General features: G+C 43.8%; 1 protein-coding gene across 1 annotated transcript; it reads left to right on the top strand.

The window, feature by feature from the left end:
* The first annotated feature begins 75,407 nt into the window (after nt 1–75,407).
* Nucleotides 75,408–142,630, top strand: GLDN (gliomedin). The gene is made up of 10 exons (XM_022566433.3): nt 75,408–75,975; nt 105,428–105,479; nt 119,697–119,714; nt 120,082–120,189; nt 130,301–130,438; nt 132,719–132,847; nt 135,536–135,619; nt 135,717–135,842; nt 137,373–137,523; nt 139,925–142,630. Exons 1-10 carry the CDS (start codon nt 75,613–75,615, stop codon nt 140,400–140,402), a joined length of 1,647 nt encoding a protein of 548 aa, XP_022422141.1. The 5' UTR covers nt 75,408–75,612; the 3' UTR covers nt 140,403–142,630.
* The last annotated feature ends 1,549 nt before the right edge of the window (nt 142,631–144,179 follow it).

The following is a 144,179-nucleotide window of genomic DNA, read 5'->3' as shown; positions in this document are numbered from 1 at the left end:
AATGAATATTATTAGGCCCTGAGCTTCTTCAAGACAAGGACCATGTCTGATTTAACTTTATATCACCAGTATCTAGTCCAGTGCCAGGCACATCATTTAAGTGCAGTAAACATATATTGAATAAATAATCACCACTTTGTGGTATTGCCCCCTTTGGCAGTTTCCTTAAATGCAGAAGTTTCAGCTTCCTCATCTGGAAAATAGTGCTCAGAATATCAGCATCATGGATTTATGAACATTAAATAAGAAAACCTTTGTAAAGGCCCTAGCACAGAACTTGGCACAGAGAGCTCAATCCATGTGAGTTCACGCCTTCCATTTAAATTTTTAGAATTGTCATCAGAACTGTAGAGTTCCCATAATTGCATATCAGGGTTATTTCTGTTAGAGCCTCTTCTGAGGTAGTACCAGATTCAAGTGTGGGTTCAACAGAAGGAAAATCCATAAGGACTACTGCTTACAGTACCCTTTGTTGTCAAGTTTTGGTATGAGGCCTGGCTGAGACAGTCCTGACATGGGATATACACCGGTTTATCTTTTTGGGGATTCCATAAATGCATAATCTGTTTGGATGCTAGGCTTCATAATGGCAGGGACTGTTTTTCCATCCCCTTCCTTACTTTCCATACAGGAGAGAAATTATATGATCAACATATTGAATAGCCTTTGGACACTTCAGTGTGTTCACTGTAACAGGGAACTGTGCATATTTGCATCCACCAGGGAGAATGAAAATTATTAAACCTGAGGAGCTGTTAAGTCACTTTCATAGATTAATTTTCATACTTTTGGAGTGGCAGTCATCCCTAACTGAATTATGCCCTCAGTTTTTCTACCTTTAAAATAGGAGTAATAGTTTGGACTCTTACCTTCTTCTTAGGATTAATAATTATGATACAGAGGAAAGAGCACTGGACTGGGAGTCAAGAGAACTGAGCTCTATCTGTCACTTTGACCAGCTGCATAGATCTTGGGCAAATCACTTCAGCTCAGTTTCCTCATCTCCAAAATAAGAAGTCTAAATTAAGCAAACTCTAAGTCAGCTCCCAAATTTCAACTGATATGCTTTTTAAGAAATGAAATAAGTGGCCCTCTTCTTGTGCCCAGGGATGCCAGGTGAGAGGAGACTTTCTGAGCACTATATAGAGAGGGGGATTTGGCCTGTGCTGTCCATGGTAGGTATGTGACATCTATGTGCTGACTGTATGTGTTCTAGCACCACACACCAGGAAGGAACTCAAAGAGGGTGGGCATGTCTGATTGGAGGCAAGAACCATATGGAAGTAGAGGCATGGGAATTACTTGGGTACCTTTGCACAGAGATAATTATTATGCTTTGCACAAAAGTAGAACCTATTACCATGCATTCTCAGATTTCCTAAGCTGCCCACCAGCCTTCTGATTTATGGTTGGAGGGATTACCCGTGGGTATACCCCAGCAGAGAAGGATTGGAAAAAGAAATGGGAGGTTGCCTCTTACACCTGTTAGAGTGTTAGTCCTTCCTCCAGGCACGGACTCAAGTGTAGTAGGTGAAGAGCTGCCCCTGGTATTCACTTGATGATCATGCCAAGTTCAAGGCAGATCACCTCCAACCCCAAACCTTTTTGGATCCATATCACACCTTAGAATCTACATGTACCTATATATACCATTGTATTTCCCAGTTGCAGGAAAAGAACCACAGGGTTTCCAGTAAAAAGACTTTTGAGTTTGACCTTGGGCAAGATTCTTCAGGTCTCTGAGCTGACTGATGTAAGGATCAAAAGAGATAGGGGTGTGTAAAGTGCTTTGTTCCAGGGTTAGTCACAGCTGCCCTGGCCCCCACACCTCTTAGATCTCCTCCCCAAATACTGATTCAGGGAAGTTTTGTTAAATTAACTCTCTAAGACTAATCCCTTTGTCAGGGATATTTGAAGAGGGGTTAACAACATGAGCCAGAGGGTTTAGAACCAGAGTAGACAGGGCCCTGCTGTCCTGCAGCTTTGAAGCGATGTCCTCAGGAGAAAGCTCTGCTTTCTGTAGCATCATCTTACCCACCCCTACTCCACCTACACCTGGGTTCTCTTCCCAGCCACCTTAACTTGCTGGCATGTCACTTGACCTGCTTCCTCTCTACCTGTGCAGTCCCTAACTGTTGTGATACGGGGATGCCTCCCAGGGAGCCCTGCCTCAGGCTCTGTTCTCACAGAAATGGTACCTCAAAGAATCCTACCCCACTTCACTTGGGATGTGCATCATGGCAAGGAATGGCGACGCACCCTATGGCCACTGCTACCACAGACCAGCCAAGTGCCCCCTCCAGTTCGTAGCCTGTGTGACAACCATTGAAAATGCGGGGTCTGAGTCACTCCAGCCAACAGAACTGGGAGTTAAGAAGTCTCTTCTGTGAAAAGATGCCTAAATCTTTACTGCCAGCCCACCTACTAAGAACTTTTGCTTTACTAAGACCAGAGGGACTATTTGAAGGTCAGTTTAAAATAGTGGCTTGTGCTCTTGTGGCACAAGGAGAGCGCATGGGCTGGGGAGTCAGACTGGCCCTGGGTGTAAACCCCGACTTTGCCATTCACTGTTTAGGCAACATCTTGACTGCCGAATCCGGTTTACACGTGTAAAATGGAGCTGCCGATGGCTTTGCACAGCTGTTGTGAGGATTAAACAGGACTGTACGTTGTAAAACACCTAACCCAAAGGGGCTGCTCCAAAGGTTTTTTTCTTGCTTCCCAGTCACCAGAGAATGACCAAATTATCTCAAGTATGGCTCATTTAAGAGGGTGAATTTTTTTCTGTTAAAAAGCCAGTCCTGTTGTAATTGATCAGGCTCCTGCCTGACCATTTCAGTTTAGGTGTTAAGGTGTTCAAAGTAAGTGGGTGCTCTGGCAGTAGGGACCTTCCACAAAGCAGGACTGTCTGTCCCTCACACCCTCTCTGCACCCTAGCAGCCCAATCCCAGCCGAAGGTTAGAAGGAAAAGGAGCATCAAGTTTTGCCTAGGATTTTTAGATTTCAAGTAAGGATTATGATGGAACCTTTTCATTCATGAAACTAAAACTGTCCTTTTTCCTGGGAAGCCCTCACTAATGGAGAGGCTCACTTTGATTTCCTGGTTTATGATTTATACTGAGACCATTTGTATGTATGTGTGTGTGTGTTGCAGAAGTAACTAATCCCAACACAGCAGAATAAATTGGCTTAGTCTATAGTGGCCAGTCCATCCTAAGTCTCACATTGTACATCTCAAATCTTGTAATTGTTTGTCCATCTTGGTCAGATGGCTCATTAAGACAGCCAAAGTCACAAGCTCTACAGTGCCTGCTGTGGGCCCCCTTTGTTTCCTTACGCATAGAAAAAATGTAGAAGATGTGACCCTCAAAGGCCACAGTGGCTAGGTTTGAAAAATCTTAAAGAACCACTGCAAAAACTTTGCTATCACTCGCAATATAAATGTTTCCATATCTTTGCTTATTTTAATCCCCCTCTTTATATTTATGAGACTGTGGTACACTTAAAAGTAGAAACACATCCAAACACAGCCAACACAAGTTATATCTTTTAGTTATTTATCCAAGTTCCTTAAAGCCACAAACAAGTTTCCACAATAATGACCAGACTGCAAATATAAGTACAATAAATCTTTAGTTCTAAAGGACAAAGCTATGTTTCTCTGTGCTTTCATAGTACATTGCTTTTAAAAAAAAGGAAGAAAGAAAGTTTTTGCAATTCAATTTAAAATACCCAGGTGGTTAACTTCCAAGCAAAGCAATCACAAGAAGGAATTCTTTCTGCCTGAAATTGGTAGCAGTAACAGAAATACAGGTCATAAGCAGCTTTTTAAATCAAGTGTAATCATATTGTGCTCATAAGGAGCATTTTCTTAACAGAGGAATTGTAGGTCCCAAATTTTCTGGAACTATCCTGATTTTGAATGCCCTGACTCATTGCCAACTCTGTATTTAGACTAAGTATCCCATTTTCTGGTTCCAAGAAGATGTCAGCACACTTCAACTTAAAGATAAGTGGCATGCACAATTCTTATAAAAAACAAAAGTACCACAACTTGTCTTTATTGAAACTGCAATTTTCTAAAGTCTGTTTGCTTAGATCTTTGATATCTCTATGTAATGTTGTTTCCTAGTTCAATTAGGGAGATTTTTATTTCGCTCTCACAGAACATCTTTTTATGCACTTTGAGTACCCCAAGTGGGTTTATAATTACACAGTCTTAATTGAAGGGGTTCAGAGGAAAAACAATTGTTCCTCATCTCTAACTCCAGCTTTCTAGAATGACATTTAAGTCTTCAAATCCTGGGTACCTGAAAAAAGGAAACAAGGTACAGATAGCTGGAATTTCTCCTATTTTTAGCATTGGAATGAATCTTTTCTTATGTCAATGAAAACAAATAGAAAAGCTATGAAAGGGAGAAAAGAAAAACCAGTCCATGAATATTTGTAATAGAAGACCATCATTTGCTACTGGAATCAACACTGGATTAAAAAGCTGAAGTTTGGAAGTAAAATGATTTTGCTACTCTTTAAATATTTTAGCAGCTTAAATAAACATTAGGAAAAAAAATACACATATTTCCCCAGAAGTGCATACCACTCGGGGTGACATTTTCACTCTCTTATTTTGCCACAGTGTGGATTTTCCCCTTCAGATGAAAACCTACAGAAATAAACTCTGAAAAGGATAGATTGCTTCCCCCTTCTAGCCTCATGTCAATAAAATATTTTAAGTGAACTGTTTTCTGATCACAAAATTCAAGTCCAAGTTGTTTTAAAAAATTAAGAAGCAGTTATTTAATAGAATACATTCTATTAAAAGTTAGCCAAGACCAACTAATAAGACCTCAAAAAATGAACATATTTCAAAAAATTTTGTTCTCTTCAATAGTTGCATGAGTTTTTTTTTTTTTTTTCAGGAAAATGTGCAAATGTCAAGGTTACCTGGGTCTGCTGGTCACTTCTAGTTTTGGACTCTTGAAGATGGTGAGTTTTGCTAATGATGCGCGGCTGTTTAAGAACCGGGTGGATTTTCTGGCAATCACTCTTTGTGTGCCATCTTTTATAAAGGTGCTTCTTGTTGCTAAGAGATCAGTTGCTTAGAGACCAAATCATTAAAAAAAATATATATGTCAGGGGCCAACATAAATTATAACCAAATTTTGTCATTTCAGCTCGCCCTCTTAATGTTTGGCTTTTGTAATAGGTCGTAACGTACCAAGAGAAGCCAATTACTAATCACAAATAGAAAACGGACCATGAGGAGGAAAAAAGATCTGTGCGTACGCTCCCGTGGACAGGGAGTAATGCCGCTGGTCCCTGGGAGGGAGTTACAACCTCACAGGGCTCTCTGAAACTTTGACTCCTCGTGGGGGTCTGAGATGTACTGGGAATGTAGATTTCCGTATACACGTATACCTGTCCCAGGCAAACTTGAGTGCAGTTTGGAGTATGAAGACCTGGGAATTGTGAAGCTACTTTTGTCTTTTCCAAAGGAAAATTAAGAGAAAAATCTACACTTAGGAAAATGTTAAGTTGGAAATCTGAAGTGATCTTAGCCTTCAGCCAGATATTTTTGTGTGTGAACAGTTACCACTGGTTCAGGTCCAAGTGTGTATGTGCTGGGAGGAGGGGGCTTGCATACAAATCTGCCTTTTATCTTCTCCCCTGTACGCAGCATAGCATTAACCAGGAGACAGCAATAAAAATAATCAGTTGGTTAAGCAGGTAAGGTTTGGCCTTGGGGTTCTTTCTCACCCCCTTTGTGGCAACTTTGCCCACTGAGACCCTCCCTTCAAATTAACTGTCATCCAAGTATTACCCCTCACAGGGACATTTGCATTTTAGGAATATATTTTTAAATGAAAAACTCTTAAATTTCCTTAAGAGTCAAAGGAATGACAGCATTCCAAGCTTCTTAACAGGTAGGATAGGTGATGTGTGGGAGCAAAAAAAAGCTATATACACCCCTTCACTGTATAACTCCATAACACAGCTCCACCCTCCATCTCTTTCCCTACCTCCTTCATCCTCCACAGGTCTCTTTGGGTCCATCTTAGGTGAGAAGCAAGCAAGCAAATAAGGGATCAAAGACTTAGAGTTAAGAATTAAGGTAAGAGGTAAAAAGAGTACCTAGGATTTAAGAGATTTTTTTTTTTTTTTTTTACCAGCCTCCAAAGTGCTTGCCACTAGAGGAGAATTCATGCCTTTGGCTCGACCCCTAAAGGGTCTTGTGATGAACACACTGTGCAGGAGAAGGTGAGGCCGGGGCTAGGAGCTGGGGTGGAAGCATCAGGTGGGGTGATGAAGAGCTTTGGCTCTCATTCACTACTTCACTCTGGTCACTGTCAGATTAGCATCATCTCATCTCTCATATACAAAGTAGATAAAAGACCCACAACCAGTTTGAATTTATTTAGAGATACATGGCAGTTAAAAAAAAATTACATCCTGTTCAAATGGGATGGGGCTCATGCTCTGCAGAAATTCATTACAAGAGGAAATGAAACACTGACTTTCCCTAACCCAAGCTATGAGTCAAATGGACACAGGCATTTGAGTGTCACAGAATAAACTCAGGTATGTCACCAAGCAAACATTTTCCCTTAAAATCTCTTCCTCCTTTCCAATCCCCCCAATTTTTCTTTATTGTCTACTTTTTGAGAAAGAAATGGAAGCAGAAAGGGAAGGGATATGAGAAAGAGGAATTACGGGTAGAAGAAGGCAAGAGGAATTAAAATTTCCAAGTACAAGGTTGGTACTTAGGAAATGCTAGTTGAAGGAATGAGAGACACGTAGAAGAGGCTAAGGGGGAAAGAGGTCATGAACTTGACTGTATGTTCCTTGAGGCAGAAACCACCTTATCCTTTTTTTCCCCCAATTCCAAGTACTTTGTACAGGCTTTTGCATTTAGAACACAATCAAATGGTTTTGTTAAATTCTAAGTCAAAGGAGAAAAAGCAGAAGGGATGGGCCTGAAGGGTTTGAACTAGTCCTTGGCCCTGTACCTCATGTGCCTGGTTCCTTCCAAAGGAGCAGGCTCTGCAGATGTTTGTATCTTGGACCTCAATCTAAAAATAAAACCTGCCTTTATTCCTATCTATCCATTCTGGTCTCTCTACCCCTTTGGCTCTAATTTGGCTCTCCCCACCCTTGTGGCCATTTGCTTTGGATTCTTTGCTTCTACTTCTGGGACATGAGGTGCCTCCGCCTGCCTTTTGGCCACCTCTTGCCTATTGGGAGGTAACTCAGGCACCACTCAGGATACCAATCCTTGGTAAGCTCCAGGCTTTCACTTGCCTGGGTAGAGGTGGGGAAATGCAATGGTCTGTGAAGGAACCACTCAGTTGTCAGCACTGTGTGGCTGAAGGAAATAGGCTTGGATCCATGAGGCCTCTGCCTGCAAGTGTCCCACATTGAAGCTTTGAAAGGAAAATTTTCACACGAATGAAACTGCTCGCACCAAGGAACGTGGCCTGGTGTCATTTGGGGTCCTGCAGAGCAGCAGGCCACTCTTCCACAGATGTCTGGACCACAGAGCCGTCACAGACTGATTCTAGGACTGCCAGGAAGCTGCCCAGCCCATGTAAGCTCCATCTCCCGATCTCAGGAATGGGGGAGCAGCTGGGAACCCAGAACAGTAAGCTTCTGCCTCCAGATCGAGAGATGGTACACTGACAGACATCAAGCCCCAAGGCATCCTTTGCAGAAGTGGTTGCCACTGCAGGTGCCTTTCATTGGCAAAAGCAGTGTCCTTTGATGCCACTCCCAACTGAGCACCCAAAGATCTGTTGCCTCCTGCCCAGCTGCCAGTAGTTCCCCCAGGACTTGCCTCTCTTGACTGAACACCCAAGACACTATTATTTCTAGAAAGGTTCACAGATCCCCCTTCTTAGCTAGGAGGATCTTACTCCTATCCTAGAAATGTTCCAGTATGGTGGCCTGCAACTCTCCTCCTATTTCTCCAGGAAACTATTCCCAGAAGAGGCCAAAAGGCCTAGAAGAGAAGCGTGACCTGCTAGATAAGAATGGAGGCTGCTTCAAGTGTTTGAGGTCCTCTCTGGAAGGACCTCTGCATGCAGCCTAAGGCACCTAGTAAAAGCTTAACCAATACCAAACAGGGTTGCTTTTTCCAAGCAATTTTACCTTGTTGGATGCCATGAGCTAGGCAGAAAGCTACTCCTAGAAGCCAAAGTACCAGAGGGCAGCAGAGGAGGGCCTGCCCTGGAAAAGTCATCTCCAGACATCAGCCTAGTGACGGCTATTAAAGAATAGTGTTTAGGCAGCAGAGGGCAGCAAAGCACAACTGCCTCAAGTTGAACTTCAGGGCAACTTTGGGAGGCCTGAGGTAAAGGGGCAGAGGGTGTGTTTTCGCAGAGGAGGCTGCTCATTCTGGCCAGAGTTACTGCAACCAAGTTTGCCCTTGTGCTGTTTACCTCTCTGGACTCAGAAGTCTTGTCACAATCCACAGGGACTTCTGGCATGCTAAGACCTGAGACACAGAGGCCTGAGTCAACAGCAAGCCGACCTTAAGACTTGTGTTATAGCTGTCTTCCCTGATTGCAGCTCCTCCTGGCCTCATCTTCTCCTTGCAGTGATGAAGGCCTTAAGGCATCACATGTCATCCTCCCCTTTTGGTGTGTTATAACAGCTTTACTCAGCAAAAATTCCTCTAAACACCTTGCTCCCTTTATTATACTCCAATAAAGATGTTAAAAAAAAAAAAAAAAAGAACAAATGTTCTCCTGCTGCCTGTGCTTCCGATACCATCACCTCCTTCCCATTCAGGATTTCCCACTTGTTTTCATCCTGCAGAGATGTGTTGACTTGTAAGCATGGAGCAGGTATCCAGTGGAAGGCTGATGAAAATCACCCAGAAGGAAATAAAAGGCAGGGATCCATGAACAAGAGATATACTGGCTTACATACAAGCCATATGTTGACACCTCATGCCCATGAAATCTTTTCCTTTTTTGCCCCCGTGTTTCTTTTCAATTTTTAATGTGGCTATTCAAAAATCGTGTTTCTTTTCAATTCTTAATGTGGCTATTCAAAAATTCCAGATTACATGTATGACTTAGACCTGTCTATACAGAGAAATTATTTCAAATGTACTTTTTTTTTTTTAAAGATCTTTATTGGAGTATAATTGCTTTACAATGGTGTGTTAGTTTCTGCTTTGTAACAAAGTGAATCAGTTATACATATGTCCCCAAATCTCTTCCCTCTTGTGTCTCCCTCCCTCCCACCCTCCCTATCCCACCCCTCTAGGTGGTCACAGGGCACCAAGCTGATCTCCCTGTGCTATGCGGCTGCTTCCCACTAGCTATCTCTTTTACGTTTGGTAATGTATATATTTCCATGCCACTCTCTCGCTTTGTCCCAGCTTACCCTTCCCCCTCCCCATATCCTCAAGTCCATTCTCTAGTAGGTCTGTGTCTTTATTCCTGTCTTGCCCCTAGGTTCTTCATGACCTTTTTTTTTTTTTTAGATTCCATATATATGTGTTAGCGTATGGTATTTGTTTTTCTCTTTCTGACTTACTTCACTCTGTATGACAGACTCTAGGTCCATCCACCTCACTACAAATAAATTTCATTTCTTTTTGTGGCTGAGTAATATTCCATTGTATATATGTGCCACATCTTTATCCATTCATCTGTTGATGGACACTTAGGTTGCTTCCATGTCCTGGCTATTGTAAATAGAGCTGCAATGAACATTTTGGTACAGCCCATGACATCTTGAGAGAGGTAAACAGTGGCAGATTCAGAATATACCTCTAGGAGGCCTCTAGAGGGGACAGAAGGTACTGCTGCAGTCTTGCCGAAGATGATTCCAGCAGAAAAAGCTTTCGATCCATCCTGCCCATCATTTCCATCCATGGGGTGGCATCAATAGAGGGCAGCGTCGACAAGAGTGGGGTTTTGCCACCACATGTTCCTCCTACACATAACTCATCCAGATGACACCCACTCCAAATGAAAAATAGACCTCTGGGAATGAGCTAGAAAATTTAATCTGTCTTCCTTCCTTACCTATCCTGTCTTTCCCAGTTCCCTAGACCAACCCCAATCAAAATAATAGAAAGTATAACTTTTAAGGAAAGGAAAAATAACCCAGCCTTGTCAGCCAAGAGAGAAAGTGGCTAACAGCTGTAACAGGGTTAGCATGATTGTTTCCAAGAGCCACTGCTAAAACAATATAAACCTTGATGCAAATCAGGGAAGGTCTGTTTTGAAGTGACCAGGAAACTGAGCCCACTTGAACTTAGGGCTTTTCACAGTGTTGCTTCCTTGAGGCTGTTGTGAGCCGCCTAAGGTTCTCGAGGAGCGGCAGCTCAGACTTTGGTACCACGACCTGCAGAAGGTGCCTGTTCCCACACAGGGCCCCAGGCACCTCCTCCTCTGCTGGGCACAGACACCTTTGCCCTAACTCACCCTGCCGGTCTCCACCTACTCTCAAATGGCACCCCACTCTAATTTTTCAGTAAAACCCCAAAGTAATTATTACACTGACTCCTGATCCTCTTCAATGATTCAGGGCTAAAACTATGAAAGGAAACAAAAGCACCACCTTCTGGACGTCCAACCCAAAGCAGGTCCAGGTCACCAGCTGATTTTATTGGTAACTAATAGGAAATTCTGACCATGTGCATCTGGGAGGTGGGGTGTGAATTGAAGGTGGAATGTTAAAACGTTCAGTGCCTCAGTGAAATAGTTCATGGATGACTAGATTTGATATATATAAGCTAAAGAGTATTATTGGAGTAAAATATAAGCAGTAGAAGGCTGTTTTCATACAGCAGTTTAAAAGCACCTTGAATTTGACAAATCATCTCAAGATACTGGAGTCTCTATTTTTTCCCCAGCCTGTCGTTCCCCAAAATTCAGGAACCTCTGAAGAGTAAGAACCATGTCTTACTCATCTTCTAATCCCTGGGCTGCTGATGCCTGTAGCCCTCAGTAGTTCGGCAGCAAATTTTGAAAGATTGGAAACTCTTTACCTTTGCCTCATGTCCCCAGCCCCCGCTTTCCCTGGTGCTCCTCAGGTCCTGACAGCTGAGCTACCTGAGCTCTCAATCCTGCCACATTCCCAGACCAATCACATCTTGAGACAGGAATTCTTATTCAAGCAGCCACAGCTCTGCCCACTGTCCAAAGTGTGATGCCAACTTGCTGCCCACCCCCAGTTGTCTAATTTGGGCCTTGTTGCCTTGGAGCTGACCCCTAGCATTCTACAATTGCTACTCAAGGCAGATCCTCCACCATCCCATACTCCTTGGGATTCTCCTGCTGAAACCTGGACTGTTGCACCTAAGGCTTCAGTACTGCGTACGGGTTCATCTGACCCCGTTTCCTTGTTCTCGGTGAGCTGTCCAGTAAGCACTCCAGCTCCACCACCTTGCCTGTGCATGCTTCTGTGGCCCACTACAGAGACAGCGTTCACTTATCCCCTAGCCTGCTCCCCTACCCTCACCCTCCATCACTTCCTTCCTGGAAACAGAAGCCCTGATCTGAACCCCTGGCCCAACAGTTCACTCCCAATTAAACTCAGACTATTCTCAGTGGTGACAGCAGCCTCTCTGCCCTCATTCTGGTCTCTGCTTTGCCCCTCTGGACACCTCCACCTCCATTTCCTAAACCCCTGGTACTGACCATTTGTTTAAATCAAGACAGGGGATTACTGAGCCCTTTGCCCTCCCCTCCCAGCTGGCCCTCCACTTAGCATATGGCCACAGTTAGTGAGAGGGCCCTGCCATCTCCCAGCCTTTCTTGGCAACCTTCAACACAACCAAGGGATCTGCAGTACAGTGGTGACCCCACCCCCTAACACACACACACTGGATTCCAGCTTCCTTCTTGCACTGTCAAGAGAAATGGAAGGTGAACTAAGCAGGGAGGGGTTGCTCTAAACCAGGCTTATTGCTCTAGAACTAGGGTTTGGGGTTTGTTACATTCTTCATGGAAGGAGGGGTACAGGTCTCTGACAATGAGATATACTAAATTGTCTGGAGACAATCCCACTTTCTGTGGTGTTTTATTCATTTCAGTGAAGGTAATTTACTTTTTGCTTTACTAAATACACAAATCCTTACATTTCAAATGCCTTGTTACACTTCATACACATTTCCAAAAACATTTTAAAAAAGAATTCCTTCTCAAATTGTGAATTTGGGGAAAGGGGGCCCCCAGGTGAGTAGGTGACTGGGCCATGGCTATCCTGGCATAGTTCTGGGCATGGAACAGCTCTCCCAGGGGGCCCTGCACCTCACTTTAACCACAGGGTTCATGTTCCAAGAGTCCTGCTCTCATCAACAGGGACATCAGCTTGGCTCTGCTTGTCATCATTTTTGGTTCCTTCCCACGTGAGGCTGCAAACCACCCTCCAACTTTAGCTGGGTGGGTGCTTTGGAGCCTTTGGCCATGCTCAGATGGCAGGTTTGCCTACTGAACTCTCAGCTGCCCACTGTGTCCCCTTTCCTCCCCACTCCCCTCAGACAGCCAGGATCCTTCACCATCCTCTCCACACCCTTGCCAGAAAGCTTTCCTGAGTCTTTCATTTCTTCTTGTAAATGGGAGGCAACCTCGGCACCTTCTCTAGAGCTATTTGCTTTTTAAGCCTTTTTCCAGTGAATCAAGGAATAAAACCTGGCCCCTTTGAAGGGATTTATCATTAACCCTCAGGGGGCTGGAGGAGTTCTTCCAGTGCCCTGATGTCCTCCACAACACTCCTGCTACCAGACCCAGCAGAGGCTGGCGAGGTCAAGCGTGAACAGCCCCCGTATTCCTCCACCATGCCCCCGCCCCAACACACAACTTCAGGCCCACCACAGAGTGAGCGGAAGGCAGACAGTGGGTATGAAACTGAGGATGAGTTGCAAACCCAACTTTTGAAAGCTGTCACCCCTGGCTGGTCCCAGCCTGCATGAGCCCACACTCCCCTAACTCCTCAGAGTTTCTTTTTATCTCACATTCCTGCTCAGTTTCCCAGGACCTAGCTGGGAATGAGGCAGTGTGTTTCTCCTTGCACAGTGCCTGGCACATAGTAAACACTCAGTAAATGTTAGCTATTAGTAATAAGAAGAACAAATGCAGAATGAAATACTGGATGCTTACATAGAAGCTACAAGGAACAGCCAGGGGACTGCCCAGTGGTGGGCAGCTAAATTCTCAGCACTTGGTGGACTATTCATTTAATGTTTCTGAACTGGAGGGAGTTTCAGTTCTTTAAAGTGGAAACAGAATGCATTTTGCCAAATGACAACGATAAGAGTTCTTTATTATTCCTAAATCTCCAGGAAAGTTGAAAAAAGGTTTTTCACACACTGGCTGAACATCCTGCTCAATACCTAAGATCGAGGTTTATGACAAACCACCACCCATCTGTCTTCTGTCTTGGCTGCGAGAATTCCAACTGGTCAGGTGATGTAAAAGGTTTCATAGGACCCAGCACCGTCTGTGGAAGGAGGTAAAGCTAGTGAGATGTGTAAAACCAAATAAGCAAGCAATACTTGCAAGATTCTCACCTAAAGCTAGGGAACAGAAAGATGAACAGCCAAGGTTCTGCCTTCAGAGTCCAGAATTAATCTTGCTGCCTTAAGCCCAGGATCACAGCACTGCTTTCTTCCCTCCGCCTCCTCTGTCATGTTGCTCTACACATGGAGGTTGGAATTTTGCCTCCATTTCCTGAGACTCTGGATTTCCAGCTGGTCCTCTTGCACTTCCTTGACTTCTAACCTGCTCAGCCAGGGCACAGGTTTGCTCTGCTGCCTGAAACTTGCCATGCCCCCTGCCGTGAAGGCAAGAACACAGCACCTAGATGCAGGTAAAGCCCCCACTTCACTTTGAGCATCGCCAGGGCCCAAAAGCATTGCCCCCACGCTCTACACTGGATCCCATTGGGTAGAACACTGGCTACCCTCCCCACCAGATGCCAGATTCTGTGTCACTTTCATCCCAGCCTGACTTGTGATTGAGCCAGTCAAAGTTTGGCAGAAAACTAGGTTGGAGGGAGATTATTTAAGACCTTGAAAGTCAAGATATGGTGGGGTCACTGCAGGTGTTTAAGCAGGGAATCCAAATGATCAGAACTGTACTTTAGGCAGTGGTGGTGGGCAGGGTGGACTGGATGGGCAGAGCCAGAAGGCTCTGGGAGGCTGTTTGCATGGACCCAAATAACTTCTCCTCAGGGTGGAAAGGAGGGGACCAATGTGAGAGATGGTTCAGAAGAACTGACATGGACTTGGGGAGGTGTAGGGGAAGGGGAACAACATTATTACATTAAACAAATAGATAATTGCAAAAACATCTTTTGAATGGCGTCTTCCCTGACTGGCTCCAGCCCCTATGAGCCCATGCTCTCCTAACTCCTCAGAGTTTCTATTTACTTGAGGTTCCCACTCAGTTTCCCAGGAACCACCTGGGGATGAGGCAAACCCACTTTAGAGGAAAATGTTCATGCTAAGAAGAAAGGGACAAGGGGACCAATATCTAGCAAGTGCTTATTGCAGAATGAGCATTGGTAGCATTCATGGAACATGAGAAAAACGGACCTTGCTTCAAAGGCTACACATAAAAGTGCAGAGCCAGAATTCCAACCTAGGGGTGTGACCCCAAAGTCTTTGCCCTTTGCAGTGCAGAGTGTTTCTCTAGAGAAGCCAGAAAGAGGAGCAAAATGGAGGGGGAAGATGATGGCTTTGAATGGGTTGAAGGGCTGGCAGAACAGGCAGCAGTCCAGTCAGCAGTTAGAACTGTGGGCATGGAGATCTGGAAATAGATCAGGAGCAGCAGATACAAACCTGAGCATCAGTCACGAAGGAAACTCTGGGATACATCAAATCTCCAACATAGAAATAGAGATCAGGAAAGAAAGCTCAAGCTAGAACCCTGAGGGACATCCTTGGTTTAGGAACTAATGAAGAAGCAGAAAAGAAGCCATGAGAGTAGAAGGAAAGCCAGGAAAGGATCATTTAACTGGAGCCCAAGGAGGGCAGTGTAAAAACAGGAAAGAAAAGCCATCAGCTTAGAACACTTTATACTGACTAGTTGAAAAAATAAGAAGAGGCCAGCAGCTTCAGCAATTAGGAACACACTTGTGCTCTCCCGTCAATCAGATTCCGTCAGATGGTGGGCAGAGGAGCTATTGAGCAGCAAGTGTGGACTCGTCTTTCAAGAAATTTGGCAGTAAAAGAGGAGAGAACTGGAAAAGGTAGGGTAGGGGAGGAAGACCCTTCTTCGGACCAGGATTGCACAGATTTAATCATTCATCTCATAATCCCTGCAATGCTCAAATAGAGAAATCGTCCCTAACCAGAGTATTTATTGGTGCTGGACAGACCATACTTTAGTAGCAACAGTTTTACAACACTTCCCTTTCAACTCAAACTCCCTGGTGGGAGTAATTTTGCAATTACCACTGGCTGTAAAGTAACAAATCTCTGATATGATGCTAGAATCTTGGAGATCACCTCATCCAGCCCTCTACTCCATGCAGCAGCAGGAACAGCCCAGACTGGCAAAGGAGCTTGTAGACCCAAAAATCTACCGAAAGCTTTGAGCATTTTCAAAACGGGCCAATGGTATCCAACTTTTGCATATTTAATCTGTTCCTTGGCATTACCCATTTTTTCAGCCTTTGAATCAGAAGGGGCTGTCTTAGGAAGAACAATGTTAAAAGCCAAGGGGAAAGGCCAGTTCACTTAGGGCCACAGGTGAAGGGGCCAAGTGGGAGCAAAATCCAGCCCCTGCCTCCTTGCCTACTAGGATGTGTCCATCCAGATGGTACACCTTTTTCTAAATGGCACAAAGGAACGTAGGCTAGTGCGGGCTTGCTCACACGTTTACGACGGGAGAAGGGCTAGGGTCCTTCTGAGTGGGTTGAGAGTGGGTGCAGAGCAGCTGTCTCCTCAAGAGAACCCATTTTTTCCTGATGGGGCCCTCTAGCACTCACAGGCCTAGTCCCCAGCGGCCAGGCTCTCTGGCTTTCAGCCCAGGGTTGAGGAGAGGCTGGGATTGCTAGGGCTGAGTGCTCCACAGGCCATGGTGGTCTTGGGTAGGCAGGTCGGCTTCCAGAGGAGCACTGGATAAAATAGGGGAAGGGGCCAAGGTGATCTGCCGAGTTGTGGGAACAAGCCTTAGGTGTTCAATGTCTGGTTCAAATAGTGTCAACTGCGAAATCTGCACAAATTATTTCAAACACAAAATTAACAAGTCTGAGCTAACCTCACCCCTGTCCTTGAATGAGCTAGGTGAGAGCAGCCTACAAGGGGTTAAATCATGTGGAAAACCTTATTTTATTAATTTTTTTTAGGAAAAGAAAAGTGATATTTATTTTATTTTTTATAGATCTTTATTGGAATATAATTGCTTCACAATATTGCGTTAGTTTCTGTTGTACACCAGAGTGAATCAGCCATATGCATACACATGTCCCCATATCCCCTCCCTCTTGAGCCTCCCTCCCATCATCCCTATCCCACCCTTCTACGAAATCCTTATTTTAAAATGGAGCTACATTTAGTCAAGAACCACTTAATGTAGCATATGTCTTCAAATCATTGCCATTTGCTGGAGAAAATGTGCTTTAATTCCTTGATGCCAAAGAATGTCAGCTACATTGTGTAATGAAAGTAGAATAATTGAGCTACTTGTTCATTACAAAGCTCTCCAGCTGAATACCCCAGATTCTTCAGTGGCTGAGTGGGCTTGCAGTGAATTAACAACGTTCCTTCAAAAAAAATTTTTTTTGAGGTAGGACACAATATTTACAATAGAATTTTTTATGAAGTGATACTAAATTCTTTTTACTCCAAGAAGGATCAATGCATTATTCTTTGTTGATAATGCCAGGGTGATTCAGAAGGACAAGCAAAACGTTAACCGCGTGTTACACAGAAGTCCAGACAAGCTTTACTCTGGCCACTTTTCTCTCAGTTTCTGCCAGTGATCTTCCTTGACGTTCGTTTTCCTAATTTACTGCCCCTTTCTCACAGAGTTCCTGCCAGTTGCCTTGCCTCCAGGTAACTGAAACACCAATTTTCCCCCATGAGCTGGAGAACCCCATAAAGGCAGAGACCATGTTGTATTTAACATCCCCGCCCTCAAAAACATGCAGTAGAGTACTTCACGCCTAGGAGGCTCTCAGGAAGGCACTGATGTTGGTTGGGTATAGAAAGCTAAGGTTAGGTGAGAGACTGGAATAAAAACAGATAAACGAAGTCCAGGCTCAGAAAGACTGATGTCACTGGGTATGACTGACACAGTCTCACATCTTCGCATTTCCTGGAAAGATTAAATGAAGCGCCAGCTGAGTCAGGGCTGTCTCGTCCCATTCTGGCTGGCTTTGGGAAAGTTGGCCGCACAGTGAGTCACAAAGCTCCGGCAGCAATGGGGTTTGGGGAGTGGAGAGAAGAGGGAGAAAAGAGAGGAGGGACACAGTGAAACGTGGCCAGACCAACGAAGGCAGGCGGCAGACAGAAGCATGCTTCCAGGAGTATGGGAGCATTTTAAAGATCACAGATAGGTTGAGTTTGAAGACAAGAGAGAAAGGCTCCGATTTCAGGAAGTTGCTCCTTGATTTGATTTTTCGGTTGATTCCAGAGAGGTGAGGCTAGAAGCTAGATAGCAGGAAGGTAAGAGGGGTTTGGTGGGAGGTGGGGGGGATGACGAGACGAAGATCTAAAAGCTGGCAGGGCGGTGCCTTTGTCAGACTGGGGCTGGGGAGGGGAGTGGACGCTGGCGTTTTATTTTAACAGCAACCCTCTAGGCAGTGGTTATGGCAGAAGTGGCCTTGAGAGAAAGAATCTGAGGAGCAGAGGAAAAGTACATTCTTCCTCTGAACTTGGAAGGAAATAGAAAAGAATGGCTATAGATTTGATTTGCTTCCATGAATCTCCCTCTCCCAGGTCAAGATAGTATATGGGGTAACGCGATGGAGACTGTCACAGTCACTTCCTTGTAGCGTTGTCGCTAAAAAGAACAAATGAGCAGTGGTGTGGATCCACTGACCATCAAAGAACACTGTCACCTCTAAACTGGTGATCTCTAGAGCCAATCCATGGACCAGTGTCCTTCCGTGCTAAACTTCTCGCTGAAATATGGACAATGAGGTCCTTTTCTTCATAGGGCTAAATTCAATGTAAAGGACTGCCCTTTATGCTGGATTATATCCTTTTTCACTTTTTTTGGTATTAAAATGTTCTTTGCTGAACATGAAACAATGATAGTAGATCAGAGTTTGGGTTTTTCCATTAATATCTTTACTTAGCGAAGGAAAAAAATGCTGTTTCTTGTGTGTCCCCCTCTACCACCACCGTTTATTTTTTTCATACTCCTGTTTGTAAAATAAATTCTTGGGAACCATTGTTCTCAAGCTAATGTTTCTATAGCTCTAAAATACAGTACAATTATTTTATATAAAGTATTTCAGAGCACCCAAGGAAACACATTTTGGGTTTGGTCTCCCGGGAGGATTAACCACCTCATGCCTGTGCTGCAGTCAAATTGTGAATTGTTTCCTGTTTCACCTTGAAGATGAGTGGGATGACAAGTGTTTTCGACTCAACTATTTCCAAAAGGACCACGTGATGACTCTTGTGTACACCTCCCTCCAGACACACCAATGAACAGATATGTGGTGGGAAAGAAGCTCATGCAGCCCTGAGATCCCAGCCCTTTAGACCTGGAAGGAACTTTAGAATTCATCTTGTCACCTAATCTGGATTATTCTATGAGGCCCTTTTTAAGGGAACAGATTTGCCCAAGGCTGTACAACCAACTAGCGGCAGAGCCAAGATGAGACGCTGAGTCTCCAAACCCCCAACCAGCCCTCACCCATCTCCACCTATTCCTAGCTCAGAATTATGGCAACCCTCTCTATTCCCAACAGGCAAGCCTCAAGGCCTACAACGGGAGCCTTGGCCCAGCATGCTAGGCCTACTGGGTGGTATATGGAGTAGAGTGCCATTTTCTCCTTTGTAATAATGGCTATTTGCCTCAAATGTTTAATGCCTTCCTGATTGTATGACTCAGAGCTGGTGCTGTAGCCTCAGTCCCCTCCCAGGGGGGCTTTTCTTCCAATGACCCAGGGGTCAGTTCGTGGTCCACCTCTGCTTCCACGATTTCAACAAGGCTTTCCTGCAAATGCCTCCACTGCCCTGCTCCCTCCCCCACTTCCCTGTTCAATGCCCACCCCCAAGAGTGGAATTGTGTCTCTCGTGAACCAGACCTCATGGGAATTCCAGTTCTGCCGATTGGCACAAAAATTCTCATAGTAGCCTGTGAGGCTGAAAGATCAGGAATTACAAACAAGAACACCTCTAGGGCTAGCAGAGACCTAGCAAAGGCACCTCATACTGTGACTGTAAGGGACATTGTGGACAGGGGCACCATGGAGCCATTAGAATAGGGGAGGATTTGGGCCACTCTGAGAAATGGGGGGAGGACCCAGGAAAGCTTCACAGAGGAGACATTTGAGCTGGACCTGGAAGAATGAGTTAGAGGCAGAGAGAGGACTTTCCAAATCCAGCTCCCTGCCCCTTGTCATAGAACCAACCTTCCCCAGAGAGCAAAGCAGCAGCTACAGAGGAGACTCTCATTAAGAGCCAGGGAGGAGCTCCAGCTGGGGTGCAGCTACTGTTTGGGGTAGTGTAGAACCAAATGATCCTTCCTTACTGATTTGGGTTATGCCCCACCTGATAAAATAAGGTCATCTGTCCACAGACTATAAACTGAGATTTAATGCCCAAATGCCATTTAAGTTACTCTGTATTTTTGGCTTCTTTAATTATCTTTTTTAGAGTTTGTAGAATAATTTGAAATTTTATTGAGCCCATGCCATGAAAAATAAAGTGTAATAAATTAATGTTTTGACTATTACACTGGCAAGTTTAACAAGTTATATTGACATCTCACTATGATTTATGCCCTTGGGTAATGATATAATCACTTCATGGCGCCTGTTATGATAAGGTGTTCAGCTGGAGATGTGTCATGAGCATGTGTTTTCATGTGTATCATGGAAATTAACATAAAGGAATCCAGAAACAGATTCTATCTTTGTGGAAAGAGCATTCACATGGGAATCAGGAAGACTTGGCTTCTTTCCTCACCTCAGCTCCTGGCACTAAGTCTCATCTCTAACTACCATCCACTTCACTTTCTCATCTGTAGAAGGGAAGCAGTTGCCTAGGGAGGGCAAAAAGGGAATAGATGGTTTCTAAGGACTCTTCCAGCTCTGTCATTTCTATGATGAAATTCAAGGAATTCCTTTATTGAACAGTGGTCCAGAACATTCCCTCCCTGCCTGTCAATCTTGTGTAACGTTTGCTTCTGAAACCCTGAATCCTTGGCTTTCTCAGGAACCCTTAGCATTAGTAGTTTGCTGACTCAAAAATGCCTCAACTGCTAATGCTTATTGTCTCACTTTAGCTGTTGCTGAGAAAGAGCCAGTAGGGCTGGGGGTAGTGAGAAAAAGGAGCTGGATCTGGAGCAAAGAATCACCCCTGGGATAATGGATCACTGCTTTTCTTCGAATTAGAAAATGAAGCCTGAGCTGACTGCAAATATGAGGTTGCTCATATGGCTAGCAGGAAGCTAGGAAGTGAGGTGCCTGAGGCCACGCCCCCATCTGCCAGCTCTGGGCAGGTTTCTGGGAACCAACAAAGGCATTTTCTGGCTCCTTCAGTCCTCTGCCTCAGAAGGCTCCATTCAGAAGCGAGAAACCTTCTGCCAAAACAGAGGACACTTCCTCCTAAGCCCCCCTGTACTCCTTGCCATTGTGGGTGGCATCTTCTGTCTCGTGTCACCTGGGCTTCTTGCCACCACCAGGGCTTCCTTTTGATCCCTGGTTTACATGGCTTTCTGTTGAGCAAATAAACACGCGTTCCTCCCCACCCCCAACAAGACAAAGGCGATTCATTCACAGGAGCTGCTGCCCAGCTGATAGGTGTTCTGGCCTCCTTGCAATGCAGCCAGGCATGCTGCTGACCCCAAAGGTGAAAGGCTCTATCAGGCATTCTCATCCCCCGTCTGGCCAGTTGCTACCCAGGATCATACAAGAACTTTGATATTTGCCTTTCCTCCCCTACTCCTGCCTCCACAGCTCTTAGTGGCTCTTAGGACAGAGCTGTTTCCAAAGTGGCCTTTGATCAGGTCAGCTGGAGCCTGGAAAGGATGGGCCATGTGGTCAGGGTTGCCTTGCTACGGCTGCTCAAATCCTACATCTGCAGACCTGGCTGTGCCTTTGGAAAGACAAGGCCATGAGGAGCCCTTTTGGGGTACTTTCCCACATGGAGAGGGAGAGAGAAGAAGAAGCCCCTTTGTAGGAATGTAATGGCTGAGAAAACAAGTGCCACCTTTCTGGCTTATCCTGACTTTGGGGCTCAGCAATCTTCCATTCACTTTTATTTTATGGCCTAGCAGGGGAGACAGGACCTTCACTGACATGCTCTCCAGCTTTTAGAGTTTAAGGGAGAGCCCAACCAAATGGTCTCTGAGTCTAGAGGAGGGAACATTGACTTCCAACAGGACACTCATGAAAGGTTCTAGAGGTGGTGATATTTGAGCTGGGCCAAGAGGAGAGGTAGGGTTTCACTGGGCAGAAATGGAGATGGGAGGACTCTCATTTATGCAGCTGCCTCTGTATGAAGACAGGAGAATGCAGAGCCAATCTGAGCAACAGGGAGAGTGGAGCGGCAGCCGATGAGGTAGGACAGACCACACCACTACAAATAAACATGCCCCTCCAGTTTGTCAGTCAGCCCACCAGGGAGTCCTGAGCCACCAGGAGTCCTGAGCCCAGTTTGAGTAACACTCTTTAGACTCTCTTCTACATAGAAATTCACAAAGAGGATTTGGAGGGAGAAGTGACCCCTAAGAAGTCCCTAAAGGGCAGCTCCATGATCTCAACTCAACTTACTCCTTCTCTAGGCTTCTTTGGAATCATTCCAACAAATGTTTGGCCTCTTCCAACATTTTTCCACATAAGTTACTGAGTGCTCTATGTTTTACCCCAAGCCACAACTGACAAGAAGGGCTACAAACAGCCTATTAACTTGTTGTTTAGGGCTAAGAGTCTTTAGAAATCATTTTGGTGCTTTTCAAAGTCATCTCCAGGGTGCAACAGAAAGAGGTTTGAGTCACTTGTGACAGCACTGAGTGAAACTGACCCCTTGCTCCCCTGCCAATAGTCAAGGCAGAGATTTTCGGGAATAAGACCCTAAAGAGACTACTCCCACCATACCTGCCAGGCCTGCAGCTCTAGAACCTCCTGTGCCAGAGGCCTGCAGAGTCTGAGCAGGAACACTGCCAGCTCCTCCTCTAGCCCTAGCCCTACATTGGGAACCAGCTCCTGCTGCTTTTCCCTCCTACAAGGAATAGCCTTTCCCCTGAATTATATCCATCTCCTGTGCCTTTTTAGTGTGTCAAATGATCAGGGCTCCCTGTTAGTGCAACTGTTTTTTTATCTGTTTAAAAACTATAATAAGAAGGACGTTCCCTTTAAGAAAATCACCACCCCTAGAAACAGAAAACAATAGTAGGGGACAAACTGTATTGGACACCAATATGATTGAAGGCCAGCAAAGTGCGATCAGAGAAACAGCAGGAAGGAGAAAGAGGCAAAGAGAAGTGAACAGAAAGCTAAGAAAGGAAACCACCTCTCTAAGGAAGATAATGCAGTCAGATCAGGGGCAGATGGGGATGGCTGTCAGAAGAGAAATCAGATCCAAAGAGACCTGCCACATTAAGGGTTGAAGAGGTACTTTGCTTGGGCTTAAAATGGGCATAGGAAAGCTGGACTTTGGAGGCAAACTACAAGGCAGACAGAGGCTGGAAAGACTCAGGACTGAGTCTGGAGGCTGAAAGAATACCAATGTGGGGAAATTCCCAAAGGCAGTTTCTCACACTGGACTTGGCCATGTTGCCCCTTGTCATTTGCGTCCTCCTCTCTGATACCCTGAGATTATTTGCACTATTCTATAGTTCCCACCCTACAAGGGCAGCCACTGAGCATGCACCTGAGGGGGCACAAAGCTTCCTTTCCAAATTAGGTCAGTTTAGCCTTTCTGGTCCTGAGTTGACCAGAGGCAGGATTCACCTAATTCTGGGTGCAGGGGCTACACCTCCAAGGCCAAGGCTCCTCCCACTGAGCTAGGTGTATAAAAGGTCAAGCAGAGAATGAATGTCCCCTTGCCACTCCTGAGGGTTCTCAGGATCAGGGCCACAGGGCTGCATGCTGACCCTACTCTGGCTAACCCACCGTGCCTTCCTTCATTTTCTTCTCTGGCCATCCAAGACATGATTCTGCTGTCTCAGGCCTGAGTCTTCTGCTCTTTATCCTTTGTCTAGAACTGATTTATCTGCCATTTTCTTTTCCATGAAGTATCCTCGGGTTGCTTTGTCTTTCCAAGGCTAGGGTTACTGCTGGCTAAATTCAGCCCACTGGGAATGACTAGAATCCTGGAGAAATACTGGTTATGGTTGGGCTTAAAAACAAAAGTCCAAAGGGTGCAATGCTGCCAAAGATTAAGCAAAAATTGTTCTTGAAAGTTGTATAAACATTTTTAAAAGAGTAAAATTTGGGTAACAATTTCCCTGCCAAAGAAAAATTTTTACAAGATCCCTTCTGTAATCTCCACAAAATGGTAGAGCTACAATTCTAAAACGGCAACAAAGGGGAAAAGGAAAACTGGATTAAATATTTAAAGTATAGACTTCTTAAATACATTTCCCCTTTTGTATTTTATTATCATCCTGTTGCCCCTTCTTGACTTTTTTTTGTTCTCATCAAGCAACTCATTGCCATCTTCTCCCCACCTTGGGTCAGTTCCAGTCCTCTTCTCACTTCTATCTGCCTACACTCTTCAAAACCTGTGCCCATACTGTTTCTGCTGGCAGACATGAGCTAAACATGGACCTGACACTCTTGCAAATTCAAATGAACAGTCCTGAGCATCGTCACTCTTTGGGGTCCCATCTCCCACTCTACTGTGAAGCATCATTGCTCACCTGAGGGTGTTCGCTGATGGAGGACCTTGTTTAGGCCCAAAGGTATGTTACTGGCTCCCCTTCTAAATCACAGACACATAGGATAACGGGGCTGAGGGTCAGCCTAACCACCCTCAGAGAGCACTTGTCATTCCAACCCTGAGTTCTCAACTTTTAACCATTACTCCCTATAAACAACAACCTATTTTTCTCTGGGCAATATTGGGTAAAATGATAAAGCAGGCAAAGTGTCATCCTTGGTGTCCTCTTTCTAGAGAATATGCCCAGAGTCTCCTGGCCTCTTTCTCACCTTTCTCCAGCTATCCCACCTACAGATCACAGTCTTGGACTGAAGGTGTCCATCACCTTAACTAGCACCACCTTCCAATCTCTGCCTGTGGAAAGTTCCACCTCAGCCTCCTAGGTCCAGCTCAAATGTGACCTCCTCTGGCAGCCCTTCCTTGATGTCCAGCCTGCATCTTTCTCTCTTCTGAAGCCCCATGACCCTTGGAATGGGCTTTGCTATGGTACTTGGCATTTTCTACCACTAGACAGTAAGCTCCTCGAGGGCAGGATCCATGTCTGATTCATCTCTGGGTCCCCTGCAGGCTGAACTCAGTGAACCCTTTCTGAGGCATGCAGAAACGGCTAAAGGAGGAGTGAGGCTATAACCATGGCACAATGTGCTATGCCAATAGGCTGGGAGGAACTCGGGCCTGGAGTCTACCTCTTCCTAAGGCTGGTCCTTACCTCTCCCCTCCCCTGCTCACTCCCAGCCATTCCTAAAGGACCTCTCTGTTTCACTGTCTTCAGCCAACTGTCACTGTGGGACAGAATCCTCTGGGAAGGCTTCAGCTGTTAACAGCTTAGAATGTTGCTGTTCCCAGAAGTCTCTGCACTGAAGGGAGGGGTGGGAGGGGGAAGTGGGAGGAGGGTTGAAGGAGGTAAGGGTGTGAACCTTCACTTCCCAATGACTCCCCCTTAGTATTCTGAGTAGCTTTCCTTCTCTTTATACCTATGCCGTTTAGAAAGATATATGTCCTGGCTCTTAACAGCCCTTAAATAAATAGTAATCATTCTTAGTATTGTCATTACCAATAAGTCAAGAATAGCAACAACACAGACATGTAAAACACAGAGCCCACCCCAAATACCTGAGCACTTGGAGGTGCCAAGTAGGAGATACAGATGGATTTTGGTAGGCAGAGTTTCTGGAAGGAAGTTTCTGAAAGGAAGGAGTTTTGAAGTATCTCCCTCCCTGGTGGTGGAAACAGTCTGAGCAAAGACGAGGAGGTGAAAACAAGCAGGTTGTGTGTGCACAGGGAATGGCCAATGACTGAAGAGAGGGCCCTTCTAAGAGACTGACAAGTGGAGCTGGTTAAAGGGCAGGAGGCAGTGGGAGGGGGGAGAGGGGCCAAGCTGAAGGGACACGTCATGACAAATTCAACTTGGAGTTGCAGTTGCATGTACTGGTGGGTCAGTAAGAAGAAATGTCCCCTAGGAACCTGAAGTTCCCAGGTTGAGAATGGAGAAGCTGAACCTAGGGTCACAGGCGTGAATGGATCTTGCAAAGCAGCAAGTGTGAGGGAAAGGGCAGGGTGCAGGATGCAGCAGGGTCTCCAAATGGAAAGTGTTGCAGGCTGACGATATAGTAATAGGAGCAGAGCTTCCAGCCCTTCCAAGTTCATCAATTACAGCAGAAAAGTCCAGAAATATAAGGCCGGGGGGGAAAGTACAGGATGGAGAAGGAGAAGGTTGTTAGAAACCTGCAGTGTGCTCTACAGGTAACTTTGTTTAAAATAAATATTGACATTTTATTTAGTTAGTGATTTCAAAGATTAACATCTTCATTGCTTTTCTGGATTGGGAGATATATTGAGGGCTCTATAAATGTTGAGTTGAACTTCCCACTTGGCCCTCTCCCTGGTGCCAAGTTTGAATAAGTGTATCCCTTGTCTTAGGGGTGTTGTGGAAACCTTTGCTTTCTCCCCATTCTTCTCCCTTTAGCTGCCAGCCAGGCAGTAAATCTTGCCAAATAAAGTCACCTTTACATGACTTATGCTTCTCCTCTGCCCACTATCACAAAGATGACGATTGCTGCAAAATCTTGAAGGGAGAAGGCAGTCCTTTGCAGGAGTAAAACTCTCTCCCTATTTTTTTCCATCCCAAGTCATGTTAAAATGGTTTTCAGTGGATACTGAGATGATGAAGAATGTTTTTCTTTTTTTTTTTTAACATCCTTATTGGAGTATAATTGCTTTACAATGGTGTGTTAGTTTCTGCTTTATAACAAAGTGAATCAGTTATACATATACATATGTTCCCATATCTCTTCCCTCTTGCATCTCCCTCCCTCCCACCCTCCCTATCCCACCCCTCCAGGCGGTCACAAAGCACCGAGCTGATCTCCCTGTGCTATGCGGCTGCTTCCCACTAGCTATCTACCTTACGTTTGGTAGTGTATAAATGTCCATGCCTCTCTCTCGCTTTGTCACAGCTTACACTTCCCCCTCCCCATATCCTCAAGTCCATTCTCTAGTAGGTCTGTGTCTTTATTCCTGTCTTACCCCTAGGTTCTTCATGACATTTTTTTTTCTTAAATTCTATATATATGTGTTAGCATACGGTATTTGTCTTTTTCTTTCTGACTTACTTCACTCTGTATGACAGACTCTAGTTCTATCCACCTCATTACAAATAGCTCAATTTCGTTTCTTTTTATGGCTGAGTAATATTCCATTGTATATATGTGCCACATCTTCTTTATCCATTCATCTGATGATAGACACGTAGGTTGCTTCCATCTCCGGGCTACTGTACATAGAGCTGCAATGAACATTTTCGTACATGACTCTTTTTGAATTTTGGTTTTCTCAGGGTATATGCCCAGTAGTGGGATTGCTGAGTCATATGGTAGTTCTATTTGTAGTTTTTTAAGGAACCTCCATACTGTTCTCCACAGTGGCTGTATCAATTTACATTCCCACACACAGTGCAAGAGGGTTCCCTTTTCTCCACACCCTCTCCAGCATTTATTGTTTGTAGACTTTTTGATGATGGCCATTCTGACCGGTGTGAGGTGATACCTCATTGTAGTTTTGATTTGCATTTCTCTAATGATTAATGATGTTGTGCATTCTTTCATGTGTTTGTTGGCAGTCTGTATATCTTCTTTGGAGAAATGTCTATTTAGGTCTTCTGCCCATTTTTGGATTGGGTTGTTTGTTTTTTTGATATTGAGCTGCATGAGCTGCTTATAAATTTTGGAGATTAATCCTTTGTCAGTTGCTTCGTTTGCAAATATTTTCTCCCATTCTGAGGGTTGTCTTTTGGTCTTGTTTATGGTTTCCTTTGCTGTGCAAAAGCTTTTAAGTTTCATGAGGTCCCATTGGTTTATTTTTGTTTTTATTCCCATTTCTCTAGGAGGTGGGTCAAAAAGGATCTTGCTGTGATTTATGTCATAGAGTGTTCTGCCTATGTTTTCCTCTAAGAGTTTGATAGTTTCTGGCCTTACATTTTAGGTCTTTAATCCATTTTGAGCTTATTTTTGTGTATGGTGTTAAGGAGTGATCTAATCTCACGCTTTTACATGTACCTGTCCAGTTTTCCCAGCACCACTTATTGAAGAGGCTGCCCTTTCTCCACTGTACATTCCTGCCTTCTTTATCAAAGATAAGGTGACCATATGTGCGTGGGTTTATCTCTGGGCTTTCTATCCTGTTCCATTGATCTATCTTTCTGTTTTTGTGCCAGTACCATACTGTCTTGATTACTGTAGCTTTGTAGTATAGTCTGAAGTCAGGGAGCCTGATTCCTCCAGCTCCATTTTTCGTTCTCAAGATTGCTTTGGCTACTCAGGGTCTTTTGTGTTTCCATACAAATTGTGAAATTTTTTGTTCTAGTTCTGTGAGAAATGCCAGTGGTAGTTTGATAGGGGTTGCATTGAATCTGCAGATTGCTTTGGGTAGTAGAGTCATTTTCACAATGTTGATTCTTCCAATCCAAGAACATGGTATATCTCTCCATCTATTTGTATCATCTTTAATTTCTTTCATCAGTGTCTTATAATTTTCTGCATACAGGTCTTTTGTCTCCTTAGGTAGGTTTATTCCTAGATATTTTATTCTTTTGTTGCAATGGTAAATGGGAGTGTTTTCTTGAATTCAATTTCAGATTTTTCATCATAGTGTATAGGAATGCAAGAGATTTCTGTGCATTAATTTTGTATCCTGCAACTTTACCAAATTCATTGATTAGCTCTAGTAGTTTTCTGGTAGCATCTTTAGGATTTCCTGTGTATAGTATCATGTCATCTGCAAACAGTGACAGCTTTACTTCTTCTTTTCTGATTTGGATTCCTTTTATTTCCTTTACTTCTCCAAATACTACTTTGATAGTTAATTTTTTTGTTTCGAAGGAAGAAAATTAGATTGGACATGATGGAGTTATCACTCTTAGAAAGTCTTCCAAGAGAATCTTCATAAGCCATGGAATTCCCAGTGAGATGACAATACCTCTGTTTCCTTCAAGAGAAAATTCTTAGCATAATATTCAGTGTTTTAAATTTATTTTTAAAAAGATGCATGAGCATAAACTCTACAAGGTAAGCTTTAGGGTTGCACTTCACAGTAAATAGTTTACTACCCCCGCCCATGGCTGCTTCTCTTCCTTTCAATGTAGGACATCACCCATGAGTATCAACTCTTCAATGCATTATAGGAAAATGTGATTTTGGAAGATTCCTAAGAATAGAATTGTGAGGGCATAACCTATGTCATATGGCTAGCAGGGAAACTCAGCTAGCAGGGAAAACAGTCATAAGGCTAGGACTGTCTCAAAAACAAATTCAGCCAATACAAACTTAACATGTGAATACAGGTGCTGCTCACTGGCCTCCACTGCTGCCTTGACACCCCCATGCTCTGGGCCAGCTGACGACTCCCTCTGTGTTCCCACACATTCTCTGCTCGCCTGCTGCTTGACCTTCCATTCATTGATCCAACCTTTACTGAGCACCTGGTATGTGTCTTTGGCCCTGAGGTGACGGAATGGACATGACAGATCCCTGCTATGAAGAGACACACAGCCAAGAGGAGAGGCAGTTGTGCCAAGGTCACAGTATGACAAATGACTGCGGTCACAGAGGTCCATCCAGGATGTTAGGGAGCACAGCTCCCAATTCTGCTTGGGTGAAGGTGATGGGGAAGAAAAAAGAGAAGGCGGTCACACAGGAGGGGACACTTGCATTGATTCACCAGGCACACTGCAGAAGTGGCTATGAGAGAGGAGCTGGGAGGTGATGAACCAGAGAGGAAAGCCAGGGCAGGCCACATCAAGAGAAATGCTCGGGAATGACAGTTATCTGGATCCTATTCTGCCCAAATGTGAAATGGAAGACTGAGCCACATTGACCTAGGACAGGAGGGAAGGAGACGTGGTAGGCGGAATTCTAAGGTGGCCCCCAAGATTCCAACCCCCTGGTGCACATGGCTGTGTAAGCCCCCACCCCTTGAGAATGGGCAGGACTTAATGAATATGATGTAATTTCACTCTCGTGATTGTTACCGTATATAGCAAAAGGGATTTGTAAATGAAATCAATGACCCTAATCAGGTAACTTCGAGTTAATTTAAAGGGAGATACTCTGGGTGGGCCTGAACTAACCAGGTGAACCTTTAAAAGAGTTCAGGCCTTCAGAGAAGTCAGAATGATTTCAAGCAGCAGAGATGCTCTTCTGTTGACCTTGAAGAAGCAATGTGCCATGTTGTGGAGAGGGCCACATGACAGGGAATGGCAGGTGGCCTCTAGGAGCTGGAACTGACTTCTACCAACAAGCAGTGACGTTGGAAGAGAGCCCTTAAGCCTCAGATGAGACTGCAGCCCCAGCCAACACCTTGATTTCAGTCTGAGCAGTGGACCCAGCTAACCCATACTTGGAGATAAATTTATATTGTTTTAAGCCACTAAGCTTGTGGTAATTTGTTACATAGCAATAGAAAACTAGTACAGTCAGCAAAGGAGGGAGTAAATGTTGAGGACAGAGGATGTAAGATCTGGAGTCCTTTGAGAAGCTCGGAAGCAAGAGAGCGTCCTGGCCAGCTGGAGTCATTCAGTGAGAGGTGCTGAAATATAAAATCAAGCGAAGAAGACTTGCCCTCCTCCTAAGGATCCCCACGGTAGGGATTAAATCCATGTCTTTCCTTCTCAAGAGGAATGCTCAGGGGAGTGGTACTGGCTACAGGTCTGTGAGTTCTCCCACCCAACAGGAGACTGGTATAGAGAAGAGAATCTGCAGATGAAATTTACACTCTGGGGAGGTGTCAACAGTGGGTTTCTGTCAAAGGCAAATCCTTCACTTTTGTCCCTTGAAACATGGCAAGTTTCTTCCCTGAAATTTAGTCGTTTCCTAGAACTTCCTTTCATGTTGTTACTTGCTACCGAAGGCACAAAAACAAGCTCCACCATTTTGTGGTGCATTTTCAATTCTTTTAGAATATTGAAAAAAAAAAAAGCACAGCCATTTAATTTTTTCCCCCAGAAGAGCCAATATTTGTTTTTTCTTTCTTCTTCTTTAAAAAAAATTTTTGCAAGGATCACACCAGTTTCTTTTGAACTGGTGAATCATTTTAATATTTGAATCATTTTAAAGGGTTCAGATGGACTATTTCTTTAATATTGGAAATAATTAGAGGTTATATAATATGCACAGGAAGGACAAATAGCTTTAAAAAGAAAACCCTCCATCTCTTTTTCTCCTACCATCTCAAGGGCCCTAAGTCTCCACTAAAAACAATAAAACATTTAAAATGATAAAGTTATCTTTAAATGAAATTTCAAAGCTCTAGTAGATTGTGCAATAGAATATTAAGTGCCTATTTTGTGAGAAAAGTATGGCACAGTGCTGCTGTCACATCCCCACATGGAAACAAATTACAGACATAACAATACAGGATAATTACATGTGGCACGAGGAGTCCAGACAAAGGTGCAATTGCAGAGGATGGGGAAATTGCCTAGAGACCAGGTGACTAGCCTTGAGCCCATATTTGAAAGAAGGGTAATCTCCCATCAGTGATGAGGACTGAGAAGGGGGGTGGGGTACTGGCATGGGGCAGGAAAAAGTTGGGAAGGTTGGAGGAGTCTAGGCATATTTGTGTAGCAATAAGTGAACCAGTGGTGTTGAAGGTGGAATTCATAGCAGGAAGTAGAGATGTTTGGAAAAGCAGGCAGCTGTGGAAGGTTTTGATTATTGAGTCTAGATCTTTCCTGTATGCAGTGGAAAGCCACTAAAGTCGTTTGGATCTATCAAAAGCAAATGTTTTATGAAAATCCATGGTTGGTTGTGTTTGTCTGGATTGGTGGCAGGGAGACTGTTGGGAGTTTATGGTGAAAGTGATAAGGACCCAGCCAAGGCAGTGGCAAGGAGAGGAGAAGATGGCATTCAAAATATAATACACAAAAAAATCAAAAGGACATGGTACCTCTCTAGGGAATCTGTTGACATCACAAGCCTTCAAAGCTTTTGGCTGGGACCCTGTATTTTGGTGCGGTCTAGTGGTCTCAGGCAATCTTCCTTTCTCTTTCCAGAGAAATATATGTGGTCTTACTCTGACGATTTTTGCTTTTTTTTTTTTTGCGGTACGCGGGCCTCTCAATGTTGTGGAGCACAGGCTCCAGATGCGCAGGCTCAGTGGCCATGGCTCACGGGCCCAGCCTCTCCGCGGTGTGGAATCTTCCCGGACCGGGGCACGAACCCGTGTCCCCTGCATCGGCAGGTGGACTCTCAACCACTGCGCCACCAGGGAAGCCCCACTCTGACGTTTTTACAGAATTAGCTCATGACTAATTGAGAACTACAGGGATTAAAAATTAGTCACATCTGGAACAGAGCATTGTAATGGTGTAAAAGGCTGCTTGCTCTGGGGCAAGTGTGAGCCAACATTTAAAGACGCTCTTTGGGTGCAAATTGATGCTAAGAGATGCTGCTTGGGCCCCAAGTTTCCATAGGCTTCCACATATCTTCTTACTTGGCTCCCTGCTAAGCTGTGCATTTCTGGGTTGCCTCAGTTTCCTCCTCGAGAAATGCGTGTGATTCAACCTAATGCTAGTCTCATTTTCACCGCTGCCATTCTGATGTTGTTCTTGTCTCTACTCTTCAGCAGTCATGAAACTGAACACAGTCACCCGGTGCCTCGGACCTGGATTCTAGTGAAATGAAGGATGGAGACACTAAGGGTAGGAGCTAATTAACTATTGAGCACCAACAGTGTACTGGGTCCTCTGCTAGAAACTAATGAATGTGAAGTGCTTAGCACAGTGCCTGCTACAGTTGCGGCTCAATCAATGTTCATTTCTTTTCTCCTTGTTATTAAATTATAAAGAGGGCATGAGATGGTGAGAGAAAAGGAGCCAGAAGGGAGGTGGGCAAGGAGAAGCCCTGTCAGGTCTGCAATGCGACATGCAGGTAGCCCGACCCTCCTGGAGCAGGAGGAGAAGCTGGTCCTCACTGACCAGTTAGGAAGGAGAGAAGCCTTCCACCTCAAAGCTCTTAGCTCCCCTCTGAGCCAGGGCCAGCATTGAGGCCTGGGGGGAACTAGGAGGGATAACGCTGCTCCTCTGCTGCTTCTGAGCAATGGGGGACAGTCTTCTATCCCCAGATCACCCTCCTGGTCAGAGGAAAGTGTCTTGGAAAATGATCCCTCCCTTAACTTAGCTTTTCTTCCTTTGTATCATGGTCAGTTTCTGATTATTTTATTTTTTTAGAGAGGGGGATTAACACTTACTTGAATTATGATCAAAGGAGATCTAGTTCTGGAGAACATGGGACCTGGCTTCCTAGTGGACTTCTTCCTCTCTTGTGAGCGTCCAGATCCCATTGTCAGGGGCAGGGTCTCTTTTTCCCCAAAGTCCTCCTCAAAATGACACACTTGTCACAGAGCAGACTGCTATGGCTCTAGTGGTATGAGAAGGGAACATAGACCCTAAAGTCCTAGATGCTGATGCAGTGGAGAAAACAGAACCCATACTCAGGAGACCTGGGTTCTAGTCTATGTTTTGCTGTTAAGACCTTGAGAAAATCATGTCACCCTTTGAGTCGCAGTCTCCTTATGTACCATAGGAACCACAAAGCTTATCACAAAGTCTTGCTGGATTGTGGTGAGAATGGCAAGACAATTGATACACAGAGCACCCTTGCTGACTTATGGCACCTACTTGTGCTAGTTAAATGGCTGACCCCTGTTCTTCCTCCCATTTTTATCTCCTTTCCCAGATTCAACACTCTGGCCGTACTTTGATGTAGAAAGAGAAGGTAAATGCTTTCAAATAGAAAAGGCCGCAGAGGTGGAGTGAGGGAGATAGTTTATCTCCCTTATGAAGGATTATCTCCTTGGCAGGTGGCCTCAGCTTCCCCCACTCTTATTTTTTTTAATATCAGATTCCATTCTTTTTCCATTTCAAGTGCCACTCTGGACACTCTCCAATGTCTTCACTTCCCTTTTGAGTTCTGGAACCCCAAATCAGGTTGTGTTCTCTAAGACTGTATATAGTAGGCAAGAAGACTGCTACACAGAGTAATCTTGGCATTTTGTAGAGTTCACAAAACTAAAAGTAGTACTTCATATACTGTTTGGTAGAAGTGCTTTGTGGTTTGTTGCCCTCAGAGGAGAGAGGCAATACAGATGTTTTCTAGAAAGGCAAAGCCCCAGAACTGAGCTGAGAAATGCTCTCTGACAATGTGTTGTGGTTTGGGGGCTCACAGGAGACCTTGAGAAAGATCTCAAGCTTGGGACCTAAATTTCTAGTCCAAATTCCTGTTATTCCACTGGACTGTGAGCTCATTGAGGGCAGGGACCATATTTTAGCCATTTTTGTATCCCCAGGATATAGCACATAGGGGCATACAATACATCTTTGCTGAGTGAACATCTATATCAAGTATCTACCCAAATAAGGCAGAAAACTTGGAGCCATAGACTCCTGGGAGCTGGCACCACCAGACCAGGGTATATAGGATCCCCAAACACAGGTTCTATCAGTGGGCTGCTTCCAGTAACACTTTGGGGAGCACCAACCAAAAGAGAAGGATTCAAAGTATGTTGCTAGACTTCTGGTTCCAACCAAATGGAGGAGGCATGCTGTACTCTGTCTCTCCCACTGATTACAACTAAACACACTGAACAACAACAACAACAAAGACAACTAACTGAGGACTTTGAACAGTAAATAAAGCAGGGGGATTGGGGAAAAAATCAAAATATGATGAATGACCAATATGGTAGCAGCAAGTTTCCTGGGATTTTTCTCCTGGATTTGACCTGTCCGTGACTACTGTACAGAGTTATGAAACTGCGTGGCAGTCATGTACAGCAACAACTCCAAGAAACAGCCCATTTTCTCTGGCCAAATGACCTGGAAGATTGGGCCCTACAAGCTAGAGAGTGTGGACAAAACCCTGTTCTTTTTTCTCATATTTTTTATCTTTTAGTTCAGTTTTAAGGCCATAGGTAGCCCCCAGACTGCACTGCCACCATGCTAGCAGCTCAGATACCTAAAATCCCTGAGAGAAAACCTATAACTCTAGATAGAGGAACTCAGAAAAATTCACATAACCCTGTTATGTAAAGAGTATGAGGGTAGTTCTTATTTTTTTTTTTGTCTTGTCACTTTGTCCTGATTTTAAGAGGACCCAGAGTCTCATTACATACCATACAAAAAGTCCAGGTTACAATCTAAAATTATCCAATGTGATAAGAAGCAGAAAAATCTGACCAGTTATCAAATAAAAGATATGATAATGTTGGAATTACTAGAAAAAAATTTTAAACAGCTATTATACCATCCTTCATGATGTCAAGGTAAACACTCTTGAAATGAATGGAAAGATAGAACATCTCAGGAAAGAAACAAAAACTATTCAAAAAAAAAAAAGAAGGACAGCCAAATGGAAATTTTAGTACTGAGAAATATCTGAAATAAAAATTCACTCGATGGGCTTAATAGCAGAATGCAAATGCCAGAAGAAAGTATCAGTAGGCTGAAAGATAGACCAATAGAAATTATTCAATCTGAAGAACAGAGAAAATGTTTGAAAAATAATGAATAGAGCCTCAGGGATCTGTGAGAGGATATCAGATGGTCTAACATCCATGTCATTGGAGTTCTTAAGAGAGAAGGGAGAGAGATTGATAGAGAAAAAAATTTGAAAAAAATAATAGCTGAAGATGTCCCAAATTTGGTGAAAGATATAAATTTACAGATTCTCTGCAAACAGTATAAACTTAAAGAAAACTGAACTGAACATTCTACCCTTTCCTACCATCTTACCCACCAATACCCTCCTTCTTACCTGCCTGGACCCTAAAGACATCTGAGTTTTTGACCCTGGCGTCAGGGAAGGAGCACATGAATACAAGACATCAGGAGCTTAGTCCTGTCTCACTGACTCAAGTGTGAGACCCAGGGAATACTAGTTCACCCTGCCTAGGCCTCAGTTCCTTGTCTGAAAAATCTCAGTGTTGAGCTACATGGTCTTCTAATTTCCCTTCTAGATCTAAGATATCAATGATCAGTTCCTATGTAGACTTTTTCTACTAAAAAAATTATAACATTATTTATCAAAACCTAATGCTATGAAACAAGAGAACATTTTCCTGCCAAGAGTTTTGCACCTTTTGTAATGGTGCAAATGACTGAAATGGAGATAATCACAGAACCAAAAATGGAGTTTCAAAGCAACCAAAATGGAGGTTGGCTTTCCCCAGCAGCTTCCTACAGAAACTTTCAAGCACCATGGGAAGCCTGGAATTCATTGCAAAGGAAAGGAAGCTCTATAGAAAACTTTCACTCCCAGTAAACTCGTTTCAAATGTCATCATATTTTTCAGATGCTAAGGAATGGAATGGAATGCCCTCATTGCCTTGGATTCCTAGTGTAATGTCGTCTGTCAGAATACATTAATTCCCTATGTCTGTAAGCACGATAATAACTACCACTTGTGTAGCATCTTACAGTTAATAGAGTAGTTCTCATTTCATGCATTTTCTCATTTCATCCTCCCAACCGCTATCTTCTCAGGTAGATGAGAGCAATCACCTCCTGTTTTCTCAGAGAAAATAGTCTAAGAGAGGTTGAGAATTTTGCCCCAGACCATCCAGCACTAAGCTGGAGAAAGCGCCAACTGTTCTGGCATCCAATTCTGTCCTCTTTTCCCACCACCAAGAACCAGAGGCCCTGGGCAATGCCAGAGCCAAGCTGTGAGCTACAGCTACTGGGCGCAGGGCCAGTTACCCCACTTTAGAAGGGCAGGATGTAGTAGATTAGATCCTCTCATTTCATTCCTCCCGAGAAGAATACAGTGTTGAGAGTCAGCTCCAAGATGCTCTGTCCCTTTCACATTCCCTCATTTGCCCTCCAGCCGGGCTGCTTGGCTGGAGAGGCTTTCTGGTATTAGACACAGAAAAGTTCTCCATCCCCACACCCTGTGTATGAAGGCTCTTTTGAAAAAGTCTTCTCTTCCGTCCCTCCAGTGCCTGTGAATGTGCTTGGCTTTAAGTCAATTAGGCTTGGGGACTGGTGGTTGTTTCTTCAGGTTTTGCCACTGAGGAGCTTTGAAGGGCTTTGCTGCATGGCCCTCACATCTGCTTCCACTCGGCTCTCCTCTCCACCAAGGAATTCTGTCCCCTCACATTCCTGCACATTCATTCAGCCTTCATGCTGCATTGATGTGCCCAGAGGTCTTCTTTTCCTCCCTGCATGAGCCACTTTCAGCGCATTTATTCACACATTGCCTTCATTTTCAAGAAGAATACAAAGTAGTCTCTTTGAGTGTGATAACTCTGAGTCATTGCATAGTGTCATCATTTCAAAACAAAAAGAAGTCAAAATGTGGGTGGGTTCATTCCCTGGCAAGGGAATAGGCCTTCTCTTCTTTGTTTTACCCTTAATGACTCATTCAACCTGAATCAAAGCTGAGTTGTCTTGGCCTTGGAACAGGAGGGTGGGGGTAGGAGGAGCAGAGGGTAGGCATCCTGTAAGCTGGGGCCTTGGGCCCAAACCCCAGGAACCATGTCCATGAGGCATGAAGAGGGCAGAAGGGACTGAGAAAACAGAGTGGTAGGATGGTGCCATGCAAAGCCCTCCCTCATCTCTGGTCCGGGTTCTTCCCTCTATAAAAACTTCAAAAGGCTCACATGAGTGGGTTGGGAAAGGACAGGGCACATGACTCCACTGTAACTATTTCCCTGAATCACTGTGCTTTCCTACTGGGGCATAGGAGTCTTGATTCAGGACAGGAGGTTTGACCCTCACCTGTTTAGGCACCTGGAGAGGTGGAGAGAGGAGGCTTTGGTGACACACTTAGGTCTGGATCCCACCTCTGCCACTTCCTGGCTATGTGACCTTGGAATAAGTACTTAACCTCTCTGAGTCTCAGTTTTCTCTTTGTAAAAAGAGAATAATAGTACTTATCTTGTTAAGTTCTTGTGAGGATAAAATGTAACATTTTCGAAGTGCCTAGCACAATGCTCCTGAAATTATCTCCTAGACCTCCCTGGCTCACATACAGGATGTGTAGGGCAGTGGACAGGTTGGCTTGTTGGCCTTGGATAGCCATTTAATCTCCCTCAGTTTCTTCTTCGGTAAGATGGGATAACATGTGCTTCGCAAAAGGATTGTGAGCATTAGAAATGAAGGCATGAAGAGTCCAGCACAGCTCCAGGGCACTGTGGCTCCTTAAGTGGTGCTGCTGGTCAATTGGAGGTTATAATTATTTACCTTATAGGTCGGTGTCAGGGGCCAATGCCCCTAGAAAGGGGTCCCTGGGAAGATTGCAGCAGTCCTTAGATCAGAGGCAATGTCAGAGACTGGAGGGTGGACCAAGACAGAAGACGCCAGCAGGTTTTGAGCCAGAGAACATGGGATCAGGGGGCCATCAGCTGGAGCCAGTACCCAGAGGTGTGGGGCAGGGTGGTCAGACAGGGCATGATGCCTGGCAGGACACTTGCCCCCTAGGGCCAGAGAGGCTGCTCCACACGCCCGGTTACGCAGCTGTGTCTTCCACAGTCTTGGGCTCAAGAAGTCTTTCTGCTGGGTCCACAGGCCTCACTCACAATGCAGGCTTCCAGGCAGGGTTCTGCAGGGGTCTAGAAATTGTAAAGCAGCACCCTGGTATAGCAGCTCTAAACATGGGGACCTGGGTCACTGCAAAAGACCCACAAGCATAAAAGCATTCCTTTGGGGGAAGGAGGACCTTTTGTCTTTTTCCTGGTGGAAGCTGAGATATGTGGGGTTTTGGTCATGCTAGGCTGTCTAGTGGTCCACAGACCCCTTGAGGTTCCAACACAAATGGCCTTGGGATACACGAAGAACTCTGTACCACTCTGAAAGAGCAATGAGATTCATCTCCCCAGTCCCACCTTTCAGCAAAAGTTTTAGTTGCACCCCCTGGAGAACCAGCTCTTTGTGGCTTTCCCAAGAAAACCACAACCAAACCATCTGCTAAAAAAATCACACACCGTTCTGCCTCAGTACTCCTACTTGCATCATTGTTCAGTCTGTAATGTCCTCTCCATTCACCAAAATCCTACCCATACACAAGGCCCAGCTCCAATCTCAACTCTTCCAGGAAGCCCTCTAATATCTTTCCAGCCCACAGCAATTATCCCTTCCTTAAAACACACGGATCATGCCACCATTTTCTTTCTGGATAGCTCTTATTCCATGGCTTTGTTTGTTAACATCTGTCTTCGTTATTTTAACATTTTTCTTTATGAATGTTAGTTTCCTCTGTCTTTCTAGTTTCTTACTTCCAACTAGTCACCAAAGACTGTCGGTTGTACCTCTCAGCAATATCTCAAATCCGTCAACTTCTGTCTACCTCTCGGGGCCTTTTTCTGGTTCAGGCCACCAGCACTGCAACAGCCTCCTAAGTGGTCTCCCCACATCTTGACCTGCCCCTCCAATCCATTCTCTACCCTGAGGCTAGAGGACTCTTTCTAAAATACAAATATGCCTCAAGCATTTTATCCCACTAGCCTCAAGATAAAATATAAACTCTCCAACAGGCCTTTCAAAGTCCTGCCCACCTTTCCAGTCACATTTCTCAACATTCCCCACACCTCTCTTCCACCGTGGTCACCAAGGCCTGTCCCACTCTGGTCATGATAAAGCCCTCTCAGCTTCTCACACACACCCTCCTTTGGACATTCTATCTGGAGTACTCTTCCTTTCCACCCTCCGTGCCCCTCACACAGCACTCCCTTGGCCTACACATCCTCAGTCTTCAGGTCTCCACTTCAATGTTATCTCACCCACTAAGCCTTGACCTTACCCCCAACAGCCTAGTCCAGGTGACATACCTGGAGTACCTTGTCCCCTCCCATCAGGGCACTTTTAATTCCATATTGTAGTTGCCTGTTTACTGGTCTCTGTCCTCCACTGGACTATAAGCAATTTCAGAGCAAGAAGCATGTCTGCACAGTTTACTGTTGTATCCTCAGTGCTGCACCCAGTGTCTACATTTAGTAGATGCTCAATAAATAATGTTTTAGTGAATGAATGAAAAGAAGAATGATTCTGTACATCCACATCTTCAAGGGCAGCAACCATTTCTTATGCTTCTTTTCAGGACCTCATTCAGGACCCTGTGCATTCTAGGTACAAAGGAAAGGAGGTAATTATTTGCTGTGAGCAAAAAAGCCTCATTATTTAAATAGCATGCTCCTCTATTTCTTGATGTTTCCCTCTCTCCAGATGGAAGGCTTTTTGAGCTGCACGCCAGCAGGGATGCAGCTGACAACATGGTGACCTAGATCTGCCTACAGGGGAGCTGGACAAGCAGCGTCCCCAGCCAGTATTGGGAGACCCACAGAATTCAAGGCCTCCAGAACCTGAATGGGCCACTCATCGCAGAGGAACAGAAAAACCCTTGATAGAGTCCAGAAACTCAAGTATTAGTCCTAGCTCCTTCATTAGTCATGGGACAATGGGCAAAATTACTTAGCCTCTCTGGAGTTCAGTTTCCTCATTCGTAAAATGTGGTAAGGGAAAAGGGCCAAAATGTATCTTCACTTATAGCTCTGAATTGTCATTCTATGAAAAAAAAATGTCACCACATTCCCACCAGAGGTGAAGAAGAATTGGGCTGTTTCCAACCTAAAGATCAGGACACCAGTACCATTTCGAACAAGGTAAGTATTTTGTAATCATAATCTCATCCATTGTATGAGGCTTTAAACTTGGTAGTGCGTTTTCATAATTTTTATTCTTTTAATAACTGCAGCAGAGGTAACCATATGGGTATGTCAGTATCCTCTCCCTCTTCCCTATCAATTTTATTAGAAATAGCAATATGCTCAGTTAAAAAGTATATTCCCCAGCCTCCCTTACGGCTAGAATGACCATGTCACTAAGTTCTAGCCAATAAGGTGATATGAGCAGAAGTCACATGTAGCATCCAGGAAGTCTCCCTAAAGGGAGAGAAGAAAACGTTTGTGCTCTTTCTTCTCTCCTTTATGCTGGCTGAATGAGAATGAGAATGAGATGTCTGGAACTTGGCAGCCATAGTGTACCATGAGATGATGTGCTAAGAATGGTGGAACAGGAAGACAGAAGGAGCGTTGGTCCCTGATACCTGGAGCCACCATCCCAGCCCTGGGCTACTTCTGTTGGACCTCTTTTCTATGAGAGAGAAATAATTTCTATCTTGTTTTTAAGCTACTATTTCCATTTTCCTGTCACATGTAAGCAAACCTAATCCTAATCTATAAAATAATCATCTGTTTTATGCAAGACCCTGTGCTAAATGCTGTAGGGAATGCAAAGGTGTTTAGACAAACAAGATTTGGGCAAGAAGGTTCTGTCTGGGTATGAAGGAAAGGCTAAGAAAGGTTTAGCTTCGCAGGTCCATGTGGGTATGAAGAGGATTTACAGGGGCTGAGATCAGGGAATATAATGAAAGGAGTTTGAATGCCAGGCTAAAGAGGTTGGATTTGATCCTATGACAGACAAATAGAGCAGATGACCTTTCCCCCAATTTTCAAATGAAGAAATCCATGCCTAGGTTACAGGACTTGTCTAAGGTCACCCAGCCAGGGAGTGACAGAATCAGTCTCAATTCTCTTGACACTTAGTCCAGAGTCATCCCACAGTTCTGTTCTGCCTTTGAAAGGATCTGGGGCAGAAAGTGTAAGAATGGAGATTTTACACTTTGACATAGCCAGGTAACTGGGCTGTGCACCCCTCCAATCACCCCCAAACCTCCAAGAGGAAGCTTTGGGAATTGCCAGAAGTCTAGGATCCAGACCTACCTTTAAGTCAGAGGACCCTTTCTGGGGCCCCTGCTTCACCACCCCCATGAGGCTGCTGTGGCCAGGGTGCTCCTTTACTGTGTAGTAAGGCTCCAAGTGTCAGGCACAGTGCTGCGTGCTCTACATACATAATCTAATTTACTGCCCTCAGCGGCCTGACAAGAAAGTTATAATGCCCATCCCTATTTTACAGATGAAGATGAAGAAACAGAGGCTCAAAGAAATGAAGCCACCTACCCAATGTTGCTCAGTTGATTGAAAAGTTGAGGTAAAAAGCCATGTTTTTTCAACTCCATAGACCTGTTCTGAGCCCCATTCTAACATCTTCCCAATCCCTGCCAAAGCATGGTATAGTCTCCTGTTCCTGCTCAGACTCCAAGGACTTACCTCATTTGATGGGTTGACCAGTGCCAAGGATCTCCTGCCAGATTCCAGTTGTGCTCACTCCACCTGCAGTCAGGAGCCAGACTCCCATCCAGTAGTCACACCACCCATGCTCTGCACATGGCCCCATGTGGGTGAGGGATCTTCTGGGGAGAGAGTGGGCCCACAGATACCCAGACCTCTGTGACCTCAGGCCTCCCAGGGCTCTTAATCTTGGCTGGTCATGGGGCAGGGATATAAGAGTCCTCCCATTCTAGGTTCTAGAGTTCACAGATTCCAGTGAGCTGTTTCATGGGATCAGGGACACTCCATTCTTTGTGTCCTTCCTGTGACTGTCATGGTTAGAATGCATTTGTTCTGATTTGCACTGGCATTCATTCAATAAACAACTGGTCATTGGAACTGAATCTCCTATCATTGCCAGTATTTGGAAAGTTGAGTTTCACTGTGCAGGTCATCCAGTGTGTATCTTTCCAGTAATGTAGTATGTCCAGTGTTCCAACATGAACCACATATTCCTCTAAGCTGACCACCCCGGCTGTCTTCTGGAAATTCCACAGGAAACACCCTGAGAAGTAGCCTGCAGAGCTGAAGGCAATGCGTGGATCTTGGTCCCTCTGCATTCACTGCCCAAGTACGAGGGGCCAAGCGCTTTGCCAGACTTTGCCCTGGGCCATCACCTGTCCACCCCATTGTTGTCTTGCACAACCTCCCTTTCCTTTGGCCAAACAGTCGCTGTTTCTTTCCAAGCTCAGCCTAGGATTCTCATCCCTACACCCTCTCCCCTAATCATGCTAAAGATGGAATATGTTCACCTTATTTTATTATAACTTGATATATCAGGTATAGCCTAAGTCTAGCAGATTTTAATAGTTATGAGTAGAATATTCATCCATTTCCTTATAAACACTATAATCAACATTCCTATTCTCTGATGCACCACTTAAAATATCTGAAATCAGACATGAAAGAGTAACTTAAATTTGTTCATAACAAAGTTTTCTCTTTTTTATTTTAAAAAATTTTTATTTTATATTGCAGTATAGTTGATTAACAACGTTGTGTTAGTTTCAGTTGTATAGCAAAATGATTCAGTTATACATGTACATGTATTTATTCTTTTCCCATTTAGGTTATTACAGAGCATTGAGCAGAGGTCCCTGTGCTATACAGTAGGTCCTTGTTGGCTATCTATTTTAAATATAGCAGTGTGTACATGTCAATCCCAAACTCCCAATCTGTCCCTCCCCCACTACCATTCCCTCCTGGTAACCATAAGTTCATTCTCTAAGTTCAGTGAGTCTGTTTCTGTTTTGTAAGTAAGTTCATTTGTATCATTTTTAATTAGATTCCACATATGAGTGATATCATATGTTATTTGTCTTTCTCTGTCTGACTTAACTTCACTTAGTATGATAACTTCCAGGTCCATCCATGTTGCTGCAAATGGCATTATTTCATTCTTTTTAGTGGCTGAGTAATATTCCATTGTATGTATGTACAACATCTTCTTTATCCATTCATCTGTTGATGGACATTTAGGTTGCTTCCATGTCTTGGCTATTGTAAACAGCGTTGCAATGAACATTGGGGTGCATGTATCCTTTTGAATCATGATTTTCTCCAGATATATGCCCAGGAGTGGGATTGCTGGATCCTATGGTAGCTCTATTTTTAGTTTCTTAAAAAAACATCCATAGTGTTTTCCGTAGTGGCTGCACCAGCTTACATTCCCACCAACAGTGTAGGAGGGGGTCACTTTTCTCCATACCCTCTCCAGCATTTATTGTTTGTAGATTTTTGATGATGGCCATTCTGACTGGTGTGAGGTGATATCTCATTGTAGTTTTGATTTGCATTTCTCTAATAATTAGCAATGTTGAGCATCTTTTCATGTGCCTCTTGACCATGTGTATGTCTTCTTTGGAGAAATGTTCATTTTGGTCTTCTGCCCATTTTTTGATTGGGTTGTTTGGGGTTTTTTTGATGTTGAACTACATGAGCTGTTTGTAAATTTTGGAGATTAATCCCTTGTCAGTCACTTCATTTGCTAATACTTTCTCCCATCCTGTGGGTTGTCTTTTTGTTTTGTTTATGGTTTTCTTTGCTGTGCAAAAGCTTTTGAGTTTAATTAGGTCCCATTTGTTTATTTTTGTTTTTATTTCCATTACACTAGGAGGCGGATCGAAAAAGATATTGCTGTAATTTATGTCAAAGAGTGCTCTGCCTATGTTTTCCTCTAAGAGTTTTATAGTATCCAGTCTTACATTTAGGTCTTTAATCCACTTTGAGTTTATTTTGTGTATCGTGTTAAAGAATGTTCTAATTTCATTTTTTTATATGTAGCTTTCCCAGAACCATTTATTGAAGAGACTGTCTTTTCTCCATTGTGTAGTCTTGCTTCCTTTGTTATAGATTAATTGACATAGGTGCATGGGTTTATTTCTGGGCTTTCTATCCTGTTCCATTGATCTATATTTCTGTTTTGAATTTGTTCATAACAAAGTTTTCTGAAGATATAAGCAGATTCTGTCAGATGCAGAAGCACATACAGTTCTTACAAACACTTTCACATGTTGTAGCATAGTCAAAATATCTCACCAGGGATAATAATTAAACCTTGTAGAAATTCTTACAGTTTTTACACAATCCTCATAACCTGTCATTGTCATCAATAAGTGATAGCCAGTTAAGCAGTTGTATCCACATGATTACCAAAGGTTCATTGCTTCATTGGCTGCAGCAGTTTCATGAAAATCATGCCCTAAGTATTTTATATATAGCAATATGTTGCATTTATACATTCCTCTAGGAAAAATAAGCAGCTGGTGGGCACAAAAGGACTTTAAAACCCTGTACCACACTGCACATGTACTAGCTGTCCTTTTAGACAGGCAGCAACAGAGGTTGGCCAAAATCAGGCTAGGCTCCAGACCCAGTTTACCTCTTAATAGTGTGTGATCTCTAGTAGGTCAACATTCTCTGAACCTCAGGTTTTTCATCTGTAAAATGGAAATGATAATAATGCCTGCTCTACTGTGAGGTTGAAATGAGATCAGGGATGAGAAATCCCTTATAAGCCATGAAGCAACAATCAAACATTCGTCATTTTTTCATACACATTTACTTTTAATCTTCACAAGGCTAGGAGCTAGACATCATCATCCCATTTTACAGACATGGAGACCCAAGTTAACAAGCACTGGAGGGCCTGAGGTCCAAACCTAGATCCCCGTGTCAAATGCTCTTTCCCCTCTGTGCGATGGCACACCCTGTGGCCTGGTTCCTTGCTCACCACTATGTCATGAGCCATTGGCCTTAAGTCTGGGAGCAAACCAGCTTGTGTCAAGAGCCACACTCTGGGGAGAAGGGGGCCAAAGGAAGCCAGCCAAGCCCCTGAGGCCTCCACTGGCCATGAGCCCTACCCCAGGTCCCAGCTGCCTGACTTCCCCCAGCACAAGTGTGGTTGCCAAACACCTGTGGAGGGAGCATCTGCCTCCACCCCGGGCCCTGGGCTGAGGAAGCGCTAGGGAAAGCAGATGGGATTCGGCAGCACCACCTGAAGAGGCTTGTCATCTGGCTGAGGCAAGAACTCAGAGACACAGCTAAGCAACAGTCCAGTACAAAACAGTACACGGTCAGGTGCCAAGTGAGTGGGAAAGACAGAAGGACATTCCCAGAGTCTCTGTTTACGGACACTGGCAATTCTTGAAGTTCTCTGTGGCCCCAACAAAACAAGAGATACCTCAGTCTGGGGAGACATGGAATCTGCATCATCAACCCCACTCCTGAGGTCCCTCTCAGCCCTCTCCCTTCATGACCCCATAGCTGTCTCCCTCACTGGCCTGTAGGCTCCACAAGGTCAGACAACAGACAGTTCCATTGCCACACACGCCAGGCCTGACCCAGAGTCTGTCCTCAGTGAACATCTGCTGGATTGAGCAGGCGGAAACAGAGCAGATGGACAGCACTAGGGACTCATCCTCTGGCCCTGGAGGCCCATGAGAGAGTGTGCAGGCAGGGAGGACCCTGTCCTGAGAAAGGGGAGGCCTAGGCCCTCACGGAGAGGAGCTCCCTGAAAAGAAAGGAGAATTCAACAACATCCTGTGAACTACACTGAGAGAAACGCTGTTTAGAAAAGAAGCCTGATAACTGAAATCCCTGACAGCAGCAGCTAAGCCAGGGAGCACGCTCCTGCCTTGTGCCAGAGGTGAGAAGGTAGAGACGCAACTCCATTCCCATGCCCCTGTACGTGCGGCCTTCCCGCCGCTGGCTGCCAGGGCTGCTTCCTGGACTTGAGGTGGACTGAGTGCACAGGTGCGAGCACTTTCCTGCCTCCTTGCTGGCGGGGGCGGGGGTAGCTCATCTATGAGTTTTAAGGGCCCTGGCCTCTTTGGAGGAAGGCAGCCTGCTTGCCAGGCAGTGTTCTTCCCCTGATCTCCTGCTGAGAACAGATGGAGGCTTTCTCTGAACTGTGCAGCCCCTAGCCTGATTTGGAAGCACAAGGGGAAAATTAATACAGAGAGCTACTACATGCAAATGCCTCTCTCTTTTTGTACACTGTATTTACAGAAGGGAACTGCTTTGGCTTTTAGAGAGAAGTGTGATGTAAGAGTTTGTTGCTGCTGCTGCTGTTCACCACCCAAGCTGTAAAAACAAACTGGAAATACTTAAATGTCAGTAACACCACCAAACCGCTTAAAAATATATCATAGGCCCCATTCAGTTGTCACTTTTAAAATTCCTGGTAGAATAGAGAACTTTCTGAGGAGAACTTGTCATACTCTAATGTTTGACAACATGTTTTCCACCTTCCCTCCCCAAACTCCCTTGTGAGGTCTTTGTGAGTACATTTGATTGCAACAGTTTGGGGTGAAACTGACTTACCGTGTGGCCTTGGGCAAGTCCCTGACAGCAGGACCTCTAAGTTTCTCTTCTGCTCTGGCTCTGGAGTCTTTTTCAGTTCCATGAGTCCATAACCAGTGATCCCATTAGGAAACAGTGCAGTTCCTAGAATTATAGGTCTGCAGGGAACACAACCCACTTCTGGCTGAACTGTTCCTAAACTGCTTCTTACACAGAGCTTCCAAACTTTCAAGCCTCCAATGAAAGCCACTGAGGCTTGAATGAAAGCCTTTCAATGGTTCCAAGGAATTCAGTGTTTTCTGCTGTACCAAATGACTGCTGGAACCACAAGGGCCCTGGACAGGCCTTAGCTGGCCCCGTAAAAAGAAGCCAGTTGACCTTCTGCCCTCCTCCCAAGCTTCCTCTTCCAGTGGCCTCCTGGGCTGCCTTCTTTGTACTCATTCTCACAGCCCCACCACCCCAAGAGTCCAGGCCCTTGGGTGGCCTGCAGTTGCCGGCCACGCCTGGCTTCTCCAGCCCTCTCCTTCCCGCCTGACGAGAAACTCCTTCTATAGTTTCTGCACTCAAGTGGGAAGGAGCCATCTGACTAACTCACGCTCAGCCTTAATGTTTCCTCAAGAATTGAAATATGGATGTCTCATAGGAGAAAAAAATCCATTACATTCCCACAGAAATTAATTTTGAAGAGTTGAACTTGAGGCACCAAAGATGAACCAAGAGAGGGAGATGTTTTGTGGCATGGGAGGCTTCCAATGCCAGATTTCTGGATTTGGGTTTGGCCCTACCCTTTCTTTAAAAACTGTGTGCTCTTGGGAAATTCACTTAACCACTCTGAAATCCAATTTTTATGACTATAAAATGATTCTGGAGCCTCTGACCTACCCCCACAAGATCATGTGAGAGCACTTGCACACTGTAAAGTTCAGCACAGACCTACATGTCCGCACCCTGCACCACCTCCTCTGCCGGTGTGTCTGAAAGCAGCCCACTCCCTAAGTCAGCTCTGTTTCAGCTCTGCCATTCACAAGGCCTGCGGAGAAGACGCGGGAGGGAGAGAAGGATGCCAGTGCTTTCCCTTCTAGGCTGCCCCACGCTTTGTCCCTTCTCCACCTCCTAATCACTGCAGGGATTCCTCCCCCCCACAAGAAAACACTCCAAGTCTCTGAAGCTCACAGGCTGAACTTCACCACAGGCAAGGTTTCTGACACCAACCGTAACAGGACAGCAAGAGACTGGCATGCAGGGCAGAAGGGAGGAGGGTCTGTGTCGTGCATAAAACTAGGAGACATAGAGGTCTTGCTTTTTTTTTTTTTTAACCTATACAAAAATGTGGCCCTTCTGACACTGTTCACAGCATTTCTCAGCCCCCTTGAAGACTGGGCAGCACGATGACAAGCTTAGTGCTATTTTAAAACCAGGCAGCCCATAAAATTGGGCTATTCCCACATTCTCCTCTCAGAGAACAGCCCTCCAACCCCCCAACACGATGGACACTCTTCTTATTTAAATGTAAACATTTCTCAGCATTTCCCAAGATCAATATTTATAAATCATAAATACTATGCTGGCACTTACTCTAGCCATTCCTAATTATCATTAGGCTCATATGATGACAACGTGCTCCCATATAAATTTGAAAATTGTTCTAAAAATGCTAACAGAAACAAGAGTGAATAAAACAAAGCCAATTCATAGGACACTCAAACACTGTAAAGAGAGGGACCATCATGTTTATTAAGCCCCAGTCTGATGAAATTAAGTAATGCATGCTGGGTGACAAGGTCACACTGATCAGAGCTGGGGTATAACCCGGTTCTTCTAATCCAGTTCATGGCTAGTTGAGGATGAAACAGAAATAATATAAACTAAAAGGTAAATCTGAGCCAAAAAGATAAAAGGCAAATTCAAAGCTGTTTTAAAACTAAACGCGATTTTAAATCCAACTAACAAACATGTGGAAATTAAACTTAAATGAGAAAAAGCATAAATGGATAATGCAGGTTTCAGACAGGCAAAGTAAATGTTAACTGTAAACCCATTTCAGCTGTCCACCGATCTGGAGTTTTTACTGTCAGCCATACGGATCCTAGTGGGTCGTAATTCTGAGGAGGAAGTGATTATACTGGGAAAACAGAGGTCATAGGCAAAACAATAACAAAATGCTGGGGCTCGTCTTCAACACAAATTGAAGTCAGAAATGGAGATGTAACCTCATTTTTGGTGAAAATGACCAGGAAGAATAAACAAAGAAAGAAAACAGTTCTTTCTCTCCTTCAGGCAAAAGGGAATAAAATACCAGTAAACAAGAAAAACTAATAAAGAGAATTCCTAAGTCCAGATAAACAGTCCCCACTTTGATCGGGGTGGGTATGCAAACCAGGCTGCAAGGCCCTTATAGTGGTTCTGAAAAGCAAGCTGAGGAGAGATGCCTTGTGGGTGCTTGTAAGAAATTTCAGCCTAAAGATGTTCACCTCCTTCACCATCTGCTTTCTCTGCTCTGCCTTCTTGGGCTAACAGTATGATGCTAAACCATGGAGCTTGTCTCTCATGCTTACCCAACAATTAAGAGAATTCCTGAGTCCCCCCAGATTCTCTCAGTTTGATTAAGGCAGGTGTCCAAATCAGGTTGCTATGGAATAAGGATCTGTTCTACTGAACGCTGTCAACTCAATGCATAATTTACTTAACCCAGCCATGCCTTCCAAGAGGCCAGAGGCAAAGCTCTTCTAGGAAAACAAAGGAAGAAAAGTGCATCTGCAGTATTTAAGTCGAATGTCCAGAACTCCTGGACAACGAGGAATAAGACTATAGCAAAACTAATAGGAACATGACATGGACCTTACAGTAGAAAATTCTTGCTGGGACAATTCTCAACTACAAAACAATGTACAATGTGGCTCAAGTTTAATATTAAAACTAGTAAATCCCAGGTATCCAGACTTTCACTCATATTTTTTTTTTATCAGAATTGTCTGTTATGTGAAGTACCTAAAGAAAGGAACAATGTATATATGACAGCATTCAAACTCAAAGGCACAGGGCCTTGGGAAGGGTCAGTGTAATGAGGGGCTTTAAAGCTTAAGCATCTTTTGCTTCATGGCACATCTATCTCTGCCAATGCATCACTGTGTAGTTCCTTTAAATAGTTGTTTACTGCATTTCATTGACTCATAGACTTTTAACCTGGAAATATGAACTGGCTTGTCCATGGCCATACAGCTAGCTGGTGGAAAAGTGAGGGATCAAGCCAGTCTTTTGAATCCAAATCCAGAACTGTGTTCCCTACACCCACTACACCTCCAGCTACTTTGTACACACTCCTAATCATCCAAAAGTAGCTCAGATTCTTGGCTTCAGGCAGTCAATAAAAGGTCTTAATTTCTAGCACCTCAAAATAATGAACACTTCTAACATTTAGAAGTAAAGTAACCTAAATGGAAGCTGACAGGTGTTACATGGTGCCATATGTCACGCTGGTGATAGCCCAGCTCTCTCCTGCTTAAGCTCATTGCTGTTCTCCATTTCTTCTAGAATCAGGTGCCAGGGCTAATTAATTGCAGATTAAAGCCCAAGGCACCACTAGGGGGCTAGCTGGTGAGCTGGGGCTGTTTAGAAAGCACAAAATAGTCCCTTCTATTTGATTTCACAGACACTGGGATTAAATTAGTAAAGCAATCCAATATTTCCTCCACATGATATATCCATTCATTCATTCATTCATTCAACATTCTTAATGAGCACCTTCGGACACAGGACACATCAACCTCTCCCCTCAAGAAATTTACAATCCATTTGAGGAGATGATAGGAAATGAACTCATGGAAAGAAGTTAAGATGGAGCAAGCGTAGGAAGATCAGGAGAGGCGAGAGAGAGGTTCCTTGAGGTGGAACTGATCCAGGCAGCCTTCATGGAGGAGGCGGCCTATAAGCTCCTGGGAGGAACTAAGCAGGGAGCCTCTTGATCCTTCCACCCCTTGGTTAAACAAAGTAAAGTCTCAGTGACACTAAGGAGCAGGACACATCAGCCACTTGCCTAGGGATCTGTTAATTTCTGAAGTTACCCCAAAGTGGAAGAAAAAGTTATTGGGGACCTAGTCTCCTCACTGTACACAGGCCCCCTTGGACCAGGCTTGGGACTGACAGACAGATGAGCATTTCTTCAGGACACTGGCTCACTTGGAATAGTGGCTCTCAGTCACATTAAACCCAGTGCTCTTTTTATAACAAATCATTTGTAACTCTCCCTTTGTTATGCTCAAATGAAAACCAGAGGTAAAACAATCTGCCTATACAAAGAATTTCCCTTCTAAAATCCATAATTTCAGAAAAATTAATACATTCACTGCATTATATTCAAGAAACAAAGAAAAGCAGTTTTAAAGTAAAATAATAAATATGTCAATACCTGAAAAAAGTGTGTACACAGCTACAACTGGAAGATCTAGTGAGTAGCTGGATGTCTGCACCTACATGCAGAATGACCATGAATGCAATAGATATAAATGCACACAGATACACACGTGTTTTAAGGGCCACTCAACTACTGTGATTGGCATTGCCATTCATATTATTTTCCAGAATGGTGAACAACCCTCAGTAAAAATTCTGAACAAAATTTACCACCTTCATTCAATCTTGCACTCCTGAGAAATTCAATGTATGTTAAAACTGTAAAAAAAAAAAAATCCTTTGTGTTTATATATAAAATGAAATTGGATGCTAGACCCAGATAATTATGAACAAGATTTTCACAGACATGAACATCCAGTGGGATGTTTGAAAGTCCAGCAACATAGTCCCTTGTGGTGTGGACTGTCCTGACCACTGTAGAACATCTGACATTTCTGCCCATGTCCACTAAGTATCAGTGGCACCACCCGCCCCCCCCCCCCATCATTGTGACGAATGCCTCCATAAATTTCCAAAAATGCTTCTTAGCAGGTGGAACCACCCTCTCTGGGAAGTCTAAATAACAGGGCAGGGGTATATGTTGTTGTGGGGAAATCTTCCAAAAGCTAGAGTTAGGAGTTTTCTGCTCACCCTATTGCCCTCTGTGATGGTTAATTTTATGTGTCAACTTGACTGGGCGGGCCATGGGGTGCCCAGCTATCTGGCCAAACATTCTGGGTGTTTCTATGAGTGTATTTTGGGATGAGATTAACATTTAAATCAGCTGAGTAAAGCAGATTGCCCTTCCTAATGTGGGTAGGCCTCATCCAATCCATTGAAGCTCTGAATAGAGGAAAAAGCCTGACACTCCCTCAAGTAAGAGAGAATCCTCCTGTCTGTCTTCAAATTGAAAAACTGACTTTTTCCTGTCTTAGACCTTGAACTGAAACACGGACTTTTCCTGGGCCTTGAGCCTGCTGGCATTCAGACTGGAAGCACACCATCAGACTCCCAGGTCTCCAGCTTGCCAACACCCTGCACATATTGTCGCCCTCCATAATGACATGAACCAGCTCCTTATAATAAATCTGTGTGTGTGTGTGTGTGTGTGTGTGTGTTTATGTGTGTGGGTGTATACAGACTATATATTATCTATACCTTTCTGTATACACATCCTATTGGTTCTGTTTCTCTGAAGAGCCTTAACTAATACACTCTCACACAAGTTTGAGCCATGTCCTTGCCCTGCCCTGCCTCCTGCCTTCTGGTCCCCCATCCCAGAGGCCTGGGCTCTCACCATCATAGCCATAGTCCGCCCTAAGATACCCTGAAGCACTGTATGAGGAGGCTCCAACTTCAGCACCAGGACCCCACCCCACCCCAAACTCAGCATGAACCAGGCAGTGGCAAACAGGAAGGGGAGGGAAGGCCAACAAGGCACCCTTTAGAACTGACTGGCCCCTGGGCCTTTGGCCCCTTTTTCAGTATCTGTTTGGACATTCAGATTTAGAGTCTCTTTTGAAACAGGGAGGACCTTTGGGGAAAGACATCGGTATTAGTAGTGCTTCCCCAGGAAGGTCCAGAGGGCCAGGGCCAAAGGCAGGGAAGTTTTACAAGGTAGGCAGATGTAGAGAACCCCCTTCAAACACCACCTGGGATGGAGAGAGTTTCTCAAAGGAGCACCCTCTCTCACTGGACAGAGGAGATGGCAGTGTGCAACTGTTATTACTTCCCCTTCTGCGAGTGAATCCTGTGGTCAGGAAAGGAGGCCTCAGAAAGAAACTGTAGGAAAGATATTTCATTTTACCAGGTATTTGTTCACTCATTCAAAAATGCATTAAATGTCTACTGTATGCCAGGCATGCATTAAGTTCTGAGAATATAATGATGAGCAAGGTGTAGGCCTACACTTAAGGAGCTCACAGCCTGGCAGGAAGATAGGTAAAAAGGCAACTGTAAAATGATGGGATGTACACCAGGATAGGTAAACACAATTGCAGTGGGAGCACATAGCTGGGGCAGGTAACCCTCCCAAGGAGATGGGGTCAGGGATGAGGAAGGCTCTCCAGAGGGACCACCGGAGGTCAAGTGTTTTATTTATTGAAGTATAGTTGACATACAATATTATGTTAGCTTCAGGTATAAAACACAGTGATTCAATATTTTTATTTTTTATTTTTTACATCTTTATTGGAGTATAATTGCTTTATAATGGTGTGTTAGTTTCTGCTTTATAACAAAGTGAATCAGTTATACATATACATATGTTCCCATATCTCTTCCCTCTTGCATCTCCCTCCCTCCCACCCTCACTATCCCACCCCTCTAGGTGGTCACAAAGCACCGAGCTGATCTCCCTGTGCTATGCGGCTGCTTCCCACTAGCTATCTACCTTACGTTTGGTAGTGTATATATGTCCATGCCACTCTCTCACTTTGTCACAGCTTACCCTTCCCCCTCCCCATATCCTCAGGTCCATTCTCTAGTAGGTCTGTGTCTTTATTCCTGTCTTACCCCTAGGTTCTTCATGACATTTTTTTTTCTTAAATTCCATATGTATGTGTTAGCATACGGTATTTGTCTTTCTCTTTCTGACTTACTTCACTCTGTATGACAGACTCTCGGTCCATCCGCCTCATTACAAATAGCTCAATTTCGTTTCTTTTTATGGCTGAGTAATATTCCATTGTATATATGTGCCACATCTTCTTTATCCATTCATCCGATGATGGACACTTAGGTTGCTTCCATCTCCTGGCTATTGTAAATAGAGCTGCAATGAACATTTTGGTACATGACTCTTTTTGAATTATGGTTTTCTCAGGGTATATGCCCAGTAGTGGGATTGCTGGGTCATATAGTAGTTCTATTTGTAGTTTTTTAAGGAACCTCCATACTGTTCTCCACAGTGGCTGTATCAATTTACATTCCCACAAACAGTGCAAGAGGGTTCCCTTTTCTCCACACCCTCTCCAGCATTTATTGTTTCTAGATTATTTGATGATGGCCATTCTGACTGGTGTGAGATGATATCTCATTGTAGTTTTGATTTGCATTTCTCTAATGATTACTGATGTTGAGCATTCTTTCATGTGTTTGTTGACAGACTGTATATCTTCTTTGGAGAAATGTCTATTTAGGTCTTCTGCCCATTTTTGGATTGGGTTGTTTGTTTTTTTGATATTGAGCTGCATGAGCTGCTTATAAATTTTGGAGATTAATCCTTTGTCAGTTGCTTCGTTTGCAAATATTTTCTCCCATTCTGAGGGTTGTCTTTTGGTCTTGTTTATGGTTTCCTTTGCTGTGCAAAAGCTTTGAAGTTTCATTAAGTCCCATTGGTTTATTTTTGTTTTTATTTCCATTTCTCTAGGAGGTGGGTCAAAAAGGATCTTGCTGTGATTTATGTCATAGAGCGTTCTGCCTATGTTTTCCTCTAAGAGTTTGATAGTTTCTGACCTTACATTTAGGTCTTTAATCCATTTTGAGCTTATTTTTGTGTATGGTGTTAGGGAGTTATCTAATCTCACACTTTTATATGTACCTGTCCAGTTTTCCCAGCACCACTTATTGAAGAGGCTGTCCTTTCTCCATTGTACATTCCTGCCTCCTTTATCAAAGATAAGGTGACCATATGTACATGGGTTTATTTTTGGGCTTTCTATCCTGTTCCATTGATCTATCTTTCTGTTTTTGTGCCAGTACCATACTGTCTTGATTACTGTAGCTTTGTAGTATAGTCTGAAGTCAGGGAGCCTGATTCCTCCAGCTCCGTTTTTCGTTCTCAAGATTGCTTTGGCTATTCGGGGTCTTTTGTGTTTCCATACAAATTGTGAAATTTTTTGTTCTAGTTCTGTGAAAAATGCCAGTGGTAGTTTGATAGGGATTGCATTGAATCTGTAGATTGCTTTGGGTAGTAGAGTCATTTTCACAATGTTGATTCTTCCAATCCAAGAACATGGTATATCTCTCCATCTATTTGTATCATCTTTAATTTCTTTCATCAGTGTGTTATAATTTTCTGCATACAGGTCTTTTGTCTCCTTAGGTAGGTTCATTCCTAGTTATTTTATTCTTTTTGTTGCAATGGTGAATGGGAGTGTTTCCTTAATTTCACTTTCAGATTTTTCATCATTAGTGTATAGGAATGCAAGAGATTTCTGTGCATTAATTTTGTATCCTGCTACTTTACCAAATTCATTGATTAGCTCTAATAGTTTTCTGGTAGCATTTTTAGGATCCTCTATGTATAGGAGCATTTCACCTACAAACAGTGACAGCTTTACATCTTCTTTTCCGATTTGGGTTCCTTTTATTTCTTTTTCTTCTCTGATTATTGTGGCTAAAACTTCCAAAACTATGTTGAATAAGAGTGGTAAGAGTGGGCAACCTTGTCTTGTTCCTGATCTTAGTGGAAATGCTTTCAGTTTTTCACCATTGAGGACAATGTTGGCTGTGGGTTTGTCATATATGGCCTTTATTACATTGAGGAAAGTTCCTTCTATGTCTATCTGCAGGGTTTTTATCATAAATGGGTGTTGAATTTTGTCAAAAGCTTTCTCTGCATCTATTGAGATGATCATATGGTTTTTCTCCTTCAATTTGTTAAGATGGTGTATCACGTTGATTGATTTGCGTATATTGAAGAATCCTTGCATTCCTGGAATAAACCCCACTTGATCATGGTGTATGATCCTTTTAATGTGCTGTTGGATTCTATTTGCTAGTATTTTGTTGAGGATGTTTGTATCTATGTTCATCAGTGATATTGGCCTGTAGTTTTCTTTCTTTGTGACATCCTTGTCTGGTTTTGCTATCAGGGTGATGGTGGCCTTGTAGAATGAGTTTGGGAGTGTTCCTCCTTCTGCTATATTTTGGAAGAGTTTGAGAAGGATAGCTGTTAGCTCTTCTCTAAATGTTTGATAGAATTCGCCTGTGAAGCCATCTGGTCCTGGGCTTTTGCTTGTTGGAAGATTTTTAATCACAGTTTCAACTTCAGTGCTTGTGATTGGTCTGTTCATATTTTCTATTTCTTCCTGATTCAGTCTTGGCAGGTTGTGCATTTCTAAGAATTCCTTCCAGGTTGTCCATTTTATTGGCATAGAGTTGCTTGTAGTAATCTCTCATGATCTTTTGTATTTCTGCAGTGTCAATTGTTACTTCTTTTTCATTTCTAATTCTATTGATTTGAGTCTTCTCCCTTTTTTTCTTGATGAGTCTGGCTAATGGTTTATCAATTTTGTTTATCTTCTCAAAGAACCAGCTTTTAGTTTTACTGATCTTTGCTACCGTTTCCTTCATTTCCTTTTCATTTATTTCTGATCTGATTTTTATGATTTCCTTCCTTCTGCTAACTTTGGGGTTTTTTTGTTCTTTCTCTGATTGCTTTAGGTGCAAGGTTAGGTTGTTTATTCAAGATGTTTCCTGTTTCTTAAGGTAGGATTGTATTGCTATAAACTTCCCTCTTAGAACTGCTTTTGCTGCATCCCATAGGTTTGGGGTCGTTGTGTCTCCATTGTCATTTGTTTCTAGGTATTTTTTTTAATTTCCTCTTTTATTTCTTCAGTGATCACTTCGTTATTAAATAGTGTATTGTTTAGCAACCATGTGTTTGTATTTTTTACAGATATTTTCCCGTAATTGATATCTAGTCTCATAGCGTTGTGTTCGGAAAAGATACTTGATACAATTTCAATGTTCTTAAATTTACCAAGGCTTGATTTGTGACCCACGATATGATCTATCCTGGAGAATGTTCCATGAGAACTTGAGAAAGATGTGTATTCTGTTGTTTTTGGATGGAATGTCCTATAAATATCAATTAAGTCCATCTTGTTTAATGTATCATTTAAAGCTTGTGTTCCCTTATTTATTTTCATTTTGGATGATCTGTCCATTGGTGAAAGTGGGGTGTTGAAGTCCCCTACTATGCATGTGTTACTGTTGATTTGCCCTTTTATGGCTGTTAGTATTTTCCTCATGTACTGAGGTGCTCCTATGTTGGGTGCATAAATCTTTACAATTGTTATATCTTCTTCTTGGATCGATCCCTTGATCATTATGTAGTGTCCTTCTTTGTCTCTTCTAATAGTCTTTATTTTAAAGTCTATTTTGTCTGATACGAGAATTGCTACTCCAGCTTTCTTTTGGTTTCCATTTGCATAGAATATCTTTTTCCATCCCCTTACTTTCAGTCTGTATGTGTCTCTAGGTCTGAAGTGGGTCTCTTGTAGACAGCATATATATGGGTCTTGTTTTTTTATCCATTCAGCCAATGTGTGTCTTTTGGTGGGAGCATTTAGTCCATTTACATTTAAGGTAGTTATCGATATGTATGTTCCTATTCCCATTTTCTTAATTGTTTTGGGTTCGTTATTGTAGGTCTTTTCCTTCTCTTGTGTTTCTTGCCTAGAGAAGTTCCTTTAGCATTTGTTGTAAAGCTGGTTTGGTGGGGCTGAACTCTCAGCTTTTGCTTGTTTGTAAAGGTTTTAATTTCTCCATCAAATCTGAATGAGATCCTTGCTGGGTAGAGTAACCTTGGTTGCAGGTTTTTCTCTTTCATCACTTTAAATATGTCCTGCCAGTCCCTTCTGGCTTGCAGTTTCTGCTGAAAGATCAGCTGTTAACCTTATGGGGATTCCCTTGTGTGTTATTTGTTGTTTTTTCCCTTGCTGCTTTTAATATGTTTTCTTTGTATTTAATTTTTGACAGTTTGATTAATATGTGTCTTGGCATATTTCTCGTTGGATTTATCCTGTATGGAACTCTCTGTGCTTCCTGGACTTTATTAACTATTTCCTTTCCCATATTAGGGAAGTTTTCAACTATAATCTCTTCAAATATTTTCTCAGTCCCCTTCTTTATCTCTTCTTCTTCTGGAACCCCTATAATTCGAATGTTGGTGCATTTAATGTTGTCCCAGAGGTCTCTGAGACTGTCCTCAGTTGTTTTCATTCTTTTTTCTTTATTCTGCTCTGCAGTAGTTATTTCCACTATTTTATCTTCCAGGTCACTTATCCGTTCTTCTGCCTCAGTTATTCTGCTATTGATCCCATCTAGAGTACGTTTAATTTCATTTATTATGTTGTTCATCGTTGCTTGTTTCATCTTTAGTTCTTCTAGGTCCTTGTTAAATGCTTTTTGCATTTTGTCTATTTTATTTCCAAGATTTTGGATCATCTTTACTATTGTTATTCTGAATTCTTTTTCAGGTAGACTGCCTATTTCCTCTTCATTTGTTAGGTCTGGTGGGTTTTTATCTTGCTCCTTCATCTGCTGTGTGTTTTTCTGTCTCCTCATTTTGCTTATCTTACTGTGTTTGGGGTCTCCTTTTTGTAGGCTGCAGGTTCATAGTTCCCGTTGTTTTTGGTGTCTGTCCCCAGTGGCTAAAGTTGGCTCAGTGGGTTGTGTAGGCTTCCTGGTGGAGGGGACTAGTGCCTGTGTTCTGGTGGATGAGGCTGGATCTTGTCTTTCTTGTGGGCAGGTCCACGTCTGGTGGTGTGTTTTGGGGTGTCTGTGGACTTATTATGATTTTAGGCAGCCTCTCTGCTAATGGGTGGGGTTGTGTTCCTGTCTTGCTAGTTGTTTGTCATAGGGTGTCCCGCACTGTATCTTGCTGGTCATTGAGTGAAGCTGGGTGCTGGTGTTGAGATGGAGATCTCTGGGAGATTTTCGCCATTTGATATATGTGGAGCTGGGAGGTCTCTTGTGGACCAGTGTCCTGAAGTTGGCTCTCCCACCTCAGAGGCACAGCACTGACTCCTGGCTGTAGCACCAAGAACCTTTCATCCACACGGCTCAGAATAAAAGGGAGAAAAAGTAGAAAGAAAGAAAGAGAGAGAGAGAGAGAGAGAGAGAGAGAGAGAGAGAGAGAGAGAGAGAGAGGGAGGGAGGGAGGGAGGGAGGAAGCCAGGCAGGTGGGAAGGAAGGAAAGAAAGAACTAAAGAAGATAAAATAAAATAAAGTAAGATAAAATAAAGTTATTAAAAAATAATTATTAAGAAAAAGACATTTTTTTCAAAAAGAAAAAAAGGACGGATAGAACCCTAGGACAAATGGTGGAAGCAAAGCTGTACAGACAAAATCTCACACAGAAGCATACATATACACACAAAAAGAGGATAAGGGAAAAAAATAATAAATCTTGCTCTCAAAGTCCACCTCCTCAATTTGGGATGATTCGTTGTCTATTCATGTATTCCACAGATGCAGGGTACATCAAGTTGATTGTGGAGCTTTAATCCACTGCTTCTGAGGCTGCTGGGAGAGATTTCCCTTTCTCTTCTTTGTTCTCACAGCTCCCAGGGCTCAGCTTTGGATTTGGCCCGGCCTCTGCGTGTAGGTCGCCGGAGGGCGTCTGTTCTTCGCTCAGACAGGACGGGGTTAAAGGAGCCACTGATTCGGGGCCTCTGGCTCACTCAGGCCGGGGCTGGGAGGGGTATGGAGTGCGGGCGTGACATTGCACCAGCCTGAGGCGCGCCGTGCGTTCTCCCGGGGAAGTTGTCCCTGGATCCCGGGACCCTGGCAGTGGCGAGGTGCACAGGCTCCCTGGAAGGGGGCTGTGAATAGTGACCTGTGCTCGCACACAGGCTTCTTGGTGGCGGCAGCAGCAGCCTTAGCGTCTCATGCCCGTCTCTGGGGTCAGCGCTTTTAGCTGCGGTTCGCGCCCGTCTCTGGAGCTCATTTAAGCAGCGCTCTTAATCCCCTTTCCTCGTGCACCAGGAAACAAAGCAGGAAGAAAAAGTCTCTTGCCTCTTCGGCAGGTCCAGACTTTTCCCCAGACTCCCTCCCGGCTAGCTGTGGTGCACTAACCCCTGCAGGCTGTGTTCACGCCGCCAACCCCAGTCCTCTCCCTGCGCTCCTACTGAAGCCGAGCCTCAGCTCCCAGCCCCACCCGCCCCGGCGGGTGAGCAGACAAGCCTCTCGGGCTGGTGAGTGCTGGTCGGCACCGATCCTCTGTGTGGGAATCTCCCCGCTTTGCCCTCCGCACCCCTGTTGCTGCGCTCTCCTGCGCGGCTCCGAAGCTTTCCCCCGCCGCCACCCACAGTCTCCACCCGCGAAGGAGCTTCCTAGTGTGTGGAAACCTTTCCTCCTTCACAGCTCCCTCCCACTGGTGCAGGGCCCGTCCCTATTCTTTGTCTCTGTTTATTCTTTTTTCTTTTGCCCTACCCAGGTACGTGGGGACTTTCTTGCCTTTTGGGAGATCTGAGGTCTTCTGCCAGCGTTCAGTAGGTGTTCTGTAGGAGTTGTTCCACGTGTAGATGTATTTCTGGTGTATCTGTGGGGAGGAAAGTGGTCGCCGCGTCTTACTCTTCCGCCATCTTCCCCTCGTCCTCTCAATATTTTTATACATTATGAAATGGTCACCACTATGAGTCTAGTTACGATCTATCACTGTACAAGTTATCACAATATTATTGGCTATGTTCCCTGTGCTGTACAGAACATCCCCATGACTTATTTTGTAACTGTAAGTTTGTACCTCTTAATCCTCTTTACCTATTTTGCCCATCCTCCCACTCCCCTCTCCTCTGGCAACCACTAGTTTGTTCTCTGTATCTGAGTCTATTTCTGTTTTGTTATGTTTGTTCTTTTATTTTTTTTAGATTCCACGTATAAGTGATATCGTATGGTATTTGTCTTTCTCTGTCTGACTTATTTCACCTAGCATAATTTTGAAGAATGAATTTAAGTTGGGCAAATAGAGAAGGGAAGAAGGACAAAACAGGCTAGAGATGAGCGGTGCTATGGCAGGGAGCAGGGAAGGAGAAGGTACCTCCCGGAAGCTGGAAGAAGGAATATAAGGTACAGTGTGGAATGGTGAGAGACAGGCCAGAGGGAATAGGCAGGGGTCAGATCATGGAGGGCCCTGTATGAACCATGCCAGCAAGTTTGTTTTTCACTTTGAAGGCAATAGGAAGCAACCGAAGTATTTTAAGCAAGGGAGTGACATGATCAGATTTGTATGATAAACATATCACTGGGACTGAAGAGTCAAATATAGGTGCATTAACTAGCAGACTGGGAACAGGAAGAGCATTAGGGAAAGTGCTGCAGTAGTCTGGTTGAGGCATGATGGGGACCCAAATTAAGGCACAGGGCAGAGAGGAAGGAAGGGGTATAAGGAATATCAAGTGGGGAAAGGATTCTTGTACACACACACACACACACACACACACACACACACATGCAAATGATTGATAAAATATTTTTTAAAACCTTGCCATCACTAATAAAGCAATAAAAAGTAAAATGGTATGCTGTTTCCTTCCATCAGCTTGATAAGGGTTTTTGTTTTGTTTGAGGGAATAAAGGAGCAGGAGACTTGGGGAAAGTTTGGATGTGTTGAGTTTGAGGTCACTGTGGGCCTCCAGGTGGAGACCATTGGTAGTTGGCCCTGTGGGTCTAGAGCTCAAAAGAGAAGCCTAGGCTACAGACAGAGTTTGGGAGTCCTCCATGGTAGGTGGTGGTCAGAAGCTTTGGAAGTAGGTGAAGTCACCAAGAGAGAGTCTATAGAGAGGCTGTAAGGCGAAACCCAGGAGAATACTGGCCATCGAGGTGAACAGAGGTTGAAGAGCAGTTGAAGGAGGCTGAGAAGGAATGGTCAGAGAAATATGAGGAAAACTAGAAGAAAGTAATGTCATGGAAGCCAAGGGAGGAAGGAGTGACAAGAAGGAGGGAGTGATGAAGAGTGCCAAATGTTGCAGAGAGGTCAAACAAGACTGACCTTTAGGCTGAAAAGTATGTATTGTATTTAGCAAACAAGTCATCAGTGACTTCTTTTATTTCACTTAATGTTCATTATTTATTTCATCCCTCTCCTCCATTTCCTTTGTATTCGTTAACTCAAGTTGCTATTCAATTCTTTTATTTTCCTTGTTAGTTTGGGAGCTGTACTCTTGCATTCTACCAGCTGCCTCCTTTGTGTCACTCAGTCAGACCCATTATATGAAGATGTGTCCAACTATTTCCTCCAGATTCTCTATTCTCCTGCTGTTCTTCCTCCTCTGCAGGATGAAATCTTTAGAATGCGTTCACTTCCCACTCTCACACAGCAACATGAGACCTGTGGAAAACTTTTACTTCCCCTCTTTCTCCTTCAGTACTTTTAGTTCCAGGCTTTTTCCCTTGAAATATGTCTCTTCTATTTTGAGCACTTCTATTACACATTCCTAAATGGTCTTTTATTATCCATCCAAATATAACTAATTATATATTGTACAGATTCTTGCTCAACATTATTTGTTTTCTTTTCCATCCTCCCTCTATCCTGAATCCTTTAAGCTGATTCATTTATTGTTTGGTTAGATCGTTTCTTAACATCTTTTTCTCTGATGAAATATGTGGGTGACACGTCCTTTGAATCCTTGCATATCCTCATATATATTCCTATCCCTCTGACAGGGGAGTAAGACCTTGCTACAGTATTCTCAGTATGTAGGTTTTTTTTTCTGGTAATCTTTGCATGATTCACTCCAGTCTTCTCTGCCTCAAGTGTTATAGATAAGAAAGTTGATGCCCCCGTGATACTTCTTCCTCTGTAAGTAACTTGTACTTTCTTTCTGGAAGAGTATAGGTTTTCTTTTTATTCTCAGACCAGTAATTTACCAAGCTATGACTCATTTGTCTTGCCCACAACTTACTGAAACCTTCCAACCAGCAGACTCAGTCCTTTAATTTAGCTTGGAAATTTTACTTCCTATTACTTAAGTACTACCTCTTTTCCATCTACTTAATTTGTCTGCAGATCTTATCTTCTGGTTTCAGAAAGTCTTTTTATGCTCTACTGCAATCTTTACATCCTAATATTATTTTTAAAGTTATCATTGTTCTCTACTATTGGCTTGGTTTCATGCAAGCCTCTTCTAAGTATTGCTGGTCCCTCTTATGGTAGTCTTTTCTTATGTCTGCTCTCTGGGCTCCGTTCCAGCCGCTAGGGTACCTTAAGAAGGAGCAGACCCACAAATGGTGGGTATTAGTCCCCTTATCAAGGCCACAGGAGGAAGACTCTCATTTCCCAGTTTTATCACATCTCCTACTCTCAGGAACAAAGATAAACTCAGTGCACCTGTATGATTCCTCTCCCTCTCATCTAGCCAGGTCCCTTTGCCAGGATACCTACTGATGCCAGATACTGGTGCCTTCTTATGAACACAGAAGAAGGAGCAATTTAGAGATCAGGTGCTTACATGCCCAGCTTTAAGAAAGCAGGATGATTCCATTCAAGAAGTCATCTCAGAGTAATATCTGAGATGGATCCAGAGTAGGAAGACCTGGGCCCTCCTTCCCCCCACAAACACACCAATTCAGCAGCAATTCATGGACAAATTCTCTCAGTGAGAAATCCAGAAACCAACTGAAAGTCTCATGCACCCCAGGCAAACAGTAAGCCAGACTTGCTGAAGCTACTAGGGACACCCTTTTGCCAGAATTGCTACCCCTAGCACAGCTCTATATGATCAAGAAGAAAAACCTTAGCTCCCAGTTTCTCCTAGGAAGGAAAAGAGTTGTTTCACATGTCCAGTGCCCCAACTTTTCTGAGGGGGCTTCCCATAGAACTGGCTTCCGTCTTGCCAGTCTTGGAGCTCTGATGTATCCAGCACAGTCTAACCACACAGAGGAGAACAGAGACAGCCATGTGGACTGGTAGATACCATGGCTTCTCTCCTCTACTCAGCACAGAGTGAACAAACAAAAGCCATAGCTGCCTGATTCTCCTTGGCAAGGGAAAGATTTCTTCAGGCTTCTAATACCACAACTTTCTGGGGGTTTCCTATAGGACTGGCTTCTGACTTGCTTGTCTTGGAATGTTGATGTGACCTGGCAAAATCTAGCCACCTGGGGACTAGTGAGAACAGAGAGAGATTTGGGCTGGCAGTCACCATAGTATCCTTTCATGTTTCAGCATAGAGCAAGCAGGTTTTTTTAAAAAACCCAGTTCCCAGATTCTCCCTGTGGAGGGAAGAAGTTGGACAGAGTGTCCAATGACCCTAGACACCTGGGGACTGCAAAGAACAAAAGAAATGGACTAGGTTAGCATGAAAGACTGAGAGGCCCTCAGAATTGCTGGCCAGGCTGATTGGTGGGAGTCTCCTCCTGTACAAGGCCAGTCTGCTTTGTCTAGTGCACAGACACTAACACAGAAAGCCGAGGAAAAGGTGTGCCAAACAATGTAACAACATAAATCTCCAGAGAACTACCCTAATGAAATGGAATTATATGATCTATTTGACAGAGAATTTAAAATAACTGTCATAAAGATACTCACTGGGGTCAAGAGAACAATGCATGAACAAAATTATAATTTTAACTAAGAGATAGAAAATGTTAAGAAAAGGACCAAACAGGAATCATGGAGCTGAAGAACACAATAACTGAACTGAAAAATTTACTAGAGGAGCTCAGCAACTCACTAGATTAAATAGAAAAAAGGATCAGTGAACTCAAAGACAAGTCATTGAAAATAATTCAGTCAGAAGAGCAAAAAGAAAAAAAGAATGAAAAAGAGTGTAGAAAGCTTTAGGGACTTATGGGACATTATTAAATAGACCAATAGATGCATTGTGAGAATCCCAGAAGGATCAAAGAGAGAATGGACTAGAAAGTTTATTCAAAGAAATAATGGCTGAATACTTCCCAAATATGGGGAAGGAAATAGACATCCAGATCCAAGAAACCCAAAAAACATTAAATAAGGTGAACCAAAAAAAAAACCCCACATTAGGCACATTATAATCAAATTGTCAAAAGTCAAAGACAAAGAATTTTAAAAGCAGCAAGAGAAAAGCAACTTGTCACATACAAGTGAGCCACCATAAAACAATCAGTGATTTCTCAGCAGAAACCTTGCAGGCCAAAAGGGAATGGTATGATATATTCATAGTGCTCAAAGGAAAAAACTGCCACCAAAAATACTACACCTGGCAAAAACTGTCCTTCAGAAATGAAGATAAGGGACTTCCCTGGCCGTTCAGTGGTTAAGACTCCACGCTTCTGCTGCAGGGGGGTGTGGGTTCGATCCCTGGTCGGGGAACTAAGATCCTGCATGCCGTATGGTGCAGCAAATAAAGAAAGAAAGAAAGAAAGAATTTCCAGACAAACAAAAGCTGAGGGAGTTCATCACCACCAGACCTCCTAATAATAAATGCTAAAGGGAAGTTCTTCAAATTGAAATAAAAGTGTACTAAAAACAACACAATAGTATAAGAAAGCATGAAAATCTTGGTAAAGGTAAATATATACACAAATGCAGAGTTCTGTATTACTGTAATGGTGGTGGGTAAATCATTTTTAATTCTCGTATATAAGTTACAAAACAAAAGTACTAAAAATAACTATAACTAAAAAATATGTTAAAAGAGATAGAACCTGAATACATGTAAATTGTGACAACAGTAACATAAGGAGGGTCAGGAGAAATTAAAGGGTGGAGTCTTTGTATGTGATTGAATTTAAGTTATCAGCTTAAAATAGATTGTTATAACTATGAGATATTTTATGTAAGCCTCAAAGTAACCATAGACACAAAAATACCTAAAGTTACACAAAAGAAAAAGGAATCAAAGTCTATCAATACAAAAATAAAAATTAACAAAATACAAAGTAAGAGAGGAAAAAGACAGGCAAAAGAATTACAAGATTAACAGAAAACAATTAACATAATGGTCATAGGAAATCCTTCCCTATAAATAATTACTTTAAATGTAAATGGATTAAACTCCTCAATCAAAAGACAAAGAGTGACTAGATGGATAAGAAAACAAGACCCAACTACATGCTGTCTACAAGAAACTCAGTTTAGATTAAGGGCATATGTAGCTGAAAATGAAGAGATTGAAAAAGATATTCCATACAAATGGTAACCAAAAGAGAATAACAGTGGCTAAGCTTCTATCAGACAAAATAAACTTTAAGGCAAAAATTGTTACAAGAGACAAGTAAGTATATAAGATAAAAGTGTCAATCTACCAGGAAGATATAACAATATATATACATATATATGCACCCAACATCAGAGCACTTCAACATATAAGTAAACATCAACAGAACTGAAGGAGCAAATAGAAAGCAATAGAAAAATGGTAGAATATTTCAGTACCTCACTTTCAATAATGGATAGAACATTCAGACAGAAGATTGATAAGAAAACATGGGACTTGAACAACACTATAGACCAAATGACCCTAACAGATATACACAGAACATTCTGCCCAACAGCAGAACACACATTCTTCTCAAGTACGCATTGAACTTTCTCCAGGGTAGATCACATGTTAGGTCACAAAACAAGTCTTAACAAATTTAAGATTATTATCTTTTCTGACCACAATGGAATTAAACTAGAAATCAATACCAGAAGGAAAACTGGAAAATTCACAAATGTCTGGAAATTAAACAACACACTCTTAAACAACAATTAGCTCAAAGAAGAGATCAAAAAGAAAATTAGAAAACTACCTCAAGACAAACAGAAACAAAATACAACATACTGAAACATACGGGATGTAGCAAAAAAAATACTAAGAGGAAATTTTATTGAGATAAATGCCTACACTATAAATGAAGGAAGATATCAAATAAAAACCTAACTTTACACCTCAAGAAAAACAAAGAACAAACTAAGGCCAGAGTTAGTCAAAGAATGGAAATAAAGATTAGAGCAGAACTAAATAGAGTACTAAAAAGAAAATCAACAGGAAAAAACAACAAAACTAAGAACTGGTTCTTTGAAAAGATAAACGAAAATGATAAACCCTAAGGTAGACTAAGAACAAAAGAGAGAAGACCCAAATAAATAAAATCAGCAATGAAAGAGGAGACATTACCACCCATGCCACAGAAATAAAAGGATCAAAAGAGACTACTATGAATAATCATACACCAACAAATTGGATGACCTAGAAGAAATTGGTAAGTTTCTAGAAACATACACTCATGTATGTTTCATGAGACTGAATCATGAATACAAGAATCAAGACTGAATCATGAAGACATAGAAAATATGAATAGACCTGTAACTCATATAGCGATTGAATGAGTAATCAAAAACCTCCCAAAAAAGTAAAGCCTAGGACCAGATGGCTTCACTGGTGAATTCTACCAAACATTTAAAGTAGTATTAATGCCAGTCCTTCTCAAAGTCTTCCAAAAGATTTAAAAGGAGGGAGCATTTCCACACTCATTTTATGAGGCCAACATTACCCTGATAACAAAGGCAGATAAAGACACCGCAAAACAAACAAACAAACAAAAAAAACCCTGCAGGTTAACATCCATGATAAATATAGATGTAAAAATCCTCAACAAAATACTAGCAAATTGAATCCAACAGCACATTAAAAGAATCATACACCATAACCAAATGGAATTTATCTCTGGGTTGCTAAAATCTTTCAACAGATGGAAATTAATTAATGTGTGCCACCACATAACAGAATAAAGGAAAAAAATCTCATGATTGTTGCAATAGATACAGAATAATATTTGACAGATTCAACATTCTTTCATGATAATAACCCCTCAACAAACTAAGAACAGCATAAAAGTACCTCCATATAATAAAGGTCATATATGAGAAGCCCACAGCTAACATCATACTCAATAGTGAAGAACTAAAGCTTTTCCTCTAAGATCAGAAACAAGGTAAGTATGCCTACATTCACCACTTTTAGTCAACATAGTACTGGAAGTCCTACCAGAGCAAACAGGTAAGAAAAGAAACAAAAGACATCCAAACTGGAAGGAAAGAAATAAAGTTGCCCTTGTTTGCAGAAAACACAATTTTATAAATAGAAAACCCTAAAGATTCCATTAGAAACCATTAGAATAAACAAATTCAGTAAAGATACAAAAATCAGTTGTGTTTCTATACACAAAGAGCAAACTATCTGAAAAGGAAATTAAGAGAACAGTCCCTTTACAATAGCACAAAATAATAAAATACTTAGGAATAAATTTAACTAAGGAAGTAAAAGACTTACATACTGAAAACTACAAAACTGGTGAAAGAAATCAAAGAAAGTATACACAAATGGAAAGACAGTTTGTGATCACGGATTAGAAGACTTAATGTTGTTAAAATGTCCATAGTACCCAAAGTTATCTACAGATTCAATCCCTATCAAAATCCCAATGGCAGTTTTTTACAGAAATAGGATAAACAATTCTAAAATTCATATGGACCCACAAAAGACCATGAATAGCCAAATCAATCTTGAGAAAGAAGCACAAAGCTGGAGGCATCACACTTCCTGATTTCAACATATATTACAAAACTATAGTAGTCAAAACAGTATGGTACTGGCATGAAGACAGAAGTATAGACAATGAACCAGAATAGAGATCCCTGAAATAAATTCATGCATATACAATCAATTGATCTTTGACAAGTGTGCTGAGAAATACACAAAGGGAAAATGATAGTCTCTTCAACAAATGGTGTTGCGAAAACTGGATATATATATAAAAAAGAATGAAATTGGACCCTTATATCATACACAAAAACCAACTCAAAATGGATTAAAGACTTAAATGTAAGACCTGAAACTCTGTAACTTCTAGAAGAAAACATAGTGGAAATCCTTCATGACATTGGTCTTGGTAATGATTTCATGGATCTAACACAAAAAGCACAGGCAGCAGAAGCAAAATAGACAAGTGAGACTACATCCAACTAAAAAGCTTCTGCACAGCAAAAGAAACAATCAACAGAGTAAAAAGGCAACATATGGAATGGGAAAAAATATTTGCAAACCATATGTCTGATAAGGGGTTAATCTCCAAACTATATAAGGAACTCCTACAACTCCATAGCACAAAAACTAATAACCTGATTAAAGAAATGGGCTAACTACTTAAATAGACATTTCTCCAAATAATACAAACACATGGCCAACAGGTACATGAAAAACTGCTCAGCATCACTAATCATCATGAAAATGCAAATCTAAACCATAATGAGATATCATTTCACACTGGCTATCATCAAAAAACCAAAAGTCAACAGTGTTGGTGAGAATGTAGAGAAACTGAAACCTTTGTACACTGTTGGTAGGATTGTAAAATGGTACAGCTGCTATGGTACAGTATGAAGTTTCCTCAAAAAGTTAAAAATAGGACTATCACATGATCCAGCAATCCCACTCTTGAGTATTCACCCAAAAGAATTGAAATCAGGATCTCAAGGAGATTTCTGCACTTCTGTGTTCATTGTAGCATTATTCACAATAGCCAAGATGTGGAAACAACCTAAATGTCCATCAACAGATGAATGGATAAAGAAAATGTGGTATATACATACAATGGAACATTATACAGCCTTTAAAAAAGAAAGAAATTCTGCAATATGAGACAACATGGATGAGCCTTGAGGACATTATGCTAAAAAGGCATTATGAAAAAAGTCATCATGAAAGACAAATACTACATGATTTCATTTATGTGAGGTATCTAAAATAGTCAAGTTCATAGAATCAAAGAGTGGAATGGTGGTTGCCAGAGACTGGGGATGAGCCGGGGAAGATGAAATAGAGAGTTACTAATCAAAGGATGTAATATTTTACTTAAGCAAGATGAATACATCCTAGAGATCTGCTGTACAACATTGTACCTATAGTCAGCAATACTGTATCATATACTTAAAACTTTGTAAAGCAGGTAGAGCTCATGTTAAGTGTTTTTACCACGATAACATGTTTTAAAAAGAAAGAAGGTAAAATGACACACAAGAATAATTCATTCCTAGTTGTTTTGTAAGATCGTGAAAAAAAGAATGAGAGAGAGAGAGAAGGATAGGAGAGATAAAGCCCAGTATCACAGCTGTGCACATCTCTTAGAAAAAAAAGAAAAAGAAGTCATCGCAGTCAGGGTTTGTAGTCTGATCTGCACTCCCCCTGGCTGGGGACAGTCCTCCAATGGCTTCAGTCCCCTGACTCTGTAGATGTAGTGCCATCTTCTCCAGTCTTGATATTGGCAGGAATCCCTTTTGGTCCCTCCCACTTAGCATCTGGAGAGATGAGGCATATATAATCTTGCTTGTCACTCTGGCTTCTGATCCCAGGAAGAAAAGGTCCTGGGCTCTCAGACTCCTAGTTAACCTTTCTTTCAGGTTCACTATTCATCTCTGAGATGCAGAGATGATGGTTCCACTACCTAGTCTCCAGGAAATCATATTCTGACATCATTGCTCTCTGTGAACCCTCCATAACATGTTAGACTGGGGACTGGTTTCCTCTCCCTTGTGAAGCTCACACATTCTAGCATTCAGTGCTTACGCCGCCTTTGTTTTTAAGCCTTGGAGCCAAGTGCCACTCTAAGCCCTTTTCCATTTCATCAAATTGAATCCTTTCCCTGCCCTATTTTCCCCTACTTTCTGCCCGTGATCTTGAGCATTCCTAACTGGCCAAAATTTGGGCCAAGAAGGTTCCCACTTTCAATGAAGAGGGCATGGATAAATGCTGGTGAGGTTACAACAGGATGATCTTAAGCAAGGCACTTACCCCACCTGAGCCTTGCTTTTCCATCTGTGAAATGGTTGTAAGACTTACCCTGCTCACTTCACAGGCTTATTATGGGGTTCAAATGACATGAGAAAGTACTTTGAAAACTGAACTGCTCTACACATATAAAGCTTTGTTTTGTCCTTGCAAAAACAGCGGTTCAAGTTTCTTAAGTGGGGCTTTGCAGTATTATCTTACTTCCACGGATTTAGCCATTTCAAAGCCAGTCTTGGAGCTCCTCTTCATATTTTTCCTTCAGCCTCTGAAAACACTTTTTTTATTTACTGAAAGGCCATAACTCCAGATGAAAAAGAAGACTTTTCTCAACAGTCTGACAAGGTTACAATTAAGAGTCTACTAATGTTGGAATTTGGGGACCTGTCTGTCACTAATCAGGTGGAAATGTGGACATGGAGATGTGCCCATGTCCCCCTTCAAGGAAGGACTTGCTGCAGGGAGTGAGGTCAAGGTGTGCCTCAGCTTCAAGAGCCGCCTGGCCCAAGGCCACACCCTCCCCAGGGCAGCCCACATCTGCCCTGTGACCCAGAGAGAAGAGGGAGGAAGCCCAGTCATTCTGGCCTGACACAGGACACTGATGGGCAATGCTCAATCCAGAGCTTCCCAGTGGGCTGGCCAAGGCTTGGCAGAACTGCACTGAGTTGGACTTCTCCTTCTGCCCAATCCTGCTTCCTCTTTCTTTCCTTCATAGGTGCTGATCCCTAATATATATCTTGCACCCCAAATTGCATCTCAGTATCTGCTCCAGGGAACCCAGTCTGTGACAATTGGCTACCATGTGCTAAAAGGGCAGGATGGGATGGGGGGGTATGTTTACTGCAAACAAAGGAAACAAAGCACAGAAAGGGTAGAGGGGAAATTTGAGATATCACTACTGTACAACCTTGGATAGCTCCATGTCCAACAATAATTGGGCTGCTCGAAGACCTAAGAAACTATAACTATGATAGGTGGAAATCTGTTACCTGATCAACTTAGACCAAAATCTCATAAGGGAAGCAATATCATCTAGCCTTATTCCTAACCCTAGGCATAACCTGATTTGGTGGTCTCAGCCTGAAGCACCAAAGGCTGACTTCTCAGAAAATGCAGATATCTGCTGGGTATTGTATAAAAACCCCAGCTAGTATCAAGATGAGCCAAATCATCTAAATGTTAGTTGCAGTTATATTTTTCAACTACCTTTAAATGTAGAGTGAAAGAGAAAGTGGCACTTTCTAGAACTCAATGTTTTCTTATTTCATTTGGAAAAGTGGGTTTAAAGGCTGAGATTTAGCCTGGTGCGGGTCAGAGATCATACATAGTTTCTGTAGTGACAGGAGCCACTGCAAACCCTGCAAGAAAAGGTAATCTTTGAAAACGAAACACTGCCATCTGTCATCCACCAAACCAACCCCCCACACACACACATACACTTAAAACCCCTCACTGGCTTCCCACTCCTCTAACAGTAAAGACCCCAGCCCTACAAAGTCCTACCCACAGAGACTGGCCCCTAACTCTGTCTCCAGCCTCATTTCACTCCCTCCCCTCCTTGCTTCCAGTGCTCTCCATGCTGCAGCCACATTGGCCTTCTTAATGGTTCCTCAAATAAGCCATGGTACCTCCTGCTGTAGGGCCTCACACATGCTCTCCCCTCTGCCTGCAACTCTCCCACCCAAACTGTCACCTAGTTAATGACGACTCACCTTTAGTTTCCAACTCAAGCACCATCAGTTCCTCTGGGAAGCCTTCCCTGGCACCACACTCCACGTCTAGGACAGGTACCTCGGTGATATAATCTCACAGAATCACACTCCTTTATTTCAGGGCATCCATCTCATCATCTCATTTAGAATTATACCCTCACATCTGTGAGTACTTGGTTAATCTGTCTCCCCTCTTAGACTGTAGGCTTCAGGAAGGCAGGAATGGTGTCTGGGTTTGCTCTCTATCTTATTCCTAGTTCCTGGCACAGTTCCTGGCAGATAGTAACCACTCGATTTGTTGAATAAGTGGATAAATGAATCGTTAAATGAATGAACGAGTGAACAAACAAGGAAAATGAGAGAATTTCTAACTTTGGTTGGGTGGCTTGAAGTTTCTTGGGGTTAAAATGTAGAAATGGGGAGTTAAAACCAGAGGTGTTGGGTGGAAGATAGACGCACATGCTGGCAATTATTAGAGAGACTTTCTCCCTAACCGGTGGCAAAGAAGAAGGGTGGGGCTGGGGAGGCAGCAAAGCACCATCAGAAGTCACAACATAGCTGCCAACCTTTGGACCAAAATACCCAAGTGCCAGGCCTTAAAGTAAATGAAAATTATTCACTTCACAATCAGGAGAAAATGCCATGGAATTAAAGTTGGAGCATATTCTTGAATTGGATTTTATTCTCCAGGGCCCTAAAGTTAACCAGCTGGAATCATTTTCTAAGGACCATTCTATTTAACCTTTGGAAACGAAGCATCTGCCTTTTAATGGAAAAACTACTTCTCACCGTAAAGATAGCACATGATGTTCTTGGCTTCTTTGGTCTCCAGAAAAGGAAACTCAGATATCTCCCCATGTCCTCGCTGTATCTTGAACCCCCTATATCAACAAAACAGGCCAGATTAATAGCTAACTTTATTTTTAAATAATAAGTAGAATGTACCAGCTCATCCAGAGAATACTAGAAAGGGCAGCCTACATAGACATATCAGCCTCTCAAAAAGTCTCAGGAGGCTTAGGAAGCCACAGATTGAAGCGCCCCACATAACCAATCTCAAAGTCACTGTATTCAGACAAAAGGCCAAGTTTACCACCCACTCAAAGTTCTGTTCCTAAAAAAGCATTGACAATCAATTCATCAAATATTACTACTTTGCACAAGTCCATGCTGTGATGGACACAGTGAAGAGAGGTCCCTTCCTTAAGCATACTATAACCCAACTAAAGAACTAAGATCTGGAAGAACTAAGAAGTTGGTCAACAGCACAGGCACAGTATATGGATATCAGCAAGTTCAGACAGCCCATAGCCAACCACACTAAAGTCCATTGAACATCTTCTACTGCCTGTGGGCTCTGAACCAGAAAGGGTGGGGATGTGTGTGTCAGGCTACTTTCACTCTCCTGACCATTAGACAGGCAGTCTTCCAAGGAAGGTGGGGCCTGTTCTGTGGCATAAGCAGGGTTTCATTCTTAAGCCCTACCACCACTACACACACATCATTTAACATAGCCTTGCCCTCACCATACAGCCTTTCATTCGTTTGTTAATTTGCTCATTTAACAGGTAATTATTGAATGGCCATTTAAGTGAGGGACTGTGCTGGTTGTTGGGGGGAGACAGGGTTAAACAGGATGTGACCCCTAACCTCCGGAGCTGTATACTCTGTTATTAATGATGGGCATTGGTGACAGATGGTCTGGCAATAGAAACTGTATGAATGTTAGGCTAAAGAGAAGCTCAGGAGGCTCCATGGGACTCCGACTGCTTACACTGAAAAAGCTGCTTGTCTTGTTCATTTCTGTACCTCCAACACCCATTACTGTGCCCAGCACACAGTAGGCGCTCAGTAAGTTTTTAGTGACATAATGAAAATCTTACTGGGGCCGACCGACCTCCAACTCTGTCTCTCCATGGCTTCTCCCCATTGGTCCTAAGCCTGACAGTTGGCATCCTATGCCTAGATGAAAAGAGATGAGGGCACATGGCAGTTCTTCCAATAGGTCATAATATGTTGGAGTTGGGAGGAACTGGACAACATTTTCTGTATCACCCCCATCCCCTCCCAGACATCATGTCCCCATAGTTGAGGTCCTTCATGAACCACTTAGGCCTTCATGCTTTCCTGATTCCTCATCCTGGATGTTCTTTTAAGAATATGCAAGTTGGTCAATGTCCCAATTAGAACTCAGGAGTCCAGACCTTGACACAGAACCTTGAAGCTCCAGCTGGCTCAGTGGCAGGAAGCCACCTCCTTCTCTGAGATAATGGGCTGTGGAAACCGCAATCTTGTCTTCTAGTTGTGGCTTCCCACACCACCAGGGCCTCCTGCAGGCCCTGGGGCCCCAGGGAGGCAGAGCCATTCTAGAGAAAGCTGAGAAAAATAGGGATGAAGAGGTCCTTGGAGGAGACTGAGAAGTGACCTCAGTCACTTGGGGGAGTGGGGGACAGTGGCCCTTGAGGCACAGCAAGCAAATGAGCTAACAGGAAATGGGGGCTGTGAAGGGGTAGCCAGGAGGTATGAGGCAACTGCCCCCTCAAGTAAGACAGGCTAAGTAAGGTAAGGTCCAGCAGGGACCCAGAGTCCCAACCCTTCAGCCAGAAAGCACCTCAAAATCAGTCCAGAGTGGTCTTGGGACATGTCAAAGGCCCCCCGCTGGCTAGCAGCATGATAGGGTTAGAACCAGTTCTCCTGATTTCTACTCTGGAGGTTTTTTTCTCATCACCTTGCTACCTCCCAGATATGGGTCTCATGGGAGAGTTCTTGGCCTGTCACACCCTGAATAATCTCCCTTCACAGATGATTCCTGCTTGTCATGCAGGGCTGGGCTTTTCTGGATGGGTGGCTTTTTTAACCCTCCAATGCCAGCTGTTTCCCTGTCTCTAGCCATTCCCTTCCTAGGAAAGATCAAGTGGGGTCTTCAGTGGCCACATGAGGCCTTATGACCCTGGGGAGGAATGATAGGCAGCCTGGGACCCAGCCCAGCAGCAGACCTCCCAGGGACAGTGGGCACATGCCTTGGCATCTGGGCATGCTGATCCTTTTCTCCAGAGAGGGCAGTGTGGGGGGAGGAGGGGGTGGAATCCAGCGACTTCTCAGGCCATAAGAATTCCTGCTCTCCCCCTCAGTCTGACCCTCGTTCTGCCCGTCTGGGCCACGGCAATGCCCACGCGCAGGGCAGCGGGGGAAAAGGAAGGAGAGACGGGTTTGCTGGTTTGCTTGGCCGGGCACCAGGAGCGTGAGCCCTGCCCCCCTCCGCGGACTGTCTCCACTCGCTCCTCTCCCCCTCTCCGCCTGCCTGTCCCTCCGGGCTGCTCGGGCGCCACCACTACTGTCCCCAACCCGCCCCGCCAGCCAGGCCAAAGGGCGGCGTGACTCACGGCGCTGCCACCAGCCCACAGTTTGCCCACAGCGTATAAAGGCTGCGGGGTTGAAAGGTGGCAGAGCCTTGCCCGACCTGGCCCGAGGCGCACAGAGTATGGCCGGAGGCGCGGAGCGAGGCCGCGGGGGCGCGGGCTGGGGGCTGCGCGGCGCCCTGGCCGCCGTGGCCCTGCTCTCGGCGCTCAATGCTGCGGGCACGGTGTTCTCGCTGTGCCAGTGGCGCGGGCTAAGCGCGGCGCTGCGAGCGCTGGAGGCGCAGTGTGGCCGGGAGCAGCGCGAGGACAGCGCCCTGCGCGCCTTCCTGGCGGAGCTGAGTCACGCACCTCGCCGGGCGACCGCGCCACCGCCAGATCCTGTGAGCGCCGCGCGCAACAAGCGCAGCCACGGCGGGGAGCCGGCGCAGCACATCCGCGCCCAGAGCCACGACATGCTGTTGATGATGACCTACTCCATGGTGCCGGTAGGCGGGGTCTCAGCTCCCCTTGACGCCCCCGCCGGGGTGGGCGGCGTACAGTGTGGGGAGAGAGCCCTAGACGCCCTCTCCTCCCCTGGCCAGATGGCAAGGTGTCGTGGGGAGAGGTCCTGGGTGTGAGCCCTCTGGGGAAGTCACCTTGGCAAGCACCTTAACCCTCTGGGGTCAGTTTCTTCATTGTTAAATGGGGGAGGGAGTGAAGGGGTAAGTCTTCCAGCTCTGACGTCGTTCATTCTGCAGATAAATGAGGGGAGTAGGCAGTGTTTTTAAGAGCCTGCTTCCTAACTTTGGACATAAGTTTTCACCTTCTGGTGTGCCAGGAGCCACAGCAGCCCCGGGCTGTGCCTGTGCAATTCGTAGGGGCCCCCTGAGAGCACGGAGGTAGCATTTCTGCGAGAGCGCAGGCTTCTTCAATAAAGGGAGTCTTTCCCTGGCATGATCTAGTGGTTTGGCGTTTCACCTGGCCTCGGCTCATCAGCACAAGACTGCCGACCTAATAGTCTCTGTTTAAGTGAAAACAATCAGCCCTAATTTTACCAACCCCGGGACCTTTCTACGGAGAAACTTAATCTTGTGTCTAAAGTGCTTACAAATAGTGGAAATGAACATAGAGCAATTTTCTTAAAACGCAATGCCAAAGCTGAGGTTCATCATATGGGCTCTAAAAAGTCTATGGAACTTCAGAAAATGTCAGCATGTGCTCTCGCAGGCACGTGCATCTAGGGAGAGTCCATTGCTTTTCGTTAGATTTTCAAAGGGGCTCCATTGCACTACCCCCAGAAGGTTTAAGAAACACTGCTGTTAAAAAAAGTATTTAAAGCAAAGCCTCAGAAATCTTTTTTCTAGTGTTGACTTTCTTTGCTTTTGCTGATTTCAACTCAGCAATTATACATTTAGATCACATTGCAGTTCCCCATTTCATTTCATTATCCGTTACAACCACTATGGTCTTATTTCACTTTAAAATTACAAAGATTTCAGTTCTGTCACCTCAAGTCAAGTGCGAGCCATATTTTGGAATCCTAGGTATTTGAAGATAAATCCACTTAAACCTGTTATAGAAGTTTAAAAATATCTTACATGAGCTGAAGTGCTTTTAAAACTACATGGAGGACTTCCCTGGTGGCCCAGTGGTTGGGAGTCCGCCTGCCAATGCGAGGGGGGAGGGGGGAGGGGAGGAGGAGGGTGGGGGAAGAGTACGAGTCCTGGTCCGGCAGGATCCCACATGCGGCATAGCGGCTGGGCCCCTGCACCACGGCTGCTGAGCCTGCGCTCTGGAGCCCCCGCGTGAGCCATAACTAGTGAGCCTGGGAGCCACAACTGCTGAGGCCCGCGCGCCTGGAGCCCATGCTCTGCGGCGGCAGGGGACCCTGCAATGAGGGGCCCGAGCACCGCGGCTGAGAGTGGCCCTGGCTCGCCGCGGCTGGAGAGGGCCCGTGGGCAGCGGCAGGGACCCAACGCAGCCAAAAATCAATCAATCAATCAAGGAGTATTTTATATAAAAAAGATAAAGTAAAACTACATGGAAGTACTACACACTTCAAACACATCTTTTGAGAAAGATCACATTTTCCATTCCTGGATTCAGTTTTTACCCTCGTTATCATTTAGAAATCTGGGCCCAAGCAAAAATTTCGAAAAAAAGAACTCTGTAAAATGAAGAAATCTCCTTAAGAGAATTCACTCTTTCTTGGCTCTCCACCACGCATTTTGAGGGGTTTTTGAAATCGTCTGAGAAGGATGCATCTGAACATCAACATTTTATATTTTTAATCCTGCTTTTAAGGTAGAGGCTTATGTATCCAAATTGCATCCTGTTCAGTCGCTAACCCAAGAGAACGCAGAGACTCATTTCTGTGTCAATATGAAAGCTGATTTAACTACCACCACCTGCTCTGTTGCAAGTCAGCAGAAACATTACATTTGTCAGGCTGAGAAGCACTTGTAGATTATCCCCAACTCATCTTCCACTTGCAATGGGTGTGCTTTGACCTTTTGGAGTCACTGAGGGACTTTCTATGCAGGCCAGGAGAAAGCCACTATCATATTCCTCTTGGGAGTAGTTCTCAAACAGTAGGCTTAGGGATCACCTGGGAACATATTAAAAATGCAGATTTCAGGGCCCCACCCTCAGATTTGTAGAATTATAATCTCCAGAATCGGCTTCCTTCCTGATCCCCATTTCCCCCATCTTCCCAACCCCTTGATGAGTTTGATACAGGTGGTCTAGGTGCCACACTTTGAGAAAAGCTCCTCTAGACCATGGCTTCTTTAAGGTGCATGTGAATATTTTGGGGATCTTGTTAAAATACAGATTCTGATTCAGAAGGTCTAAGTTGGGCCCTGAACTTCTGCATCTGTAGCAAGTTCCCGCTGACATCAGTGCTGCTGGTCTGAGAAAAACACTTTGAATAACACCGTTTCGGAGCAGTGGTTGCACATTGAAATCATATGGGGAGTTTAAACATGACTGATGACTAGGCCCCACCTCCCAGAAATTCTGAATTAATTGATAAGGGTGGTGCCCACTCACCAACACAAAGGACCTTGGCATGCCTTCCTGATGACGGTCAGCTGTGTTAAGCATCTCACGCTCATCAGCTCTCCCTTGAGGACTCTACTTTGGGCAGAGGAACCAACTTAATTGGTGAAAAGCCCTTTACATACTTTATTTTAGCAACACTCTCACCATTCACCTTTGCAGATTTTTCTCATTTTTACTCTCTGTTTTTCTCAGAACAGAGCATTATTCACATGAGGAAACAATTTTTAAGAACTTTCTCAGGGCACCTTGAGTAGAAAAGCTGCTAAGAGAACTATTTAGTGTACAGTATGGAGTTCAATGTGCCCACTTCTGAAGGTTGAAGTCTACACTTTCCCTTGGCCTTTTACATAGCACCAGTAGGTCTTGAATGAGGGTGAAATCAGAAGTCCCATGTCCTTAGAGATCTAGGAACAAAGAAGTAAGCTGTATGCAGACTAATTTCAGCATTTCAAAAAGTCTTCCAAAATGGCTCATTTATCCAAGGTGAGCCTTCTTAAGCCAACTGACACTTCTAAGTTCTGTGCTTTTGGCTGAAAGTATATCAACTCAGCGTGGTCATTCTGGTTAGCACAGTCTGACCGGAACCTGATTGGCAGCTGTAAATGACTTAGTTAAAAGGGCAACATAACTAATTATTACTTAAGTACAGTTAGTTTGGTACAGCCAAACACATTAAATCTTTAAAAGTAAGTGGGTACTTTGGAGAAAAGTAATAAAAGGGGCCCTGGGTACCAGTGAGTAATGGAACCCATCTGCCAGGAACTCCTGCAGGAGATGCTGCTTCTGTTTAGTCTCCACTCCCTCACCACCCCTCTTCTCCCTCTTCCTCTCATCAGCTTCTCTCTCACCCATTCTTCAGGTCTCACTCTTATTGATGTTCTGGTAGCTTTATCATCCTCCCTGAAATCTTAGGTCGAGCACCCAAGAAAGTTTTACTTCTCACAATGTGCACCTTAACAAGCTTTAAATGGATCAAAGATTTACATTTAAAAAATGAAACTCTAAAATTGCTAGAAGAAAATATGAGTAAATTCATTTTTAATTTTGGAATGGGGAATACCTTTCTTTCAAACTATAACTCAAAAGCCTGAAGCAAACAATAAATAAGTAAATTTAACCACATTTAAAAAGCACACACAACAACAAAACTGCATCACAAACAATAAAAACAAACGCATACACCATAAACAGAGGCAAAAGATAAATGACAAACTGGAAAGAAATATTTGCAGCTCATATCATAGGTACAGGGCTACTCTTCTGAATATATATAGCAGTTCTAGAAGTTGATTTAAAAAGATAAGAATTTAATAGGGAAATCTGCAACAGAAATAGGAATTCAGTAGGAGTATGGAACAGATAGTTCTCTGGAAAAGAAATACAAATTTCTCTTAAAAACACAGGAAAAGAACTCTTGATTCAAAAATGCAAATTACAACTGCTCTGAAATATAATTTTTACCTGTCAGAATGACAACTGCAAAAGTTTGTCGACATATTCTGTTGGGGAAACTGAAGGGAAACAGACATGCTCTTGCATTGCTGTTTGGAGTGCAAAATGCTACAACCCATATGGAAGCCAATTTGGCAATACCTTTGGATTACAAACCCATTTACCCTCTGACCCAGTAATCTTGCTTGTGGGAATTTATCCTGCACAACAGAGTTTATCACCTCTGAAATGACGTATGCACATAGTTATTCATTGCAGAATATTTGTAAAAAGAAAAGACTATTAACCTGTGTCCACTACAGGACTAGTTAAATAAACTGACCTATACATCCACTGGGATACGAGGTAGCTGTAAAACAAGAATAAGTAAATTCTCTGTGTTCTGCTATGGGAACAATCCCCAGCATATATTTTAAGTGACAAAAGTGTAAGGAAGAAGGGGGAAAAATAAATGAAGTTAACAAAAGTATTTACTTAGGGAGAGTGGGGATGAGGTGGGAATGAGCCTTTCACTGCATAGCTTTGTGCATCATTTTGACTTTTGAACCATGTGATTGTGTTACTCTTATCGTGAGTGAAAAGGCCATAAGCACAAGGTTACATGGCAGCTGCCCCTGGGCTGGGGGCCGTAGGGCATGGTAGGGACTGCTCCAGCCCAAGGTTCGTGTGCTGTGTCTATAGGGGAGGCTTTTGCTGTGGCTGCTGTATGAGAACGAGAGCCCAGTGTGCCTGATCTTTTGATTTTGTCAAGAAAAGTAAAAAATCTGACTTTTTATGTGAAATCTCTTGGCTTTGAAGTATTGACAAAAATTCCCTCAAAATGTTTTTGAATTGACTGGCAGTGTGTTGGGCAAACAACACTCACATTGTTAGGGGCCATGTTAGGACTTCCAAGCTTAGTTTGCAGCAGGCTCACCTCATAATAATGAGTAGTTTTGAACAAAAATGGCTTTATTTAGTTCCAGCACAACCTCCACCCCCACCACTGATTTCCCAGCCTGGTTCTGAAAGGATAGTGGTATCTAGGCCATTGTTATCATTATTGGTGGTTAAATGGAGATGGTTTTTTGCATTCAGTTTGGTTTGGTTTGTTTCATTTTGGTTTGTTTCTGGCTTTCTCTAAACATTAACTCCACCTTCGGAGGATGGAGATTTCCTGTCACTATGGCTTTTCACAAACATGTGTTCTGAAGGTCATTCTCAAGGAGGAGATTCCAGCTATGTTAAGCAGTAATGCATTATAGCAAACAGAACTTTTCATGATGACTGCTATGAGGTACACTTATATGGATCTATGCATTATCTTGTTTACAGGGGACAAAAATTACATTACCTGTAGTTACAACTTCTGTTTGTATGGATGCTATGTTTCCTTGAAGAAAAGGAAGGTAACCCCTGCCTTTCCCACTCGAACTGGGTCACTTCCAGGGTGTAAAAGCTGAGGATTTAGACCAGGGGTTAACAAGCTATGGCCTAAGGTCAAATCAAGCCTGCTACTTGTTTTTGTGCAGCCCATGACTTAAGAATGATTTTTAAATTTATAAATGGATAGGAAAAAAAATAAAAAGAGGAATAATATTTCACGACACCTGAACATTATATGAAATTCAGGTTTCAGTAACCATAAATACAGTTTTACTGGAATACATCCATGCCCACTTGTTTATGTATTGTCTGTGGCAACTACTCAGTAGTTGCGCCAGAGACCATACGGCCCACGAAGCCTAATATATTTTCTGTCTTGTCCTTTGCAGAAAACTTTGCCAACCTCTCATTTAGACAGTGGTCCATGGGAACGGAGGGGTGCTAGGGATGGTTCCTTTGGAGAGCTAATTTAGTAAAATCAGGGTTCTTCTAGCATAGGGTTAACCCTGGAGTTTAAGACCTCCCACAAGGAAACAGAGCCCAGGACAGAGCTGCCCTGAGACTGTGGTTTCACTCTAGAGGGAGGCTGTGGGGCTGAGCCAGCCCTTAAGCCTTTGCTCCCCATAAGCTGACTTCCCAAGTCAAGAGCAGTCAGTGTTAGGACAGCTTTTAGCCACCCATTTAACCCCATATCTAGGCCTTGTTTCACACCCCATCTATTCTCTTCAGTTGAAGGGGAGAAACATATACCCCATTAGGTCCTGTCACATGAAGTGGACCCTAATGAGAGCTCAGAGGCCTAATAGAGCAGAACAAAAAAAGACTGGGCAGCCAAAGTAATAACCCACATGGAGAGACTGGGAGGTGGGTTTCCGTGGCCTTCCTCATAGCAGCATGTGCACGTGGGCACTTGGGATGTCACACCTGACACTGTGGGGTTAATTTGCATGTTAGAAGCCATTTCCAGGTATCAAGGGTAAGAGAGAATTTGAAGCTACATCTCTGCTAAGACTGTGTCTGGTATTGGTACTGTGAACACACCCATAAACTTCACTCACGTATCAGGTCATGATGGTATGTGAGGAAGACAGGAGAGAGTTGGCCCCTTAGCTACATCCTTCAGACACTTTCTTCATTGACACATATTTTGCACACATGAAAATAAAGCATTCAGTGTAGATGTACAGTTGTCATGATTCTCTAAGGATTTATGTGAGAAACAAATGGGTCAAGACTGAGCATCTGGACCCGTAGGGACAGGGAAGTTGTGTTGACCACATGAAAGGCATTAAACCATTTGGACCTGCTCTCAGGTCCTGTGGCTGTTCAAAAGTTCCTAGCTTCTTTCTAGCCAAAGCAGCAGAGGTGAGGGCAACAGGAACAAGCCTGCTGAGCCTTTACAGCCTGAGCAAGATGGACCTGCTTGGGCCTGGTGAATTGTCCACTCTCATCTTTTTCTGCTGTTTCCCTGCTTTTCCTTCAACCTTCACTGCCACTGTGCCAAGGATAAAATGAACTCAAAGTCATGGTCCCCCCCTGGAAAAGTGCCACTCCACTCTGGGGAGACAGCAGAATCCCTCAGACCTGCCTGTCATCTTGTACCACTGCCCACTAGATGACAGGCTGAGAGATCCTTGGGCGGAGAGCCCTGTCTGGGTGAGTTGCAGAACAACTGCTCAGATCACGGGTCTTCCAATGCCAAGGGGCTGTTCATCCTCTGTAAAGCCCGTGTCTCAGGATCCATCTTTGGCTGTTCCAAGCTCACCTCCACATGGCGCTACTGCCACCTTCAGCCATTGTGCTCCTGCCCTTAACTTGAGAGACCTGGGATCCCTTCTTCACAGTCAGGTTTGCAGCCCAATTCTCTCTCCCTGATGCTTCCCTGAGGTATGTTGTGGCAGCCGTCTGACCCACGAGTCAGACGGATTCTCATCCCGGGCCCACAGCTTGGTAGCTGGGCGACCTTGGGCAAGTCTTTTAATTTCCCCAACCCTCAGTTTCCTCCTCTGTAAGATTAAGATAATAGTATGCACCCCATAGGGCTGTTAGGAGGTTTAAGGGAAATAAGGTAGGTAAAGGACAGTGCCTGGTATAGTCAGATTTCCAGTAAGTGTTCGTTGTTGCTGTTACTGAGATTAATCACTATGACTTTGTCATGCAGCCCTCCTTGTCCAGAGCCCTCAGTATCTTGTTTCTGGGCTTGCTCTTCATCTCCACGTTCTTCAGAATGCCACGTTGTCTGATCACATGTGCTTTTATCAGCTGCTGCTTCGGGATCATATTTGGCCTTTTGAAGCCTAGGGCGGCATCACACCAACCTAAATCATCTTGTCATTGAAAACAAAACAGAATTAGCCTTGATATGGGAACAAGGCTTCTTCAGCAGTTCAGGCTTTCCTGGGGCCTCACCCCTTCTTCATGGCCACTGATGACGAGGTTTGACACCCACTAAGAGTCACATTCACCCCATTTCTGACTGGCGTAGCTGTTGTTAACTCCTGCTGATTCCTGTTGGTGGCAGTCCTGAAAAAAGTTTTGGGTGCTTTCATTTGGAAAATTGACAAAATGTGAGTGGAAGGTAGAGCAAAAAACTTCTAAGAAAGGAGAACAATTTACTTCTTAGGGGTCTCATGTTCTCTAGGATATAGGTACCTATGTGAGAACTATCAAAATAGTCTTTATATCTGATAAAACATACTTATCTGGAAAAAAAGACATTTAAAAAAAAATCTACATTATTCAAACTCTCCTTCCCTCCCTCCCCTCGCACCAGAAAAAATCCTTGGCCAAATCTAGTTGACATTCAAGCTTCATTTACATGCATTTTATCTACAGACTAAAGGTCATGTTGTGTAAAACAAGATGATGATTTTAGGTTGTAATTCTTCTACAAAGGGAGCATTTTTCAGCCCATCAGTTGCTTTTTTTTTATGTAGCTCTTTGGGTTTTAATAGCTCTATATTTTAAGTAGATATAATTTACTTCTAGTCTGACTAAAGTTGAGACACAATTTTCTTTACTGAAAGGTAGAGTTAAAACAACAAGGCCAACTAAAGATCACTTAAAATGCAATTTGTTCTGAACACAATAGGTAGAATAACCCCTTCATCTTGCCACTCAGAAAGTTTCTTGTGCTTATCAAAGTGCTGGGAACTTTGGAGATCCTGCATTGGCTGTATGTAAAAACTGAGAAGGACTTGGAAATGCATTGTGGATAACTGTACCCAAGCTAAAATGATGAGCTGGCAGCTGCAAAATAATTCCCCAGTTTTTCAGTAACTTAGTGTGATTGGGGTCTGGAATCCTTTCTCTCAAAGGTAGAAAAGGCCTTCTCCCTTTAGGCAGCATTTGAGGACCTTGGAATCAATCCCTGTGAACAGGAAGACCTTTAGAGAAAAATCCTTTACAGTGAGCGTCAGGGCAGTGACAAAGAGAGAAAATCAATCCTCACTAAAGTGATGAAGGCAGGTTTCATGGAGGAGACAGAACTTGTAATGGGCAATGAAGGGTTGGTGAGATTTGAGCAGGCAAGGAGGGAAAATCATTCCAAGTGCAGGTAATAACTTGAGCCAAGGTCTAGGGACAGGAATGAACGTAGTACAAAGCTTGGAAGAGCAAGAAGCTTTCCTGCACTGGGGAGTTTGGGCTGTGGGAGAGGAATTAAGATGGCTACATGAGAGAGAGCCTTGAATTTCTACTTTTGAAAAGTTGAGAATGAATCTGATGGGCAATTGGGAGAATTTTTCAAGGGGCAATCATGAAGAATGTGGTTTTATAGGACAGGTCTGTCTGTACAATGCAGGAAGGACTGCACAGGGGAGAGACAAGAGACAGGAAGAAAGTTAGGAAATTATTGCATTAGTCCAGGCAGGAAATGGTTCTGTCTGGCTAAGGTGATGGCATCAGAAATGGAGAAGATATAGATCCTAGAAATACCAAGAAATAAGGATGCATTGAAGTTGGGAACTAATTGGATATAAGAAAGAGAAAGGAGCCACCTGGTCCAGATCCGTCCAAAGATGGTAGCATCATGGACAGAATTGAGGAACCTAAAGTGGGTTAGTTTAGAAGTGAGGATGCTAAATTTGTTTTGAGACTGAATATGAGAGGAAAAAGAGGGAAGGAAAACTGAAGGGTAAAAGAATATTCAAGGAAAGGAGAACCCATTTCTTCCAAGAAGAATTCTGTCTTCTCTATGAGAGAGGTCTTTACAAGTCTAAAAATTAAAAGGCAGACCCAAAAGCCTTTATGTGTGTTTACTCCTAGCTCCCCTCTTAGCTGTGTGACCTTTAACAGATCACTCAACCTCTCTGAATCTCAGTTTCCTCATTCTTAAGAAGGCAATGACAGTAGTATCTACCTTAGGTGTTATCATAAGGATTCAATTCAATAATCTATGTGAAGTCCTTAGCATGGTGCCTAGAACTCAATATATGTTAGCTTGTTGTTACTGATATTTACTATTTCTCAAATCCTTCCTTTTTGTGCTTCAGGGACTTTTGAAGCCTTGTAATTAAAACAATGGAGATTGAATCAATAGAACTTGCCAGAGAAAGGGCAGGTTCTAGAATAACTCCAAGGTCTGACATCTCGGGTGCCATAGGGGAAACACACAAACTTCTAGAAAGAATGTTATTTCCCAGATAGTCATTTTTATGGTTCATGGGTTCAATATATATGCTTGGTATTGAATTTAGGGACGTTAATTATACTAAGGATAATTTGCAAATATTTTATTCATGTTCAAGGTGAACTCATGCATTTATCCTTTCATAGACCAAATCTTTTTGAACCCCATAGGAACAGCATGTTTGTCAAACCAACAGTTCCATCCAGCCACTGCTCTGATGCTAACATCATCAACAATTATTTTGTGGGTGAGCATCTCAACCCAAGGACCTCCTCTAAATATTTTCTGGGCTAACCACTTGTAGCTATTCTCTGAGCGGAGGGAGGAGGAGACTGAGCAGGGAGTAGGTTGACAAAACATCTTCACAAATGTTTTTGCTATGTACAAAGAATGCCAAAGGGCAGAGTTTGGGATAATGGATTAATTCTTTGTCCATTCCCCCAACATTGGACAAGTTACTTAACTGTGGTTTATGAATACTTTTCTGACTATAAGGTGAAGATAAGAATGCTTAGATAAAAATCAAAAATTAACTGAAGATGCTTGTTGAAGGAAACAATGTGAGCACAAAATATTGTTATTAACAGTTAGTGAGAGATTATTCCAGCAGTACTCCTGCTTCAGAAAACTCCATTAGAGACCTGGGGGAGACAAGTGATTCTTAGCTCACTTCAAAACACTCATCTCTTCCACCTCTAACCTCTTCTGCACTTACTGTCTGTATCACATAACTAAAACTTTGTTTGTGTACAGTTTTGGTCTCTAATTTGTCATCTTTGGTCACCTTGTCTCTTTAAATATATCTCCACTCTTCGCTAGACCTCTAGTGAGGTATTTGATGAATACCTCTTCACTCATAAAATGCATCCACAACTCAGCAAGGGCAAATATAGACTAAGGTATCTGACAGTCTCTGAACCTAGTTCCTTTTCATACTAAGAGTTTTGGAGGTGTGTGTTAGTTTCGGCATGTAGTTACTGAGCACCTACTATATCACAGGCACAACTGTGGGTGCACAAGAAACAGTATGAACAAACCATGCAAATCCCTGTCCTGTTGGGGTTTATGTTCAGTGGGGGAAGGGGGGAGGAGCCGACAAGAACCAAAGTAAGTAAATTATCTGCAATATTAGAAAGTGATGAGTGCTATGAAGAGCAATAAAGCAGCGTTGAGGACTAGGGAGCAGGAAGGGGAAGATGCAACTGGAAGTCTTCTGGGTGGGGAAGGCCTCACTAAGAAGGTGACATTTGAGCAAAAACTTGAAGGAGGTGAGGGAGTGAGCCATGTGGAAATCTAGGGGCGGGCTGTTTAGGCAGAGGGAACAGCAAGTGCAAAGACCCTGAGATAGGAGAGTGTCCCCAGAGCACAAGGAACAGCAAGAAGACTGGGAGAGGATAACTGGGGGAAGGAAAGACAAGAGGACCAGTTCAAGTAGGGCCTTGCAGGCTGTTGTGAAGACATTGGCCTTTATGGGGAGTCTTTGGAGGATTTTAGGCAGAGGAGTGATATGATCTGACCTGCCTTTTCAAAGGATCACCATGATGGGACTAGACTCTCTGTGTGGGGAGGGTGGGCAGTGGTAGCAGGGAGGCCATCTATTTAGCTACTGCAGTGAAAAAAGACAGTGGCTGAGGCCAGGGTGGTAGCAGTAGAATGATAAACGGACAGTGTCTAGATATGTCTGATGTCCAGCTGATGGAATTTGCTGACAGCTTGAATATGAGGGGGGGAAAAAAGGAGTTCAGTGACTTCAGGGTTAGTGGCCAAGCAGTGGAAAGATAGAATTGCCATTAATGAGATAGAAGAATTGCAGATGGAATAATTTTGAGGGGAATATCAGGAGTTCAGTTTGGGGTATGTTGACATTGAGATTTCTGTTAGATGTTCAAGTGAAGATATTGAAGAGGCAACTGAATACCAGAGTCTGGGAGGGAAGGAATTCCAGTTGGAGGTATACCCAGGAAATAGTGGAGATGCTGAGCATGATAATACTCATGACCTGGACACAGGGAGTTTCTAACCAAGATTCTATCTACTTCTTATTAAACCCAGATTATTTTACTTAAAACTCTTGTATAAACAACAAATTATATTAATTAACTATATTGCAAGCTTTTTGTACCCAGAGATTGTCTTACCTTTATAAACATAGGGCCCAACTTATCAAGTATTTGTTAATGAATAAATAGGTACTTCTAAGTCGTCAGAAATACCTTGGAAAGAAGTTTAAAAGAAATCTTTCAGGGATTAGGTAATATGTAAGTCAGTATAACAGATGCTAAGCGCCTGTTCCAGGCAGTGTGGGTGCACACTGTGGTGATAGGAAAAACAAGAAAGGAGCCCTCAGGGAACTCATCAGCTAGTGGGAGGGGAAAATCCTCAAGCACATATGACAGAACAAAGGATAGTAAGACCCTAAGAGAAGTAAGAATAAAATCCAATGGGCAATCAAGAAAGGTTTCAAGAAGAAGGTGGCATTTGAGCTGAAACTTGGGAGATGGGCAGGGCTTCAGAAAGGGAAAAAGGCCCTTGAACGGCAGGTGGTTCATTTTAGGTGGAGCATGATAGAGGGAGATGTAAGAAATGTCTGAAGTCCTGGCCTTTATTCTTGAAAATTATTTTGAGTATAGAATTGAGAATGTTTCCCTTTTAGTACTTGAAAGATGTCACCCCACTATCTTCTCACTTGCCTGTTTGCAATGAGAAGCCTGCTGTTCTTGTCTTTGTTCCTCTCTGTGGGTTGTGTCTTTTCTTCCTCTGGCTGCTCCTAAGATTTACCCTTTACTGAATGTTTTAAGCAGTTTTATTATTATATGCCTTAGTGTCATTTTCTTCATGTTTCTTTTGCTTGTGTTTTGCTGAACTTATTGGAAATGTGGGTTTATAGTTCTCATTAAAATTGGGAAATTTTCTGCCATTATTTCTTCAGATATTTTTCTGCCCACCCTGCCAGCCAGGGACTCTAATTACACATGTATTGGGCTACTTTAAGTTTTTCCACAGCTCACTGATGACCTGTTTGCTTTTTAAGTCTTTTTTCTCCATGTGTTCCATTTTGTCTAGTTTCTATTGTTATGTCTTCAAATCCATTAATCTTTCTTCTGCTCTTAGTCCCACTCAGTGTACTTTTCACCTCAGACATTCTAACTTTCATTTCTATAAATTTAAATTGGGTGTTTTTTAATATTTTTTAAATTTCTATTTAACATGTTCAGTCTTGCCTCTAGCTTCTTTTTTTTTTTTTGCGGTACGCAGCCCTCTCACTGTTGTGGCCTCTCCAGTTGCGGAGCACAGGCTCCGGATGCACAGGCTCAGTGGCCATGGCTCACGGGCCCAGCTGCTCCGTGGCATGTGGGATCTTCCCGGACCGGAGCACGAACCCGTGTCCCCTGCACTGGCAGGCGGACTCTCAACCACTGCGCCACCGGGGAAGCCCGCCTCTAGCTTCTTGAATGTTCTCTTTCCTGCTGAGGAATGAAGAATTCATTCATTCACAGCTTACTGTGTGGAAAGCTATTGGCTATGTGTTGAGGTTATAAAAATAAACAAGATATATACTTCCCTTCCCCGAAGTGCTTACAATTAGTCGGGAACAAACAAGTAACCAGGCGATGACAAGAGTGCCCTGATGGGAGAAGTGAGGGATGCTATGGGAGAGATAAGAACATCTCCAACCTGAGATGGGGAAGAAAGACTTTTGGGAAAGCGACATCAGAGCTACAGCTAGAATGACATACGAAGTGTGAGAATGACTAGGAGTTTTGCAACTTTTTTTCTGATTGTTAATGTTTCCATTATAGTAACTTGGAAAATACAGAAAGATATAAAAACTCTAATTTTAAAAGTGGTTTGCATGTCAATAAGTTAACAAAGCATGGTGACTTATGGAGAAATTACCCTGTGATCCTTTCTGTTTTTTTTTTTTTTTTTAATTGCTGAAGAATCATCAGGAGAAGAACAAAAAGAGCCCCATCTCGTTAGTCAGGACTCTGTTCTCAAGATCTGAGTTCATAGGGAGTTTTCTGGGAGAGGAAAACAGAGAGAGAGAGAGAGAGACTGCAGGAACTGAAAGACGCTGGAACAAGCCCTTGTTTTTGATGGTACAGGGTAGAACTTCTCAAAGTGTGGGTGGGGGTCATCTTCATCAAAGAGACCTGGGAGCATCTGTTTAAAAATGCTGATGTCTGGGCTACATTCTGGATCTGCTGAGTCAGAATCAGTGGAGGTTGAGTCTGGAAATCTGTATGTAGATTACACTCTAGGTGATTCTAATACATCCTAAATTGGAGAATCATTGGCCAGATCAGGTGGGAGAAGATATTAGAGGCTTGGTAGTTTGATATTTAAAAGAGGAGGGCCCAGGAGAGGGTTCAAGATGGCAGCATAGGAGGATCCTGAACTCACCTCCACCCACAGACACAATAAATCTACAACTACATACGGAATAATTCCCTCTAAAAAGGACATGAAAACTGGATGAACAGAGTCTCCAGAACAAAAGGTAAAAGGACAACATCAAGGTGAACAAGAGAAACAGAAATATGGTCATGCCAAGGAAAAAAACCACACCCTAGCCGTGGAAATCCACAATCGGGAAGGATCACAAAGGCAGAGTTTTTTCTGAGGAGCAAGGGATTTGAGCTCCACATGAGGCACCCCAGCCCTTAGATCATGCACAGGAGAGATGAGCACCCAAAACACCTGGCTTTGAAAACCAACAGGAAATATGTCCAGGAAAATTATGGAACTCCAGAGAACAGAAAACTACGGCTTAAAGAGCTCATGCACAGACTCACTCAACCTGAAAATCAGTGCAAAAACACCAGATTGAAAGTGCCTGGACCATAGGTGAGGGGGACCCACTTACTAATCTTGAAGTATCTGCCAAAGAGGCAGGAACCAGTTGGGACACTACCCTGGGACTGAGACACTGATGAGAGCCATTTTTGTGATCTTAGGCTGCCTTGCTAATACTGGCACTGGAGGGCACCATTTTGGAAATCTCTATATAACCTGTTAGCATCAATGGGCATGTCCCACCAAGAGCCCTGCCTACCCCTGTGCCTTGGCCAGGCCTTACAGCCAGCTGTGCAATAACTCATCCACCAGTGTATGGAAGCCACTGTGGCAGCCACACAGCCATTTCAAGGGCTAGCCCCACCCACCAGCATACAACAGCCACCACAACCAGGCTGCACAACCATTCATGGGGCCAGCTCCACCCACCAATGTACTGCAGGAGTAGCTACAACCTGGACACAACAGGAGGGCACATGCAGCCCACATAGGGGACACCCCTGATTACTGGCACTGGTGGCCAGGTGGGATTGCACTTCTGAGCCTCACAGGACATCTCCTACATAAGGCCACTTCTTCAAGACTGGGAAAGGTAGCTGATACATAGAAACAAACACAGAAAATTAGGCAAAATGAGGAGACAGAGGAATATGTTCCAATTAAAAGAACAAGGCAAAACCTCAAAATAGGAACTAAGTGAAATGGAGATAAGCAATATACCTGATCAAGTGTTCATAATAATGATCATAAAGATGCTCACTGAACTCAGGAGAAGAATGGACAAATGCAGTGAGAATTTCACAAAAAGATAGAATATATAAGAAAATACCAAACAGAAGTTGTAAATGAATTGAAAAAAATCCACTAGAGGGGTTCAACTGCAGATTGGATGAGGTAGAAGAAGAAATCAGTGAACTGGAAGACAAAGCAATGGAACTCACCCAAACAGAGCAGCAAAATGAAAAATATAATTTAAAAAAATGAAGAATACCCTAAGAGAACTTTGGGACAACATCAAGTGGAATAACATTTGCATTATAGGGGTTCCAAAAGGAGAAGAGAGAGAGAAAAGGCCAGAATAATTATTTGAAGAAATTGTGGCTGAAAACTTTCCTAATCTGGGGAAGGAAACAGACATTCAAGACCAGGGAGCCTAGAGAGTTCCAAATAAGATGAACCCAAAGAGACACACACTAAGATACATTATGATTAAAATGGTAAAAGTTAAGGATAAAGAGAGAATCTTAAAATCAGCAAGGGAAAAACAACTTGTTACATACAAGAAGAACCCCATATGACTATCAGCAGATTTTTCAGCAGAAACCTTATGGGCCAGAAGGGAGTGGCATAACATATTCAAAGTGTTGAAAGGAAAAAGCTTCCAATCAAGAATTCTCTACCAAGCAAGGCGATCATTCAGAATTGAAGGAAAAATTGAGTTTTCCAGTTAAGCAAAAGCTAAAGACATTCACCACTACTAAACTGGCTCTATAAGAAATGTTAAAGGGACTTCTTTAAGCTGAAAAAATGGCACTAATTAATTATATGAAAACATATGAAAGTAAAAGATTTCACTGGAAAAAGTAAATGTTATATAAAGCTGGTGGATAACCACCTATAAAGCAACCAGGAATGTTAAAAAAACAAAAGTAGTAAAATTAACTACAATTAAAATAATTAGTTAAGGGATACATAAAATTAAAAGATTTAAAATGTCTCATCACATGTATAAAATGTGGAGGGGTGTAAAAATATAAAGTTTTGGAATGTGTTCACCTTTAAGTTGCTACCAACTTGGAACAGACTGCTATTTACATAGGATGTTGTATGTGAACCTCATGGTAACCACAGGGGAAAAACTTATAGTAAATACCCAAAAGAAAATGAGAAATGAATTGAAATATACCGCTAAAGAAAACCACCAAAACACAAGGATAGAAAGAGAAGAAGAAAGGAACAAATAGGAACCACAAAAACAGCCAGAAAACAATTAACAAAATGGCAATAAGTAAATACCTATCAATAATTACTTTAAATGTAGATGGAATAAATTTTCCAATCAAAAGACAAAGTAGCTGAATGGATTGAAAAAAACAAACAAACAAGACTCATCTATATACTGCCTACAAGAGACTCACTTCAGAAGTAAGTACACACACACACACTACTATATTTAAAAAGGATAATCAACAAGGACCTACTGTATAGCACAGGGAACTCTGCTCAATGTTATGTGGCAGCCTGGATGGGAGGGGAGTCTGGGGGAGAATGGATATGTGTATGTGTATGTCTGAGTTGCTTTGCTGTGCATCTGAAACTATCACAACATTATTAATTGGCTACACTCCAGTATAAAATAAAAAGTTAAAAAAAAGTGCAACAAAAAAATAAGAAGAAGAGGTAAGTTTTTTGCAAAAAAAAAAAAAAAAAAACAGAAGAAGTAAGTACACACACAGACCAAAGGTGAAGGATGGAAAAAATATATTCTATGTAAATGGAAAAGAAAAGAAAGCTGGAGTAGATATACTCATATCAGACAAAATAGGCATTAAACAAAGACTGTAATAAAAGACAAAGAAGGGCATTAGATAATGATAAAGGGGTCAATCCAGTAAGAAGATGTAACATTTATAAATGTATATGCACCCAACAGAGGAGCACCAAGATATATAAAGCAAATAGTAATGGACTTAAAGGGAGAAATTAAAAGCAATATAATAATAGTAGGGAACTATAACACCCCATTTACATCAATGGATAAACCATACAGAAATAAAATCAATAAGGAAACAGCAGACTTAAATGACACATTAAACCAGATGTATTTTATTTTTTAACATCTTTATTGGAGTATAATTGCTTCACAATATTGTGCTAGTTTATGCTGTACAGCAAAGTGAATCAGCCACATGCACACATACATCCCCATATCTCCTCCCTCGTGTGTCTCCCTCCCACCCTCCCTATCCCACCCCTCTAGGTGGTCACAAAGCACCGAGCTGATCTCCCTGTGCCATGCAGCTGCCTCCCACCAGCTATCCACTTCACATTTTAGACTAGATGTATTTTAATACAATAGATGCAGAAAAAGCATTTGTCAAAATTCAACATACATTAATGATAAAAACTCTCAACAAAGTAGGTATAAAAGGAACATACCTCAGCATAATAAAGGCCATATATGACAGGCCCACAGCTAACATCACACTCAACAACAAAAAGCTGAAAACTTTTCCTCTAAGGTCATAAACAAGACAAGGATGCCCACTCTAACCACTGTTGCTCAACATAGTATTGGAAGTTCTAGCCATAGAAACTTGGCAAGAAAAATTAATAAAAGGTATACAGATAGGAAAGGAAGAAGTAAAAACTGTCACTATTTCCAGATGACATGATAATATACATAGAAAACCCTGGACTCTATCAAAAAATTGTTGGAACTAATAAATGAATTCAGAACAGTAGCAGGATACCAAATCAATATATAAAAATCTGTGGTGGGAATTCCCTGGCAGTCCAGTGGTTAGGATTCTGCGCTTCCACTGCAGGAGGCCCAGGTTCGATCCCTGGTCAGGAAACTAAGATCCCTCAGAGCTGCTTGGTGTGAGCAAAAAAAATAAAAAAATAAAAAAATCTGTGACATATCTATACACTAAGAACAAACTATCAGAAAGAGAAATTAAGAAAACAAACCCATTAGCAATGCAAACCCAAATCAAAAAGAATAAAATACCTAGGAATAAAATTAACCAAGGAGGGGCTTCCCTGGTGGTGCAGTGGTTTAGAATCTGCCTGCCAATGCAGGGGACACGGGTTCGAGCCCTGGTCCAGGAAGATCCCACATGCCGTGGAGCAACTAAGCCCATGTACCACAACTACTGAGCCTGCGCTCTAGAGCCCGTGAGCCACAACTACTGAAGCCCGTGCACTTAGAGCCCGTGCTCCTCAACAAGAGAAGCCACCGCAATGAGAAGCCTGCGCACCACAATGAAGAGTAGCCCCCACTTGCCACAACTAGAGAAAGCCTGTGTGCAGCAACAAAGACCCAACACAACCAAAAATAAATATAAATAAAATAAATTTATATTAAAAAAATTAACCAAGGAGGTAAAAGACCTATATGTTGAAAACTACAAGACATTAATGAAAGAAATTGAAGGAGTCATAAATAAGTGGAAAGATATTCTGTGCTCATGGATTGCAATAATTAATATTGTTAAAGTGTCCAAACTACCCAAAGCAATCTACAGATTCAACGCAATCACTATCAAAATGTCAATGGCAAATTTCACAGAACTTAAACAAATAATTCTAAAATTTGTACAGAACTACAAAAGACCCTGAATAGCCAAAATAATCTTGATAAAGAAGAACAAAGCTGGGGAAGCATCACATTCCCTGATTTCAAACTATACTATACTATACTATACTGATACTGGCACAAAAACTGACACATAGATCAGTGGAACAGAATTAAGAACTAACAAATTAACCTACACATATATGGACAATTAATATATGACAAAGGAGCAGTAGAGAACGTACAATGGAGAAAGACAGTCTCTTCAGTAAATATTGTTGTGAAAACTGGACAGCCATATGCCAAAAAAAAAAAAAAGGAAGAAAGAAACTAGACCACTATCTTACACCATACACAAAAATTAACTCAAAATAGATTAAAGACTTGAAAGAAAGACCTGAAACCATAACCATTACTAGAAAAAAACATAGGCAGTAACCTGATTGACATCAGTCTTAGCTATGTTTTTGTGGATCTTACTCCAAAGGCAAGGGAAACAAAAGCAAAAATAAACACATGGGACCAAATCAAACTAAAAAGCTTCTGCACAGCAAAGGGAACCATCAACAAAACGAAGAACAATCTACTGAATGGTAGAAGTTATTTGCAAATCATATATCCAATAAGGGGTTATTTTCCAAAATATATTTAAAAACTCCTACATCAACAACAACAAAAACCTGATTCAAGAAATGGACAGAGGATCTGAATAGACATTTTTCCAAAGAAGATATACAGAAGGCCAACAGGCACATGAAAAAAATGTTCAACATCACTAGTTATCAGGGAAATACAAATCAAAACCACAATGAGATATCACCTCACACCTGTTAGAATGGCTATTATTGAAAATACAGGTAATAACAAATATTGGGGAGGATGTGGAGAAAAGGGAACCCTTATGCACTATTGGTGGGACTGTAAATTGGTGCAGCCACTATGGAAATTAGTATGGAGATTCCTCAAAAAATTAAAAATATAACTACCACATGACCCAGCTATTCCGCTTCTGGGTATTTACCCGAAGAACACAAAAGCACTAATTTGAAAAGATATATGCACCCCTTTGTTCACTGCAGCATTATTTACAATAGCCAAGGTATGGAAACAACCTAAGTGCCCATCGATGAATGAATGGATAAAGAAGATGGAATGGAATACTATTCAGCCATAAAACATAATGTAGTCATGCCATTTGTGACAACATAGATGGACCTTGAGAGTATTATACTAAGTGAAATTAGATGGAGAAAGACAGATACCATATGATTTCACTCAAGTGTGAAATCTTAAACAAAAAACCCAAGAAACAAAATAAAACAAACTCATAGATACAGAGAAGAGATTAGTGATTACCAGAGGCGAAGGAGGTTGGAGGGTTGGGTGAAAGTAGTCAACTGTGTGTTGATGGATGGTAACTAGACTTATGGTAGTCTACTCTACTGTATACAGATGTTGAACTATAATACTGTACACCTGAAACACAAGTTTTTAAAAGGAAGAATTAGTTGAATTGTAGGACACTAAGTAAATAAATAAATAAGCGGGACCCAACCCTGGGACAGGTTGCATCCCTAACATCAGGGAGGGGGCTGCAGGTGTTTGATTACAGTGAGGATGAATTTTTTTTTCATATGTTTATTGGTGATTTGAAATCATTGTGGGAGATTTTTCATGTTTTAACTCATTTTTTAATTTGTTTTAAAAAATTTTTTTCTTACTAATCTACAAATACCTTTTATATAGAAAAGCTATTTGCTTTTAGTGTATTACACATGTTGCAGTATTTTTCCCTTAGTAATGATTATAACATTTATTGAGAACCTAAAACTTGCCAGGCACTATGCTAAGAGCTTTACATATGTGTGTCAAAAAAGTCCTTATCCTAGTAACAACCTTATGAGGTAGTTGCTATTATTATCATTATTATGATTATTCCCATTTTACAGACAGGTCGCTGAGGCTTAGAGAGCATCCTGCTCAAGGACACAGAGCCAGTGAGTGAAGGAATTGGCACTCAGATCAGACTTAGCTGTATCTGACTCCCAAAACTCATGTTCTTTACACCACACCGTTCAGCCCTGGGTGTTATCTTTTAATTTTGTTTGCTGGGGTTTTTTTTGGTGGGGAGTATTTAAAATTTTCCATTTTCATGTAGTCAAATTTATAAAGTCCTTCATTTATGGGTTCTTCTTTTGCTTTTATGCTTAAAATGTTCTTTCCTACTTCAAGTCTCAAGATCAAATAGTTACCAATATTTTCTCATAGTTACATATAATTTCACTTGAAAGCTGTTCCATTACATTTGCATGTGTTTAAAATACACAGAGATAGAGCTTTTCCCCTTTAAGAAACAACTGGCCAGAATAAATTGTACAGTTGCTGGGCTTGAAAATAGGCAATTCAATACAAAACAACTTCTTAAAGTTGGATTTGAACTTAATAACTTGATTTTTAGCTGCTACTTTTTCTTATGACTGGGGGAGAACTGTGTCAGGATGAGATGCAGTATAAGTAGATAAAACATCACGTTGTCTCCATGTTTGGGTCTATCTCCGACCTGGAGGAAGAAAGGTATGAGCACAGGAGATAGTGGGAGAAGGCGTTCTGAGCCTCCTCTGAGAGTGGCCCATCACTCCTGGTTCTGGAGCCGGGTCAGCATGTTAGCGTGAGGAGTCCAGGCTGTCAGCAGCTCCCAACTAAGCAGGCGACAGGAGGAAATGCAAAAGGACAGGCCATTCCTGAGAGGCAGCTGCTTGAACTGCAGACAGGACAAGGCTGAGAACTGGGGCTTGCTGGCACCTGAGGGGCTCCTGGTGGGAGAAGGGAATGGTTTAGGAAGAGAGTTATAATACCAATCGAGGCTTATATTTAATGGGTTAGGGCAATTATCAATTTATATCTGGCTATTTCTATAAATCCTACTCTGTTTTACATTTCAAAACTAGTAATCAGGCTTTGATTAAAATAGTATGAATTGACGATTTTTTAAAAAGCAGAATCAGCTGATTTACATTCAGATCATGAGAAATCATGTTTATGTAACACTAGTATGAACACCAAAAAGTTGTTTTTATAAGGACTCCTTCATTTACTCCTCACAGCCACTCCCTGGGGTAAGTATTGCCATGAGTCCTGTTTTGTCAAGGGGCTGGGGAGCTAGTAGGGGATCCTGCTCAGCCAACAAGAAGCAAGTCACTCATCTCCCCCATCAGGTCAGACCTAAAGAAGGCCTCCAAGCACACCTGGGGAAGGAATTGCTCCTTCAGGGACTTCTGTCATGCATTTTTAGGCGTCCCCAGGGTTAATAAATGTCACAGGGCTGTTCCCCCAGGCCCTGATCTGAGCTGAAAGTAATCTTGCTGGAGACATTGGGTGAGGGCATTTGCTGGAACTGCCCCTTCCAACTGGGATTGCTGAGGAGGCCTGGGCCCAGCCTGAGCTGCTTCAACTTCTGTGACTCCCCAGCCTTTGTGTGCAAGAGGGCTGGCCAAGGCTGTGGGTGGACTCTAAAGCAATACATGTTAACTGTTTGTTGTTCAGCATTTTATTAGAGAATCCAGGCAATTACTGAGGCAGGGTGAGAAAGAGGGCGATGGGAGGCCGCACCGTCACTAGCAATTCAGTTCAGCCCTTGTAAGCTACTCAGGAAAATAAATGCCTTAGGGACAAGTAGTCTGAGACCCCTGCTCCTCAGAGGGCAGGCTGGTCTTCACCTCCATTCTGATCTACTTAGCAAAGCAGGAAGAGCTGGGGAATACCATGTTTTCCCTATGGCATTGCATTTTCATTGATGTTTGAGACTCCTTTTCATTCAGCACCCCAGTCTCTACCTGGCCAACTCAGCCCTAACCAGGTATTTCTACTCAAGACAGCATGAAGTGTTTCTGTTATTTTCTGTTAGCCATGTATCAGGGACCCTATAGGATAACCCTAGCATCTCCAAGCTCCTGTTTTCTAAGGATTAGTGGAGTGTTTGCCAAAAAGGTTATCTTAAGCAAACGGGCACAAAGAGAAACAGGTAACCACATGCTAGATGTTCGGTTCCCATATACTGCTGGTCAAAAAAGGAATAATATCTTTGGTTGAAGAGCACATTCCCCTCCCAATTGATTGAGTAGTCAATAATGAAGTATTTATCGAATATCTACTATGTGCTCAATGCCATTCTAATGCTGGCAAATGGACCAGATGAGTGAATGCGGTGTACAGGAAGAGTACGTCCCTACCAATAGGAGCCTATCTGGTTGAGGAGCCCGAAAAATATGACAGAGCGTGCCAACAAGCAGCCATGTGGTGATGCTGCTGGGCTGTAAAGGGGGCAGTTAGTGGGAATGGGTGTCTTTGGGGAAAACTCGTTAGGATTTAGCTGGGCTCCGAGGATACCAGTTTCAACTGACAAGAGCACTCGGCCCCAGGCCATTAGCGTGGGATGGCCAGAGTTTGTTCACTTGCGACAAATGCCTAGCCCTTTGGCTGATCTTCCTGTGGGACTGCAGGAAGAAGGTCGTGCCTCAGTATTTCACCCCGTACATAGCAAACCCCACCTTCCTGTTGGGGTTTGCAGATTGTCATCACCACGTCTTGGTCCCAGTGTGAATTCCTGCCTTTCAGAGGGATGAGTCCAGGGTAGCTCACCGCAGCTTCAGACCCCATGAGGGATTCCGCCAATACCTGTGATCTAACCCTGCAGCAGCTGGGCCACCACATTCATAGCTCAATGTTTTCTAAAGGATCATTTGCGTACACAAAATAACAGCAATTTGCATAATTAAGGAGCACCATATTCAGTTGTCTAAGAAAATGGAATTTAAGTTACAAAATAGGTCAGATCTGAAAGGTGACTTGGAATTTAAACATTGTTCCCCCCAGCAAACCAGAACCTGTACTTGGGGAACTTCAGAGAAGCCATGACAGGACACATTATTTTAGCAGTACATAAACTGGTGATGACAGGCAGGTTTGCTCCCTTACTTTTTCGTGAATCAGTCCTGAGAGTAAAAGGTGAGAGGAAGGGAGTTCAAGAGGGAGGCCAGCCAACCACCTGAGGTTTTGTGTTCTGATGATCAGTGGCAGCAGACAGCATTTAGCTCTATTCATTCTGATGAGAAACACTTTTGATTAAACCTTTCTCTTTTGCACAGAAGAGATTTCTTGAAGTTGATGCATAATCAACTGGTAAAAATCTAATATCTTGTTCACATTCAAAGTAAACTAAAGCAAAAATGTGCATTTCCTGTTGAATTTCAGACAATTCCTTTTGCAAAGGCTAAATGGTATGAAAAAGTAGATGCGGAGGAAAAACAGGACTCTATTCTGGAACCAGCTAGGGGAGGCTGGGCCAGCTACTTCACTTGCTTTCTTTGGACCTCAGCTTTCTTATCCCTCCTCCCCTGACTCTAGGTCTCCAGGTGTCCCTCCCCACTTCCTCCCCTGATTCCTCCTGGGAGCAGAGTTTGAAATCATCTATCTAGTCCAACCCTCTCATTTTACAGATAAGTTAACCCAGACTAGCTTCATTCTATTTGTTTTTTTATTTGGAGGGTTGGCAATTTATGTGGGAAAAAGAAAAATCTTATGACTAATGAACAATTTGAAACTCACTAGACAGCTGTTCTAGTTCATTCTACGTTCATTTGTCTAGAAGCAACAGAGATCTGTCCAAGTTATTCCAAGTGATGGGGGTTATTGTGAAGGCATGATATTTGGATTCCCGGGAAAGCTGGATCATTAGACCCATCTTTTGGCTTCATATAATGCTTGCATGCTCTCTTCTCTCTCTCTGAATTATTAAAAGCATAGCAAAGTAAAATTCACCCATAATCCCAATATATCTTTTAAAACAATACAAAACTAAGAAATGAAAATCCCCCTTTTATCTCCTAGTCTCAGTCTCCAGGAGAAAAAAAATCTGTTAATGGTTTGGTTCATGAGCCTTCCAACTTTTCTCTGTGCTTATCCAGACATATCTAAATATTCTTTTTCAACCAAAAAGTTGTATTGTGTTATATGGCTTGGGCTGCACCTTGCTTTTATCACTTAACAGTATGCCAAGGCCATCTTTCCAGATTAGTACATATAGATCTACTTCATTCTTTCTCATCTGTTTAACAAGTGCCTTACTGATGAACATTTAGATTTTTTGCATGCCTTTGCCATCACAATGTTGCAATAAGCATTCTTGCCCAGATATCCTTGTATAAGCTTCCTGCAAGTGAGATTCCCAGTTCATAGCATTTTCTTTCTCATAGAAAGAAATTAGTCCCATCTATTTTTAGTTTGAATTAGAGCCAGCTCAAGCCATCTGATGCCAGATGAGCAAGAAGTCCATTACTTTTCTTCAGGGGCCCCTTCCTTGCCCATGAATTTCCTAAGATCCCATGAGTCCTACTGATCCAGTGAGACCAGTTCTGTATCCAGAGAGAAAACTGGAAGGTCTGGTCAGGCCACTAATGGGACCCATTTTGGCTGTCTTTTCTCCCATTGCTGCCATATGTTGTCAAAGCTGAAAACAAGTCCCCATGCCTTATAAGGCATGGCAAAGACCAGTGATGATGGCCAGTGTGATTGGAGCAGAGCAATGGGGGAGAGCAGGGGGAGATGGCCTCGAGAAGGGGCAGGGCCACGTCCTGGATGGGTCCTGCCTGACACCCCCAGGACAATGAGCTCTAAGGCCTCTTCCAGCTTCACCATTCTCAAATCCTAAATCAAGATCTAGGAAGCCTTGTATACCAAATATGACTCCTTAATTTGACAAGCTAGATTTTGTGACTTTCAATTTTGACTTTTCTTATTTTCTTCCAAACTCTTAATCATTATTATCAGGAAAAAAAAAAAAAAGTTTCTGATTTTCTTATGGCCATACCTTTTCATACCATGTTTTACCTTGGTACAATCTTATATAGACCATGTTTGTTAAAAGAATATTCCCGAGTGAAGATTAACACAATTTACTGGTAAATATCTAAATTAACTTTTAGCATATAAATGAAGCCAAAAGATCAGGGAATGAAAACTCCTTCTTCATCATTTTTTATAGAAGCTGTGCCAACTGCAGACCAGTGATGAGCATAAAAGAGAGAAAGGTTAATTTCCCCTATTGATGCTTCTGTTGTTTCTAACTACTCCTTCTGCTGTGATCCCCCAGGCAACAAATGAAGCATTGTGAAGCCTCTAATGGTCCTCTCAATGGACAATTATACATTTTTTAAGATGATAAATTTTGTAGTGCAGCTGATTGCATTAATTTATGAGCATGACTAAACACAGTGAATCGAAATTTCTTCTGGTTACGTTAAGATACTCATCAGAGCCATAATAGAAAGTGCAGTAAACCTGGAATCAGGAAACCTGGAGCTGAGCCTGTCTTTTCCAAGAGCAAGCTGTGTGACCGAATAGATGACCTCACCTCGCTAAGCCTCTCTGTTGCTATCTGTACAAAAGGGAGAGTTTCATGGCCCAATATACTTCAGCTCAGGGAGTGGTTGTGGCTGGGAGGGAAGGGTGTGTTTTGGGAGGGGCACCTGGGATGCTCTAAAGCCTTGCTTAGCTGAAGGTGGTGTGTACATGTTTGTTTTATTATTCATCTTTAAACTGTTGGCACACCTTTCATATTTTTGTGACATGTATGATATATTTCACAATAAATTTCTAAAGCAGTTAGTAAGCACCTGCTGACACACTTCACAAAAAGTAAATACCGTACAAGTTTCCCTCTGGATCTCCTAGCAAACAAAATAAACCTAGGTAGAAGACAAAACAAATTTTCCCTTCAAACCAAAGCATGTTCTTTTTACAAAGAGTTTAATTGAGAGAGAAATCAGCGAAAATTTTGAATAAAACAGAAGGGCCAATCATGCTTAGTATAGCTCCCTCTGACCCTGGCTCTCTATTGCTCCTTACTTGAGGAGGAGTTTTTAGGTTTCAGTTCTCCTTCGTAGGTTTCTCTCCAGAAATATTCTAGAAAGTCAAAGACAAAGAGAGAATCTGGAAAGCAGCAAGAGAGAAGCATAAAGTAGCATTTTCGTATGTACTACTTTTTTTATATAAATGAAAAGACACTATACATACTGCTCTGTACCTTGTATTTTTTCGTTTATCTTGGAGATCTTTCAATATCAGCTTTATGGATTTAAATTTACTCTTTTTCACAGTATTTCCTTATGTGAATATGCTACAATTTCTCTAACCAGACCTCACTGATAATTATTTAGGTTGTTTCTGGTTTTTGCTTTTGCCCACATTTTTGCAACAACCATCTTTGTACTTACATCTTCTCATGCATATATGAGTGTATCTGTAGAATAAATCTCAAAGTGTAATTGATGAGTCAAAATGTAGATCCATTTAAATTTTAGTAGATATTGTCAAAATGCCATCCAAAGAGGCAGTATCCCTTTACATTTCCATCAACACAATATGAGAGTGCTACTTTCCTGACACCCTTGTGAGAAGTGCTCTGTTATTCTTTTTATTAGCAAACCTAAGAAGTAAAAATAGTATTTCATAGTTTGATGTTTTTCTTCAACTGTAAGTGAAGATAAGGCACTATTTTTTTTTCTTTGAACTTTCTGCCTGGTTCCAATGCCCATTTTCCTTTTTTGTTTTTTTCCCTTTACTTATTGCTTTGTAACAGCTCTTTATATACAAGCCCTTTGCAATTATTTTTCTAAGTTTGTGTTTCTCCTTTGTTATTGTTTGTAGTATTTTGCCTCTTGCAGAAATTTTTAATTATTAGACAGTTGAATTTATCACATTTTTCCTATATATAGCATGAGGGTTGTTTCTTTCTTAGAAAAGTCTTTCCTACTCTAATACCATTATAAATATTTTTCCCAAGGTTTCCTTCAGTATTTTCACTAGTTTGTTTTTAACTTTTAATTTTTTGATTAATGGGGCTCACTTAACTTGTTTAGTGTAAGGAGTGAAATAGGGATCCATCTTTTTAATTTTTCCCTACATTTCTATCCAGCTGTCTCAACTCCATTTTCCAACTAATAATGTTTCTTCCCACAGTTTTGAAATGCCACATTATTTGGGTCTAAAAATTGCTCTATGTATAAATTTTAAATTCTTGGATGGTAAATTGATAAATTAACTAAGTCATTCCAGGCATATCCAAGGAACCATCAAAACAGTAGCATAAATAGAGTTTGCTTATCATATGCCGGGCCCTGTTGTAAGAGTATTGCATGTATTCACTCATTTATCCACATAACCATGCTTTAAGTAAGGTAGGTACTGTTAACTCCATTTACAGACAAGGACACTGCAGCACAGAGAGGTTAAGTAATTTTCCCAAGGTCACACTGCTTGTGAATGGCAAAGCCATGATTAGAACACAAGCAGTTTGACTTCAGGATTCATGCCTCTATGTGCACTCTCTGCTGCCTCCACAAAACAGAAAACACTTTTGTGTGTGCTTCCTACATGCCAGGCACTGTTCTAAGAGCTTCACATACAACTTCACTAAAGCTTCACAACAATCCTAAGAGGTAAGTACTACAAATATCCCCATTTTACAGATGAGCAAACTGAGGCAGAGTGGAACTATAGAACAGAAAGGGAGGGAGGAATGGTGTGAGCTGAGGCCGGAGAAGGAGGAATTTTGCTGTATCTTCAGAGCAGCAAGGAGTCACAAAAGTGTTTGAAGCAGGACTGACCTGATCAGATTTGGGTTTTGTGAAGCTCATTAGCAGCAGCGTGGAAAATGCATGGGGGGAGGAGTGTAAAGTGGTGTGTGGGAACCAGGTGTCAGGATGGTACCACAATGCAGTGACCATGTATTCCAGGTGGCCATCCAGTGGCAAGTAGGCAGTGTCCACATGGCATGAGAATCACTCCTCTAAGGGCAGTTTCCACATGCCAGACATGGAGCTGCCTAACCCTCAAGACAGCTACTCATATAATCTACAATTTCAGAGGAAACCAAAGTGTCAAGGAGTTAAGTACCTCACCTGTACTTACTCAGATAGTTAAGTGTTTGCTTCTGACTGCTAAGCTCACCAGCCCTCTTTATTCAGACCCACAGATTGAGCCCTTCAGACGCTGTGGGGGCCAGCCTGGCTGTAGATTTGGTGATTCCTTCCCCATCCTCGGCCTTCTCAGAGTTTGGTAGAAATCAAGGAGATTCTGTTGACAATGTTGATAGATGAGCTGCAGGTATAAAAAAAATCTTTAGATCTTTTAAGGGTTTCTTTTCAGTTTTAGGTTAACTTTTCCTCGGACTTCTACATATTCTCCTGAAGTTATTTTGTTAATCTTTATCATTGCTTTCTGCTTGTCTGAATAAAGGGCAAGTTCAGGGTCCACTGCCTACCATACCGCTATTAATGGTTCTCTCTTCCTGCAGATCCGAGTGATGGTGGACCTGTGCAACAGCACCCGGGGTATCTGCCTGACAGGTAGGCTGGCCGAGCACTGACCAAGAGCAGCTTACACGGGAAACACATATGCTGGCCAAAGGGCTGGGGCAGAATGAACGCCTAGGAACTCCTTAGGTTATAAAAATATATGTTGGTTTACTTGTATACCAGATGTTTTCAATGGGCTGAAAATCAATAGTAATATAATTTTGAAAAATAATAATATTTTTGGTATTGCCACAGAAATACAGCCATGGAAAATAACTAGGTCTTGGGTAATTAGAAATATGTGGTACCCTGAACTGAGGTCATTGATGTTTTCCTTATTTCCATTAGTTTTTTAAACGGGAAAAGAAAGGAAAAAGACCTCGCTAAATAGTAGAGAGCTCTTACCAGAAGTAATTATTTCCCTATATCATACATACAGCTTGAATGGGAAGCTCTAGATGCAAACCGCTAATTAGTTAAGAAAATACTTTTTATGAAGAGTGCTTTGTGTGGTGCCTACTATGTGCTGGGTGGGACTGGAGGTTGGTCATACTCTGTCCCCCTCCACGCAGTGAATCAAGGACAAGTAGAAAGGAGGGAGGGAATTAACCTCAAGGCACATCAAGCCTTAGGACCTGGAATGGCTGGTGGATGGGGCAGGGGAAGAGCACAGTGGTCTTTTTTCTTGTTTTCTTTTGGCTGCTCAAGGTCTTAGTTCCCTGACCAGAGATTGAACCCACACCCCCTGCAGTGGAAGCACAGTCTTAACCACTGGACTGCCAGGGAAGTCCCAGGGGAATGGTCTTGATGTGATTATTCCAGAGTCTGAGAGAGACCAGCCTCTTGTCTCAGGGCAGGGACGCCTGCCTCCTGCCCTTCAGAAGCTCATGTGGGGAGCACCTGTGCTGGCCAATGGGCCAGGGACAGAATGAATACCTAGGAACCCTTTAGGTTATGAAAATACATGTTGGTTTGCTTTTACCATATGTTTTTACTGGGCTAAAAACCAATTATAATGTAATTATGAAAAATAATATTTTCAATATGGCCATGGAAAATAACTTGATCTTGGGTAATTAGAAATGTGTGGTACCTTGAACTGAGGCCAGTCACCCAATTCATCACCCTCTGCCCCAGCCAGGCACTAACCAGGCCCAAGGATGGGCCTACGGTGCCTGATTTCAGACACTGCATTTCCTGCCTCTGAGAAGGGGGTGTAGCATTCTGAGGAAACAGAGGGAAATTATTTTTGCATTAAATGTGTATTATGGAGAGGTCCACATCCAGAGGGCAGAGTGGGAAGACCCTGAGCTCACTCCCTCCCATGGACACACCGAAACTACAATTACTTATAGAACAACCATCTCTGAGAACCACCTGAAGACTAGCAGAACAGATTTTCTAAACTAAGAATAGAAAGCAAAGGACGCAGTGAGACAGGCAGGAGTGGCAGAGACACAGTCTAGTCCAACCCACACCCCCAGTGCAGCAACACACACACAGGAGGGACGTCACAGCCACAGAGATTCCCCCTGAGGAGCAAGGTCTACAAGCCCCACATCAGGCTCCCCAGCCTGGGAGACCTGTACTGGGAAGACAAGCCCCCATAATGCCTGGCTTTGCAAACCAGTAAGGTTTACGTTTAGGCGAGTGGAAGGGCTGTGGGAGACTGAGACTCTCCTGAGGGGCTTTCACACACATTCATTCACTCTGACTCCCAGCACAGAGGCAGCAGCTTGAAAGTGCTTGGGTCACATGAGAAGGAGACTCACTGATGAATTTTAAGGCGTGTGCTGGAGGGGCAGGGTTCTGGGGATGGAAGCACTGGCAGGCACCATTTCTGTCACTGTCCATCAACCTGACTAACACTGTGTGCCCCACCCTGACTTTCCCCTGAGGACCCACTCCAGCTGGTCCCTCCAAAACACTTTCTGCCTTGCCCCAACAGCTGGGCAGCCCTGGCTGGCACCAGCATCCCTCCAAAGTGGCTTCCACTCCAGGGGGCCAGCCCCGCACCACAGAGCACCCACAATAGTCCCAGACTGGCCTCGAAGTCAGTTGCACTGAGGCCAGTCCCGTGCATCAGCATGCCCACAGCAGTGCTCTGGTGACCAGGGGGGATTGCACCACTGAGCCCCACAGGACACGTTTCACGTAAGGCCACTCTTGCAAGACTAGGAGATTTAGCCAACATCCCTAATACATAGAAACAAACACAGAGAGTTAGGCAAAATAAAGAGACAAAGGCATACCTTCCAAATGAAAAAACAAGACAAAACATCAGAAAAGGAACTAAATTAAACAGAGATAAGCAATTTATAAGATAAAGAGTTCAGAGTAATAGTCATAAAGATAACCACTGACTCTAGAGAACAATGGATGAACTCAGTGAGAATTTCAACAAAGAGAAAGAAAATATAAAAAAGAACCAATCAGAACTGAAGGATACAATAATTGAAATGAAAAATACACTAGAATGAATCAATAACAGATTAGAGGATGCAGAACAGATCAGCAATCTGGAAGACAGAATAGTGAAAATCACCTAATCAAAACAGTGAAAAGAAAAAGAATTTTAAACAATGAGATAATTTAAGGGACCTCTGGGTCAAGCATACTAACATTTGAATTACAGGGGTCCCATAAGAAGAAGAGAGAGAGAGAGAAAGGGACAGAAAACCTACTTGAAGAAATAATATCGGAAAACTTCCCTAACTTGGCAAAGGAAATAGACATCCAAGTCCAGGAAGCACAGGGAATCCCCAAAAAGATGAACCCAAAGAGGCCCACACCAAGACACATTATAATTAAAATGTCAAAAGTTAAAGAATCTTATAAGCAGCAATAAAAAAACTAGTTATGTACAAGGAAACCCCCATAAGACTATCAGCTGATTTTTCAGCAGAAACTTCATAGCCAGAAGGAACCCCTATGTTCATTGCAGCATTATTTACAATATCCAAAATATGAAAGCAACCTAAGTGCCCATTGATAGATGAATGGCTAAAGAAGATGTGGTATATATATACAATGGAATACTACTCAGCCACTAAAAAAGAATGAGGGCTTCCCTGGTGGCGCAGTGGTTGAGAGTCCGCCTGCCGATGCAGGGGACACGGGTTCATGCCCCGGTCCGGGAAGATCCCACATGCCGCGGAGCGGCTGGGCCCGTGAGCCATGGCCGCTGAGCCTGCGCGTCCGGAGCCTGTGCTCCACGACGGGAGAGGCCATAACAGTGAGAGGCCTGCATACCGCAAAAAAAAAAAAAAAAAAGAATGAAATTTTGCCATTTGCAGCAAAATGGATGGACCTAGAGGGTAATATGCTAAGTGAAATAAGTCTGACAGAGAAAGACAAATATTGTATGATTTCACTTATATGTGGAAACTAGAAAACAAAACAAATGAACAAACAGAAACAGACTCACAGATATAGAGAACAAACAGGGAGGAAAGGGGGGTTAGGGGGTAAGTGAAATAAGTGAGGGAGATTAAGGGGTACAAAATTCCAGTTATAAAATAAATGAGTCATGGGGATGTAGTGTCCAGCATAGGGAATATAGTCAATATTATTGCAGTAAGTTTGTGCTGTGACAAATTACTAGACTTATGGTGATCAATTTATAATGTATATAAATGTTGAATCACTATGTAGTGTACCTGAAACTAACATAATATTGTAGGTCAACTCTGCTTCAATTTAAAAAAGAAAGAAAAAATCCTTTTACGGAGTAAATGCACAGCTCTCATGGGCTTTAAAGATAAACACAAGACTTTGAAGCCATCTGAAGCTTGAGTTGGATCTCCTCAGTCTATGGCCCCAGGCTCTGGGGAGGTCCTGCTCACTTCACAGTGCACAGTGTGTGTGTGCAGTTGTAAGAAACCTCTTCTGCAATATTCTCCCCAGTACCTCTCGTTACCTGCTGTGTGTTAGGAGCTCAACTCTGGTTGAGTCTGTTGAATGACTAAACCTGTGATTTATGTAAGTGATTAATAGGAGTGGTGGGCTGGTAAGAAAGATGCTTCTCTGAGGAACTCTGTGTCCAAGTCTGACTCTTGTTCGCTTAGTTTAGCCTCAGAGAGAAAAGCCATAATCCTGTGGCTTCTTAGAAAATGCTAATTGAGTTACTCAAGTCACATTTCAGCCCTCACAGAAAATTAAATATCTTCAGAACAGCTTGATCCTTTATTCTGAAACCCTTGTGGCTTAAGCACCTTTCTTCCATCTCCGGGAGTCCCTTTTCAGCGTTCCCGTGTGTGACAGTAATGAGCGCTAGAGAAATGCTCAAATGGATGGAATTACAGGCACAAAAGCCCTGTTGAGAGGCACAGGAAAAGCCTCTTTCTTTCTGATTTTTGTAGTGATAGAATGAGAGCCAAGCTGTTCAGTGGATGTGGGCTGGAGCTATTGAGACCACTTAGGAGAGACTGGCGGGATCGCATCTATGCTGGAAATGGGTTGAGGAGGTTATTCTTTGGCACCTAAAAATGCTTTTCAAATGCCAGCCCCTTCGTTTTTCATGACAGCTTGAAATTGGGCCTCCTTTTACACAGAAAGCCCTTCAATTAAAACTTAGGTGTGAAAAGTGCAAGTTGAAAGGCAAGGAGGTACCTAGGGATAGGCCAAGCTGCCTGGATTGGGGGCGGGGAGGTGACAGGACCCAGGACTGAATTGGGGAACTTCGGGGAGAGGGGCAGAGAGTCTTGGTCCAGAACTCCCAGAAAATGCCTTCAGGAAGGATTGCCAGGGCAGACCCTGGGCTTGGGGCCTGAGAACAAGATCTAGCTCCACACTAGATTCATCTTTTAAAAAGCAGGTGCATGTGACTCGAGGCTAGTCCAGCTGTGACCATGAAACCCCATTCCTGTCCCTTTCCCAGGACTCAGCTGTGGTTGCTCTGGGGGCAAAGACAGATGCCGTGTAGTTTTGTGCAGCTGGTGACATCTCAGGTGAATAGTGAGGGCACTTCACTAGCTAGAGTAGCCTGGAGTTTTTGCTAGTGCAGAGTTTGTCAAATGACATGTGGTTTTCTGGATGCATCTTACCCCTGAGCCCAGGTTTCCTTGGGACCCCAGAAGCATATCTTCTGGAAGAGCAGATATCTTGAAGAAGGCAGGTCTTGGGTAATTCTTCACCTCCAGTGGCCTCCATGTAGGGGCTTGTTGGAAAATCTCTAAACCATAATATTGCTGAACTGCTTGTTGCAACAGAGTTGCTTGAAATCCACAGTGCCCATTCTCCTTGCAGCCACGAGACTCCAACCCAGTGATAACACTTCTTATCCTATTTCCAGGCAGACATCAATAGTGGATCATAGTTGCTGCCGAGCATGGCCTCAGGTCTCAGGTCATTCTTTTCTGGTGTTGCAGAAAGTTGTACTAATTGATTAGAATTGGCACTTGAAATAAAAGCTATTTGCTGGAACTTCCCTCGTGGTCCAGTGGTAAAGAATCCGCCTTCCAATGCAGGGGACACGGGTTCGATTCCTGGTCAGGGAACTAAGATGCCACGGGGCAACTAAGTCCACGCACCACAACTACTGAGCTCACACGCCTCAACTAGAGAGCCCGCGTGCTGCAAACTACAGAACCCACGCACTCTGGAACCCACCCGCCACGACTACAGAGCCCACACGCCCTGGAGCCTGCGCACCACAGCTAAAGAAGAGAAAACCCGCACGCCACAACTAGAGAGAGAAAACCCACACGCCACAACTAGAGAGAAGCCCATGCACCGCAACAAAGAGCCCGCGTGCCACAACTAAGACCCAACGCGGCGAAAAAAAATGAAATTAAAAACAAAAAAACGTATTTGCCATCCCTACTGTACTCATTTTTAAGGTTGCCATGGTCATAATCCAAAGTTGAAATGCACCAAATAAATGAGATTGGACCAAAGCTTCAGTTTAATGGGGGCATGTGAGGAAAGATACGTACTTTCCCACGTCAGGTGCCCTGGGACTGGCAGAATAGCTGGCAGCAGGGGTGGCTGCAGAGGATGGACCAGCACACAGAGGGTGGGAACTGAGGCCTCAAAGCTGTAGACAGTTCAACCTTTGGTAAACAAACGGATAGGCCATTCTCAGAACAGCTAGTGTAGCTGATGATGTTCTCACTCAACTGGCCTCACTGAGCAAACTAGCAAGTTGTTTTAGTGTTGGTGGATTCGGGCTTCAAATGTGGATTCGGGCTTGGACCCTGTCAGGCCATCCCTTAAGGAAAGCCAAGCATGCCTGCCTCCCAAGGGAAAGAGGGGATCACCCCCACTCTGGCCAGAGCTCCTCTCTGGCACTGAAGCTGTGGCTGGCATGAATCCTGAGCCCCAGGGAGTCCTTGCTGGGAGCAGGAGTAGGAAAGAGTCAAGACTACAGACCTCGGAGGTGTTCCAGGCCTGGAAATATCAGGTTTATGAAGTTGCATCTTTCACTAGCTCTTCCTATGGCAGCAGAACCAGGCCTTACTTTCTTTTCTTTTTTTTTTAACATCATTATTGGAGTATAATTGCTTTACAATGTTGTGTTAGTTTCTGCTGTATAACAAAGTGAATCAGCTATACGTATACATATATCCCCATATATTCTCCCTGTTGCGTCTCCCTCCCACCCTCCCTATCCCACCCCTCTAGGTGGTCACAAAGCACCGAACTGATCTCCCTGTGCTTTGCAGCTGCTTCCAACTAGCTATCTATTTTACACTTGGTTGTGTATATATGTCAGTGCTACTCTGTCACTTCGTCCCAGCTTGCCCTTCCCCCTCCCCATGTCCTCAAGTCCATTCTCTACGTCTACATCTTTATTTCTGTCCTGCCCCTAGGTTCGTCAGAACCATTTTTTTTTAGATTCCATATTTATGTGTTAGCATACGGTATTTGTTTTTCTTTCTGACTTAACTTCACTCTATATGGCATACTCTAGGCACATCCACCTCACTACAAATAACTCAATTTCACTTATTTTTGTGGCTGAGTAATATTCCATTGTATATATACATGCCACATCTTCTTTATCCATTCATCTGTCGATGGACACTTAGGTTGCTTCCATGTCCTGGTTATTGTAAATAGTGCTGCAATGAACACTGTGGTACATGTCTCCTTTTTTTTTTTAATAATTTAACTTTTTTAACATCATTATTGGAGTATAATTGCTTTACAATGTTGTGTTAGTTTCTGCTGTATAACAAATCAGTTATACGTATACATATATCCCCATATCTCCTCCCTCTTGTGTCTCCCTCCCACCCTCCCTACCTCACCCTCCTAGGTGGTCACAAAGCACCGAGCTGATCTCCCTGTGCTATGCAGCTGCTTCCCACTAGCTATCTATTTTACATTTGGTAGTGTATATAAGTCCATGCCACTCTCTCACTTCATCCCAGCTTCCCCTTCCCCCTCCCCTTGTCCTCAAGTCCATTCTCTACATCTGCATCTTTATTCCTGTCCTGCCCCTAGGTTCTTCAGAACCTTTTTTTTTTTTTAGATTCCATATGTGTGTGTTAGCATACGGTATTTGTTTCTCTCTTTCTGACTTACTTCACTCTGTATGACAGACTGTAGGTCCTTCCACCTCACTACAAATAACTCAGTTTCGTTTCTTTTTATGGCTGAGTAATATTCCATTGTATATATGTGCCACCTCTTCTTTATCCATTCATCCGATTATGGACACTTACGTTGCTTCCATGTCCTGGCTACTGTAAATAGTGCTGCAGTAACACTGTGGTACATGACTCTTTTTGAATTTTGGTTTTCTCAGGGTATTGCTGGGTCTTATGGTAGTTCTATTTTTAGTTTTTTAAGGAACCTCCATACTGTTATCCATAGTGGCTGTATCAATTTACATTCCCACCAACAGTGTAAGAGGGTTCCCTTTTCTCCACACCCTCTCCAGCATTTATTGTTTGTAGATTTTTGGTGATGGCCATTCTGACTGGTGTGCGGTGATACCTCATTGTGGTTGTGATTTGCATTTCTTTAATGATTAATGATGTTGAGCATCCTTTCACATGTTTGTTGGCAATCTGTATATCTTCTTTGGAGAAATGTCTATTTAGGTCTTCCACCCATTTTTGGATTGGGTTGTTTGTTTTGTTGACATTGAGTTGCATGGGTTGCTTGTATATTTTGGAGATTAATCCTTTGTCAGTTGCTTCATTTGCAAATATTTTCTCCCATTCTAGGGTTGTCTTTTCATCTTGTTTATGTTTTCCTTCACTGTGCAAAAGCTTTTAAGTTTCATTAGGTCTCATTTGTTTTTGTTTTTATTTCCATTTCTCTAGGAGGTGGGTCAAAAAGGACCTTGCTGTGATTTATGTCATAGCATGTTCTGCCTATGTTTTCCTCTAAGAGCTTGATAGTGTCTGGCCTTACATTTAGGTCTCTAATCCATTTTGAGTTTATTTTTGTGTATGGTGTTAGGAAGTGTTCTAATTTAATTCTTTTACATGTAGCTGTCTAGTTTACCCAGCACTACCTATTGAAGAGGCTGTATTTTCTCCATTGTTTATTATTGCTTCCTTTATCAAAGATAAGGTGACCATATGTGCGTGGGTTTATCTCTGGGCTTTCTAGCTTGTTCCATTGATCTATGTTTCTGTTTTTGTGCCAGTACCATACTGTCTTGATTACTGTAGCTTTGTAGTATAGTCTGAAGTCAGGCAGCCTGATTCCTCCAGCTCCGTTTTTCTTTCTCAAGATTGCTTTGGCTATTCAGAGTCTTTTGTGTTTCCATACAAACTGTGAAATTTTTTGTTCTAGTTCTGTGAAAAATGCCATTGGTAGTCTGATAGGGATTGCATTGAATCTGTAGATTGCTTTGGGTAGCATAGTCATTTTCACAATGTTGATTCTTCAATCCAAGAACATGGTATATCTCTCCATCTGTTTGTATCATCTTTAATTTCTTTCATCAGTGTCTTATAGTTTTCTGCATATAGGCCTTTTGTGCCCTTAGGTAGGTTTATGCCTATGTATTTTATTCTTTTTGTTGCAATGATAAATCTATTTGGATTTTTTGGCTTCTTTTTTTCCTCTACCAGCAAGGCTTTGGGAAATGTGTAGCCACTTCCTCTGTGTTCATTGATGTGCTAAGCAGGTCACTTGGGTCAGGCAACATCAGTTCTGACACCAACCCAGGGTGAAAAGGGAGGCTACTAAATGGAAATTAGAGATAAACATCTTCTCCTATGACTTGGAATGGCTGTGGTGGGAGGATCCAAGGAGTCAGGTTTTTCAGAAGCCTGTAGCGTTAGCCACTGGCCAGCGCCTGCCCTTGAAGACAGGAAGTGAGACTTACATTTCTTTATTATTCACTCCCCATAACTCTGGTGCCTATATATCCTGTCTCAATTAAGATTCTACTGTTTGCTTGTAGCAGGGACCCGTTAGAGCTTATCTGAGGAAAAGCGGGAGAGAGATTATAAATTATTAAAAAGATAGAGGGATGTATTTGTCAAGCTAGGTTTGGTCATGCTCTGGTAACAATTAAACCTTAAAATCTCAGCGGCTTAACACAGCAAAGGCTTATTTCCCACTCCACAAAGTCCAGCGAAATTTGGATGACTCTCCTAGGCAGTTCTGGGGACTCAGAGATCCAAGTGCTGCTGTCTTGTAACTCCATCATCTGAGCACCAGGCACCAAGGTCACTCCCAAGGGAAGAGAGGGGAACAAAGGATGGCACCCATTGGGTGCTTTAAAAGGTCAGGCCTGGAGGTATCTCACTTCCCCACCCCCACCATGGAAGGAAGGCAGGGAAACGCAGTCTGTCTGTGGGTCCAGGAAGATGACAATGAAACCCAGTCTGATGAAAACAAAGCTTGCCTCATGAGACAGAAGGGTATCTCACAGACAGACCAGGAGGGCAGTGGAAGCAGCCTGACTCAGGGAGCTGGAGCCAGGAACTGGAAAGCCACTGGGAACACACACAGCTCCTCTCTCAGCCTTTCTGACTCTCTAGCAGACATCCAGTCCCTCATCTCTGCTTCTCTCTCCTTCATTTTCTTCTCTCTGCAGACTGACATTTTTCACTGTGCATGGCCATCCACAGACCTCTACTTTACATAAGTAAGGGCATTGTGGGTCAACTTTAGACTGCAAGGAGAAAAAAATCTAAGTGGTTCAGCTCCTACCATGCATCTACCCAATTCTAATCAACTCCAGCTAGGAGTATTGGGTGGGGTAATCGCCCAACCATTTGCAGGGCCCAGTGCAAAATGAAAATGCAGGGTCCCTTGTTCATGAAGCAGGAAAAAGGCTTTTTCCTTTCTTCCGCAACCTCTCTTGACCTGCCATGGTGGGGCTTTTTATTTGCTACTTAATGTTGTACTCCTTGAGGCATGGGCTGCTCACCACATGAGTACAGACCCTCACAGGCACAGGGGCTCCCTGGGACAAAAGCATGCAGGGCACACACCCAACGCTAGCCTCCCCTGCACTCAAGCCTGGGCCCCCACTGGGGTGGCAGGTGGCAGCAGTCACTGATGGGGCAGGGAGTGGGGAGGTCACGTCAAGGGGCACAGGAGCAGGCAGGGGAAAATCTGTCCTGGGGAGGCAGGGAGGAGATAGGAGGCAAGGCCACATACAAACCAAGACTCAAAGCCCCTGGGCCACGCTCCACTGTCCCATCAGACTTCACTTACAAAGCACAAATTCAAAGAAAAAATGGTTAAGAATGTCCAAACGGCAACTGCAGAGCATTTAAACCCAAGCAGGGAGCTCCCTTCTTAGCGTGGAGTCCTGTATAGCTGCACTGCTGGCAGGCCCAGGAAACAGCCCTGCTTACAGTGTTAACGTGAATGTGGCTGCCCACACGTGTTCCTAGAGGGTCTGTTATTCCAGAAGAGGAGAAGGGTCAGGAGCTAAAAAAAATTCTGAAAGATGGTTTGCTAAATAGCTAGTAGGCACACATTTGACATTTGACATTATTATAATGACTTATATTTGGGGCTTCTTCTGGGTGTAAGGGGCCGTGAGCAGCTCAATCGGCGTCCTGGGATATTGGGACAGTCATCATCACTGTAGCACTCTGCTCCTGAGCTCTTTGGAACCGTTTGTCATCCTTTCTCTTCTGAAATTCTCTAGCTTCAAGGCATGAGACCTGCTGGCTTCCCTCCTCCATCTTCAGATCACTCTCTCTTTCCTGGTGCTTCTTCTATCACCTGCCTCCCTCCAGATGGGGTGTGTCCCCCTCTCTACATCCCCAAATTTGGCTCAGACATTTCACTCTTACCTGAAGGCTAGTAGCTCCCAATATTTCTAGGGTCAGGAACCCCTTTAAGGAGAGTGACTGACTCTTTTCCCAGAAAATTTTCACATCAGGTCGAGGGGACCCAGGACCACCTGCATCCCATACACCTGTGGTGCTTGGTAAAAATGCCAGTTCCTGGGCCTTACTCTAAATCCAAACCAAATCAGAATCTCCAGATGGGGCCTAAGTATCTGCATTTTTACAAGCATTCTAGTTGATTTTGTGGCCTCAAATGTGTAAAAACTGTAGCCATAGGGTATCAAGGATCTCAGGTCAGTGTCAAGAAACCCTAATCTAAACACTTCATCATAGTGATACCCTTGGCCATAACTAATGTGTCCTAAGTATACAGCTCCAGCCAGGACCTCTCTCCAATACTCCACTGCATGGAAATGGTTATTGGACTGTCCTCTTTTTTTTTAATTAATTTTTATTGGAGTAGAGTTGATTTACAATGTTGTGTTAGTTTCTGCTGTACAGCAAAGTAAATCAGTTATGCATATACATATATCCACTCGTTTTTAGATTCTATTCCCATATAGATCATTACAGAGTATTGAGTAGAGTTCCCTGTGCTCTACAGCAGTTTCTTATTAGTTATCTATTTTATATATAGTAGTGTGTATATTGTCAGTCCCAATCTCCCAATTTATCCCTCCCTGAGAACTCTTGAAACCTACTATATACAGTTGATTCTTGCTTGTTTACCTTTTTCTACCAATCTGCACATCTGAATTTGGCTCCATCTGCAGTCGGGACTGACGATTGATTGATTTCTTCTGACAGCTCTCAAAGGGCCATATCACCTCCTTACCAGGGCATGTGTGTGCCATCTGGCGGTAAACTGACCACACTGACTACAGGCTACACTGACCCTAGAAAATGCTGTGCCGTTTTCAGCAAATCATTTTTGCCCAACATAGGACTGTATGTATTGAAAGCATACCTTCAAACACTTATTCTTCTAAAAGTTTTCATGTCTGTCAAATAGTCTCATCAGTATCCAGGCTCAGTCGTCTGAGAGGCCTCCTCAGCTGTCTCCTACCCAATCAGACATGGACATGTCCTGCCCATTCGTCTGCTGAAATACCTCTCGAATGTCTAGCTCCCTCTAGAACTCTACAGTCACCAACCGCATTTATCTACAACCTTGTCCCAAACTTTAACTACAAAGATCCTCTGGATATTTTCTCCCTGCCCCACCCCCTTCCTTCCCTGTCTCTTTCTCTCTCTCATCTCATTCCCTAGTTCTATTCCACATCCATCTACGGAGAGGATATCAAACACACGCTGATATCAGTGTCATCCCCCGCTGCTTAAGAATCTACTGTAGCTCCGCGCTTCCTTGCACATACCGTCTACACCCCTCCGCTTGGTCTTCAAGTGCTGCTGCCCCACATCCCTCTGCCAAGTATACACTTCAGCCTCATCTCTACACACTCCAGCTGAGCCATTCTTCCACCTTTCTCTCACCCTGAATCACGCAAGCTCCCACCCCTGTACCTTTTCTCCAGCTGGTCTCCTGCATGGGATGCCCAGCCCTCACCCCTGCAGCCATCTCAGGCCACTGTGTCTTCAGAGCCACAGCTCAAGGCTCACTCTCTCTGAGGGCCTTCTCTGACTGCCATGTGCCCAGACTTCCCCGGTACCTCTGTAGGGGTTTGCTTCTCTGTAGCTCCCTCATCTCATTGTGGTTTCAAAGTATTCACCTTCCTCAGATAGGTTGTAAACACAGCAGACACAAGGATCAAGATTTCTACTTACGGCAAGATTTTGGTGCACGCAGAAGTGCTTAGTAAATGGTGGTTTTCTTTTATATATATATATATACATAGATATATATATGTGTATATATATATATATTCTTATTGGAGTATAACTGCTATTCAATGTTGTGTGTGTTAGTTTCTGCTGTACAACAAAGTGAATCAGCTATATGTATACATATACCCCCATATCTCCTCCCTCTTGTGTCTCCCTCCCACCCTCCCTACCCCACCCCTCTAGGTGGTCACAAAGCACCGAGCTGATCTCCCTGTGCTATGAAGCAGCTTTCTACTAGCCATCCATTTTACATTTGGTAGTATATATATGTCAACGCTACTCTCTCACTTCGTCCCAGCTTACCCTTCCCCCATTGTGTCCTCAAGTCCATTCTCTACATCTGCATTTTTATTCCTGCCCTGCCACTAGGTTCATCAGTATAAATGGTGGTTTTCTGAAGAGTCACAGGCTTGGATCTTTAGAAAGACCTACCCACTCCAATATTGGTGATTGTTATATGTGGTCCGGAGAAACAAAAGACCCTCAACTGTTCATGTTGCGACCTCACTGGCTTGTCCGAGTGCTTAAATGGAATAATTGACACTAAGACTATTTGTGGAAGCAAAATTATTGTGTTAGATTATGTGTAAATTATTCACGTGAACCCCTTAGATCCTTGGGTAATTACACACTAAGAAAGGTATCTGTTACCTAATCTGGGCCCTCGAGTTTTCTCAGGCTATTTTATGCAACAAAATAGAGACCAAGCAAACCAGCTTCTGCTCTCAATTCCCCTTGGTGGCCTAGAAGAGACAGGCTGGCTGGATGAGCGTGTTTGGGGCTGCTCCTGGGACACCTGGATCTCAGCCATGCAAAAGCAGCGCTTCCTGACACCTGCCTGTGCCAGGGCTTCACTAGTGCCCACCCACATTGTCACCAAACCTCATTTAATTACATTGATTGCTTGAGAGATGACTGATTTATGAGTCTATAGTGAAGCCACTTAGAAATTATTCTTAGTCCATTGGAACTTAAGCAAAAGTGGTTTTGATTGGCAAACGGGTCTTTGTTGAATTGTTTTTAAGAATCTTTGGGCAAATATACTGAGTTCTAAATAAAAGGCATGGGGTGGTTCCTTAGGGCCCATAGATGATTAGTACGTTTTAAGAGGGGGAAGCTGCTCTTTGTTTTTTGGGTTGTGGTGTTGGCTTCACTTTCTTCCATCTGTGGTTTATCATCTAAATTTCTTTTTCTGTTGTAGGACCACCTGGCCCAGCAGGTAAGAGCCCATGGATTTTCCAAGTTCATGGGAAGGATATGGGTGGCTGGCCCCCCAGGATCACTCAGAAGGGACTGAGGCAGGGAAGGAAGAAGAGTCTGAAGGCAGCCTTGACTATCACTGTGTCCCCCTCCTCTCTGCCCCAATCACCAGCTCTCCTGTTCCCTCCCACTTGAGAACTTGCTGTCACCATTCCCCACCTGTCACTGCTTCAGGCGGGGGCAGGGAAGGTAGAGAAGGAAAGGAAGAAGCAGGAGAAGATCTGGAAGAGGCGTCAATGCCTGGCCAGTTTCACTGGCTAAAGGAAGTCATGTTAACTTCTGTTAAGATTTTTTTGAATGTTCCCATTTCCCGTGTTTTGATGCAGGACCTCCAGGAATTGGTGGGTTACCAGGACACAATGGATCAGATGGACAGCCTGGTCCCCAGGGCCCAAAAGGCGAAAAAGGAGCAAATGGAAAAAGAGGAAAAATGGGTATTTTGTCACTCTTCTAATTCATTTCCTTGTTTTTTGTCTCCATTATTGCATTTTGGATGAACCAAAGCTGGCACAGTGGGGGAAAAGTGCTGCATCTCTGAATGCAAGGCTGGTTAATGCTTGCCTGGAAGCTGCTGTGTTCTGGGGCAGCAAGGGCCTTCTCTTTGGTCCAACCCTGATAAGATTTATATCCAGTCTGCCCGAGAGAAGCAGTATACCTGAGAGCTGATGTCCACTCCTCTGCTTGCTCTGATGCAGACAGACAGATGGAAGGGGCAAGAGTGAGCAGTCCTGGGGAGGGGCACTACACGGGCTGTGAAGGCTGTCTGTGCTGGTACCCCAAGTTCTCTCAAGGGTCGTTCCTGCCCGACCCTCTCACTGCCTCCTCCTGCCCAGCAGATTTTTGTGTTTGACTGAAAATCAGTTGACTGATACTGACCTCTAGGTTTTCCTGGCTGGAGGAATCACTAGAATGATTTGAGTAGAAAGGCAGCATCCAGGCTGACACTCAGGTTGTGTGGTCCCAGCTGTCAGGGTCTCCTGTCCAGGGGTCACAGGACTATTAAGAAGATGTGGCTGGCATCTCTGAGAGACCTCCTGTGCCCTGCTGTGAGTGGTGGCATTGCCACCACCCAAGCAAAGACCTGGAAACACCAAGGTGTCAGATGTGTCAGGGAGCAGTGACCAGCAGGGGCTCAGGTAAGGCCTGGCAGGGTCTGGGGGCTGGAGGCTGGGGCAGGGTGAGTTCTAAGGGGCTCTGAGCACCAGTCCTGGGAAGTCCATGGGGAAGGCCGGGGCAGAGTCACCTGAAGAGAGCTGGCACATGGCACGGTGGAGGCTTGAGGGCAGGGGTTAGAGACTCCTCAGGACGCTTCAAGGAAGGCGTGGTTCTTAGCCACAGCTGAGGGTGGAGGCTCCACTAACCCTCTTATCTATTTTCAATCTCTTGGTTACACTGCCCCAACACACCTGGACAGGCCCCAGGCTAGAAGAACCACTAGAACAACTCTTCCAGACAACACAGGAACCCCTTCCAGCATTTCTGCTCTTAAACAATTTGAGTGAGAGCCAGTGGAAAGGGAGAAAATTGTTGAGGGGCTCTGCCACTTGCCAAAAGCCTGCATACCTGTGTTCCCAGGGGCAGCCTCTGTGAAAATGGGCCCACGCAGCCCATGTCAACTCTGTCCCCAGAAGTCCAGCAGTTATAGCCAGAACTACAGAGCAGAATGGACCCTTACATGTCAGATAATAACTATAATTATAAATGAATATCAGCATCAGTTAATGATGACCGTCAGTGTTCAGGCACTTGGTTTATCCCAGAAAGACCCCAGAAATGTGATCCAGTCCTGAGGATTCAGTAATGAGTATTATGAGAGCCAACAGTGAGGGGGAGGGACCACCATGCAGCACTGGATGTGGGTCAGGTGAGAAAGGGGTAACTCCAAGAAGGTCTGAGACAGATCTCTAGCTTTGAAGAGATATGCTTAGCATGCAGCCCACAACCCAGTGAGGGCAGAAAAGAAAAAGTCTATTTATTTCTGTAAGACATATTTATGTGGCAGGTATTATTCTAGATGCTGGAGATCCAGAAACGAAAAAGCTGACAAAATCTCTGCTCTCATGAGGCTGACATCCTAGTCTGGGCAGATGGACAATCAACAAGATAAATAAGTAGAATATATTGTCTGTTACGCGGTGCCAAGTGCTAAACAGAAAAATAGAGCAAGGGGAAGGGATAGGAAGTGTGTAGGGTGGGGCGTGACTGTAGCCTGGGAGGCCAGGTGAGCCCCCTGAGAAGGGACCTTTGAGCAGACACCTGGAGGTGAGGAGAGCGCAAGTGGAGGACTGTCTGGGGGAGAGGGTTCCAGTGGAGCCTGTAAGTCCAGTGTGCCTGCAGACGCTGAGGAGTGGCAGGGAAGCCAGCGTAGCCGGACAGAAAGGATGAGAGGTGAGCATGGTCAAGTTGAAACCAGAGAGGTAACAAGACCAAATCAGGTTAGCCCTGAGCATTTTAAGAACTGGGGTTTGTACTCAGACACCTGCCCTGCACACCTCCCTGGCAGCCACACAAAGGAGCCTGCAGGAGGGAAAGGAGGAGGTTTTGAAAAGGCTACCTCTATGAATAGGTTGTTGGAAGCAGACTCTAGCCTGGACCAGACTCTAGCCTGGACCATCCAACACCAGAGCAAGGGCTGTGCTATCCCCGTCACCCTGCCAAAGCCGCACAGCTATGCTTTCCCTCCCCTGATCCCTTCCTGAGCCCAGGATGGATTCCCATCCCACCCAGCAATCAACAGAATTGCAGGGAGTGGGAGGCAGGACGAGAGCTGGCAGGCCCACGGAGGGGAATTGGCTTTATTCCAGGAGCCATGAGAAGCCACGAAGGGGTTTCAGGTAGGAGAGTGACATGATCAGATCTGCCTTTCTGTAATACCCCCGCTGCTGCTGGTGGGGGACACACTGGAGCGAGCGCACAGGCGCTGCTATTAGGGAAACAGGGCAGAAGCTACTCAGTGTGAGGGCGGAAGGGATGCGGGTGGGGTGTGCAAAGGCCAATGAGCTGAGTGACATTTGGGGGTGAAATCAACAGGACTTGGGGGAAGGTAGATATGAGAAGGAAGGGGAAGGGGTCACCAAGACTGACTGTGAGATTTTCATCCTGCCTGACTGCTCTTCCCTGAGGTGAGGGGCCCCAGACCGACTCAGGTCCAGGGAGACAGTCATGGCTCAGCATGGGATGTGCTGAGTTTGAAATGCCTTGAAACATCCAGGAGGAGGGGGGCCTTGAAGATGCAGGTCTGCAGTTGGAGAAGTCCCTGGGGCTAGAGGTATACATTAGGGTGTCACCCAAGGCAATGGGCTTGTGGACCAGGGTGCAGTACCTTAGGGAGGGAGCTACCAGCAGAGGAGAGCCTGGGTCAAGCCCTGAGAAGTAACAGCGTCTAGTGACCAAGTAGAAGGGGAGGAGCCAGCAAAGGAGGCCAAGGACAGACTGAGCAGCAGGAAGAACAGCAGGAGAGGATGGGAACATTCGTCAGCAAATACTTATTGAGAGGGTTCCAAGTACTAGTGGGGAAACAAAATAGACGTAGCCCCTATTGTGGAACTTTCCATCTTTGGTGGGGAGGCAGACATAAATAGTCAACACAAATACATCTGTAATCACAATGTGAGGTGCACATTTGAAGGAAAGAACAGTGTGTTATAAGCTACAGTGCAGAGAGGGCGGGTCGGGAGGTAACGTCTGAGGTCAGACATGAGGGATGAGAGCGAGGCAGAGGGTGGCCCAGGTGGAGGGCACACACCTGCCAAGGCCCTGCTGGGGCAGCTGGGGGAGGGGGCGTGCAGCAAGGTGAGATGGGAGGCGGGGGCCAGGCCCTTCCAGAGCCTTCAGGTTAGTGGTCTGGGGTCTCTCTGTCAGCCACAGGGACTCATGCAGGATGTGACCTGCTGGGCCAGGATCATGGCTGTGGAGAACGAAGGGCCGTCATTTCAGCTGAGAGTTCCAGGATCGTTAGTGGTTTGCCAGGCAAGGGGTGGGAGAGGGGAGGAGTGGGCGTGCATTCCAGAAAGAGGGAACAACAAGTGCTATTACCAAAATCAGGAAAAAGAGACTGTATTCCACAGAGATAGGACTGGGTTAGGCTGGACCGTGCCCTCTACAGTGATCCTCTGGACAATAGTAAATAGCTGACATTTACTGTCAGGCACACTACCTAGTCCTCTCTACACTCACCTCATTTAGTCTTCACAACAACCCCAAGGAGATGGGTATGTTTACCAGCCGTATTTTTCCCAGATGAAGAAACCTTATCTTTCTGTTTTCCAAACAGGTCAGGCCCACCCTTGTCCCAGGGCCTTTGCACTGCTGTGGCCCGGCCCTTCCTGAGGCCCGTCCTTCCCACAGAGCAGATCTCAGCTTATAAATCACCTCCTCTTCAAGATCGTCCCTGACCTCTGTGGCCCCTGCCTCACCAACTCAGTCACATTCCCTGCTCTTTTCCAATAACATATCCCTCCCTGAAATTCTCTCCCAGTGTTGCCCGTTGATATGCTGATGGTCTGACTCCCTAGGGAGAACGTGAGGTCCGTGAGAACCAGGCCATGTCACTCTCGCTTAGACTCAACCTCCAGAGCCTGGAACAGCCAGCGAAAGAGGGCAATCAAGTCATGGTTGAACTAATGGACGTAACTTGTCCAGTGTCCAAAAGCTAATAAGTGGAGGAGGTGGGATTTGAACCCAGGCCTCTCTGACTCCTGGACCCCTGCTCTTAAACACGACTGCACTAAACGTCTAGGCTCGAGGGGGTCGGGCCCAAGCTGTGAGAGCGGCGTTAGCCCGAGCCGAGGGAAGGAAGGCTGGGCCTTGGGAGCTAGTGCTGTTAATTGTTGAAGGATGATGCTGAGTCTGACCCTGAGTCTTCCCAGGAGGGTGGGAGAGCGCCAGCCCTTCAGAGAGGCCCGCAGGACGTGTGCAGGAACGCACAGTTCAATGAGTACTAACCTGTCAGGCAGAAAGAATGGTCCCTGCTCTCCTGGCAGAGGGGAGCCAGGAAAGGAGTTCCGGGAGCACCTGCCTCGAACCCCGACTGGCTCTGAGGCCTTGGGCAGGTCAGTCCCTCATCGGGCCTTGGTCTCCTCTGTATGCTAAGGAGGTTGTCTTCCAACAACTCTAGCATGGCTTCTGGTTTTTAAACAGCCTGCTCTAGTGTTTGCCTATGAAGGAGAGACTATTGGCATAGCTCTCAGCCAACCCCAGCTGAGGCTCAGTAAATAATTAATGAGTGAAAAATGAAGGAATGCATGAATGAGAAGAATAAAACATAATTTCTGTCCATAAGAGCTTACAGTCCTGTTGAAAGAGAAGATATAGTGTATATACAGGATGAATTCAATAACTGGTTATTCTGATATGAAGATGCTTTATACTACACACCAGAGAATACTGCCGGAAGAAAAATCTGAACTTTGCTGTGCAGGTAATGAACAAATAGGATCCAGTGTAGAGGACGGATTGTACAGTAGAGACAAGTGTAAAGGACAAGAGAGATAAGTGTGATCAACATCTTGGACACAAACAGAGGGGAGATGGGGAGGACACTGCAGGGGGGAGAACAGAAAGGCCACGCTCGGAGGAACTTCTAAGGAGTCTGCCCCTGCGTATAAGAGGGGACCCAGGTGAGCCTGGGGTGGGGTCAGGGCCTTTAGCTCCATGTCTGCTTGAGGCCGCCGGGAGCCACTGCGGGCTCTTGAGAAGAACACTAACCTGACGAAACCAGAGTTTAGAGCTTTAGACCAACAGTTGTTTCCAGGATATTGAAATATGAAGATAACCCTCAATGTCTGACCTTAGGGATGCTAAGAACAAGGGTGCAGTAGGCCAGAGCCAGAGCTTGAAGTCTTGGTTTGGGTCCCGGATCTTCCGCTTACTAGCTGTGTGCACTTGGGCAAGTTACTTAATCACTCTGTTTCCTTATCTGTAAAATGAGAACAGTCATAGTATCAGCCTCATAGTGTTGTAAGGAAGATTAAATTAATTAATATATATATAAAGTGCTTAGAATAGGGCCTGACACATAGCAAGTGCTATGTTAGTATTAGATATTACTGTTGTTGTTTCCAAGGGTGAGGAAGGAAATCTGAGTGGAAATGCCTGTATTTATTTGAAAACACCGACTTAGATTTAGAGAGAAGAATTGGACTTACATGTTGTCAATTTTGCAACTAGCGTCTTTTTTGAAGTTTGACGTGCTATGCCTCAAAACCAAGCATTTTCTTTCCCTCCATCTGCCTCTCACTTTCTCACTCAAGAGTTAATGCCTCAGTGTCTTCTCTAAGAATCGAATCTCCACCAAAACAGAAATAAACGCCCTCCTCCTTATTCATCCCAGTCTTGGGTCTGGGTTTTTCCCAACACCCTTGGCTCCCTTTCCTCTGCCTCAGTTGGTCACAGATGGTCCTGCCAAAAATAAGATGTCCTCCCTCACTCCTTGCAGTGAAGATGATGGCGTTGACCCCAGCTGGTCACACAACCCCAAACTCTAAAGCTGGGAAAACAGCTTGTTTTGAGTGGGCGCCACCGGGGAAGGAAAATAGCAGAAAGCCACATCCAGCGCCCGAGCGAAGCAAGAGGAATCTGGCCTTTCTTTCCTGGCAGAACGTGCTGACTCAAAGCCTGCCAGGAATCACGGGACAACAATGCCAAGGTCCAGGCCACACAATGTTTAACAGTGTCCCTGTGCACAGCTGAGTCAGGGGAAGGTAGAAAGTGCCACATTCAAGTCCTCTGATGAGGTGGCGGTATACTTCTGGCACACCATGGCCAGTGCATGGCCAAGACAAGGGAAAACTTTGTGGAGGCAGCAAAGACGGTACGTAGTCAAAACATCCCCTACCCTTTCTTAATGAAAGCTTAAAAATTATCATGCAGACATAGCTGAGAGTCAGAATACATCCATAAGTAAAGGTCCTTAATATCCTGAGCTTTAAACACCTGCCCCTGTGCAGGCTGCATTATAGTATGAATGTTTTTCTATTTCATGCCTTGCCTTTTTGAGAAAGGGGGGGAAATGCATAAGAGGAAGGAATAAAAGAAAAGAAGGGGAAATCAAACGATGATGCAGAGAGGCTCTTTGTGACTAGAATAAATGCCTGAAAAAGAAACCCCTTAAGTAACTAGAAGATACCATTTCCCTGAGCATTGCTGAATGTAGGTCATGTGACACCTTTAGAAGGTATCAGTTATACTCGGTGCATTGTGCTGGCTGGACACTATGGCAACGTTCTCTTTTGTGTCCTTCAGATAATGTGCTAAATTGCCTATTTAAAATACTGACAAAAGAACATGTGCTCATGCAGAGGTCCCTGATTAAGAGAGGTCCCTGCTCTTCTTCACATCCTCTTCCACTGTGTCCCCAGCAGCTCCATCAGTGCAAGATGACACCCAAGATCACCCCTGGCAGAGGCAGGGAACCAGGGGCTTCTGACCCCCATCTACAGCTGAACTGCATGGTTTCCACTGAGTTGTTTTTTTTAGTAGTTGGCTGAAATCTAGTGAATGTTTCTTTGTTCACCACATTTTTTAACAGTGATCAACACTTTAAGTTTCTTTCATATACTGCTGACTTCCTTGGGATGGTCTGTGTAGGGTGCCTTGAGTCTGGAAGACCTTATCATTCCCTCGGCATAAAGGAAAGCTGCTAAGAGCTCCAGATGTATGTTTTAGGGAATAATGGCCTCCGATGGCAGTGCAGAGTATTCCAGCGCGATCTGTGGTGTGATGTGATATAATAACCTCCCCATTGCTGCAAGGGCTTGAAAGGAGCCAGTCGGGTGGTGGAGAGGGGCTTTCAGGGTTGGATGGGAGGTTAATCTAAGTGACCCCTAAGGTGCCTTCCGATCTGGAATTCTATGATTCTCTTCGGACAGCTGTATAGGAATCCTATGGGGCTGGTAGGAAGTTGGGGGTAGGGTTCAGAATTGGTCTTAAATCTGGGGGGAAGACAATTGCAATGGCACAGAATGACAATTGGAGAATGGGGATTGGCCGAGTTGATGGGGCACAGGAGAGGGGTGAATGGGCTGTCACTCAGCCAGAACCTATAAGAAGGGGCTTGGGACTGGCAAGGTAATTAGAAAAAACAATGAATGCTAAGCCCTCTTGGTTAAAGAGGTTGAGAGAAACTGAAGTTTTGCACTAAAACTTGCCTCTGGCTCTTCCCTATTGCCTGAAATCTCTGCCCCTTTGAAAAATATCTCTATTGAGCAGTACCTCCAGGAGGCTCTTGTCAAAATGAGCAAATGATCCCTGCAATAGGGTATCGTATTAACTGATCCATATCTGGCAATACCTTTGCACAATAGTAAGTAATCACTTTCCCTCTCAGTGTGCCTAGGTGCTCATGAGTTCTAGCAACTTTTTTGTAGATTTTCTACATAAATAATCATGTCGTCTGCATATAAAGACAATTTTAATTCATCCTTTCTAATCTGTTTGCCTTTATTTCTTTTTCTTTGCTTTATTGCACTGGCTAGAACCTCCAGTACAGTGTGAAATAAAAGTGATGAGAATAGATACCATTGTCTTTTTCCTGATCTTAGGGGGAAATCATTTAGTCTTTCATCATTAGGGATGATGTTAGCTGTAGGTTTTTTCATAGATGCCCTTTTTCAGATTGAGGAAGTTTCCTTCTATTCCTCTTTTTTTTTTCCATAAATTTTTATTTATTTATTCATTTGTTTTTGGCTGCTTGGCTGCTTTGGGTCTTCATTGCTACGCGCGGGCTTTCTCTAGTTGTGGCGAGTGGGGGCTACTGTTCGTTGTGGTGTGCGGGCTTCTCATTGCAGCGGCTTCTCTTGTTGCGGAGCACAGGCTCTAGGCACACGGGATTCAGTAGTTGCAGCACGCGGGCTCAGTTGTTGTGGCACGTGGGCTCGGTAGTTGTGGCTTGCAGGCTCTAGAGAGCAGGCTCAGTAGTTGTGGCGCACAGGCTTAGTTGCTCCGTGGCATGTGGGATCTTCCTGGACCAGGGCTCGAACCTGTGTCCCCTGCATTGGCAGGTGGATTCTTAACCACTGCACCACCAGGGAAGTCCCCTTCTATTCCTCATTTGATGAGAATTTTTATTAAGAATGGGTGTTGTATTTTATCAAATGTCTTTTCTGCCTCCACCAAGATGGTCATATAGTTTTTTTCTTGCTTAAATTATTAATATGCTACATTACATTGACTAAATGATTAAACTACTTTCAGTAGTTTAAACTACAGCTTAGAGACATCTGGCTGGGTAGTTAAACTACTTTCTGCTCAGTTTAATCCTTTTGAAGCTTGTTTTTAAGCTTTGTTATGATAGATCCACAGCAGCCTTGACTCTTGGGCTAATTTAGCCTCACTACTAAGAGAAGACTTTCCAAGGACTCGACCTAACAGCGCACCATTCTCTGAGATCTCTCTGCTTTGACTGGTGGGAATGAGAACCTTTCCCTGTGCAAGCTCTGAGAGTTGTGTAGTGAGTGGCTTTCTTTTCATTCTTTTCCCTACCTTGTAGATTTTCACCCTGCACAGACTATTACTCTGACGAAGACTTGAGGAAACACCTCTGAAGTTCTCCAGAGCCCTTTCTACATGATTACCCCCTCTCTCATATTCTGTCTCATGAATCCTAGCCACCTTTATCTCCCCAAACTCTACATTTTGTCTCCTCACCTCAGTGAAATTGGTGGGCTTTGTTTAGGTTCCCCGTCCCTGAGCTGCTGTGTGGAAACTACTATGAGCCGAGGAAATCATATTATGCATGTTGTTTGCTTCCTTTCTCCCAGGCGTCAGAATACTATGCTGCTGTCGTACCACGCTGAGATGAGTCGCTGCATAGATCTTGACTGTTCCTAGCTGTGGGGGGTAGGACTGTAGTTCCTATAGTGATGCCTCCCTGTGAGCAGAGACAGAGATTTCCTCCATTATATTTTGTTCACACTATCACCATCCCTTGTAATGCTTGTCCTAAAGCAGCTTTACCTGTTTTGCTACTTTGATTAAAAGCATTTTGCATTGGAATGTCACAGAAAAGGGCATTGGAGTTGGAATCAAGATTTTTGCTTCTCACTTAGCATCAATTGTAACACCTGAGGCCTTAGTTCCGACTTCTGTAAAATGAGAGTAAGGATAACTGACCGGCCTACCACTCCAATGTTGTGAGGAATATACCAGATAATGCAGAGGACAACATCCACCCTTATGGTGCCAAACAAACCCCTCTGAGTTCTCAGTCCTTCCTGCTGGGGTGAGGAGGGGGTGGGGTGGGGGAGGGCAGACCTCCAATTAGGCTTTACCTTCTTTCTGCTCTTGCTGTGACTGTCCTTCTAGGGGTTCACTCCTCTCCAACCTGTTGGCCCAGCCAAATGTCTCTAAAAAGAATTCAACAGAACCACCTGGAGATACTATTTGTTCATGAATTGAGAACATGCTGCTGTCCTAAAATGGTTATGAAGTGTTATGTATTTGGTTTCTGAAGCTACTTCACCTTAAAAATACAAAGTACGATATTACAAAGTAGTTAGTGTGCCAGAATTCCCTGCACAACAGGCTAATACATCATTTTTTTCTCAGGGCCACCTGGAGCCACAGGAACTCCAGGGGAAAAGGGAGACCCTGGTGAGCTGGGCTTGACTGGAAACGAGGGCCCAGCAGGGCAGAAGGGTGACAAGGGAGACAAAGGGGACGTGTGTAATGATGTACTTCCTTCAGGTAAGGGGCTGGCGCTCAGGCTGTCTCCCAGGGTGAATGGGCCCAGAACTTGGCCTGGCTTCTAGTACCAAGGCTGCTCCGGGTCTTCTCTCCTTAGCTGCCTATGTGCCCATCTGTTTCTCAGCATGTTTTAGAGTTCTGTGCTTTCAACAAGGAGGGAACCATGCATGTAAGCCCAATGTTTGTTGGTGAGACCAAATCTGATATCTAAGCATGAGCAGTTGAGATAATGCAGGTCTAAGTGTCATGGCTGGATGGATTTCGGATGAAGGAAGCTTCCTTTTTCCAAATAGCTATTAAATCCAGCACAATCCAGAACAAGACAAGTAAGCGAGCAATTTCAAATACCTCAGAGGACAACAGACAGAAAGCACAGCTTCAGAGTTGAGCTAGAGCCATCCTCAGGCCCTTATCCTAAGACTTTTGACATAGAATTGGGGGAGACATCGTTGCTGATCTTCTTTTTCTGGTTTCCAGCCCAGGTTAAAAACAGGTAATTGATGTCTATGGGGGAGGAGGTGGAGGCACAGCAAGCCTCAGAAAGACAATTACATGGTGGAAAGAGTAGGCGACAGCTGATGGTCATGGCACAGAAAGAGGCAGAAGAATTTTAAAAGCACACTACTTTGGAGACCGTTTATACCATAGAAACATAACTATCCTATTAATGTGGTCAATAAGCATTTTTTAATATCAGAGAGCACCATTTATGAATTAGGGATTTTGCTAGTAGCTGGAAATAGGAATATGAAAATGAGTTAAGACATAATATCTGTCCTCAAGAAGCTAGGATGATAGATGTTCAGAACAATGACCCTGAATCAGTTGCCCATCCAGCCATTCAAAATTTATTGAGCATCTGCTATTTGCCAGGTACTGTACTAAGACCAAAGCACCAAGGAAAGATCAAATTAGGTTTAGCATGCTTTGTTTAACAAACAGGGAAGTTGCCATGCAAAATACGTAAAATGTAATAAGTGTTTTGACAGGATCATATATATGTGAATATACTTTGAAAATATAAGGTCATGTTATACTCAGTTATATGGGAAATCTACACATCCAGAATACCACACTCCCCTATACTACCAGACAAGTGAGGGTGACCACAAACCATTCAGGAAAGCAACATCTCTGAGTGTACCCCAGTTCTAGAGAACAGGCCAGAGCTGAGTGTGTCCTCTTGGCCAGAGAGCAGAGAAGGAATAGGAGGGTTGGATTGTGTTTGCCCTGCCTGCAGATCTCTGCCCCTTCCACAGTGGGCTTAGACCCACTGTTAGCCTCTGTGACCCCTGCTTGCCCACTCCAAAGCAACTGAAAGTGCTTACTTGGTGGCGCTGGGAAGAGGCAGCTAAAGAGATCTTAGATCACCAGTCAGCCCAGGAAAGGAGGGTAGAACAAAAGGACTGAATATCCCAGCCTAGCGGCATCTTTATGAAAGTTCCATAACCAATGGCCCCTGCAAAGGGCTGTACCCACACTGGCCACCTGAAGCTGGAAGTGTGTAGGGATTCCACCTGCTGATGTGTAGAGAATCCAACTGTCCGAGCACTCACCCCGATGACTTCAGTGGATTCTCACAAGTCAGGACAGGGAGTATGAGACAATCTGGAAATGAAGAACCAGTCTCGGAGGGTTAAGCTGCCTGCCCAAGGTCACAAAGCAGGACAGGAGCCCCTGATTTCTTCTACCGCATAGAGGCATGTTTCTCATACCTGACATCTTAGGAAGAAAACATCTTAGGAAGTTTTTAGAAATACAGATGACCAGCTTCCCCACCATTTTGATCTAATTGATCTGGGAGGGGGCCCAGGCATTAGAATTGTGTTTGAGCCCCTTGGGTGATTCTAATAAGTAGTCAGGGTTGAGCTTTCCCAACATCAGCCAATGAAAAAAGGATGAGCTTAGGAGCAAGACACCCCTAAGGGTGAGTCCCAGCTCTATTCCAGTTGTGACCTGGGGCAAAGCACTGAACTTCCCTGAGACTCCGGTCACTGAGGAACCGCTGATACTATCTCACAGAGTGGCTGAGAAGGACAAAGGGGAGGAGATTTATAAAATTCCTAGCACAATTCCTGGCACATAGTTGGAACTCAGCACCTGCTATAGGTGCTCCCTCGACTCTGTGTGAACAAGTGCTGGAGGACATCTGTGTCTGGGAAGGGGGACTCAGCAAGCCTTCCTGGAGATGCTGGGTCCCCTTCTCCCTTGTTTGAAGCCCATCTCTGCCAATGGCTCTTTAATCAACCCCCATCCCTGCTTCTCTCTCTCTTTCTCCAGGTGCCAAAGGTGACCAAGGCCCACCCGGCCCACCTGGGCCCCCGGGCCCTCCGGGTCCCCCAGGGCCCCCCGGAAGCAGAAGATCCAAAGGCCCTCGTCAGCCAAACATGTTCAACGGCCAGTGCCCAGGTCACCCACCCCTGCCCCAGGGAACCACCTCTTCAGTTAATGATCCCAAAGTCTCAGGCTTCACCCAGGCTTTGTGACCAGATTTGTTTTAAACAGAGGGAAATTTTGCCCAAAGCGAGTGTCCCCACCTTGCAACATGTTCCTGGGAGGCCTGAGCAGTCTGCCTAGGGTGAGGACTGGTGGCAGGTTTAGAATTGGGCCTCCCACCCCCTGGCCTCATCCCTCCCCCTTCACTTATCACCAGACTCTTTGCTCCTCCCTGCCAGATCCGCCATCCCTGGAGCATGAAGGGCTTGACTGATGCTGGGGAGATGGAGATGATGGGGAGATTCAGATCGGCTAACTTCCCACAACACCCCAGTACTACCATCACCACCACTAATGTTGATGTTCCAGGCACAGGGCTAAGCGCTCAGTTCATTTAATTCTACAACAGTCCTATGATATAGGAGTCGTATTCTTACCAGTTTACAGATACAAAGCTGAAACCCCAGGGAACTACATAGCCTGTCCACGGTCACTCAGTTAGTAAGTGACAGAGCTAGGATTCAAACCCAGATGTGCCTGCTTGTAAAGCCCCTGCTTAGAGCATCTTCCTTTCAGAGACGGAAGTCCACACTTTGCGAATAAGGCAGTCAAGGCCAAGGGACACCTGGTCTCTGGCAGGCCTGGACGGTTTGTTCTTCGGCCAGTTGTTACAGGGGTGGCCATGGGGTTGAAAGCTAAGGAGAAATCAAGGGCCCTATTAACAGGAAATCCTTCTAGGGTAGAGCTAGAACTTCTCCCCACAGTGGTGACCGGGGACTAATTCACCTAACTTAGGCCGTGAGAAAGCACAACTTGATGCCTTGCTTCCTGGCAGAGAGGAGGGTCCTGACTGGAGTTTCTTTGTCACTTGCTGTGGATTTCATTGCCACTTTCTTAAACAGTCTTTCATTCTGTCTGGTGCACTGTTCTTTCTGGAAGACATTTGGGGAGCACACACAGTCAGAGTGGGTGAATCTGAGCTTTCAAAGATGTTACCACCCCCAGTAAATGGAGCCTAATTACATCCTGCCCAGCAGTTATCTGCCTGTTAAATCACCGCAGAGCTGCTTCCGCCCCGGGTCAGTGCCACCCCCTCCATTAGCATCACCCTTTGTTCAGCCTCCCTTGGACTGTGAGCTCAGTGGGAACCTTCCCCTGAGCGGAGGCGAGGTCTGACCTTGCTCTTTGGGAATTCTGATTTGCCAGAGGCTCTGTCAGCAGCGAGAGGGGTGCTGGAGAGGTGCTCTCCTCCACCTCGCCTGTCCACCAAGAGGCTGGTCTGCAGGGGATGGGCTCCAGCATTGTGAAAACTGCTTTAAAAGGCCGTTATCTTCCACTCTTCCTCCTGGAAATGAGTCCTCCTTGCACCCAGCATCTGAACTTGACCCTCTCTCCTGCTCCAACTCCCTTGCTTTAACCCCCATCCCACTCCCACAGCCTTAGAAGCTGGTGGGCGCTACATGACTTAATGAGGGCCTTTTCTTCAGACTAAGAATGGGAGGGTCTCTCTGTCCCCCTCTTGTGCAAAGCCCAAGCCCCTAAGAGGAAACTCCAGACGAAACCCAGGACGGCAGCATTGCGTGGTGGTGGGGGGAGTCTAACAGATCCCGAGACTGCTCTCTTTGGGTGACAAAGGGCTTCAGAGAGACACAGGCTCATCCAGCTAAAGGAAGATTAGAGACCACGGAGGGTCCTGCCTCCTTATTTTGCCGATAAAGAAACCTCTCTAGTTTATTCTGGGAGTTTCCCTAGTGACAGTTGAGGTGCTCCTTTCTATCAAGCAACCACAGGGTGATTGGAAATCCTCAGAATTTGTCTAGGGAAGTGGGCCTGGCCTTTCTCAGAAAGCCTGATTTGCCCCAACCTGCCCCCAGGTAGGGGGTCCTTACCCCCAGGCAGTCCACTCCCTCTCATCTTCACAATGACCATATTCCTCCCTGCCTCCTGTCCTGCTTCTGCCACCCCGAGCCACCTCTCCACCAAAGGTCTGAATTAAGCCCGTTTGCTAAGGGGAACAATGACAAGCCAAGGAGGATGAATTTGAGCTCAGTTGTAGCCTCAAACCAACTATGGATCAGGTGCCCCTCAAGGACCTGGGTCCTACAGGCCTTCAAGCAGAAACAGGTGGGAAATGGGGTGGGAAGGGGCTCAAATCTCTCTGTGCTGGGCTGCCTCTAGGCTCCTTCTTCCTCTGTGATTCTACTCCCTGGCAGTTCAGGAAGACAGGGTAAAGTGGGTCATCCCATCATGAGACTGCTCCCTCATCCCCATCAGCTTCCCTGAAAGTGAAAATCCCTCCAGAAAAATGCAGACTGTGATAGATTCCCACTGGCCCAGAGGGACCAGGAACATGTCAGTAAGCCTGTCTTTCTCCCAGGTTGCTCAGGGCTTGGATGGCTGACTCAGGTGACATTTTCCTGATTGTAGTATCTTAGCAACTATTGTCATGGAACGCTTGTTGGAAACTCCCCAGGGAGGGGAAAAAATTTGGAAGTGTATGACTTGGGGCTTAAAAGCAAGCAAGCAGAAACCTCGGTGAGCCTATTGTAAAGGATGCTTATGGAACTAGAGTCTGGATTGAGGTTATGTAACCAGTTATAAAGCTATGTATATCTCACTGTGCCAACTAGTTTGCTCTGATTATCGTTGTTGTTGTTTTAGGTGAGACGTGTGCTGTACCAAATGATGATACCTTGGTTGGAAAAGCTGATGAGAAAGTCAGTGAACACCATTCCCTGCAAGCAGGTACAGAAACAAAGCATCCTGTTTTAAAATTCAGAAATCAGATGGCTAAAAGTCATAATTGGTAGGTGGGTAACTTTCCTTTCTCTTCTTTTGGTAGAATCCATGATCACGTCCGTTGGAAACCCAACACAAGTTTTGAAAGTTAAAGAGACGTTTGGGACTTGGATAAGAGAGTCTGCTAACAAGAGTGATGAACGGATCTGGGTTACTGAACATTTTTCAGGTGCTTTCACTTGGCGGATGATCCATATCTGTGTTGTAATTGTACCTTTCATCAGTTGCCCCCTTTCAGGCTTATCCTATTTCTGTGTCTGAAGTCCCTGCTCATTGGTGTAACAGACTTGCTCTTTATTTTAGAAAGCCCAAATGAGTAGGCAGAATACTTTTCTCAGTTGAGCACACTGGTGACAAGACTTGCAGTTCAGGTCACAGGGACATGACCAGGGCACCTTCAGTGTAGCTTATTCCAATTTTCAGCAAAGTGTCCAGAAGGAAACAAATAGCATTATGACTTATGGGTTTATAAAGCCCAAAAACCGTAATGTGGAAGAAATGTCGGAGACAAATTCTTCTGCATGGTCTATCTTTCTTTAAGGAGAGTACTTTTGGCCACTTTTCTAAGATATCCGTGGGCAGAGAGCCCAGGGGAGAGGGGTGAAGTGTCATCTTGCAGGTCTGCTGCATCTGAGCATGACCCTAGTCACACTGCCCCAAAGGAATGTGGTCTGGAATTGCCAGTGGTAGTAGCAGTGGCCCCATGCCAGAAGAGGCCTGGCCATACCTACTAGTCAGAGCAATAGCTGAGATACGCTGCTTCATTTCATCAAGGCTCACACATCAGCTGGCAGTGACTGCCTGGATGACCAGCTGAGAAGGATTCTGTGGCTCAAAAGGAAAGAACAAGGTCATGAGTCAGCATGGCCACTGTGGAGTGCAAGAGGCAGAAGGTGACTGCACGGTGCTCTTCCCGATACAGGCCTATGTCAGCCTGATAGAAAATGTTATAAAATTGTAGGGGAGAGGGTGGTGCCATTTTCCTGGGAGGATCAAAGCCAACTCTGTGGTTACTATGTTGAAAAGATGGTTCGGAAAAAGAAACAAAACTGAGTTATTTGTAGTGAGGTGGCAGGAGCTAGAGTCCGTCATACAGAGTGAAGTAAGTCAGAAAGAGAAAAACGAATACCGTATGCTAACGCATATATATGGAATCTAAAAAAAAAAATGGTTCTGAAGAACCTAGGGGCAGGACAGGAATAAAGACGCAGACGTAGAGAATGAACTTGAGGACACGGAGAGGGGGAAGGGTAAGCTGGGATGAAGTGAGAGTGGCATTGACATATATACACTACCAAATGTAAAATAGCTAGCTAGTGGGAAGCAGCCACATAGCACAGGGAGATCAGCTCGGTGCTTTGTGACCACCTAGAGGGGTGGGATAGGGAGGGTGAGAGGGAGACTCAAGAGGAGGGGGATATGGGGATATACGTATGCATATAGCTGATTCACTTCGTTATACAGCAGAAACCAACACACCACTGTAAAGCAATTATACTCCAGTAAAGACGTTAAAAAAAAAAAACGATGGTTTGGGAATCCATAGAAGAGAATTGGCCTTTGAGTTTGAGAGCCTGAGACTCTTGAAAGTGGACAAGGACCCTTACAAGACATCTCACTCTCACCTTCCATCCTTTTAACTTCTTCCCCCGACTCACTGCCAAGCCGTGATTGCCTTTCGCTGGCTTCCCTCCTGCAGGCCTCATGGTGAAGGAATTCGAGGACCAGCCCTCACTGCTGAACGGCAGTTACACGCTCATCCACCTCCCGCACTATTTCCATGGCTGTGGGCACACCGTTCACAACAACTCTCTCTACTACCACAAAGGAGGCTCCAACACCATAGTGAGGTGAGTCCCCTGGGGCCCCTGGCACCCTCCTCTCTGCCCCACAGCCCATCCTTCAACGACTTAGGGGAAGGGACTGTGGTTCCATCATCTTTATGTCCCCAGGGGTGACACACAGCCAGAGATCAGTGAGGGTTTGCTGACCAAATGAACCACAGGACACGATGAGTGAGCCCCATATCTGCATTTATTGCTGGTCTGGACACCAAGAGTAAGGTCAGGGCCAGAGAGAAGGAGGCCTGGAGTGATAACAGCAGGAGCTTTCTCATCCTTTGGGAAAGGAAGCAGCGGAACCCAGAGCTCCCCCTAGCAGGAAGGTATCATACCCTGAAATCAGTTTTGCTCTGAAAAATGTTGGGTATGAAGAATTTCATGTCACGGCTGAGATCACCGAGGACTAGAGACTGCAAGGCAAAGTCAGGGTTCCCGCCTTCAGATCGCTCTGTCATCCTGACGGAGCCCTCGCCAGGCCACCTCCCCTGCTCCCTCCGCTTTCCCACGGGGAGGGGAGGTGGCCACACGGGTAGTCGGTGCCCAGGGCAGCAGCCCAAGATTCCTGGCTTCACACAAGAATTGCTGAAAGTTGTCTGCGTGGCTCCGGAAGAAATTGAGTTCTGGGCTTTAGAGGCAGAAGTGGGTCATCTTGGGCAAATCAAGAGAGCAGTGAACTCAAGTTCCAACTCTCCTGCCTACTCACTCGTGGCCTCAGGGGAGGCCTCCGCCTCCTGTGATCTCCATGTCCTCATTAAAAATGCAAAGGCGGACCAGAGCCTCTGCAGCCCTCCACTCCGAAATGACAATTCCAGTGTTACGAAAGCCATGGTCCTCGTCATTCCAAACAAGAGACAAGGATCTTGAGGGCGGACTGGGTCCCTTCTCTGTCTCCCTCTGTGAGATCCAGCTTCAGCAACCTTGTTGGAGCTGCAGAGCTAGGCTAGGATCGGGGCAGGTCTCCTAGTACATCGTGCAGTTAAACCAGCCACATTAGACACACGTGTCAGCCGTGGCTGCAAGCATCCCCTCCTGTGCCTCTTACCCCCCCCTCTACTGGGCTTCTGCACCACCTCATCATCTGGACAGCATCTTGCGCTAACAGAACAAGATAACTGACCCTCCTCCCGTTGAGAGGCCCTCTCTCCCCAGACACACTCCTTTCTGTGACATTTGCTTTCATTCAATCCTGTGGCTCCTGGGGACCGCTGTTACATGGGGTGGTAGGAGGGGAGCTCTGGGGTAAATGAGCCCAAAGGAGGACTGGCCACCCTAAGAAAGAGTGTCTTCTAATGACACTAAGTTTGCGTGAGGCACTGGTTAGGAGACCTATGCTGGGGCCCTGCTCCAGTGCCAGGCCACAGACTGGGAGGAGAAGGAGAGGCAGACTGGAATTAGATGCTTTTTTTGCTGGGAGAGGCAAGCCTCATCAAGGAATGCAGTTGTAGGTGCCAGCACTAGTAGGTGCCAGTACTAGTCAGAAACCCAATGGCAGTCCTGAATCCCGGGCATTCAGAGGAAGGAGAACCCCGAGAGCTGAGATGGGCAAGCAGGGCCTTCTCAAGCCCTCACTCTTGTTTCTTTTCAAGCTTACTTCAGGGTTTCTTGATTGGTTTCAAGGTCGCTATGTTCCAGTGCATACCCGCAGCTTCACACCCTTCACAGTTCTTCTGCTGCTCAATGGCGCCCTCTAGTGTTTTTTTCTTTTCCTTTATAAAGCCTAAAGTTCCTGAATTTTCATTCCTGCAGTTGAATCATAATCCACTTTTGATATGATCTAGATGTGGAGTCTCCCAAATCAGACGGTCTCTGGGAGCTGAGGGGCATGGGCTTTCATGCCGTCACTTCATTGATCCAGTCACTTACCAGACAAGAAAAATGACGTCACAGCCATGACTTTGCTGCTTTGCTTCTTTCTCAGTTGGTGACTTCCTTCGTTGAGCCTCCTGTGAAACTTTTGTCTTAAAACTCCAGCATGGAGTAGAGGAAGAACCCCCAAACTTGGAGTCAAAAGCCTGAGTTTAAACTCTGGCTCTGATACTTACCTGTGTTCCTGGGCCAGTCACGTCTCCTTTTCTCATTAGTAAAATGAAACGACTGGACTAGATTATCTTTTAAGGCCCCTTGCAACTTTGAGAGGGCATTTCAGGAGGTCAGCAAACACATAAGGATTCAGGAGGTTAAGGAATTTTATCGGGGTCACATGGCTAGTAGGTGGACAGTGAGATGTAGTCACCATCCTCTACATCCTTGCTGCTCACAGCACTGCAGATGGAACAGTAGAATGAGTACAACCTGGGAACTTACTAGAAATGCAGAATCTCAGGCCCCACCCCAGTTTAATGGAGGAGCCTAAAAAACCACCCTTGTCCACAAAAATGGTGGCTCATATCTACTTTTTTATACATTTCAGATTTGAATTTGGCAAAGAGACATCCCAAACTCTGAAGCTTGAAAATGCCTTGTATTTTGATCGAAAATACCTCTTTGCAAATTCCAAGACGTACTTCAATTTAGCTGTAGATGAAAAGGGCCTTTGGATTATCTATGCTTCCAGTGTGGATGGCTCGAGCATCCTTGTCGCACAGCTGGACGAGAGGACCTTCTCTGTGGTGCAGCACATCAACACCACGTACCCCAAATCCAAGGCTGGCAATGCCTTCATTGCCCGAGGGATCCTCTATGTCACGGACACCAAAGACATGAGGATAACATTTGCCTTTGATTTGTTAGGAGGGAAACAGATCAATGCAAACTTCGATTTAAGAACTTCCCCATCTGTTCTTGCCATGTTATCATACAATATGAGAGACCAGAATTTATATTCTTGGGAAGATGGCCATTTAATGCTTTATCCTGTACAGTTTTTGTCAGCTACATTAAACCAGTGATGGGATGCATTCTATTCCCCTCAGTAAATTTCAGCTGTTCTCTGGTACCATGCATATCCCAATAGAAAACTTGTCTTTAAGGGTGGTCAGGTACTTAGCTGTCATAATCACATGACATGGGTATTTATATGGTTGGTGACCCCCTTTTAATTCAGATTCTGTAGGAGAAAATAACAGATTGGAACTCAAAAATGGCTGATATTTGGTGATTCCTTTATAAACTAGCTGGGCAAGTTACCTCTCCCTCTTTAGGTTTTGTTTTCCCCACTGGTAATTTGAAAGGGCTGGCTAAGATGATTGGTAAGATTTCCTCAAGTCGTAGGGAATTCTGTGATTCTTAGTTGTTGCCGCTCTCACAACTTTTACATATTTGGTTTTGTTTTTTTGGTTTTTAGCTACATGCTGAGCAGTTTTACCTCTGAGTTGATCAGCCTGATTGCTTGAGCAACAAATTCCTTAGTGATGACTTGGTGCCTTGGAAGCTGCACTGACCCCTTAAGGCTGCTGAGGTACCTTATTACCCCTAATTTATTACCTTTCTCTGCATCTGCACCTGCCGCCAGAGCACCAGAGTGGCCATTATCCTCAGCTCCTGATTACCACTCCAAGATTAGCAAAAGCCAGGAACAGCTACCTGCTCGTGTTTCCTAATGAAACAGAAACAGGCCCTTCCAGGTTCCTATCAATTTTTGATCATGCTGATACGCAGGTTGGGTCATAAACATTGAATCCTCAGGTCTTGCAGGGTTCTTCTGCCACAGATATGGATCTGCTATCAGAGTAAATTCTGTGCTAGTGGGAATTACTCTGGCGAGAACCTTGGGAAGCACTTTGCAGTTTTCAGAAGAGAGGCACCATTCGTGGTTATTATCTAGAGGAGGGATGAGCAAACTATGACCCTCAGGCCAAAGCCAGCCCATCGTCTGTTTTTGTAAACAAAGTTTTATTCCACACAGTCACAGGCATTTGGTTATGTATTATAGTATATGACTACTTTTCCTCTACACTGGCAGAGCTGAATCACTGCAAGAAAGTTGAGTAACAGCCCAAAAAACCTAAAACATTTATTTTCTGGCCCTTTACAGCAAAAGTTTGCCAACCCTGATCTAGAATATAAAGTGGGCCTGATTCTTGAAAGGGCTTATTCACCTGAGCCTGTTTGTTATATTTTGTTTTGTTCCAGATGAACAAGTGGTCATTTATATGGCTTGAGTTTTTGGTAAAGAAGAAGGGTGAGAAGAGCATAAAATTAAGTGGCCCTCCCAAAAAGTAGTTAATGAACTGTTCTTACCCTAATATAATTTTAAAGAATGTGATCTGGTTCCTTTGGATGCAAGGAGAAAATATAATTTAACCTGCTCCTAAATGCCCTTAGATACACATATTTTCTGCCAATTCAGCTCTTCGAACATCCTTCAGCCCAGCACTGAGGTCCAGGCAGCGCCACTGAGAGTCTAAAGGAATCTGGAAAGTTTCTGTGGTCCTGCAGCTAGGAAAGAGACCTAGGGAAATACTTATGTAAAGATTTTTCAGCAACTTGCCCTCACTGAGTACATGAATGTGTTGGGGGGCGAGCTTCTGAAACTTTTTCACTGGAGCCAAATCGATTCTCAGTGGCCCTGAGTCCTGGTTTTATACCTTATTAATAGAAGCATTTTAAAACTTAGGGGATGTACAGATTTAAATATTTAAATCTCCCCACACCCTGCATAAACCTAGGCAGCTATTAGGGAATTTATTGTTGTTGTGTTCTCAAAATAATGGGTATTTGAAACTTTTTTCCCCACTTTTTAATTAGATTGGTTGTGCCATGTCATCACAGCTTTTAAAAAATACTCTCTTCAGATTCCTGTTTTATAACAAAGTAAAATAGAGTTTCATGTTCAAGATCAATGTGTTTAATATATACTAGTCTTCTTTTAAACTATTTTAAAATATGCATTGCTGTTTCTGGACATAGGGGACCTGAATATGTATATAATTTCATAGTGATAGTTGTAATAGTAATATATATAATACTAATTGTATATACAGTAGCAGCCAAAAGAGGTTACTTATTGAGTTAGCACATATTTCTTTTAGAAAAAAAGTTTTAGAAACCCTAGTCTTTATATTTGAGCTATCTTAGCACCCTTAATTTTTGGTAAGGAATCATATACTCACTCACTCACATATACTCACATATAGCAAAGTTTATACTGGGATTTCTCTCTCTCTCTCTCTCTCTCTCTCTCTCTCTCTCTCTCTCTCCCCCTCCCCCCCCCCACTCTCTCTCTCTCTTTTTGCTATGGCAGAGTAATATAAGGACAACTGAGTTTGACCAACAAACAAAAATGAGTAATTTCATAATAAGGGTGACAAGTTTGTCTTTACAGAGTGAAAAGAATTCAGATTTTACTAATTCTTTCCTGCAAACAGTGTTTGATTTTAAAAAAAAATAAAGGAGAGAAAGGTTTGAGCTCACTGCTAAAATAGAATGTACCACCTAATGTTTTTAAGTCAAGATATCATTTTAGCAGTTTACATTGTCACTTATAACCAAAGTTACTTTTAAAGCACTTTCCAAATGTTTGCACTTCTGATGTCAGAATCAAACCAGATAATTCTCTAATTCTTCTTTAATCTAAAGCAGATAGCTTCCCACCAGGAAGTAAATAAAACCACTCCTCCCAACCTCAAATGTGGGTGAACGCTATTTCAAAGCATTTTCTTGCAAACTGATAATGTGTCCTATTGAAGCCATGTGGTGGTTATGGTCTCAGCGTATCACTAAGCACAGGTGTTACGAAAAAGAAAGAGTCCTGGGGGAAAAGTTTTAAAATGAGGAATTCTGATCTTAGGTACCTTCACAGTCTCTTACCTTCCAAGTTTGCAAGATAAAAAAGTCAAAACGAGAGACCAAAATGCTTGAAGAACCAGGTGTCATTTTATAGCTGCGCAGACTACACTTTGGCTGTGACTGGCTGATCACAAACCAGATGAAGGAGAAGTTCGTGATCAGGCTTTTCAGTCTTCATGAAGCTGCTGTGACCTGGTGTGTACCACACTGCATTCAAAGCCATAATATCCAGTCTGTAACCACAGATTCTGAACAACAAATGAATCGTGGTGAATGTCTCTTTTTTGGTTGGAATTTATTTAACTTTAATCTAATTAGTCAATAAAAATAATCATTGCTGAACACAATCACATGTTGAAACAAGTGTAGTGTTATCTTTACCTCTTATTAATTTACATGTAACATTTAAAAGAAAAAATAACAACCAAAAACCAATATTGTGGTAGAGTTATATTTGTTGCTCCTCTGTTCAAACTCTCACAGTTTGCTAGCTCTTTTGAATACTGAAAAAAATCATTGATATGGACTATGTTTTCTCTATAGGAAAACATGAAAAAGGTACAACTAGTTACTAAAACTAGATACTTACAGACATAAATGCAATGAATATTTGCTAACTTATTGGCTTAGGTGAGGCAACTACAAAGGACATGACTTTTTAGGCTAAAAATAAAAAGAAATTTTTTAAATTGGATTTGTGTGAATTTGGACAAGTCTCTCAATCCCTCAGAGCCTCTGTTTCATATGTAAAATGTGGATAATAGTACTATGTACCTCCTTTGATTTTTCTATGTGAAATGAGAAATGCTCTAAAAATTATATGATTCTTAATAAATTATAAATGCAACTTTTATAGTTCATCCCTACAGGGAACCAGAGTGACCCTGTTATTCTTACAGCCTTATTCAAGGGCTGCAGAGATGAGTGAGGGGCACAGC

Source organism: Delphinapterus leucas, chromosome 2 (genome assembly GCF_059928025.1).
Source record: "Delphinapterus leucas isolate spDelLeu-1000000601 "Yukka" chromosome 2, BTC_Dleu_Yukka2, whole genome shotgun sequence".
In the NCBI taxonomy this organism is placed as follows: Eukaryota; Metazoa; Chordata; class Mammalia; order Artiodactyla; family Monodontidae; genus Delphinapterus; species Delphinapterus leucas.
This window is presented reverse-complemented; position numbering and strand designations above follow the sequence as displayed.

Excerpts from the sequence above, each read along its gene's own strand:
- GLDN (XM_022566433.3), top strand. The coding sequence starts at position 75,613 with ATGGCCGGAGGCGCGGAGCGAGGCCGCGGGGGCGCGGGCTGGGGGCTG. Across the intron at positions 135,620-135,716 it reads ACACCATTCCCTGCAAGCAG|AATCCATGATCACGTCCGTT; the intron begins GTACAGAAACAA and ends TTCTTTTGGTAG. Across the intron at positions 135,843-137,372 it reads GGTTACTGAACATTTTTCAG|GCCTCATGGTGAAGGAATTC; the intron begins GTGCTTTCACTT and ends TCCCTCCTGCAG.